Here is a 144179-nt window from a genome sequence, read left to right as displayed (position 1 = left end):
GGAGACTTCGGAACCTCCCACCTCATCACGGCCTCCACCTTGGCCGGATCTACCGAAATCTCGTCCTGGTTGACAAGGTGTCCGAGAAACTGCACCTCGCGCAACCAGAACTCACACTTGGAGAACTTAGCGTATAGGCTCTCCCTCCTTAGGGTCTCCAACACCTCTTGCAGATGCCCCTCGTGCTCCTCCTGTGTCTTGGAATAGACCAAGATGTCATCAATGAAAACTATCACAGACCGATCCAGCATCGGTCTGCACACGCGGTTCATGAGGTCCATGAACACGGCAGGGGCATTGGTGAGCCCAAACGACATCACCACGTACTCATAATGGCCATAGCACGTCCGAAACACAGTCTTCTGCACATCCTCCTCTCTGACCATCATCTGATGATAACCCGAACGCAAATCAATCTTGGAGAACCAAGATGCTCCCTGTAACTGGTCAAAGAGATCATCAATCCTCGGGAGTGGGTAACGATTCTACACCGTTACCTTGTTCAGCTCCCGATAATCTATACACATCCGATGCGACCCGTCCTCCTTCTTCACAAACAGAATCAGGGCTCCCCAGGGTGAACTGCTCGGTCTAATGAATCCCTTGTCTAACAGCTCCTGCAGCTGTGTAGTCAACTCCTACATCTCGGGAGGAGCCAACCGATACGGTGCCTTGGCTAACGGAGACGCACCAGGGACTAAGTCGATCCTGAACTCTACCTGTCGCTCCGGAGGTATTCCAGGAAGCTCTTCTGGGAACACATCAGCGTAGTCTCGCACCACTAGAACCTCGTTCACCATCGCCTTACCCGCCTCCCGGGTATCGATAACATACGCGATAGATCCTGCGCAACCTTGCTGAAGGTAGCACCTAGCTCTTGCTGCAGAACATACTGTGGGTCCACGCGATGGCCTCTTGCCGTGGATCACCAACTCTCCCCTACTTAGGGTCCTGATCCGCACCAACTGTTGTGCGCAATCTATCACTGCCCCATTAGGGCTCAACGAATCCATGCCTATAATCACCTTATTCCCACGCAACGGAATGGGAACCAAATCCACCAAGTAGCGCTCCTCAAACAGCCTTAGAACACAATCTCTGAACACTGCTGATGCTCGCACCGATCGATCGTCGTCAATCTCTACCTCTAAAGGGCAATCCAACATGCCCGAAGACTCAGTAAACCTCTTGCTAAGCGCAAGAGAAACAAACGATTAGGTGGCACCCGAGTCAAAAAACACCTGAACTGGGATACCGTTCACATGGAACGATCCTAACGCATATACACAGAGCACATATCAATATCATAACATCATATAAATAAAATTGAGGGAAAGAATCATACCCATCACCACATCGGGTGTGGCGCGTGCCTCCTCGGTAGTCAGTTGAAATGCCCGACTCCTCACCACTGGAGCCTCTGCCTTGCCCTGCCGTCCATCAGTAATCCGCAGGGTCGCTAAAGCTAGAGCCCTCACTGGCGATGATGCTGCTGTCAGTTGAGGGCCATTGACCCTCTTGTGGCCCTTCTGGTTGCAGTGGAAACACAGCAACTCAGATGTCTGAACAACCGAAACAGGGGCAGTACAATCCCTGCTAAAGTGTCCCGTCTTGCCGCACTTGTAGCAGCCTGACGATCCCAATCTACACGCTCCCTCATGCGACCTGCCGCATTTCCCGTAATGGCCCGATCCTCCTTGGCCTTTCAACCTACCATCTGGTCCCTTGGGCTTCTTCCCCGAAGCCCCAGCCACCTGCCCCGTCTCTGCCTTCCTTTTCTGAATATGCTCCAAATCAATCTCCCTCTCCCTTGCCCTAGAAATCATGGACTCCAGGGTAGGGCAAGCTGAAAAGCTAACATGCTCCCGGATGTCAGCCCGTAGCATGTCATGATAGCGGGTCCTCCTCATATCCTCACCTCCCGCATACTAGGGCACCAACAATGCCATCTCCCGGAACTTGGCGGTGATCTCCTCCACAGTCTCTGTAGTCTGTCTCATGTCCAAAAACTCCCTGGCCAGCTGCTGAAGCTCGACAGCCGACGCAAACTCTACCCTGAACCTGGTCACAAAGTCCAACCAAGTCATAGCCTCAACAGTCGAGGCTCCCAACGAGTCACCGACGGACTCCCACCAATCTCTAGCTCGGTCTCGTAAACACCCTGCTGCATACCTCACCTTCGACCCCTCTGGGCAGAAGTTGGTCAGCTATGCGGACTCAATGTCCGCAATCCATTGTCTAGCCGCAATGGGGTCCTTCACCCCATAGAAATCTGGCGCACCACTGCCCTGAAGTCCTTAAAGGACAATGTGCGAGATCCTGACTGGCCAGATGCCATGTCACTCCTGAACGCCTTGAGGCAGTCCTCCATCAGCTCAACTATCCCTTCCTTGATCGACCCGAAAATGATGGGGGTCGACTCAAGGATGCCTCTGGTGATCTTTGACGCGATGAACTCGCGTAGCCTCTCATCTACTGGCTCAGAACTTGATCCCGAACCCGATCCCTCTCCAGAACTGCCACCTGCTGGCCTATGACGTAGTACCACCATTCTGCAATACACATAGGCAACCATTACTGATACAGATATCTCTAAATGGATCACATCTATTACAAGTTCCCTAGTCTTGCCTCAGCCTTCCTTAATTCGGGTATGGATCCTCTGCTTCCAGTAGTACGGGCCCATACTACCTTCCACATCTATCCGTACCTTCCTCAAGGACAACCTTGATTCCACCAGATCCCTTTCTCCACTACTGATCCTCTGCTATTCCCATTCTAGGCATGCCCTAGGGAAAATCTCTGGCTCCACCCAACCGGTACTCAGGTGTTGAAGGCCTCCTTGTAATGCCAGTTAGCCATTACCTGAATACCATCACATGTGATGAGGCTCAGATAATCCTTCGAGTGACATACTCGTCCGTACAACGGTTAGACTCAAACAAGAGTTGCGCAATAGGGCCAAATCCAGTACTCTGAGATTATTCAACCCTGATCACATGTAATGTGACGTATTCACCTAATGGCTAACTTCCATCATGCAGAGTCCCACGTAGCACAAAGCACGCAACATTCGGACGGAGGAAAACTACTCTAGCAAATTTGTCCTCAAAATGAGAAGCTGAACTAGCATGTAATGCTAAGCTCATACTACCAGGCATAACCTAATTAGGCTATTCTACTACTGTCTACTCAATACTAGCATGCAATTCTCATAAGTTGAAGCACATAAAGCACGCACATAAGGCATCAATCCTAGATCCTTAGTCCTATTCTAGCATGTTGTTCTACTGAATCTGATAAACATAATATAACATTGTATGGGTACTCTGGGGAATACTTACTTGAGCTCGGCCGGTCGTGCACATCACACACTTCGTTCTTTCTTAAAACTCTTTACTTAATCGTTAAGAAAACTTTTTCTTTTTGAAATCTTTTAATCCCTTGATTTGAGTTCAGACACCTCCGAAGGTGTGTCCGAATCCCTCAAACCAGGGCTCTGATACCAACTTTAACGACCCAATTTTCAAGTCCAAAAATTTCATTTTTAATTAAACACTTTGCAGAACACTTGAAAATAAACAACATTTGATCATATCATTTCTTAAAACATATTACGTGTCTGAAAACCAAAACATGGAATCAACCATAGTGTCAGAGTACAAATCCCAGAACAATCTCATAGTACGGAAAACAAGATGTGTGTATGATATGCCACTACCGCGCCAGCTCCTTCCCCTTCACCACCAAAACTATAAACTGTAAGCACGAAGCTTAGTGAGTTCTCCCATAATACCTCATACCATACAATCATACAATAAACAACTAGAAGATACGGGCCTCGCCCACACTCATGGAGATACGGGTCTCGCCCACACTCCGCGATCTGGGAGATACGGGCCTCGCCCACACTCCGCTATCTATGAGATACGGGCCTCGCCCACACTCCGCTATCTGAGAGATACGGGCCTCGCCTACACTCCGCTATCTGTGAGATACGGGCCTCGCCCACACTCCGCTACTAAACCATAACATACAAGTATCACACAGACAACAAGTATAAACAATTCTATCATACTGGCATATATCATAATCAAACTCAACTATGAGATACCGGCTCTGCCCACACTCCGATACTAACATATCGTCTATACGGGCCGGCCTTGGTGCCTTAGACCCGTCACTACTGGAAGGAAACTCACCTCGAAAAGTAGCTACCGAAAGTCTGACTGCTACACCGGTAATCCTCCGGCTATAAATCCATAATCATACATTAGCCACTCATAAATACCCTTAGGTCAAAAGACAGACCCACCCCTGGTCCAAGGTCAACTCCTTGGTCAAAGTCAACTTCCAATTGACTGGACTCGCCGAGTCCCTCTCTTACTAACCCGGTCCTACTCGCCAAGTCCTTCTTCCCACTCATTGAGTCACCCTTAACTTGCTACTTGGGACGATTTAACTGACTCGCGTTCTGACTCGCCGAGTCCTCACGAGCAGATCTCCTACACGCTTCCAAATCCTCACCAAAGCATCCTTTACGAGGATTTGGGTTTCTGGGACTATTGCTACACGTTAAATTGCTAATTCCACGTGCAGATACGAAGGGTTGGACCATCAACACATAAACCCCTCTTACTCAGTAACAGTTCATATGACTTGCCGAGTTTGAAGAACAACTCGTCGAGTTCCAGGCAATCTTCATAGGACTCGCCGAGTTGTTCATCCAACTCGCCGAGTTCCACTTTGGGACTCGCCGAGTCCTTTCGACCTATTTCCCATACAGACCAAATCTGAGACATGCAACGCTTCCAAACCATAGATCTATGTTCCTAGGGCATGCTTATCACGTAAATTTGCAAAGTTTACGTGCATGCATGGCCTTATAAGCTCAAAAAGGGAAATCCAAGCTCTTTATGAGGTCATACACTCAATAGGGACCTCAATCACTTCAACCACAAAGACTTTATACTTCTAAGATGCTCATAAGGTCCAGATCTGAAGTCCTTTCGGAACATAGAGCATAAACACATGGATTTTGAGGTCTTAGGGCTTGAAAACCACCAATTTGGGACAAAAAGGGAATCTAATGAACTAGTGATCAAGGTAAGAACTTTTCTACCTGAATGAAAGCTTCTCACAGTGTAGATTCTGGATCTACCTCCCCTCCTTGCACACTTCAACCTCTTCCTTCTTCTTCTAACCTCCAAACCTCCTTCACAAAGCCAAAATCACTCACAAGAACAATATGGGGGCTAGGGTTTCGCTCTACAGCTCTCTGGAAGTCTTAAGGACAAAGGAGGCCAAGTTAGAGCATTTAAATAGGGTGTAAACACCCGGATTAGGGTTTTTGCTCAAACAGGGTCTACTCGCCGAGTTCGGGAACTGACTCGCCGAATCCAAGGCTTAGACCCCGCGTCTTATCCCGCTCCTACTCGGCAAGTTGATCCTTCAACTCGCCGAGTCCAAGGCAAAAATGCATTATTTTAAAATACTAATTACAGGGAATACGTACCAGGAACCAGGTGCTACACATACAATACACATAACCAGATTCATGAATCAAGATAGATAGTAATTGTTGATTAGTATATACCCTTGACATTTGTATCAACATGTGTATGTAGTAGAATTTGTGCCACACTTTCACAAAACAACTAATATATAGGTATAACCTTTTAAGTAACACAATTTGAACATTCTTGCATTTAACTTAAAAATACCAACGTACGTAGTTTATATCTTGCAATTAACTCAGAAAAAAATGCAAAAAATATTTTAGTCGAAACATTCAGGTAATCCAAATCAGAAACCTACTATTACAGAAACATAATCACATTCCCTCTCCTAGAGTCCGATCAAGAACTTAATTCTTTTTCAGGTGTATCAAGATCTTCATGTTTGGGTTTAGTAGACAATTTTGGTCCAAGATTATTTATAGCCATCTTGTAATCTGTTAAATCCCAATGATAATGACTTAAGAAAAAAAAAAGCAAAATTAGAATTTAAGGTTGAGATGTACTTAAATGGAATTGAAACAAAAAATCTATCACGGTACAAAACTATAGTTTCACTAAACTAAGTAAAATTAAAATGAGAAACATGTCACACATATCATACTGGGTTTCAAAAAACTATAAAATTCTACAGTCATTTCTGATGGGTTTTGAGCATAACAAAAAAAACATGTGTGCATGCAACCCTAATTCTTGATCTATGTTTTCTCTAATTGAACATATAACTTTTGAACATCAAACGGAAAACCCTAGGAGGCATATAATAATTTCAAAAATCATATAACTAGGGTTAGAATACATACCTTGATTGTTACATAGCAATAACAATAAAATTCTGCTCTTCTTGAAACCTTGAGAGCAAGCGTTACAAGTGTCACGCCTCTAGTAGATCACACCCAAACAAGCAAGATGATGAGAGAGAGGAGAGATTATAGGGAGATCTAGGAATTTCAACTATTCTTATAGGGTTTCAGATGGCCGAAATTTCTTAGGGATACAGGTCTATTTATAGTGCAACAAGGATGCCCTGTATAACCCTAATATGAATATAATATTAATATTTCAAATTAGGTAATTATCGATCTCCTTAATTATCCACATGGGATAATCTAGAAACCCTAGATTATCCATATAAAATCGTCCAAGCCTTCCTAGGAAGGTTCTGGAACCTCTTGTTTAACTATTAAACAATTGCACTTTAGCCCATGCACTTTTAATTAATTCTTTTAATCCCGAAATTAATTCCATTTAATTTCTGATTAAATATTAATTAAATATTATTGTTTCTAATTAATATATATATATATATATATATATAATTCTTATAATATATTAACATATCATTTATTTCAATTTATTAATCAAATAAAAAATTCAACCTCTCTCTCCAAAAGTCATCATGTCTAGTTGCTAGTTTTGTGGGCAACCCAAAAGGATTGTGCTACTATCAATTCAAATATATACCAATTATAGTTATGGTCTTAGACAACTAATCCAACAGTCTCCCACTTGGATAAGTCTAATAACTATAGTTGCCAATAAAACTTCAAAAACTGATTAGCAAATTGTAGCTCTCAAAGCCGCAGTCGAAATCTGACCTAGTCAGTTACGTGTCCTCATATAAGTGATCATATAATCCTCCGTTCTGCAAGATATCATGTGGGAAAACAACATGGAACTGAATCAATCTCATTGTCTAAAACTTTGTTTTCCGATTTCTGATTTGTAACGACAAAGAACTACTAATCGAACACATCAGTTTAGTCATGGTCGGGCCCAAAACTATAAGTCAACACCAAATCATTGAGGGGACCAAGATAGCGTTTTTCCCATTAGGGAAAAGGAACATATACACTATGACTTATATGCTTTCACTATTTACTCATCAAATCATGTACAACAATACGTTTTATAACATCAAGTTATTGATGCGTTTACATATCAACAATGAACAACCGACTTGTAAACAACAACTCATATATCTCTGTCTAAAGATTATAAGATATTATCGTCTCGTAATTACTCGTGATAAAATCCATGAAGTAATTCTCTAAGCTTGGATTTATCCAATACTTAAAATTCTCCATTTCAAAAGTACTCATGAATACTGCAACAAGCCATTGATATGTCTAAACCTTTAGACAATCTACAGTCTGATTCATAACAGTCTTAATTCACTACTTACTTCCAAAAGTACGATTGAATTTAGATGTTTGAATAATCTAATTATTCAGGAAGTAAAACATGATAAATGAAACACAATAATAAACAACTGACAAAAGATAGTAAACAATTCTCATAAATAAATCTCCATTATTTAATCATCAAAAGTCAATTACATTTACTTTGTTACAAGTTTCTAAATACATATCTAACCACTAAAACTAATATCATCCTTCAGACCAGTGCTCCTAACATGATGAACATGTTTGACACTTTGACCCTACTCAGAACCTTTGTGAGGGGATCTGCAGGATTCTCTTCTGATGATACCCACTTTACAATGATGTGTCATTCTTCTACCCTATGTCTAATAAAAATGCTATTTTCTGTCGATATGTCTTGATATGCCATGATCTCATGGTTCCTTTGTCAAGGAAACCGCTCATTTATTTTCACAATAAATTTCCATCGGCTCCTTTATGGCTGGCACAACCCCAAGGTCTCTGATGAAGTTCTTCAACCATATAGCCTCCCTCGATGCTTCGCTTGCTGCAATGTACTCTGATTCCCAGGTAGAATCAGCTACCGTTTCCTGTTTAGAACTTTTCCAAGTTACCGCTCCTCCATTAAGGGTAAACACCCAGCCATATTGAGAACGAAAATTTTCTCTATCTATCTAAAAGATGGCGTCACTATACCTAGTAAATCTTAAGTTATCACTGCCACCAAGCACAAGAACCCAATCCTTAGTTCTTCGCAGGTACTTGAGAATGTTCTTTACTTCTATCCAATGAGCTCTACCTGAGTTTACCTGATATTGAATAACCATGCTCAAAGCAAAAGCCATGTCAGGGTGAGTACATGTCATATTATACATGATTGATCCAACGGCAGAAGCATAAGGAACTCGACTCATTTCTGCTATCTCTGCATCAGTACTCGGACGTTGAGTCTTACTCAATTTGGTATTACTCTGGATAGGCAACTCTCCTTTCTTGGAATTCTCCATGTTAAAACGCTTTAGCAACTTATCCAAATATGTACTTTGACTAAGTCCAATTACTCTTTCACTCTTGTCTCTCAAAATCCTTATCCCAAGAATATATGTAGCATCTCCCAGATCCTTCATAGCGAAACACTTTCCAAGCCAAGACTTAACTTCTTGCAAAGTTGAAATGTCATTTCCTATAATAAGTATGTCATCGACATAAAATACCAGGAAGGTTACTATACTCCTACTAGCTTTGACATATACATAAGATTCATCTTCACTTCTAGAGAAGCCAAACTCTTTAACGTTCTGGTCAAAGAAAAGATTCCATCTGCGAGAAGCTTGTTTCAATCCATACATTGATTTCTCAAGCTTACACACTCTATTGGAATACTTTGCATCTACAAAACCCTTTGGCCGATTCATGTAAACATCCTTATCCAACTTCCCATTAAGGAAGGCGGTTTTGACATCCATCTGCCAAATTTCATAATCATGAAATGCAACTATGGAAAACATTACCCTAATAGATTCAATCTTAACTACCAGTGAGAAGGTCTCATCATAGTCAACCCCTGGGGTTTGAGTAAAGCCCTTCGCAACCAGTCGTGATTTGAAAGTGTGTACCTTTCCATCCATGTCGGTCTTCTTCTTGAAGATCCATTTGCACCCAACTATCTTATGACATGGTATATTGTCAACCAAATTCCAAAATTGGTTGTCATACATGGACTTGATCTCGCTGTCTGTAGCCTCTTTCCATTTGGCAGACTCAAGGCCCGCCATGGCTTCCTTGTAGTTAGAAGTCTCATCCAAATTTACCAGTGTACTATCATTGATAAACGTATCACCTTCAGTTATTATATGAAAACCATACAATAAAGGTGGAACGCTAGCCCTACTAGAATACCTAAGAGGTAACGACTCGTCAATTGGTTCAACTGGAATTTCTTCCTCAGGTTGAGCACTAGCATTAGAGGTTCCTTCATTGTTTGACTCTTGAATTTCTTCAAGATCAATTGTACTCCCACTGTCTTCAAGATCAATTGTACTCTCTCTCTCTCTCTCTCTCTCTCTCTCTCTCTCGAAAGACTCCTGTTTATGCTACAAAGACCACATTGTCACTAGGTCTGTAGAAAAAATATCCAAAGGACCTTTTTGGGTAACCGATGAAAATACATCTCTCACTTTGAGGTTCAAGCTTTTCATGAGTCTCTCTTCAAAAGAAAGTTTCACAACCCCAAACCTTGATATGTGTCAATGAGGGAACCTTCTTTGTCCACATCTCGTGAGGTGTTTTGGCAATCTTCTTTGTTGGGACAAGATTAAGAATATGGGTGGCAGTCTCTAAGGCATACCCCCAGAAAGAGATTGGAAGTGAAGCTCGACTTATCATGGAACGAACTATGTCTAACAAGGTTCGATTACGCCTCTCAGCTACACCATTAATTTTCCGGGTCCGAGGAGGTGTCAATTGTAAAACTATTCCACATTCCTTGAGGTAAACGTGGAACTCAATACTAAGAAACTCACCGCCTTTATTGGATCTAAGCATCTTTATCTTCCTGCCCAATTGATTCTAGACTTCTTGTTTGAACTCTTTGAACTTTTCAAAGGTTTCCGACTTATGCTTTATTAAGTAGATATAGCCATATCTGCTATAATCATCGGTAAAAGTCACATAGAATCGATTTGCATCCCTTGTGGTAAATCTGAAGGTCTCACGCATATTTGTGTGTATGAGATCCAACAATCCTTCACCTCTTTCACAACAACCAGTAAAAGGTTTTTATGTCATCTTTCCAAGTAAAAAAGACTCGCACGTATCATCGCACCGTAAATCAAATGATTCCAACCACTACTAGAGAAATATCCTTTAATGACACGCATTGTGTGTCATAAAAGGGTACAGATGACACACATACGCAATGCGTGTCAAGGAAGGCCCTGTCATAAAGGAAGACGACATGCTTTTGTGTGTCGTAAGCTTACGACGTGCGTTTACGACATGCATTGCGTGTCAAGGAAGGCCTTTTCTAAAGTAAGACTACACGCATTTGTGTGTCGTAACCTTACGGCGCACGGTTAGGACATGCATTGCGTATCATTAAATCCCATGTCATAAATGAAGATGACACGTATTTGCGTGTCATAAACTTCAACAACCATTTACGATATGTATATACGACGTGCCTTTAAGATACTTATTTACGCATAATACAAAAATATAGAAACAAATATATACCAAAACAATCAATTTCATCCAATAACATCATGTCAAAAATTTTGTAATACATTGATATTAAGGGAATCTGATTATACATTGTTAGTAAGAGGTTTTCCCTAATTATATAACATAATACTACATTGCTATTAAGGGCCACCCTCTTGTTTCAGGTATCATGTCAAAAAAAAATCCTCCATATCATTGGTTTGCCACCTGGTGTACTGGCTGCTGTCCACGAGACGTGGATGGCAAGTAATGACATGAATACTAGATCCATATTCTGGTTTTCCCATTATAAGAACCTGTTTCAAGACACCAACCAAAGCCATGAATGATTAGGTATAGCTATGAACACATAGATGATAACAAAAATGGATAAATTTTGAAATTGTCGCCTACACATAGATCATAACAGACATGGATAAATTTTGAAATTGTCACCTTTTCACATTGTTGATAGTACGAAAAAGGGAAAACTTTGATAGATAAAAAGTATCGGTTGAAAATAGACCTCCTTTTTTTCATATGACCGCCTTCAAAAGAGAAGACTGACTTTTCACACTTCCTACTTTTCATATAATCTAAATCACATGACCAGCTCTTCCATGATATTGCACAATTTATCTTCCAGAAATTTGCCATCAAAGAAGCTAGATTTTTCTGAAAAAAAAAACAGGGAATCGAAGAATGGTCATTACGAATACACACACACAAAGATATTGACATGTTACCTTAAACATACTAATGCGAAAAGTTGTAGTCTGTCCAATAAGTGTAAAAATTATACTTTTGGAATATAAATTTAATTTATTTAAAATCATAAAGTTGTATTAAAAAGATTTTACATAAGATTTAATTACTAAATTACCACATAGCCATGTCGCCCATTATTATTTCCTCGTTCAACTTGCATAGTTCCACTTAAGCGGTTAAACCAACAACCCGCCACACAATCTATACAAAATATATATTTGAATACATGTTTTTTTATCAATTAATAGATTTAATTTAATTTAACCAAATTAATTAGCATATAAAAATTTGTAACCTTATGTATATGAAACATAACATGTGGACCCTATTAATTCCTTTTTTTAATCATTTTTTTTATTTTAAAACTTGTTTTCATTTAATAAATAGGATAGGAAGATTAGTATGAAAAAGGAAAATAGAAGGATATTTGAATTTTCTTCTTTTAATTATAAAAAATTACTTTGTAAATAGTTCAACTGTAAACATGATGAAGCTTAAGTAAATATAAGACAACTTATAAGTTAATTTAAAACTGCTTTTTGGTTTTCTATAAATAATACAGAATGAAGTTTGAATTGTTCAACAGTAAAACATAATGATGTTTAAGTAAATATAAGACTTTACAATAAAATTATCGAACTTAACAAAATTCCTCATCACATAGAAAGATCATTGTCCTGGACGAATGATGAATAATACCCACGTGATTGCAATAAATTTACAGAAAAGGTTAGGTTAGTGGTTAGGTTAAAATACAAGAAATACCAACATACTTTTATTTATTTGTTTATTATAATTCCTATTACAGCATTGTACTTTTAAAAAGTAAGATGCTATAACAAATAATTAAGCGGAAGTATGTAGGTATTTCTTGAATCAACAATAAGTATAAGAGTAGAATAACTTACATCAAACAAAGGGAAGCCCTTGTATTTGTCAAGAAGGGCCTGTCACTTTCTTACGAGTATACTGACTCAAACATTTAGAGAACAGATGCCGAATTCCGGTGTAACTTGCTAACATCAACCCACTCACCTAAAATAAATAAATAAAATTCTTATATCCATAAACCCATCACGTTACTTTTCATAAATAAATCAATCCCACAAAAATTTATACAGATGTTACCCTGTGGGCAGTTTGAACATATGGAGACTTTCTTGAAAGAGCAACCTATACCATAAGGCAAAAAACAAAATCAATATCAGAATTTAAAAAGAATACTTGGTTGTAAATTGTAATACCTTAGTAGGAAACATTACATACCTGAATGCTAGCAGGACCCCATTCAATGAAATTAGCAAGCTTTCTTTCACCTATTCACTGCAAACTATCATGAACCTAATAATAAAAGCATCTTACAATATCATCCATGGAAGTTTCAGATTGCAAAAATGTATGTTGACTTGACTGACCTGAGTAGGGTCAACTTCTCCCTGAATGATGTTCAGTATTGACATATATTTTGCCTGGTTTCTTTTGTCCTAGCATGTGATGAAACCATGATATTCTTTGTCTGCAAAAAATAGTTTTTTTTGCACCCATGAGTATGTGTAACATCCGGATTTCCAGGTATCTTATATTATTCGTTTATTTTGGGTTTAAGAGATGGACTCGGCGAGTTGACGCTTAGACTCGTCGAGTAGGATCACGTTTGCTGACTGGATTAATGAACGGACTCGTCGAGTCGGAAAGGGTGGACTCGACGAGTCTGCGCTGTAAGCTGAAACCCTAAATCCCCGGGCTTGTACCCTATTTAAAGGACCTTATGGCCCTTAGTTGCGGCTACCTTCGTCCTAGAGAGCACCAGAGCATCTGTGAGCCTTGAGAGAGTGAGAAAAGAGCCATTGTTCACCATTTCTTGTGTGTTTTAGCAAGAAGGAAGGAGGTAGAACAAGCTAAGCGGGTTGAGGAGCTTGGATTCACTTCTATTTGATCAGAGGAAACTGCTGGAGGTAACAATCTGTGCCATTCTCATGTTTATAATGATTCTAGTGGAATCTAGGGTTTCTTTATGCCTCTTTTAGTTTGAATATGGAGTATGTGGGGTCCCAAGATGAAATGGTTCATAGATATGGACCTTAAGAGGTCCAGAGAGTCCTTACCACTCTACTTTATGCTATACCTTTTGAGTTATGAGCATAGGAGGCCATTTTAGAGGTTATTTCACCAAAAGAAGCCTTGGGTGTGTTGCATGTGTACCAAGATTCTACCTTTACGTGATCATCATGCTTGGGAAGGTCAGATCTATAGGTTAGAGAAGCAGATCTGACCTCAGAAGGTCATTTGAGCATGATCATGGAAGCAACTCGCCGAGTTCATAAGTGGACTCGACGAGTCGAGTCGGGGTTGCCCCACGATTTGTTTCCAGCAGTAACCCGTCGAGTAGAAGGTTCACTCGACGAGTCGAGCGAGGCATACGAGGAGTCAGAGGACACGCATGAACTCGCCGAGTTACACGAGTGCACTCGGCGAGTCTGGTCAAATTTGACCGTTGACTTTTAGGGTTTTGGTCAACTCTTGGACTTTTGAGCCAGGGAGGGATAAAATGGTCTTTTACCCTTCTGTGGGATTTTAGAAGGGGATTTAATCTACCCTTTGAGAGCCATTATTTTTTAAGGATACTGTTTATGTGATTATGCAGGGGCTAGATCAGTATATTCGTGTGCGAGGTTATCCGAGATAACCGAGGTGAGCCTTCTCACTATATATTACCTAGAGTGGTATTTATGTGTAGACCAGAGGGTCTTGTGTGCTATGTGTATGTATGCTATTATGTGCAATATAATATATGTATGCTATGTGATTGTATAGACCGGACCGGAGGGTCCAACGATATAAATCGGACCGAAGGGTCCAACGATATAGACCGGAGCGAAGGGTCCAACGATACAGACCGGGATGAAGGGTCCAATGAGCTATGACCGGACCAGAGGGTCCAACGAGCTACGGAGCTGGAGGGTCCCGCTGAGACACATCGACCAGAGGGTTGTACTGTAGCATCGAGTGACGTATGTGTTGTATGTGGTATTTTGGGGAACTCACTAAGCATTTATGCTTACAGTTGTTATGTTATGTGTTTCAGGTACTAGCGAGGATCGCGGGAAGGCGCTGGCATGATCTGTACACACTTATAGAGATTATGTTTTGAGATTCTGGGAATTGTTTTGTAATGATGACATTGGATATATTGTGTTTGATATCGTTTTATGATTTAAAGTATGATTTATAAATTAAAATTTTGTTTTGAAAATTTACGTTGTTACAGTATGACAATCAAAGCTTCACTAAAACAACATCTAACATTTTATTGCTTGAAGAAGTCTTCTCATCACATCCAATACGGTGGTTTTTCGAATCATATTAGCATGCCGATAACAAGAATTTAAAGTTCACCTGGATAATAACAATAATAATAATTATAACAAATATTTGAAAATCTTATTCTTATATACCTGGCATTCCACTGTGAGTGGCGTATACCCTGTCATAAGAAAGTGGCATCTTGGTGTTAGGACCAAAGAAGCAAGAAGTCCAACCAAATAATCGACTATAGACTAATCCGACAGTGTGTGTTTTGTGCGAGAGAGAAAAAACAAGCTGTAATGAGTTGTACCTTGAAGTCACTGTTGACGATCATTCCGACCATACAAAAGATAGTAGCAAACAAACACATAACCATCTGAATCTTTTTAGAAAAAGATGTTTGTTTAGTCTTAGTGTCTTACAGTAAAATTGCGTCTCCATGAGCTATGAGATTCTTGGAAGAGTAAGATCCCATAAAAATTTTGGAAGGTGCAGGGCATCCGTAGGAGAATTTGTTGCGACAAATATGTGGAAAAAGTCTCATGAGCTTCATTGGTAGCTGAAGAATAACGAGTCATCAAAATTGTCTACAAATTTGAGAAGAGGAATTAAAACCCCCTCTTAGAAACCAGCCAATCAATTTATTGAAGTTCTCCATTTATAAAATTTATCATATTAAATAGATTCAAACCATTCACAGAAATTAAGAGAAACGCTTGATCCGGTAAAAGTAAAAGACTAGTTTTGCACATACAAAGTCAACCAAATCTTCAAATCAACAAATTGTATTCCTAAGCAACCCATTGAAGCAAGAAAAATAAATACTGAAGATGGAGTAACTTCATGTAACAATAGAACATAAGTGACTATGAGTTCGGGAAATTGAACCTTTGGATTCGACTTAGAAAGACGATGACTCCGAAAATGAGAAGTGGGATTAGATAAATCGGAGAAGAAACCATGAGGGTATAAGACTACAAAGATGCATCCGAGTAGAACTCCGAAAACAATTGCAATGGCGATTCTAGATCCACGAATCGATTGCGACGTGTTCGTTTGTCTACGCCCCACAAGACCTACCATTGTTCACAACTTCATATCTATGGGCGTAATACTACCGTGTATATATGATGACTCAACCATCGATGGGTTTTCCACCTATACCTGAGAACCTACGGCGATTTTTCCTATAGAATCTTGAATATGGATTCAAAGAGTCATCGGAATCCATAATTAGGGTAGTAATGAAGATATGAAGGTCAATGAGGAATAGGAACGAATTTAACAACATTAATACAATCGGCTTTGGAAGAGTAAGGTCAATGGCATAGGAAGGCGCCGAAGAAGGTGCGACGTTGGCAAAGGTTCGACGATGGCAGAGGGTCGACGACCAGGAAAGAGCACATAACGTTGGTCGGAGTGTGAGGGGAGTGGTTGTCGGTCGATGTGGGGAGGGGAAAGAAGTATCGTCTATTATGTTTGTGGGGAGAAATAAAGATGCGTCAAAAAATGTTTAGGGTAAAGAGGGAAGTGAAAGCACGCTTTTCTAATTTTTAGGCTTTTCTTTTTCCCGCTTGTTATTAAAGAGAATGTTTCATTAAAAATTATGAAACGACATGTTTAGATGACACACGTTTTATAATAATCCCCCTCCATGTTTTTTTTTCTAACACTAATTTTAGGGCACACAAAAATGCGCATCCTAAATCCTTAAAATTTCTAGAGAGCTGACATTATTTTTAGGTCACACATTTTTGCGTATCATAAATTGCTTGTCATTAAAGGCCTGCTTTCTCGTAGTGAACACTCCATCCTTTTGGAGTTGGGCGATGTGTTTCTTGTTGACATGTCCAAAACGATAATCCTACAACCATGCTTTGTCTATACCATTATACGAATAAATTTGAAGAACACTATTACCTAAATTGTCTACAACCATCACAGTTTCATTCACACCATCACAAGATAAAGCTTCAAAATAAAACACCATTTTTGAAAGAAGAAATAGATCCATTCTCATCATTGAAAGAATATCTAAAACCTTGTTTAAATAAAGCATGAAATGAAATGATGTTTCGTGTCATCTCTGACAAGTTGCAACAATTTATCAAATCTAAACCTAACCCACTACTAAGCACTAAGTTATAAACTCCAATCTTGGTAACAGGTGACGATCTCCTATTGCCCATGATCAAGTTCATCACAAGATAAAGCTTCAAAATAAAACACCATTTTTAAAAGCAGAAATAGATCCATTCTCATCATTGAAAGAATATCTAAAACCTTGTTTAAATAAAGCATGAAATGAAATGATGTTTCGAGTCATCTCTGACGAGTAGCAACAATTTATCAAATCTAAACCTAACCAACTACTAAGCACTAAGTTATAAATTCCAATCTTGGTAACAGGTGACGATCTCCTATTGCCCATGATCAAGTTCATCCTCCCATGCTCCACATCCTCACTTTTTCTTAGCCCCTGCAAATTAGAACAAATGTGAAAACCACATCCTGTATCAAGGACTCAAGAATGAGAATATGATTAGTTATTAGATAAGATAGTGTAAATGACTACTGAGGTTGGCTTCACCTTGCCATCCTTAATATCTTGCAAGTATTTTGGGCAACTTCGTTTCCAATGCCCTTTCTCGTAGCAGTAAAAGCAAGTAGCCTCTTTAGGATCGGAGGCATGGGGAGCGTCAGAACTCGCTTTTCCTTTGGGTCCATTGCTTGATGACCCAACTTGGGACTTTCCCTTCCAATTCTGTTTTGGAGGACATTTCCTCTTTTTCCACTTTCCTTGCCCAATGGCCAAAACTGGAGCAGCAACAAGAGTGGAGGCAACACTTTTTCCCTTCAATCCTCCTTTGGCAGTTCGCAGTAGGTTCTGAAGTTAAGCCAATGTGGTCTTTTGGTTGTCTAGATGATAAGTCATGATAAACTGATCATATCAATCGGGCAATTAGTGCAAGACTATATCAATAGCCAATTCCTCATCAAAGTTCACATTTAGCTGTAGCAAACGTTATATGTACCGTTGCATTCTTTGCGCGTGGCTACTGACAGACTCTCCATCTTTCATCCTGCTAGCGATGAGGGACTTTACTACCTCGTATTTCTCTTGACGAGCTCGTTGATGGTATTTTTCCATCAAGTCCTTGTTCATCTCATATGGCTAGTAATCCTCATAGAACCTTTGTAGCTCAAGAGTCATAATCGCTACCATGACGCAAACAAATTTTGTTGTATCATTATAGTGTGTCCTATACTTAGCTAGTTCTTTAAGAGTAGCTTTAGTTTCATTGATCTCGAGAAGTTCTTATTCGAGCACATACTCTTTGTCCTCGAAGCAAATAGCCATTTTGATGTTTCACGTCCAATCATTATAATTGGTGCCATCAAAAGTAAACCTCGAGCAGATGTTCAATAGTGAGAAGTTGTTGTTGGAGGAGTTGTTTTTGTTGTTGGAGGAACCAGAAGCATCGTTAGGAGTATACATCTACAAAAGAAGGATAGTTTTTGTTAGATAAGAATAATCCTTAATATAACACCCAAATGAAATATCCAGACTATGATCCAACTAAATAATTCACAACTTAGAAATGGGATGTCATAATCTAATTGTATATTATTTAAAGGTAGGTAAATGACGATTTACCAATTTCACCTCAAAAAACAAAATTTGAATGAATTGGGTTTTTTTAATATAATTCCTAGTTCTTTTGAGATTTATTGAACTAGTTAGTGACATGTTTAATCTCGATTATGCTCTTCCATTTGTGACTGGGATACCGAGGATCACAAACAAGATGTGGATAACCATGCAAATTAGCTCGTACTCTCGATGTCATTTATCATCTCCTCTTAATGTGTCGGCTAACCACATGCGCTCCATTAGTCAATGATAATTTACGAGACACCCATTGCCACTCTTTGTTAGTTCCGATTAGTGTGTCAGTTAACCACACACGCTCCACTAACGAATTATAAAGTGCAATGTGCAATTTCATGGGTTAGCATCAAATTCACATTTTTCCTAAAGTAACTAAGATTGAGAATTTTTATAAAAGGAATTTAGTTACTTTATAATTCATTATACTTATTAATGAGAATTATTGTCGTATCAAACCCGTTCTGCTAATGACTCTCCATCAATCAAAGAAGAGGTGGGTGAGAGTGGACACCCATTCAACTACCACTTTATAGGCAGTTTCCTTATACTCCCCCTCCCCCCTTTATAGACCGACTTTGTGAATGAGGCGTACTAGCGGTTCGACTGACTTAGTCTTACACATATAGTAAATATCAAACATTTAATTTTATATATAGTATAAGGTGTATTTTAAACTTTTCAAAATATTAGGGTTTTTTAAATCTTTAAATTTCGATATTAAAACAATTTAATTTAAATTTAAGAAATTAAAAACAAATGATTTAATAATTATCTATTAATTAAACCTTTAATTAATTGATTAAATAACATTTCCGGATTATCCAATTAAATTAATCAAAATAATTTAACATAATCATCACCCCCTAATTTCGAAAATCACGGGAGGGATAATGCAAATTTTATAATTATCCAATTAATCAAATAAAGAGATAATTACCAAAAATAAGAAAACCCTATCAAGAAACCCTAATTTTCGAAAATAGATTTTCTTGGGGAGGAAGGCAAGGATTTCAATCCTTGCCATTTTCGAAATCCTTAAGGAAACCCTAATTTCTAAATTTGTAAGGCAATGGAAAAGGTTAAAACCATTTTCTAATTTTTGAAACCTAGGGCTCAAAAAACCCTAGAATCAAAAATCCCTAAGTCCAAAAGGGTTTAATTTCCATAAACCCTAATTGATCAAATTCAAACAATTGTAATCAATTCAATAGAAAACAAGTCAAGGCTTTGATATCACTGATGGATTTTAAGCATAACAAACAAAAAACTATGCATGCATGCATCCCTAATTCTTGATCGATGTTTTCTCTAATTGAACATAAAACTTTTGAACATCAAATGGAAAACCCTAGGAGGAATATACTAATTTTGAAACCTTTGGAGCAAGTGTCACAAGTGTTATGCCTCTAGTAGATCACTCCCAAACAAGCAAGAGGATGAGATAGGATAGAGAAGAGGGAGAGCTAGGAATTTCAGCTATTCTTCTAGGGTTTCAGATGGCCGAAATTTTTTAGGGATACAAGTCTATTTATAGTGCAACAAGGATGTCCTGGATAACCCTAATCTTAATATAATATTAATATTTCAAATTAGGTAATTATCCACCTCCTGAATTATCCACATGGGATAATCTAGAAACCCTAGATTATCCATCTACAACCGACCAATCCTTCCTAGGAAGGTTCTAGAACCTCTTGTTCAACTATTAAACAATTGCATTTTAGCCCCTGCACTTTTAATTAATTCTTTTAATCCAAAAATTAATTCCAAATAATTTCTGTTCAAATATTAATTAAATATTACTATTTATAATTAATATATTATTCCCATAATATATTAACAAATCATTTATTTCAATTTATTAATAAAATAATAAATTCAACCTCTCTATCCAAAAGTCATCCTGTCTAGTTGCTCGTTTTGGGGGCAACCTAAAAGGACTGTGTTGCTATAAATTCAAGTATATACCAATTATAGTTATGGGCTTAGACACCTAATCCAATAATTTCATGATGATATTTGTAAGTACATCTCGATTTGTGAATTGTTTATAATGATTTTTTTGAACTATATTCAGGTCTATGAAACTTTATGAGAAAAAGTGTTAAATATAAGTTAGAACAAATTGAGATATCTTTAAATAAAAGTGTGCACAAAACATGATTGCTAAAAGTATAAGGCTATTTTAATTTTTTGTAAAAGTAGAATGTTATTTTTATTATGTAGAATTAGGAACCAATGTGTTACATCATTTCATTAGATTCAGAACCTATCCCTTCCCAATTTGCCAACCCAGTATTTTAATATTTTATTATTACACAGTAAATAACTTTACCAATATAAGAAATAACAAGTGAGTCGTAGAAATTAATCATAACAAACTATAAACATTAACCATTAAAATAGTAAAAACTAACATATGGTGCATCATAAGCATGAATATGCTTTCTAGTGCAAGAGTGTGTGTGTGTTATTGGGTGATTATATATATATATATATATATATATATATATATATATATATATATATATATTTTTTGGAAAGTTATTATTATTATTTATGACACTAATAAAAGCTTTACATATTTGAAAATAAATAAACTAAAAAACAAAGCTAGAATGATAATGAATTTCCAAATTAGAAAACTATATATAAAAAAATGTATCAACAGTTGTAATCAAAACTAACCTCATGTAATGCATGACATGAAGGATATTGTGATGATCTTAGTGAACAATAAAATTGTCTTTCCTGCAAGTAAAGCCTATAAACAACATCCAAAAATATAATTAATAAATAAAAAGGGATAATGACTTAAAAGGGTAATATATTTTCGATTTGTACACATTTGGTCACCGAGTTTTTTTTCATCCACATTTACCCCTTTAACTTGTTAAACTGTACACATTTAGTCCTGATGATCGGTTACTCTAGGTTAGCCGGGAAAAATGACTTAATAGTATAATATATTTATCATTTTGTCCACATTTAGTCCTTAATATTTTTGTTGACATTTAGTCATTAATATATTTTTTTTTTAAAAATCATTTTTGTTTTGTACTCATTCAGATTTATAAATGTGGGACGATCATTGATGAAGTGTGTAGGGTTGTTGATGTTTATGTGTAACGTCTCATTTTCACAAATGGAACTTGATTCAGATCAAAACATGATTTTTGTTTAAGAACACATATCGTTCAAGAACACACACATCGATTTTCAGATCTTCAGATATATTCATTCCATTTTCAGATCTTCATATATCTTCATTCGATTTTCAAGAACACATACCCAAATCTTATATGTGTGTGTGTTATTATGTTTATTATTTAAAAATCAAAATCTGAAAAGATGAACACGAACACACACTAAAAAAAGATAAACATGAACTCACACTTTGAAATCTTTGATTTCCTTTAAAAATTGAACATAAAATCGTTTTTGGGGTTTTATTCTTCAAAAAACTGAAGCTTTGGTCAAGAAATTGGTTCAGATTTGCTTATAAATCCATTATTAAGAAAAAACGTATATTCCAAAATACATTTATCAAAAATCAGAGTAATATAAGAAACGTGGAATCCTTAATATTGTTGATGAGTGTGTACAGTCATGTCTTCGCCTTCCCATGATCAACGATAGAACCTGAAAACATAAACAACTGGGTAAGTACAAAGTTTAGTGAGTTTCCCCTAAAATACCCGATACAACAAACGTATTATCATGCATAACGGGCCCACACTCATCAGATTGGAATACCTTAGCCTAATCAGTCATCGGAATGGAATGCCAACATGCAATATGTCTAATCGGTCATCCGACTGGAATACCCAAGGCTTGTCGGCATGTCGTCTTAACCCAACCGCTTTTCTTTAGCCTCTGTGCCTACGGCTTACAGCCGACCCGCACCAGGTATCTTCGCCTACAACATATAGCAGGACCACATCAACCTATCCCACCACTATATAACTATCCTACGTAAGATATCTCAAGAAAAACCTACAGAAATCACTCATAAGTACTGAATGAGTACAAAAACAAAAATGACTTATTTCCAACAAAAAAAAATACTAATGACTAAATGTGTACAAAAATATTAAGGACTAAATGTGTACAAAATGAGAAATATATTACCCTATTAAGTCATTTTTACCGGCTAACCTGGAGTAGCCGGTCATAAGGACTAAATGTGTACAGTTTAACAAGTTGAAGGGGTAAATTTGGACGAAAAAAAAAGTCAGTGACTAAATGTGTACAAATCGAATAATATATTACCCTTTTAAGTCATTATCCCAAATAAAAAATACTTCAAAAACATATTATATGAAAAATTAATCACGTAAGGTCATAAAAGGAAAATGACTTCAGAATACATATCGTTTACTAAGTAACAAATAGTAAAATTTGACAACAAATATAACATTAGCATTAGCATAAGGTAGTGGAGTGTTTTCATTGATTTGCAATTATGTGATCGTAGAACAGAATATATATATATATATATATATATATATATATATATATATATATATATATATATATATATATATATATATATATATATATATATATATATATATATATTACAAAGGATAAAATTCATGTCTTATCTATACAGCTTACAAATCTATTCATATTTTGTCTAAGCTAAACATAAAGGTGCATTTGAAGAGTAAACTTGTCTTTTAATCATAATTAAACATAAAACTTTACTTTTCTACTGATAGCAACATAACAACAATTTCTTATTCTTGAACCAAAAAACCAATTACAATTTCTTTTTTTTTTAAGCTTTTGACAATTGTTTGGATTAACAGCATCATTTGTGACAAAATCTTCATATTCAATGAATATTACGATTTCAACCCTTGACAACAACTTGCAATTTTTTATTTGATTTCCATTGAGTACCAAATAAAAGCTTACTACACTTGATCAAGTGATTTACTATTTTTATCGGTCCTCCTATCCAATGAGAACTTCATTACATAAGTCATTAACACAAAAAATGATACATCATGTTTAAAACTAATGTATAAAACTTATGAGGAAAGAAAAATTTTAAAAATGTAGCACTGATCCACATTAATTTTGCTTGAAATAAATCTTCTATTTATAACAATTTGTAAAAGTTATTTCCTTTATTAAGATTATGGTTTGATGCTTACCTTTTTGAGCATGATAACCCTATCTTGCAGCCCATCCATTGCTTTATCATTCCTATGTTCATCAATTTCATGGGAGGGGTAAGAAGATGAGGCTTTAATACCATCGTCTTTAATTTCATCAAACAGAGAATATATGCTTCCATGCACATCTTTGCATTTAAATAATGCTAGTAAACAACTTATGGACGCTTAACCAACACTTTGCTAATTTGAATAACATAAGATCAAATTGATGCAAAAATGATAGAATTCTTGTGAGTTGTGATATCATAGAAAGTGATGTGACTACCAACATGACACTATTTGTTTTCTAAATGTTTGCAATCTGCGATAATATATGGCATGGTATATTTGCATAAGACCCATTTTGTTTAAATCTTCAATCTAAAATCTAAGGCATGTTGATTAATGAATTTATCTTGGGTAACTAAGATTTAATCAGGATGTGGATGGACAGGTATGAAGTTGTAATAAAAATTATTAGAAAAACATATGATTATCATTATCTATATATCTCTAAAACTAATCAACTTAGTATCTTCATCTTGTATGATTTTGGTTATAGGCAATAAACACTTTCAAAATAGGAGTTCAAAAAATACCTAAACTAATTCCAATAAACAACAAAGGAAGCCAAAAAATACTTAAACTAATTCCAATAAACAACAAAGGAAGCCAAAAAAACAAAGCAGGATACTAACAATTTCATAAGAATCGAGTAAAATTTTATTTGAATATAATCTCTACCGACAATATTAAGCATTTCGTCAAGCAGGTGGTTGGCGAATCTTGAAATAAAAATTTTGATAAAATACAACATCCATAATGTAATTTCTCTATAAGAACATCACACAAAGATATCATTGAAGTCATAATTTTAAAAAGAAATAATTGCATATAATAAAAATGAACCCTCCATTGAAAGAGAGGATGACGAACCTAACTTGGAGCGGATTGGAGAAAGAAGATGAACATACAATTGAATCTCTTATTCCATCTGAGATCATAGGATGCATCTGTTGGTAAAGACGAATTTTCCAAATAGAGGAAACACAAAGATGATCATGTGATGGTGAAAAAGCTTACCAATAATGATGATGACTTATTGATATGAAAATCCTGACAGAGAAGGAAGAATGCTGAAAGCAAGAGTAGAATTAGGATTTTTTCAACAAATTTGAAACATAAACACAGTGGTATGCAATTCGTAGGGAGGAAAGAAGCTTCAACAGCTGGGGATAGAGGATTATGACACTTCTGTGTGTGTGTCGATGAGAAGATAAGAATGAAGGCATGAAAATGAGAAAGAACATGACTAAATTAGGGCACTTCCGTCTTATTCATTTTATTTTTGGTGAGTTTTAAATGTCTTTATTAGCTTTCCTAACTTTAAACATTTTATTTTTGGTGAGTTTTAATTGTCTGTATTAGGTTTCCAAATTTTAAACCTAAGATACGTTTTATAAAATTGGTGGACAAAAGTAAAAGGGTTTGAACAAATGATGAGGTCAGCAAAATGATACAAGGGTGCAAAATCTAAGAATGGATTAATATGTGAATTCTACTCAACTACATGAACAAGTAGCATAAGTAAGCAAGTGAGTGAAGATTATAAGAAACCTTTTATTGCAAAATGTTTTTCTAAACTTTTTTTAATAACAAATTTGGCATAAAAACTAAAAAAACACCTCAACTTTTAAAAATGGAATGCATCCATGGAGAAACATAAGAAGTAGCCCAACACCAAGACCAATTACAACTACCCTAAACTGGAAAAGTATATATTTTTTATTCCAATTCCAACTTGAATAAAAAAAGATTGCAAAAGTTCTTTCTGTTGTTCCAGATGATGTCATTCTTCCATGGTATGAAGAGATGAGCATAAATCTAGATATTATTCCAGAATGATAAAACCTTGCTAAATATCTATGATCAACATTTTAATAATTGCTTGAATCTATTACATCAAAAAACCAAAGAAAGATCAGATTTTGTTAGACAACATAGTAGTTGAGTTTCTTTATACTCTGCATAGCCATAAAATGAATATATGCATGTTTTTAGTGGATGCAGTTTAAAATCATATTATGGCGCACATATATGGCTCTCTCCTCCTACATTTCTCAAAATATAACAAAAAAAATTGTTCGGAATCCTAAATTAGAATTGGTTTATCATCAATGAAGTCAAAGTGAAGTTAACATGTGATATTTCTCATTGAGGCATTTCATCGAACATGTTGAGTGCAAACAAATATCTATATTTTTCTATAACACATGCGTCTATTTTTATACCTACAAACAACTAAGGATTTAACACTTTATAAAAACATTTTGACTAAACAGGTTCAACTTAACGGTTAGGCAAAAACAATCAACATAAGGATTTATTCTTGAATCTGTGTTGGTTTGAGCTTGACAAGAGGATGAAACTGTAAACTAACAAGTGAAAGACATATAACGACTAGGGTTTCATATTATTATCAAAGAGAAGTACAAAATACAATAAAAGGGAAAGACATAATATATAGACTAGCTAATTAGGGTTTCCTAGCAAAAAGCCGCAATCATAAAACCCAATACAAGATAAAGCCCAAAATCTTATTAGGCTAACATCTCCCATAAAACTCATAATGCAACAACAATAAGCATTAAGAGTTTGTTAAACAGAAAATGGAATCGAGGAGCAGCCAACGGCTTCGTAATAATATCAGCAATCTGCAAAGAGGAAGGAATATAAGGAAGGGAGATAGTTCCCTTTTGGAGATGATGACATATGAAATGACAGTCAATCTCAATGTGCTTTGTGCACTCATGAAACATTGAATTCTTGGCAATCATTATCTCACTCTCGTTATCATAATACAAAGGGGTAGGCTGAGAGATGTGAACACCTATATCTGCAAGAAGCCATCTCAACCAAACAATCTCACAAGTTGCGATAGCCATGGCTCGATACTCAGATTTTGTAGAAGATCAAGAAACAACATCTTGTTTCTTGATTTTCCATGATATCAATAAATCTCCAAGAAAAACACAATACCCAGTAGTGGACTTACGATCATAAATATCACTATCCCAATTTGCATTATTATAGGCATGCAACTTAAGAGAGGATGTAGATGGAAACATAAGCGTGCAAAACTGGGTACCACATAAATATCTCAAAATACGAAGAACAGCTCCCCAATAAATAGTAGTAGGAGTAGTGACAACAAGTTAACCACATGAACTGCATCAGCAATATCTGGTCTAGTGACAGTCAGGTAAACCAAACTCCCAACAATGGTACGATAAAGGCTTGGATCTGATAATGGGACACAATCAGTTGGAGAGTACTTTGCATTACTTTCTATAGCCATATCAACTGTTCAATTATCTGTGATTTGTGCATGTTGAAACAAATCTCAAAAATATACTTCGTTTGAGATAAAAGATAACCCTTTGGAGATTGAGAAAATTCAATCCCCAAGAAATAACGTAGCAAACCTAAGTCTTTCATAGCAAAACGGCGAGCCAAATCATGCTTTAAAGACTCTATACCATCATGATCATCACCAGTAATACTCATGTCATTGACATATAAGGAAAGAATAATCCGACCTGCATTTATACATCGAATAAATAGAGCCGAGTCAGGGTTACTTGGTTGAAAACCAAGCGAAGTAATCACCGTAGAAAATTTCTCAAACCAAGCACGAGGGGCTTGTTTGAGACCATATAGTGCCTTCCGAAGTCGACAAACTTCACCTGGTTGGTGAGCAATACCAGGGGGAGGAGACATGTATACTCCTCATGAAGATCAACATTCAAGAAAGCATTCTTGACATCCATCTGATAAATCTTCCATTGGCGAATGGAAGAAACTGCAATCAAGGTGCGAACAGTCGTTATTTTTGCAACAGGAGCAAACGTCTCCTCATAATCCATACCATACTTTTGCGCATACCCTTTCGCAACACGTCTGGCTTTATAACGCTCAACGGATCCATCAGACTTTATTTTGTTTTTATATACCCAACGAAAACCAATCCTGTGTTTTCTGGGCGAAATCGGAACAAGATCCCATGTATGAATCTGATAAAGAGCTGCAAGTTCCTCGTCCATAGCGGTCTGCCAAATGGGGATCAGAATCGACCTCTTTGTAGGATGTTGGCTCAGAGAGATGATATATATTAGAAATAAATGAGGCAAACACCGGTGAGTAATAGGAATAGACAAATTCAGGAAGCTTTGTAGACTTCTTATTACGATAAGGCCTCGATGGAGGGGGTCTTGATAATTCGCAGGCAGAGGATCAGCGACAGGTGGTGGATCAGCGACAGGTGGTGGATCAGCATCAAGTGGAGGATCAGTGACATGTGGTGGATCATCAATGTCAATGCTAAACGGATCAATGGTAAAAAGCTCCTCTCGGTTTGCATGATGTAACTGAACAAGAATGCTATAGAATAGAATATGCTCCAAAAAAGTGACATTGCGAGACACATACAATTTCTGATTTGAAGAATCATAGCACTGATAACCTTTCTGACCAATACCATATCCCTGAAAAACATAAAGATCTGATTTTGAAGACAACTTATCTCTCTCTCTCTCTCTCTCTCTCTCTCTCTACATGAGGCTTCAAGACAAAACATGTACACCCAAACACTCGTAACGAAGAATAATCTAGAAGTTGTCCAGACAACATTTCATAAGGAGACTTCCCGGAAGTGTACGTAGTAGGAATGCAATTAATAACATAAGTGGCGGTATGAACAACTTCTCCCCAAAACATATTGGGAACTTGAGCAGAAAGTAGTAAGGATCTGGCAATTTCTAGGAGAGGTCGATGTTTTCTTTCTGCAACACCATTCCGCTGAGGAGCGTCTGTACAAGATGATTGATGTATAGTGCCATCAGATGCCAATAATTGTTTTAAATCATTGGAGGTAAATTCTCCTCCCAAATCACACCGAAAACATTTTATGAAAGTAGAGTGTTGAGTCTTGACAAGAGCTCTGAATTCAGTATATGTGGTGCAAAAGTCAGACCTGCGCTTCATAAAATAAAAACATGTATAACGAGTGTAATCATCAATGAATGAAACATAATAGTTAGCTCCCGATTTAGAGGTTACCAGAGAGGGACCTCATACATCAGAATGCATGATATCAAAGGGAGCAACAGAACTAGTGACACTTTTATTAAACGGTAAAGCAGAAAATTTTCCCAGTTTACAACCACAACAATCAGAAATATCATCAAAATTCAAAGAGCCTAACAAACAAGTGGAAACCAAAACTGTAAATGAGCCACTGACACATGTCCCAAACAAGAATACTAAAGATAAAAAAAACAGAAGATGAAGGGTTTAAACAAAAAAACGACAAAACGACACTAGATGCAACAGCATCAGCAACATGTAGTTGCTCCAAAACATAGAGCTCCCCAAGTCTACGACCTATCCCAATCACCCTCTAAGATGCAAAAGATGAGAAATGTGGTGACATGTGATGAAGATAATGAAGCAAAAGATGAAAAATGTGGTGACATGTGATGAGATGCACCAGAATCCAATATCCACAAGGATGAAGGAATACCTGATGTGTTGGATGAAGATACACCTAAATGAGACATGGAAGCTGACATGGCAATTGGATTCGTAGCTAAGAACTTCAAGACATCAGGTTCTGTAAGACCTAACCGATCCCACAAATCCGACATTTTACTGACATAGCCGCATAAAATTCCTGAACACTGAGATAGTTCTATTGGAGGGCTCGAATATCAAACTCTAACTAATACTACTTTGCAAAGTTAGACTGAGTATACAGCCTAGCCAAGTGATCCCAAACCTCCTTTGACATGTCATACTTCGCTAACTGATTACCAATAGACCGGATGACAGAATTATTAATCCAAGTAATGATCTTGGAGTTATCAATCTCCCATAAATCCAGTAATGTTGCATAATTATCAACCATCTCGTCTATTGGTTTCTTCTTATCACCTATAACAATCCCCCACATAGTCTTGCCTCGCAAGAAATTTTTTATAACATAACTCCAATAGGCATAGCTTTTGTCATCAAGTTGAATACTAATGGACCGAAGAGAATCATCTCTTGGGTCCATAATTCAATATCAGTCAAACAGTAAATACGATTAGCAGCAAAAACAATCAAGATCTCGAAATCAACAAAGATAGACGAAACGAAACCCTCAAAACCGACAAAACGAACAAAGCAAATCAAACCAAATATAGAAACGAGCAAGAAAACCATACCCAAATTTGCAAAAAAAATGTCGATGTACAATACACGTGAACATTGCCGATGAACAGTACCTAATGAATAGTAATTGATAAACAGTACCCAATGACCAATAGTCGGTGAACAGTGTCGATGATGAACAATGTCGACAATGAACAATGTCGTCGATGAACAGTACCGCCGAGAACAGTGCCGCCAATAAACAATATCGATGAATAGTAATCGGAGAACAGTAACTCACCCCAAAACAAAAAGTACAGATAATCAACCGAGCTCTGAAACCATGTAAACTAACAAGTGAAAGACATATAACGACTAGGGTTTCTTATTATTATCAAAGTGAAGTACACAATACAATGAAAAGGAAATACATAATATATAGACTAGCTAATTAGGGTTTCCTAGCGAAATGGCCCAATCATAAAACCCGATACAAGATAAAGCCCAAAATCTTATTGGGCTAACATAAACCACCTATAGTAAGGGGAGATTAACTGGTTGTTTGCTTTTCAACAACATGAATTAAGCATAATCAATCGACTTCTAAAAAACTACTAATCGAATATCAATGCAGGCTTATGCTACCAACATAGCCTACTAGATACAAATCTGATTATCAAAAAAGAAAATTAAATGGATAGAAGCAATCGATGGATCGAAAGATACCTGAGATGAATCAATTGGAGTTTGGATAAACAAAAAAAATTGAATCGATGAGATGCATCTAGATATTTGATCTTATGGCGAGAGACTCATTGTCGATGTACTAGGTTTGGAAAGGCAGAGGCGGTAACATATTAAGGATACGAAGATTCCAGAGAAAAAATGAGATGCTCTCAAATCTAGAGGCATTAAGAAGATGTTGAGGAAGAGCGTAAGTGAATGTGGTACCATCAACAAGCGAGACGAACATGGGAGTAAGGAAGGAGAGATACGATCCACCACTGAACAATTTAGGTCTTCGATGATCATTGTTGCAATTGAAGATGAACACACAGATCGTTCACAAGATATTTCACATGAGATTTCAGATCATTAGTCTAAGGGCTGTTAGAGACGACTGAGACGGCGTGAGGGGAATGTAATCCATCTGTCAATCCAAATCACATCGTCGATCTCTTGTTACTTTGATTCAATTTCAACGAGCTGGACATTAAGGAAAGTGGATGGTTGGAGGAGAGAGGCAAGATGAAGTGATGAGAGAGGCAGGACAAAGAGAGAGGGGGAAAGGGCTCAACATGATTCAATCAGATAAGGGTATATTAAGTTATGTCTAAAATGCCCGTGGATCAATTTAATAAGATGCCCCCGCCTCTTTTCTTTCCTAGTTATTTATAAAAATGCCACAAAGCATCTTAACCTTCAATTATTTTGATCTAATGGCCTTCGTTTGGTTCTTGGGTTCTCGTAAAACTTTGAGTTCTCAAATGATCCTTCACCTGTGTGTGTGTGTGTGTATATATATATATATATGTGTGTGTGTGTGTGTGTATAATGTGTAATAGATGGTCATTTAGTTCATGGGTGAAAATATAATGCATTGACATTTATACCCATTAACCCATTTTTGTTTTTATTATAATATTGAAGAGAGAGAGAGAGAGAGAGAGAGAGAGTGTGTGTGTGTGAGAGAGAGAGAGAGAGAAAGAGAAAGAGAGAGAGAGAGAGAGAGAGAGAGAGAGAGAATAATTTGTTTCTAAAACAGCTCTGATTTCCTGTTGCATATCCATTCAATAACTTTCCCAGAACTATTCCGTCTTCATCAATTCAAACAATAATTAAGTGAACGAGGAGAAAATGAAGTAATCATGTTTGGATGTGAAAATACCATATCAGTGAACTGTGAATCAAAATAAAGATTGACACGAGCAGAAGTAATCACTTGAATTTAGTGTAAACTCCATATCAACCATGTCACAACAAAAAAACGTAACCTTTAGCGACGACAAAAATCGTCGCAATTGATGCCCATTGTCGTCATTAAAGGTATAGCGACGACATGTCGTCGCTATTACCTCGTAGCTAATACTCGTTTGTCGTCGCAAATAGTGTCGTCTCTAATACTTGCCATCTCTAATACTCGTTTGTCGTCGCTATTAATGTCGTCTCTATTAATATTCCGGCCACCGGCCTGAGTTTTTCCGGCAAAGCTTCCGGAGTTATGGTCATCGCAATTGGTCCCATTGTCCCTAAAGGTGTCGTTGCTAATGTTTTTTTTTGAGAAAAACATACTTTTTATGATATATATATATATATATATATATATATATATATATATAGAGAGAGAGAGAGAGAGAGAGAGAGAGAGATGATCAAATGAGAACACCAAAAAGGTTGAGAACGCGAGAACACTTCTGGACCAATCATATTATAAGGGTATATTAGTAATTATATATGTTAATTAAATTAAAATAAAATAAAATTCAATCAAATTCCCTTAAATTTAGGATCAGTTACAAAAAAAAAATCGATTTTTTTATTTTTCTTATTAATGTAATATAAAAAACATTTTTACAAAAATTTATTTAAATAATGAAAAAAAATTCAAATTTTTTCTCTTATTTCATGTTTTTTTCTTCAAAAAAAATGAATAGAAATTCAACCCCAAATCAATACAATTACATTCACAAATGATTTTTTTTTCCAAAAAACGTGAAACTACTCCAATCACAAATGAATACATATCAATTTACAAGTAATCAATTCTTTATTTTAATCAACTGAAAATAAAAAGAATACCTCTAATCATAAATAAATACACTCATTAACACATGATTACATTACTATTTACAAATGGATACACTGTTATTAACAAATGAGTACCCTGGTATTCACAAATAAATAAACGAATACCTCTAGTCATAAATAAATACATTCTTTCATACATGAATGCACTGTTATTCACATATGAATACAATGTTATTCATAAATAAATACACATTCTGAATTTATGGAGTATATTGTCGACTGACTTGGAATCGGGATGGTCAATTAAAAAGTCAAAGTTGGATTTGTGGACTTTTTGGTTCAAATGTTTCACCTGTGAATGTAATCAGAAATGAGGTCTCGGAATCGTAACTCATATTTGCAATCTGAATTGAGCCTATGTTTGGAATGCTTGGATTCAGTTATTAACATCGATTCGCAATCGGAAGTGTGATGTTCTTATTGAATGAAATCGGTATTGAAACTTTACTAGAATGCTCTAAGGATGTTCGTTGTTTGCTGGTCAACCTGGAAGTCAATATTGTTGCGAACTATCTCACCTGCGAACGATCGAAGCTTGATAATCAGGGCTCAGACTCATTTGTCCCTCGAACATCAAAGTTAAGATCAGATTCGAAATCGACTGTTCACTATTGGGATGTTTGTAGTTTGAAATTGATTCAGAGCTTCATATTCGGGGATTGACTTTGATTCACGAAGCTTGCGTTGTCGGGGCTAAGGCAGCAGAAGGAGGCGGCGGTTGTAAGCCTCTTAGGAGCTTACCTTGACCATATTTGCATCTCAGTTATGGCGGAGATGGGTCTAAGCTAGATATAGACGCCTCAATGGTCGGGGAATTCGACGTTGCTGCAACCATCTTCAGCGAAGCTTGCGTTTTCAGGGCTAGGGCAACAGAAGGAGGGGCGGCGTTGCAGATTGGTGAGAGGTAGATGGATTGTTGAAGATCGAAGATGAAGGAGAAATGGGGTGCTTTCTGGATGAGTAGAAAAAAAGCGACTACATCAATAGTCTTTATCTTCAAAGCAGCTTGCAGGTCCGATTAGGGCTAAAAAAATCGTTTGATTGGGGAATGAATAGGGAGATGGTAACCTTTAATGGAAATAACAATAGGAATGAGAAATTATAGGATTGACCTAAAGTTTCAATTACTGTTATACCCTTATGCCATTTTAAAAGTTACACTTTACTACCTATAGTTTCAGAATCAACATAAATTACCCGTTTGATAATAGCCTTAGATTTGAATATTTTAATCGCCCATATGTGTTCTCGCGTTCTCAATCTTTTTGGTGTTCTCAATTGATCCTACTCCTATATATATATATATATATATATATATATATATATATATATATATATATATATATATATATATATATATATATATATATATATATATCATAAAATGCATATTTGATAAAAAAAAAACATAAATAAATACATAACACATTACATAAAACGTCAAACATACCATATTACATAAACTATCTAATAATTTCCAAATAAACATCTAATATATCATCCATAAACTATCTAATAAATCCAAAATAATATCATCCATAACATAAAAATAAGAAATACTATGTGTCTTCGTCTTCCCCATCGTTGTTTTCCTCGTTGTTGACTTGGTTTTTAAATGAGTGAATAATGTCTCCAATGGTCGTCACAAATGCCAGGTTTTGAAGAAAAGCATTCACATCAACATCCTACAATTAAGTCACAAGCACATTAAGTCATTAACAATTCAACAAACTATCAAACCATCGAAGCACCAAATGAATTAAGTCCTTAACAATTTAACAAAATAACAAGCTACCAAAAATTACTACAAATCAAGTTCTCAACAATATAACAAAGCTACCAAACTCTTTTAAGAATTTAACAAGTACATGTGTTGGTTACGGTGCTTGTGACTGTAACTGTCATTGGGAAGGAGCACTTGTATACGCAACTGAAGAAGGTTTAGGCCCAATGCCTCTCACATGCCCCCCTTTGTATACCCAACACCTTCTCAAATATTGCAACCCAATCAATGGTGTCTGGATCACCACCAGAGTCGGCTATGTGATGAGTCTGTAGAGTAACCTTAGCAACTAAGGCATTCTGTATTTTACAAAGATTGTTAATATACGTTAAAACTAACACAAAAAAACCCAACAATTTACTTCATTTTTAATTAACAATAACTTACATATTGGTCTTCAACCAAAGGATCAACAAATTCGTCTTTTTTATTCACATGCACACGATGAAATGCTTCAAGTCTATTCAAATTATGTTTAACATTACAAAATATGTTATATTTGAATAAACATTAAAAAATATGTTATAAATGAATAAACATTATCGTAACTTACTTTCTTAAAACAAGCATTACCGTAGCTACATGTCCCTCCACGATTCTTAACTACTTACTTCTTTCGGCATTCTTTGTTTCCAGCGGATCGTTTTTTATGCTTTTCTGTTAAGAAGTGGTAATAGCAGCATTCCAACGCTGCAGATCCATACCCGTAGGGGCTTGATCCCTTTCTGCCTCTACATCCCCTACAAAATCAGTCAGACGATTTTTTGCAATATTTTTACGGCCTCTATACTGCGTAGATATCCGATTATTCAGTGACGCCCAATAAGTTGGAGCCATGGGATAATTTGTAATCGATCCAAAATAAAACCAAGTCTACAAAAAATTAGAGAAATTAAAAATAAATCAAATTAAACAATATTATATATATATATATATATATATAACTTTATAAATAGTTTACCGAAAGATATTAGAACATGTCAACCCTTTCGGCTTCAGAAACGTCATTCCATGTATCCTTATCAAAACCGATGTCCCGCCACATATAGCTCCTAACCTCCCGAATGAAACATTCGTAAACCTCCCCAATCGGCATGTGAGTATTTATGTCGAATTTTATCTTCAGAGGCCGTTCACCGTTAGCGTTAAATAGTTTGTGCATTTTTTTATTTACTGTCATGCCTCTTCGTTTCGAAGGCACTGCTGCATAAAAAATAATTAGTCAAAATAATTTTTTATATACATACAATATGAAATACAATGAATTAGAATAAATTTTAATTACCATCATTCTGGTGATCACTAAAACCTCCACCGAACGGATGTGGTGGCTCGCCACCACCGTCACCTTCATGACCCATCACAGCACCCATGAGATGGAGCAATGCAATCCAAAAAACTGACATTCTGAAAAATTATAACGCAACATACATATAATATGATATGATTACAACAAATACAAACCTTATTTTACTAGTAAAATGTAAAGATTTTTTTAATCATTCTCGTCCTCAGACACTTCAGTGTCTGCTGACACATCACTATCATAATCAAAATCTTCATCATCATAATCAGTCTCGAATTCAGACATATTATTGATGATACTCGTTGGTGGGTCAACTTCAATATCATCTTCAACCGCAGGAGGATAGATCACTTCTAATTTGCACAATATTTTAATAATGGTTGGTTTCGATTCTTTCACATCCTTCACCGATAGTGTTCTTGAAAAAGTTGCTTAAAAACATACAAAGCTCTATTATTGGTGTATAAACACCTTTTCCCAAAAGACCTTTAACTCCAATAGGTATCAAACATTGCATAAGAATGTGATAATCATGAGATTTCAACCCAATAATGTTAATACTAGTTTCATTCACTTTCTTATAGATGTTAGATCCAAACTCATCTGTCAGTTTCACATCTCTTATAAACTTACAAAAACGAATGCGGTCAGGTTTCATGAACGAGTAAGGTAGATGGGGTTTATGGAACTTGTTGCCACTCTTTTTCAACCATTGACTTTTCCGAATGTTCAGTGTTGTCAAGTCCGCCTGAGCATTTGAAGTGACTTTAGACTTATCATTCATCAGAGAAGTACCCAAAAGACTCTCACCCACATTTTTTTCAATATGCATAAGATCGAAGTTGTGCTTCAGCTCCAGAGATGACCAATACTCAAGTTCAAAGAATATGCTCTTTTTAGACCAATTCAACTCGAAATCCTCACGATCTCTCTTAATACCAACTTGTTGAGCAGCTACTTTACCTGGTGGACGAAACAATAGATGAGCGTGCTGCGCTTGTATTTCTTCCTCACTAAATTGTCTTGGAGGGCCTCTTGTCTCATGTTCGCCCTTATAGTCCAAACTTTTTCTCCATGGATGGTCAGCATCTAAGAACCGGTAATGACCAACATATACGACTTTATTTGATACTCGGTATGACGGAGTGTCTTCGTTGCAAGTCGGACAAGCTTTGTACCCTTGTCCGCTCCAACCGGATAAACTACTACGAGCTGGAAAGTTGTTTATTTTCCATAAAACATCGCTTTCATATTGAAGAATGTATATGTCGTTGCGTCTTTAGTACGTACTCCAAAACTCCATAACTGCTTCAACTCATCCACCAACGACCTAAGGAACACATCTAAGTCCTTCTCGGGTGCTTTGGGGCCGGGAATCAACAAGGTCAACAAGTGGAAGATTTTAAGTGGTGAGTATGACATGCCACGTGCTATGAGGATTACACATGTTACCAAACAGATTAAAACCATCAGCAGCAAGCCCTAAGTGTATGTTTCGGGGGTTCCCTCGAGAAGTCAGGATACTTCATATCGAATTTTTTCCATGAAGTACCATCAACGGGATGAAGCATCATACCATCTTTGGATCATCCGGTACTGTGCCAAATCATATCTTTAGCTGTGTGTCTAGAATAATACAAACGTTGTAGTCTGGGGGTCACGGGAAAGTATCGTAAAACCTTATGAGCCACCTTTTTACCCTTTGAATTTTCATTAACCCACCGACTCTCATTACAAACTGGACACTTTTGCAACAACTTGTGTTCTTTCCGGAAAAGAAAGCAGTTGTTTTTACATACGTGTATTGACTCATAACCCAAGCGATCTTTTTAAGTGTCTTTTTTGCTTCATAATGTGACGGGAGGACCCTATTTCCTTGAGGAAATGCAGTTTGCAACAACTCAAGAAACTGATCGAATGAACTATCAGTCCATTTGTTGATCACCTTGATACGTATAAGCTTTGCTAAAAAGTCAAGGGACGAAAACGAACATTCAGGATATAATTTTAATTGGACTTCCTCTAACGGCTTTTGAAATCCATCATCGGCACCGCTACTGTCGGTATATGGGTTCCCTTCATCGTGGTTGGTATCATTTTCAATCACACCCCCCATAACATCAACAATAACATCGACTATCTCGTTACTACGCGGTATGTCTTCAACAACCGGGTGAGTTGTATTTTCGCCATGATACTTCCATATAATATAATGTGGACTAAAACTATGTTGAAGTATATGGAATTTCATTATGGCTAGTAGTATAAATTTATTGACATTACATTTGCTACATGGGCATCTGATTTGACCTTTGTTATCGACATGTGGTTTGGACCTCTCGAGAAAAGATCCGAGTCCTTGTTGGAACAAGGTATAGTTACAGTTTTCAATAGTAGTTCACGTTTTATCAATATACATGTTGCAACTGAAACATAAGTTAGGTTTTAGTGTTTACTCTACAAGAACTAGAATTAGGATTGAATATTTATAAGGATAGAGTAACCGCTCAATCAGATGGAATAGAAAACCGGACAACGGGAGAGTATTCACAAGGGTAGACTTCTAAACCCACATTTTGAATACCTTACCTCATATGCAAATGTGTACTACATGATTGACCGTTTAATAAAAAATTCGGCAGCATTTCCCCTTAGCTCCTAAGTATATATAAAATTATATACTGAGGAGTAAAGAGAAAATAACAACCGAATATTTCTTAAAGAATCAATCATATAATACACAAATACATCCTAAATGAGGTAAGGTATTCAAAAATAAGTCCCAAAACGGGGACAACCCGAAATTAGTTTCTAAATCAATTTCAGGCGAGTATTTTTAGGCTTTTGATGATTTAAAAAGAAGATACTTAAACTAAAATAAATTTACTTTTTTATTATAGCATTGTAATTTAAATAATTCAATTATTAAATTATATCTTAGTAGATTTATCGTATTAATTTTTTATTTTTATTTTTTATTATAGCATTATACTTTAAACGATAATATATATTTGTTATTTATATCATATTTTGATTTTTTTTAATATCAACTTTTTTTTTTTCTGCTTTGAGTAAATTATAACTTAGTAGATTTAGCATTTTAATTTTTAATTTAAATTTTCTATTATAACATTGTATTTTAAACGATATTATATATTTGTTATTTATTTCATCTTTTTTTTCTTTTCATATTTTGATATTTAATATCAACTTATTTTTGTTTTTATTTTTCTATTATGACATTATATTTTATTTTTATTTATATTATCTTAATTATTTTGTTTTTTATAATATTATAATACTTTAAAAAGACATTGTAAACTACAACATTCTTTTTTTTTTCAATTATAACATCCTATCATAACATACATATACATCCAATATACACATATTTTATCATAACATACAATATACACACATACAAATGCACTTATACATAGTTTTTCACATATATTTTTTCATACATACAAATACATTTCATATAGAAATACATATATACATTTCAATACAAACACCTACATTTTCACATAAAAATGTCTACATTTCATATACATATATTTTTTCACATACATTTTTTCATATATGCCCATATATATACATTTCACATAGAAATACACTTATACATATTTTCACACACACTTTTTCATACATACTCGTACACATACACATACATTTTTTCATACAAATTCACATATACACATTTGCATATACATTTTTACATACATATTCATACATGTAGATTTCACATATATACCAAAATACACACATTTCACATACCAAAATACATACATTTCACGTACCAAAATATATACAATTCACATATACTTCATATACAAAAAAAAAAAAAAAAAAAAAAAAAAAACCCTGCTGAGTCGCCGGAAAAATGAACCATTTGCCGGAAAATAGTGACATCGGTGGTGCTGTGGTGGTGATCACCACCGGAGACTACTTAAAAGCACCAAAATAACATGAAATTAGAGCTAAATATGGTAAGAAAACAAGAGAAAGAGAAAAGGGAAAAGAAAACGTACATTACAGGAGGTTTAGGGTCGTCGGAAAAACTCAGAATTCACCGGAAATCGGTGGTAATCACCAGAAATTGGTGGAAATCAACGGAAATTGAAGCCCTAGAAGCAATCTACGGTTGGTGGTGGTATGGGTTGGTGTATTACGTCGGAAAAACGTACCTAAAACGTAGGTCGCCAGAGTTTTGCGAGAAAGAACAGATGCAGAAAATGGTTCGTCTGAGACGAAGTGGGAGTCAAAAGGGCGCCACCTTTAGCGACGACGCCTTTAGCAGCGACAAATAGGCAATAACGGCGATATGTTGGAGGGAAAAACACGCGCCATTCTATGGTGACTATTAACTGTCCGATCCAAAATCAATCGAACGGTCAAGATGACATTGATGTGGATCGCCATCAATAGCAGCGACGTGTCGTCGCAATTGGTGACGCCGCTATTGCTTCCCACCAGATGAAACCCTAGCCGATGGATCAATCTAGCATTGTACGGTCACGATCAAATGGCGTGTGGCAAAAGAGGATCGCCGGTGGCAGACCTTTAGCGACGACGTATATAGAGACGATAGGAGGCTTTAGCGGCGACATAAACTATTGTCGTCGCTAAAGGTTGGCGTCGTCGCTAAAGGGCTGATTTCTTGTTGTGTGTAAGGATTCAAAGGCGCATAAAACATAAGACTCTTGGCTTTCATAATCATATTATTCTCATGTATGACCACAATCATTGGAAGCTGATTTGAATTCTTGTTACGTTTGGCGGAGACCACCACCGGTGCTTTTGCTTTCATGTTTCCATTGTGACCAACACTAATGCTTTTACTGCTTCTTTTCTTCACTCCTCAAAGATCCAAATGCATACGATCAGTGGCGAGTTTAGAATAGTATACCATGTGGTTCACTAACCGAGTTTAATCGGGCCAGTTAAAAAAATTAGGCTCAACTAGAATGGCTCACCCAAAAAAAAAAATAACAGTTTTAGCATGTATAAAAAGTGGTGTTGAAATGACTAAGCCCAAATTAGTCATTTCTTTTTTTACTAAAGCAACTTATACTTAGAATTAGTCAGTCTAAACAAGACTTGAGCAAACTTATGTTGTACAAATGTGAAAGAGGAAACATTTATTTATAATAGAAAACTCCTTAACCATTTTTTTTTCTTAGAGTCGATGTGAAACTCCTTAATGGCTTAATCTCACTTACCATATGTCTTTTATTGTCTATAGTTTATATCTTTCTTTTCCTTTAATTTTTTACTAAACACATTAATCTAAGTCCTTCAAAATATTTAAGGTAGGTCCTAAATATTTTTTGTATATAACTTGTTATAAACATTTTAATTTTAGGTGGGTCAAGTGACCCACCTTCCCATAAAATAGCCTCGTATATGATTGTAGGGGTGTATGTGTGTGTGCACCGTTATGTTTAGGTGTCTTCAATATTGATTTGCAGGTGTGTGTATGTGTGTTCATCATGTGTGTTCTTCCGCTGAAGAATAATAATTATTAGGCATTTAATCATCTGGGGTCTTCATGCGGGTGGTTCTACAACGCCTCCCGTTCACATTTTGAGTCCTTAATTAGAATTCCTATGGAAAATCAAATCAGATGCTAGTACTCAGAAATGAAAGATTAAAGTAATTCAAAATCTATAAAAGCAATGCAAATAGAATACTATGACACTTGATTTTAGCTTAAAAATAACATGTTGATTTGCATACTATGTAGGAAACGAATAAGATCCTTATGAAGTACACAAATCTGCAACCAAAGATGATAAAAATGGGTTGAGGGGTATAATTGTCTATTCATCAATTTTTTAGTAGATTAATAAAAATTGTGTCGTGGAAATATCCATTCCCTTAGTTCATTATTTAGTTTTTCAATTTTGTCCATATTCTCCCGTTGATATAGCCTCTCACGTACAATTAGTGTTTTCTGTATTTTGATCCTAATGTTTGGTAGTTGTTACTATAAGTTTCTTTCAGTTTTGTAGTTGATAGGAACATTTGAGGGATAGTGATATTTGTAGCGAAGAATTCTGTTGTAAAAATATTCAATAATCAAATCTATGAGCTTATGTTTTTAATTAATAAATATCATGTAGTATTTTCTTAAAAGTTTCTTTTATATCGTCAATATATTTAAGCCAACCAATTTGATGATGTGTTCAACATATCACTTACGGAGAAAAGCGCTATCGTAAACCTATTTATATTTTAATTAGGCGAATGCCCGCGCGTTGCGCAGAAACACTTATATAGTTGAAGTTTTTACAATTATATGATTTTTTGAATATAACAATAACGTTGTTGTTAAATTTGATATAATAATTTCTATATACTATATTGATATAATATATTTATTATTTTGAATTATATTATAACTTCATAATCTCAATCGTTTGAATGACTTCTACCCGCGAGTTACACATGAATAAAATTAAATATAATATATGATTTGATGTTATTTATAGTTGTTTTTATTGTTAATTACTTTTTTAAAATTTATTTGCTTAATGTTTTAATTTCTATCATTATCATTATTTAAAACATCAAATATTGTTTTTTATTTTAAAGCTAACAATATAATCATTTATATAGAGTTGTTTTTAACTATTGTTATTGTAAGTTATTTTAAGCTATTTATTTGGAAACTTTTAACGATTATAAAAATATATTTAAGAAATATTTTAGTTAAATTGAAATTACAATTTAGTTTTTGTTTTTATCACTACAATTTATCACTTTTAACTATTTACAAAATATTATTTAGTTTTTTTAAATGGAACTGAAATTTATATTTGAGTTGACATTGTAATGCGCAAAAACACCTATAAAGTTGAAGTCTTTACAAATATATATTTTTTAAAATATAACACTTTGTTGTTAAATTTGATATAATAATTCGTATATTAATTTGAAATAATATATTGGCTATTTTGAATTATATGATAATATATAAATATATTATAACGTCATAATCTCAATCGTTTGAATGACTTCTACTCGCGAGTTACACATCAATAAAATTAAATATTATCTATGGTTTAATATTATTTATAGTTGTTATTTTTAACTAATTTTTTAAAATATATTTGCTTAATGTTTTAATTTCTATCATTATAATTATTTAAAACATCAAACATTATTTTTTGATTTTAAAGGTAACAATATAATCATTTATATAGAGTTATTTTTAACTATTGTTATTATAAGTTATTTTAAGCTACTTATTTGAAATTTTTTAACGATTATATAAATATATTTAGGAAATATTTTAGTTAAACTGATATTACAATTTAGTTTCTTGCATTTATCACTATAATTTGTCACTTTTAACTATTTACAAAATATTATTTGGTTTTTTTAGTGGAACTGAAATTTATATTTAAATTGACACTGTAATGTTATATTTAAATTAACAATTTAAGTATTTTGTCCAAACTGTTCAAAAATTGTAGCTTTAAACTGTTAATGGTTTACATGCAACAACATTTTAATCTAATAAATTAAGTATAATATGTTAAAATTTAATGAAATAACTTTATAAATAGAAGTAAAGATATTATTTTAAAATTGAAATTTAGTATATTTATGATTACACTTTAGGTTTGATATTTATTTAACCTTATTAACCAACTTACAATCATTATTAGAAAGGCACTACAATTTATCACTTTTAACTATTTATAAAATAATTTTCGGGTTGTTTAAGTTAAATAAAATTTATATTTAAGTTGAGCCTATAATGTTATATTTTAATTAATAATGTAAGTATTTTATACAAATTGTTCAAAAATTATACATTTAAAATGATAATGGTTTACATCCAACAATATATTAAAACTAATAAATTAAGTATAATATGTTAAAAGTTAAAAAACATAATTTTATAAGTAGAATTAAAAATATTATTTTAATATTGAAATTTAGTTTATATATGAATACACTTTAGATTTGATATTTATTTAACCTAATTACCAAATTATAATTATTATTATAAAGAAATTGAAAAGTTATGGGAGTTTCAAATGAATGTGGTGAAAAGAAAAAAGAATGGGGGTTTCAAATGCATGAGATTCAAGAAAAAATGCTAGCTTTATAAGTATGTATGATTTTAGTTATTCAACTATGTGAGGCATTATTAAACGATATAACTTTTTTTTATTTTATAGTTTTTATTACATAATCTGAAATTTTATATAAAATGTCTATGGTATGCAGATACCCAAAGAATTCAAACGTAATCATACGCTTCATCATTAGCAAACTATTAGGATTTTACCCAATGAACGGTAACACAAAGATACGAATCTGGTGAACCATGTGGAGTCGTCAAACATTGCGAGTTAAATTTATACAGGTTTCTAATTTATCAAATCCTAAAATCATTTTAATTTTAGAAATTCTCCGCATATTTATGTAATCACGTCTACGGATAGAGCAACTTACCTGACAATAACATGGTTGGGGATTTTCTTGAATGAGTTTTGTCAAGCAAACTTTCTTGAATCACGAACTTAGTCATCTATTCTCGAACCAAACTTTGTTCGAAATTCCATAAGGTAACATCATTCTCCATTGTTGCTTGATCATACGTTGGAACAAATTTCACCGCTTTGCAATACAAATTTGAATGGTTCATCAAAGTTGTATTTCCACATTCGTAAAAAGTGTACCAAATTTCTTGTACCGAGCTTTATTTGTATTGCTCGACATTTCATATAAATCGTGATGTTGCCAGGTTGTTGCGTTGCCAAATTTTCGGGTTTCTTTTAGTAGGTTTGACAGCAACAATCGTTATTTTATATGTCCAAGCTCCAAAGGAATATTGTGATTTTTCATTTTCAGAAGTCATTACTTGAGAGTGTTTATAAGTTTTAAGAGAGTTGTGAATGTCTTGGAGTGGCGTCAATAAACTAACTCATCCAATATCTTTATATACTAACAAATGAGGGTAAAATGGAAAATTATGCAAAAACAAACGGCTAAATGCCCAATTTTTCTAGAAAAAAACGACTTTTTTTAGCTGTCTTTTATAGGAAAAAAAAAACAAATAGACTTCTTCCAAAACAAGATTCACAAACCCGTTTTTGTCAAACTGATTTCAACTGATACATCCCGGAACCGGTATACACCAATGGATTGGATTTAAACCGCTCTAGTGTCTATCAAATTGGTTTTATTTTCATATTGAATCGAGTCTGAACCAATTTCGGGTCTCAAAGAAATATTTTTGTATACATCTAACTGCATTGTTAGTTGTTACAAGATCTTTCATGGGGAACCTAGGGAATTATATTTTTTCTCCAAGACATTCCCATAGGCCGAGGCCCTTAAAAAATTTAATCTGGGTTTAAATTAAACTTTATACAATATATGTAAGTTTTTTATTGTACAGATGAATCATACAATATTAATGTATATATATCAACTATCAAGTTTCTACATTTTTTTCTATTAAATTACTCAAGAGTTTTATTAATTGATGTTGTAGTTCATTATTAAATTATTCAATAATCTATCCTTCAATTTTTATTTTATTTAATTTGTAACACGTAGTTAAATATTACGAATATAAATTATTATGTTACATTTAATAAATACTGGAATAGTAGCAAACTAAATGTATTATGTTTTTAAAAGAATACGCTTAAGCCCAAATTAGACTTATTTTTAAGAATTATGATCATGTCTATGTAAGTGTTAACTTGGTGTAATATCGAAATCACCTTTTTTCAAATTTAAGTACGTTTATAAATATAATTTTAACATTTTGTAATATTTGACGATCCTGTTATTTTAATAATCAACAACTTGGTTTTATTTTATTAGATTATATAAATAGATTTTAGAAGAATGCAAAAGTGAAGCACCATTCCAAGCATCAAAAAGATTGTTTATGAGAAAGCATATGCTAAATTGGGGAAGAGTAGAGTCATCTTCATATTTAGTGATGTCCAAGAACAAGATTTCTACAGAAGCATAGCACCATCATGATGTTCGAGAAAATGTGACAGAGTCGTTAGGATGAAGATATAATACACAAACTATCTACAGCAAAATGGTCGCTATATTTGAAAAGACTTAAATGCCCTTATATGAGGGGTACATGGGTGAGAAAACGAAGATCATTTAGTGACTACTAGAAATACGAACAATTTCCACGACGAAACCTTAGAAAAGTGACCATTTTTGCAAGTTAAAACTATTTTACTCTTCCGTTAAAAAAACAATGCAAACCATATAAACCATTTTTGTAGTTTTCTTTCAAAAATATTCAAATCCATAAGTGTGAGATTTTAAGTTTAGTTGTATGCAACTCTATATTTTGGAAATATTATGATTTATATTCTACATATTAACTTGCTATAAGATCCGCTGTCGTGGCATCGAGAGACAACGCTTTGTAGATTGTTAACCGTATCGATAAGAAAGTCCACATCAATACTAAATTGCTAAACTATGAAAACAACGGGTCGAAAACGGTAAAAACCCCAAACTAAAGGGAGGCTAAAAGTAAGTTACACGTGGTCAATATTTGGGGCCCACAATAACACACACGTACTCCCTGGCCTATCACAACAAAGTCGGTTCTCTTTTACTCACACAAGCCCGCATGAGTATATTTCGTTACATTCTCAATTTACCATTTCATCCCTACTATCTCTTCCATATTCTCCCGCCTTAGAGACCCAAATTCGTCATTTTACATTTACAACCCCCCACCCACACACCCTATTCCTCCATTTTCGGTTCTTCATTTCTCTTCGTTTCTCTCCAATGGCGACGTTGGAAGCTTGCATTAAGAACAATACCAATAGAAAGAGGAAGCAACGAATCTTCGAGTTCAAGAGTTTTGGGAAATCAATAACTGATTTTTCGCGTCCATTTCGTGATAACATTCGATCGTTTCTTGATGAATATGGTGAGCAGATTGAACAACGCCAACTAACTGGCGCCGTTTCCAACAATGTATGGTCTACTCTTCTTCTCTGTGAATCAAACGGTGCTATTTTCCCTCTTTACACTATTGAAGAACACATAAATGATCAATCTATTCGCCCGTTTTGTTGTCACTGCAAATCAGTTGGTTAGTTCACTCTCGCTACGTGTGTTTCTCTGTATGTGTGTGTGTGTGTGTGTATGATTTTAACTTGTAATGACTTGTGATTTTGTGAATTGGATTTGAAGGATGGGGTCATCATTTTGTTTGTAAGAGAAGATACCGGTTTATGATTCCATCGTATGGTGATAAGCAACCATTGAAAGATCATGATCAGAAGAACAGTTTGGAGCTCGATGAATCACATATCTTACACGGCTTAATTCACTGCAATGGTTTTGGTCATCTAATTTCTATCAATAAATTAGAATTAGACTCTTCAAATTCTCTCACTGAAACCGATGTCATGAATCTCTGGGACAGCATTTGCAATTCTCTAAAAACCAGGTATGTTTTCATCTCAATTTCATGTTCCATTGTTAAACAATCATAATTTGCACTCTACACTTGTTATTATAAACAACATTTCACTGTTTGTAATTTTTGCTTAAAATTGAACGTAATTCTCCAATTCGTATAACTGAAAAGGAATCAAATCAACTATGAAGATAAAAACGAGGTCAAAATGCATAATCTGATTCTGCATTTGGTATGAATTTGCATCATGCAGGAAAGTATCAGTAGCTGATGTTAAGTTGGAGAGATCAATGGAGTCAAGGTTAATTCATGGAATCGCATTCAGAAGCTCATGGTTTGGGAATTGGGGATATAAATTCGGCCATGGAAGCTTTGGTGTTACAGAAGACAAATACACGGTAGCTGTAGGATATCTAGCAGAATTACATCTCGATAACATCATCAATGACTTGAAAAACACTTACCATGGAAAGAAAACCCAACAAATTATCTCTAAATACCGGGAATTAAGTGAAACTCGATTGTTTTCATTGAGTGATCTTCTTCAATTTCTGCTTGAATTCAAGCTCTCGGTAGATACTGAAAGACAGATTCTAGCGCCATCAAGAAAAATACCAAAACATGAACGTGCTACATTCGAAGAAGATATTCAAAACCCAAAATGTCTCGACGAATTCTTGATTTCAATTACGAATTCAGATTGCAGGTGGCCTCAAAGGAGAGTCGAATACTCCATTGACGTAATCGTAAAGTTACTAAAACAGAAGAATGTCGCAATGTCAAGACACGAATTGAGAGAGAGTGCTCGACAATTTATCGGCGACACAGGTTTGATCGATTTCGTTCTAAAATCAATCAACGTTTTATGTTACGATAATTACATTATTCGTCGGGTAGTCAATTCATTGACCAAATTAGTCGAGTTTGAAATCCATGAAATGGCTGAAGATCCCAAGAACATCAAATCTGTGTCATCGTTATGGAAATTAGAGCCAAGATGGCCTAAACAGAGACTCGAAAAAACCGCTAAAGTTATCGCAAACATTTTAAAAGAACACAAGATTATGAACACAAGAAGAAATGGAGCAATGTCACGTAAAGATTTAAGAAACATGGCGAGTAAATACGTTGGTGACACGGGTTTGATCGATTTCGTATTGAAATCGATCGATAAATTATCAATCGGGAATCAGATTATAACCCGAATGAAAAACCCATTAACCCGATTGATGGAATTCGAGATCCGAGATCAAAACAATGAGGAATTTCATGAAGAAGATGGAGATGTTTACGGAGATATCTTGTTTTTGTATAGAAACGTTCTTTTAGGTTACCCGTGGTGGAACTCAGTGAGTGAAGCGAGTCGAGTTGTATTAAACAGTAAATATTTCGTGAAGAAATGGGAATTTGAGGTTAAAAGTAATGAGTCAATGACGTTAACCTGTCGAGTTTTACCGAGTTTCGACGAGTTGGAAACCGAGTTGACTCGTCAACTACCGCCGGGGGAGGTGGTGGTGGTGTCGCCGTGGATTACGGTTGGGGAACTCCGGGAGGTGGCGCAGTACGCGCTGAGGGATACTTACTGCGTAATGGATAAATTTGTGGTGAGTCAAATTGGAGGGTTAAAAGGGATAAAGGACGAGGTGGTGCTATCGTGCGCGGTGGAGGCGGGGGCGCAGGTTTGGGTTAGAGGGAGTGGGCTGGACTTGGGTACGACGCTGAGGTATGAGGGTTATGATGGGGATGCGGTTGAATCAAGGGTGGATTGTTTGTGTGGGGCACGTGATGATGATGGAGAAAGGATGGTGGCGTGTGATGAGTGCCACGTGTGGAGGCATACGAGATGCTGCGGAATAGAGGATGATGAAGGTGCACCTGTGGAGTTCGTGTGTGGGGATTGTGATGCGAAGAGTAAAAGTGAGCTTTTGAGCCAATAGGTTGAGGGATGGAGGATTTGTTAAGTTAATCACATTTATTTATTTATTTATTACTTTAATATGATAGAAAATATATATAGAATCTATGGAGATTATATTGTTGTGATGTCATCACATCAAATAATCTTTACCACAAACTTTAAATGATGCAAACGAAAAAACCTAAAAACGAAGGAAAACTTACCTCAATTCCGGGATTCCATGGATATTTCTTTCTTTGGACCCCACCAAATCTTTTTTTACACTTTGGTCCTGCATCTTTAGGCAAATGACATAAACGATCCATTTCAAGAGATACATTATCTTAGAAAACTCCTGAAAAACGGAAATCCAACTCTTAAATTTGATTTACTATTTACAAACAAAACTTGAATATTATGATGATTTCTTAAAATAATAATAATAATAATAAAGGAAAGGGGCATGGAAGAAACTATGTAGAGGAGAAAGTGAAATATATTAGTGTTTATGAAATTATTTATGGACAAGTGGGGAACGGTAAAAGAAGATGTGGGAGGTTCAACTTAATACGAGCATATATTTGGATCTTTTATGATTTGCGAGGTGTTGGATTATATGTGCAACAGTGCAAGCTGTAACATGCTTGATTTTAGCTAGACATTTTAACATCTAAAGTGTGAAAAATGTCATCAAAAGTTAAAATGTTATTTATTAGTGTAACCCGGGTGTTAATAAGTAAACAAAGAGAAAAGTTTAGATAAAAGCTTCATTATATGGAAATTAAGACGTGATGAGAATTTAAGTACGTTGTTCATTTGAGTTCTTTGCATTAAATGCGTTAAAAGTGAAGAACTAGGTTAATTATGACAAATGTCATTTCTAATGAGTGGAAGAAACAAGATTAAGGATATAGTATTGTTAATAATGAGGTTTGTTTTATGGCGAATATAGCCGGTCCGGAGAATTGGTTGGTGTTATGGAGTAAACGATAATTGGTAGACTATGTTTTTCAAAATGACTAATCATATATTTCGGACTGACGTAGTCAATTCCGGACTATTGTAGTCAAATCGTATATGTTGAACCGACATTCCGGAATATGTTTTAGTAAAGAATGCTTTCTGGACACCAAAAAAAATCTCCTCTAAATAACATGTATAATTGTGTTTTAAACTGCTTCAAAATGAGTTACACAAATAGCGATCACGAAGAAAGTTTTGCTAACTTGTCTATTTTTTGTATAACCTTGGAAGAACCAACCTCTATAGTTACACCAACATCCTAACATATATTATTGATCGTTTTCAACTCTGTTTAGTCGATATTGGATGTGTGGTAAGATAATATTGTTCCAAAATATAATTGTTTAGTTAAATCTATTAAAAATTTTACAACTAATTGTTTTATTTTGCCCAAAAAGTGTAGGTTCATACATTCACTGCGTGCATGCTCCCTGCTATTTTCTTAGGCAGTGTCCCTTTCAGTGGTGACTAACGCATGCTCCCTGCTATTTTCTTAGGCAGTGTCCCTTTCAGTGGTGACTAACTGCAACATAGGCTTTCTAAAAAACACCTAAATGCTCAAACGAGCACATATAACTAAACTTCATAAATTCTCTTTCTAGGATTCCGTCCACTTTCGCTCTCATACCACATGATGTCTCTGCCAACATCAGTAATCGCCTTGTGAATGCAAGTCGTACATAATCAAATATCAAATAGACGATTGAATAAATGATTTTACCCTAAACCCAGAACTAAACAAGAGACAAGAAGTAAGGCTAAATCATGCAATCTCAGGCTATGCAATCCTAGTTTTGTACAACCTAAGGCATTCACTTAGCAACTAGTTAACATTGACATGAACTTCAGATAACACATAACAAGCAAATTCTAAGGCTACAAGGCACGAAATATCCTTATCCTATATACTAGCATGCATTCCAACTGATCACATATCAACATATATAACTAGTATGAATATTTTGGGAATCACTTTTCGTTCTGAGCTCCTACGGACTATAAGTATTGCAATATTTGTTCCTTTTTATTAAATTTTGTTTCAAAAAGGTTTGCAAAAAATTTTAGATCCTAATTTGAGTTTGGAATCACATAAACCAGGGCTCTAATAGCAACTAGTAACGACAATAATTTCAACCAAAATTTTCTTTTAAAAAACATAAGTAAAAACAACCATTTTCATAAAAAAAAATGAAATATTAATAGTTTGTCAATCACAAAACCACGTCAAATCAATGTATCATAATAAACCATAAAAGCTTATATAAGTCTAAGAATCATAAGTCATCATCGATGCGAATATTATACAGTCACATTGGGACCTTTCCGCAATCAGAAGAACAACCAGAAAAACATTTAACTTAACAACGTAAGTAGAAAGCTTAGTGAGTTTCCTAAAGTATCACATACATAAATATAACAACTATGTATATAATAATGGGTCAGTAGGCTTCTGTCGGCATCCCTTGGACCTGTAGGCACATGGCACGACACCTGTATCGTCATCATCCAAACAACATGTAGACTCATGGTACAAAATTGATATTGTCATCATCCAAACAGACTTGTAGACTCACAACACAAAACGAGTATTGTCATCATCCAAACGGGCCTATACACTCCTGAATGACATCGTTATCGTCATCATCCCAAACATAGCATGTAAACATACAAGCAACAAGAGAAACCCTACTAGTGTAGGATAAAATCATATCATAGCATCACGCATACATCTTACGTATAGTGGATCCAATCAAGACAAAAGTAATATGGTAAGAAAACTCACTTGAATCTGAAGAGATGAAATACACACTCTCTCGTGAGTACTCGGAAAATCAACTAATCACGAACTGCCTAAAATCAAACGAAAGTCACTCCTCAGCCTAGAGCTCATTCCTCAAAGTTTGACCAAAATTCAATGGTCAAGGCCAACGATCCAAGTCAATGGTCAAATTCAACGGTTTCGCGTGCCACGTACAAGGCTTGTACGCACCGCGTGTATTACCCGAAAAAATAATCGGGTTTCTCAGCCCTACGTGCCACATATATAAGGATTGTATGCGCCTCATATACTATTCTTAAAAACCCTTATTATTAAGTGCTTAATCCAACAAGACAGTGGCTAACCCACTCAAGAACCTTACAAAATAATCACTTAATGGATAATGTTTCAAACTTTATCCATCAAACAAATTCCTAACTTATAAATCTTTAACCCCTAGTCCAAAATAAGCTCAAAATTCCAACAACTAACTTGCATGGGACAAAGGGGACTCATTCATGCATTACAATCACCACAAAATGCCCATAGATCATAAATACACAATCTTTTGGACAAGGAGTCTCCCAAACTCCAATATATACAACCATAATGGACCAAATAATGATAAGTACCTAGATCTATCAATAACAAGTCATAAAGTTTGGAACTTGATGACTCACAATGGTCCAAGGCAAGATGAGAAGGATGAAACTTGTGTGGATCTAGCTTCAAAGCACCAACACCTTCTTATTTTTTAAGAAAACACACAACGAACACTACAAACTTCAAGGAGGAAACAATGGAGGCTATGGTTTCCTTGATTCTCTCATAGGGGTGAAGGTTGAAGATAAGATCAAACTCTAGAAGTTAGATCCATTAAATAGGGCCTAAAAACACTATACTTGGGGTTTGTGTCTGAGGATGCTATGTGATGTGTACTTAAATAAAGTATGTGTCACATCTACATGGCACCTACACGCCATGTGCATATATCCACGCGTCGCGTAACCCCTAAAACCCCAAATCTTCAATTTAAAAATTAAAAGAAAACTTAGCAAATACATACAGAAAACAGGTGTTAGAGCTTTAAAGAATGAGGCACAAGTATGTCTGGTGGCAGGAAATAAATATGTCATCTGAGATATAGCCCGACATTTATCAAGTAGCAAATTGTAGGAATACTTGTGTTGTAGATCGGAAACTTCGAAGGTGTACATGTGGGAGCAATCGTGGTATAGGGTGCAATCATGCTATTGCAGCAGCACATTGTTTAACCTACACAGAGTTTTACCACATGGTTCAGGTGTATTGAAGGTCTAATGTGTATCGACTTGCATACCAAACGAGAATTGTGCATCCTCTACTACCTCCTTCTGAATGGGAAATACCATACCTAACAATCTTCATTTTAATCCATATGTAACCGAATAATTTATATTCAATGAAATTATTTATGTTTAGATTTGGAATGATGAAGGATAATTATTATTTATAACATACCATAGTTAAAAAAACATAAAATAGAAATATGAGATATCTTTTAAGATATTCCAAGCATCTTTGTGTGCAAAGTCAAACCCGCCACTTTTGATTCTATATTGCTCCCTCACTGCCTCCGAAATTATTTCTTCAACTTCATCGGGCATTTCATTGTTATTTTTGTGATAAATTTTGTCGATCATTTTCACCTTTCTTGTTAAATCCTTTTGTTGAATCATGAAAAGTGAGCCTCTAGCAATCACAAGCAATCAATTAGTTCTGATGTCAGCTGAGTCCGAGATGAGTTGAAGTTCCGAGAAGAAGATCCATCTGTGATCAAGCTATTTTGAGATAGAAGTATGTTTAAGCATTTAATGCATTTTGTCTTTTTATTTATGTAACAGTTCATAGGAGTTTCTTTTATGTGTCTTTTGGATGTCAGTTTGTCAAACACTGACTATTATCCAGTCCTAGGAATGTTTTTCAGTTTGTACTATGTTCTTCCTCCACTATATAAGGAGTGAACGTCTTCACCATTAATAGACAAGTGAACAATTCAAAGTTTTACACTAAGAATATCAATTATTCTCTTCACATCATTTTCAATTTTCCTTTAAGTCAAGTTCTTTCACAACATTCTTCTTGTTCCTTAAATATTTTTTTATTGATTATACTCTAAGTTTTCTTCATTTATTACTTGAATACTTTGTTGAATATCTCCTTCAAGTCTTAACTGGTATTACCGGATTCGACTGGAACCATACATTAAGAGCAGACGTTGATCTTAAAGATTAACTCAATGTTTGAGTCTTCACACCTTGTCCTTACGCATTGATTATATGTTCTCACAATTGGCATCATAGCTTGAGTGGTTGTCCTTTGAATCCATAAGAACATACTATAGTTGATTTGAAATTACCTTAGTATTTCAATCATTTCTGTGTTCAGGATAAAAGTTCTTTTATATACCACTTCTGCTCTAATATCTTAACTTTAATGATTGCTCCTAATTCTCAACAAATGTATTCAATGCAAATAGAAAATAGTGTGGGTTGCCCTTCTCGTGCTCCACTGCTAGTTGTTGAAGAATATGATCACTGGAAAGTCAGAATGGAAAGATTCTTACTTGGTAAGGAAAAAGGTAAAACCAATATGGATATCCGTGAAATAAGGTCCACATGTTCCAGTCAGACAAACTGTGAGAGGAGATCCGTGAAAGAAGGTCCACATGTTCCAGTCAGACAAATTGTGAGAGATGTTGCTGCAACTCTCATGGGCCAAGAAGAATGGCGTCTAGCACCTCTTACTGCTGATGACATCGAGAAACTACATGCAGATCAAGTTGCATTTTCCGAGATGGTGTTTGGTGTTCCTCCTTCACTCTTTGAGCACATTAAGTTGTGAAAATATGCTAAAGAGATTTGGGACACTCTACAAGACCTGTTCGAGGGATCAGAAAACATGAAGGATAAGCGTTTGACTTCGTTTGTCTACGAGTTCAATAATTTCACCACAACTCTTGGTGAATTAGTTGCCTCGGCTTCCAATAGATAGCGTATTTTCATGAACAACATGAGCTCATGGGATTGTACGAACTTCGCTAGAATACAATCTCAAGTTCATCAATAGTCTTGTTGAAGGATGGGGAAACATGAAATCATGTCTTCAGAGTAATGGATCTTTAAAGAAGCTGAAGCTTTACCAGCTTTTTGATGAGCTTCAAGGACATGAATCAAATGTTGCTCAAACATTGGGAGAACTCTCAGGAGGTCCTCTAGCTCTTGTTAGTTCTTTTGATCCCCAAGTCTCGATCTCCTATGTTTCGGACCCTTTCAAAGCTGTTAACCCTCCTATTCCATCTGTTTAACCCTCTCCACCAAACTTACATGTTCTTGTTAATTCCAACTATCAGTTTGATGAAGATCTCAACCCTGAAGCAATGGACTTCGAACTTTGCTTTCAACACGAGTTTGCTCTAGTGTCCATGAAATCTAAGCGACCATGGAACCCCACTCATAAACCATATCACAACCGTTTCCAAGCTCCTCATCAAAGTAATCCCCAACCATTTCCTGAACCCTCAGAGAACCCACCTGCCTACAAGCCAAACATCTCAACACCAAGTCACTCCTCGGAATCCCGTGATAATACGAAGTCAGAAAAACCGAAGGTTGTTTGTCACAAGTGTGGTCATGGAAATCAATTTGCCAAGGATTGTATTGTTGATGCCACTCCAAAACCAAAGATCAAGGACTCTGCTTACTATGCCCCCCGAGCCCAAGAAATGGCTGCAAGTGAAAAAGCATTTGTTACCACCGTATCAAGAGATGTGGAAGGATATTGGTCATCTGGAGATGAAGATGATGTGAGTTTTGGTAGAAACATGTGTCTAATGGCTAGACAGATAATCGAATGCGATGAAGGTTACTGGTCATCTGGATCAGAAGGAGATAATGAAGATGCTGAACCAAATTTCTGCTACATTGCAACCAACGATCCACCAGGTCGAAGCATCGTTCAGCAGGTAAAATCTATGATTACTGATAATAATTTTTATTTATCTCTTTGTAAACCATATCTAACCCAATTTCAATCAGATATGAACATCATCTATAAAGCCTATGAGTCTGCCACAGAAGTGAGTGAGAAGATGGAAAGTGAACTGAGTCGTCTTAAATTACGTTTCGAGGATAGGAAGCTTAAGATTGAGTCATTAGAACGTGAACTTGTAATGTCACAAGATGATTGTATCATTCTTAAAGACAAATGTGAAATCACTTATTCTGAAAGGAATGTTTTAATTTTTTATAACACATGTATGAATGCTAAAATTAATGCTTTACATCATGTCATAGATATTCTTGAATCCACTGAACGGATGACTCATAATTTTCATCATCCTTGGTCCAAAGCACCTGGTCTTGGAAGCGAGTTTTCGAAACCAATTGCTCGTCCCTTGAAGGTGTTAAAGAATCTAAATTTTATGGGAGACATTCCAAACCACAAACATTCAAATACTCCTATCTCACCATTGTCACCCCTCCCTGAGACCTCGCACCAATTTTCATCTATGATTCCTGTTTTTCAACCCATATTTGTCAAGTGTTTTGATTCCACGAAAGACGAAGGGGGAAACCACTCTAACAACAACATAGGTCATCAACGATAGTGATGGAGACCTCGATCAAGGGTTGTTGAGTTGTTAGTCCTAATAGAAGAAGAGGGAAATTAGGTGTGGCTTCGATCGACGAGAAGATAATAGGAGATGAGATAGAGTGACGTAGGGAAGAGCAGGTCACCGACGGTGTTGGAGGAAGATATGCAGTTGGCAGAGGTTTTGGAGAAGATGAAGGGACTCCTAAAAGGGGGGGGGGAGGTTGTTATTTATTTATTTATTTTTAAATAAATTTAAGAAAAAAAATCTAAAATAAATTAAAAATAATATAATAATCTTTTTAAGAACTAACCACCATAAAATTAAAATTATAAAGATCTATTATATGTTCAGAAAAAGTTAAAGACTAAACTTGATGTTTTGTAAAATTCATAAAGACCGTTTATAAAGATTTATGTGAAATTATTAATATTAACATTGTTTGATACAAACTTTTCCAATTGCAACAGAAAATTATATGAAAATAGTTTATATTCTTTATATTATTTCATTTATATATTGGAAAAAAATATTTTGATGACATTTTAAGTAGGGATGAGCATGGTACGGTTTTTGACTAAAACCAAACCGCTTACCGCAAATGCGATTTTTTCCAAACATAAATCCAAATGGTGCAGTTATTTACCGGTGCGGTTTTTTCGGTTTGGTTTTAATGCGTTTACGTACGGTTCGGTTATTAACCATGCAAATTATATTGTATTTTTTTCTATAGTTCAACCCCATGTTATGAAACCGAATTAACCAACTCAACATGTTAAAACAAAATTGTTCAAGCCACAGGTTCAGCAAGGTGGAAAAACCATTGTGTTTTTAACCTGCCAAACTCAAAGAGTTGGGCAAAAAATCACACAGTTAAAAAAAACAGATCAGAACAGTTAATCCCATTAACCATTTTTGTAAAATAAAAACATTTACAACTTTGAACTAGCTGTTTACCCGCGTCAAGCGCCGGGTATGAATAGACATTTTCAGAACTTTGTTTCTAATGGTTGTATTTTTACAATATTAATTACACAATATTTCTTTATACATCACATTTGAGATATACATTTTGTTATTGTTGAACTTTTTTTTTCGTCTAGACAATAATACAACATAGAATTACCCATGCAAGAATACGGTAAACTTTATGACTATCATCGCAAAACATAATTGAGATGTTATTATATAATAATAATTATTTTGATAATTAAAAAAAGTTCAATAAATACAAAAAAAAAAAAGTTAAAAGAAGCAATAGGGAATAAATCTATCTTGTGTTCCTAAACAAATTTCCAATAAAGTTATATCAAGTTTAATTTGAACAATAAAATCAAAAACATCTTTTTCTAAATTCGGATTTTAATAGTTGAACCGGCCACCAGTCGAACTGATTTTCGTAAAACTGACCGATTCTCTTGTACGTATAAAAGCGGATTTTGGCCTTCTAAAATCCTCTAGCACAACCGCTTATCGGTTGAACGGATCAAAATTGTCAGGCCGGTCTGGTTTTTAGCACCATGCTCTTTATTGTTTTTCGCCATTGTTCAAATTTTCTTTTACACATATTTCCAACCAAAAAAAGACTACTATTTATATTTTATCATATCTTTAAAAAACCAACTCAGATTTTTATTTACAAAATTGAAATAGTAATAATTTGAAACGATAAAACGTTTAAACTAACTATACTAAATTCCACAAATTGCAATAAATTATATAAATAATTTTCGGACATAATGTCTCCTTCCATTGTATCCTATAACATATATCGAGTTTAATGAATTATTTTTACTCAAATAGCCTCCCAATTGAAGATTATGATGCAAAAAAATTGGTGGATCTCTAGCAACTTCAAACTTTATCCCTTGCAACTCAATCTCAATAACTGGGAAACCATAACCAAAGGAGATCAACAACTTATAAGGTTACTAGATGTTCAATTGATTAGGAAATCTATGATTATGTTAATAGGATAAATTAGAAGAAATAAAAGAATGTAATACATGAAGGTAGATGAAAGCCTATGATTATGTTAATAGGATAAATTAGAAGAAATAAAAGAATGTAATATATGAAGGCAGAATCAATACGAAGGCATCTAATGTATGTACATATTGTATGATATGGTTTCTTATACAACAAAGCTCCATTTTGTATATCACATAAATGGTATTTTAGAGTAAATTACACGAATGGTCCCTATGGTTTAGGGTAATTTGCACGTTTGGTCCCTAACTTATTTTTTTAACTCGGATGGTCCCTAATGTTTGTTTTTGTTACACGCTTGGTCCTTGTCTTACCTAAAAAAAATACTATTTTGTCATTTCAATTTATTTAAATAAAAACACCCCCAATCTCATCCCTCTCACCTTACCTTACTTACCCCACCATTTTACCCTATTTAAATAATAGTCTTTTTAGGTAATACAGGGACCAAGAGCGTAACAAAAACAAACAGTAAGGACCAAACGCGTAACAAAAACAAATAGTTGGGACCTTCCGAGTTAAAAAAATAAGTTAGGGACCAATCGTGCAAATTACCCCAAACCATAGGGACCATTCATGTAATTTACTCATACATTTTATTCATGGCAAGTAATAACAATGGACTTTATCTAAGCCCACATATAAAGCAATGCCCTTTATAAAAATCCACAATTACAGTAATGTACTTTACAATTACACTTAACATATAACAACATACTTTCATTATCTTCACAATTAAATGCTTAAAAGCCTTGCCAATTTAACTGGATTTTAAAAAACCAAGATTTTAGTAAAGTGAATCGATTAAAATGTTGTAAAGAATATCACTTTTAAACTTGAAAATTTAGTCTAAATCAAAATCCTTTGCAAGCAATAAATCACCTGGTGAAAACATTTGGTCAAAAAAAATTTATATGACCGATTTGAACCATGAAACATATTATGTATAAATAGAAAAAACATCATTAGAATGACAAGATAACAATAAGTACAAAAAAAAATTATAATAATGACTACATATTTGATAATGCAAGAGAGGAGTCTGGCAATGAAAAAGAAGAAATCGAGCATGAAATCTAACAAAATCAGATTAGAGAGAGAGAGAGAGAGAGAGAGAGAGAGAGAGAGAAAAGAAATGAAAGTACAATGTTGTAATATAAACAGATGAAAGTAAGTAGCTATGATAAACAAAAAAAAAAAAGTTAAAACACTTATTTGCAATTCATATATTTTAAAGTATAAGCTTGTAATACGAAGAAATGAAAGTAAGATTCTATATATAGATATATGTTTTCTGGATGTATCTTTTAATGTATTATCGCCTTTTCATTTGTTGTATGTGTTTTTATATGTTAGATAAATATAATAGTTGGGTGTGTGTCACCTATTTTTATTTCGAATAGTAGAGGTTCCACGGTTAAAAGTTCCGATCAGAAAAAATTATTGAAAAACTTATCATATTGTTACAAGACCGATTTACATGCCTAGTTTTTAGTAATCATTAGTGTTTAGTAATATTAAAAATAATAAATGTCAAGTATAATAGATACGCTAAATGATAAATTTTTATTGAATTTAACCAAGTAATATAAAGACTGTGAATAGAGGAATCAAACTTTCAACAAAAACTATAAAACAAAGGAAGTCTTTTCTTGATAAAAAATATCATATTTGCAGATAAAATTAATTAGTTTAATTTTCCATACTAAGAGATTATAACCAACACCAATGCACTAAAAACTCTTTTTTTAATTAGCGTCAGTATTGGTCACTTCCTATAAATGTCCACGTGTATTTTGCCTTGAATGACAAGTAAGGCAGTAACTCACAGCTTCCATCCAAGCAAGTATAAGAAATTCAACATCACTAATTGTTAAGCCTCCACATGCATTTTGCCTTAAATGATCAGCAACACACAACTACCATCGGAGTAAACAAACACCTAAAAGGAAACGCATATAAAAGTTTGATTCCCATATCAACGACCACTAAAAACAACACATCAAAAAACATCCTAAACACAATATGTACACTTTTGTACCTTAATCATGATCCCACACCAGGACACGCACCAAAACACCTTCACTATATAAGAACGTAATGTGTTTAACAAATTATACTAATGGTAAAACATTTCTATGGAATTCATTATGTAAAAGAAATTGAGTAAACGACACATCTATTAACTCCATTACTACTAAAAAGATAAGTTGACATCATATATGTTAGCATAAAAAGCACCCATATATATATATATATATATATATATATATATATATATATATATATATATATATATATATATATATATATATATATATATATTCCATCATCATTTGTAATTGTCAAGAAAAAAATGATCCATGTGACAAACAATTGTGGAATATATAAGAGGTAAACCGGTCAACGTCAAAATTAGAACACCTCTTTTTAAATATATTTAAAGAACCTATATGAAGGGATTGACACTACAAATATTTAATCAATGATACCCTGTACACTTCCAGGAGTTATATACATCTATGAAAGGCTATTTAGCAACTATAGCCTACAGATCTATAACAAGAGTGAAGTGATGAAAAGAAAAAGGAAATTAAAAGATTTATAGGGTAAAACACATGACAACATCCATGAAGATTTGCATGTCCCTCTGCATCCGACACCTATTGTGTGGCTACAATTATTTTTCCAACAAATTAATTTTATGAGTACTAAGTAGTTTAAAACATTAAAAATATGAACTGATTGAAGAAAAAGAATGGGATAAGTACCTCCATAGAACTTCGACTTGAGATCCACCTGAAAAATAAAAGAAACATAAGTTAATTTCAACATTACAATAGAATAAACTTAATTAAACCCATAACTGTTTAGAAACTTGAAAGAGAACGATCAAAGATGTCAAATTATTTTTTCCACAAGAGATAAATGAGTAGATCTTCCATCACAATCCATAATTTTTGCACAGAAGGAAACGAAGAACTCAATTTCTTTGAAATCCCGAGAATATCCTTAAACCTGTTCTACAGAGGTATGATCTCAATAGAACTAAGTTTTCAAAAAGGTGAATCACCATCAAAGTTAAGAAGTATACAAGAATCAGAAAAAAAAAAAACACAATAACTAAGAGTAATCCAGTTTACATATTTCATTGATGAAGAATAATTTCCACCTTCCCAATCCCCTAAACTGTATTGTCGTATACGAATCAATGCATAGATTCAAAAGGTAGTAAGATGGAAAAAAGACAAGAAACCCATCAGTTACTATTCGAGCAAAATTCACTACAAAACAAAAAATTGTAATATTAACAAGTGATTTAACATGAAATTTTATTAAAATTGTCATATATAATATACTTACCAATAGAATACCGCAGGCCCTTCACTAAGCTCCCCAGAATCAACTCACACACCAGGAGCAGGAATTGGTGATGGAATAACAACAGCTACTATGCTTTTTCCGATCAGGGAACAACTGCCCTTGCCTCCTCAACAAATCAGCTTGATGATATTCAACATTTTGGGGATGTTTCCATGGATGATAATATTTGTATGAATATGGGATGCAACTAATCCAAGCTATTGTCTACATGCACACACCAGACATACCTCACATGTTATGTACCTAAAAAGATCATTAGGTTCAAATAGAAACCCTAGAACAGAAGATTGGAGACAGAATAGTACAAAAACGTACTGTATCAACGAAGTGAATGGAAACTCACCAACGCGAAGTAAATGGAAACGTACTGTATCAACAAAAACGTACTGTATGCATCTTTGAGGTTGTACATCGCCAAATTGTGAGTGATGAATGCAGTCAAGCAAAAAAATTAAACACCAAAACCTAACAATCGACCTTCGCTAACCATAACCCAACAAAGAAACAGACAAAAAAATTCAGAAAAACCACTAACCGATACCAAACAAAGACGAATTGCAGAAGAAATCGATGTAGGTTTCTGCCCGGGAGTGAGACATCGATTACGATCCATGGTGTAGAGTCGGTGACTGTGGTGGCGACGCGCATGAAATATTCGATCTTGCCACCGAAGCTTCAGATGGGCCCATTGTGGCTCCTTCCATTGTTGGAAAACCGGTTGCAGATGATGAAGTAATGACCGGGCGGAGAGATCTTCGAGAATAAGAACTAAAAGCTCTAAACCCGGATCAAATTTACTCGTTGTTCTCCCAAATCGTTGATCGTAGTTGATCATGGCGACGGGATAAGGTTAGGGCTACTTGTGTATGACGGAAAAGATGGACTTCTAGGGCGTCAATTGCATCTTTGGTGGAGACGAATGAGAAATTTTTTGATGGTGGCTGTTGTGTGTTTAGGATATCAGGGTAAGGTAATACGTGTGTGTTTAGGTGATTAGGGCAAGGTAATACTGTGTAGTATAATATCATATACGATGCGGTGGTTATATGCTTAATATTATTGTACATGAGGTAATACCTATTGTACCTCTTAATTTTCAAGAAATAAGCAACATTTTAATAATATATATATATATATATATATATATATATATATATATATATATATATATATATATATATATATATATATATATATATATAAATGTCCCTCTATCATCTACTTTACATTCTTCATTGATGTGGTTCAGATTTTTACGGTTTTTACAAAACTAAAAATCGCACTGCATTGAAATTTTCGGATTGGAAAAATAAAAATTACACCTTTGGTTTTTTTTTTGGTTTCGGTTTATACGATTTTTTTTCGGTTTTTTTTTTTTATTTACGTTTTGGTTTTTGGTCGATCCTAATTGTAATTTTAAGAGTCGTATAATCATACCATTCGAGAATCTAATGTATTTTGTCTTATCCATAAAATTATTCCCCTTATATTTGCATTTACAACTTGTAAATATACGAAAACAATTCCTTTTAATTCTTCTTAAAATCTGATTGCGTCACAAAATCTTCATACATAACGATGAACCACCTACTCATCTCCCAAGAAAAATATCGTCGGCTTTTGGGGTTCAATCATCTCCACCGTTCCTTCCAACATCTTCGCCACCTTCCCCATCGACGGCCTCATCTCCGGCCGATCCTGCAAACACCACATCGCCGTCTTCACCATTCGTGTAATCATCTCCTCATGAAGCCGACTATCATACGACCTCTTAATCTGATTATCCAAAATATCCTCAATATTCATCTCTTTATACACCTTATCAAACGCCCATCGAGGAAAATACCAATCTTCACTATCCATTTTCGAACCTTGAATGTCGAAATTACGAACCCCTGTCACCATCTCCAACAAAACCATTCCGAAACTGTAAACATCGGCCTTCGGTGTAATGTGGTCGCTCTTCACCCACTCCGGCGCCATGTACCCTCGAGTTCCCCGCATCCTTGAGTAGCTAACCATGTCTTCCTTCTTCCTCAGTTTTGATAATCCGAAATCTGAGATTTTTGGGCAGAAATCAGCTCCGAGGAGAATGTTCTCCGGTTTGATGTCGCAGTGGAGAACCCATTCCAGGCATTCTTCGTGCAAATACGCAATCGCACGAGCTACTCCGAGGGCGATTCGGTATCTAATCCCCCAATCGAGTATGGGTTTTCGATCTAACAGCTTGCTATCTTCCAGATCTTGTTCGCCGTTTGTGTAGTCGACTTTACCGGAGTGGAACAGGAACTTGTCTAGAGATCCGTTTGGGACATACTCGTAAACCAGTATTCTCTGACCTTTCTCAGCGCAAAATCCCCACAATCGGACTAAATTCAGATGATGCATTCTCGCAATAATGGTGACCTCAGCCCAGAACTCGTTATCCCCTCCGGCGACGTTTTTCAGGCATTTCACAGCAACAATCCGGTGATCAGTCAACACGCCTTTGTAAACATCACCAAACCCTCCTTTTCCGACGACATTTGTGGTGGAGAAATCATTTGTAGCGGTTTTTAGCTCGGCGTAACTGAATCGTTTTGGGCCACCGGCGGGGAGGAATTCGAGCCCGAATGTTCGAGCCATGTCTCGGTATTTCACGTATTTCCTGAGAAAAGCCCAGAAGAATGCGACGCCGCTGATTAACTCCGCCGCGAATAGAGTCGATATGATTGCTATGTTTCGAGTGGTGGACTTTGATTCTTCCGGTGGCAATGGAAGGCTAACTCGAACAGGGCATGTTGTCTCCAGGATGCTTGTTAAGCCTGTGAAATTTGTCTGATCGGATTCCAACGAATCAACACGAAGAAAGAAAGCAGCTTCATTCGCCGGAGACCATATCCCGTAGAATAACTGCTTCACAAAAACACAATAACCTTGCCCATCGAATTTGTACCCGAACCCGACACAATCCGGGTTATTCAAGCAACCGGCTTTACACGATGTAAAGTTCAGAGCCACCATAGACCACTGGTTCCCTTGTCCCGATGCCCCACTGAAATTCACATAATCAAGCTGCAAAAACTTGGATTCTCTCAAATTTGAAATTTTTCTCGAGCATTGTTCATCACCGGTGCCGGAGTTTCGCCGGTATCCCGGTGGGCAATCGCAGACTGTAGTATCGTAATTGTCACCGTACATACATATAGAATTTGGTCCGCAGGTTCCCTTGATTCTACATAACTCCGGGATCGCTTGCCATACAACAATCCATTGACTGATGTTCTGATTGAAGCTGTAAATCCTGAGATTTCCATTGTCGTCGAGCTTTAATCTTCTCTGCACCTTGTCGCCGTAGTCTGAGGTGATTAACGAAGCGCCGTTTTCTTGCTGAACCTTCCCGGTATCATCGAAGCTTAGAAACGCGTTGTCGTTTGAATAATACGACGATTCTGCATCGTAACTTCCGTTGAATAACAATTTTTTCCCGTCAAATCTGAAAGCTCCGCCTCTCACAGTCAAAGTTGTTCCGTTGATATCTTGTCCCGGAACGATCGTATCTGTCGGGTGAAGAAAACTTCTCCAGTTCCCAAATCGCAACTCTCCGCCGTCGGTGAGCTGGAGCAAGTGGGTGGAGTTGCTGGATGATGTCGGAGCTCCGGGGAATTGTATTTCACCGAGACGGAGTTCACCGGAGGCGGTGATGTTGAGGGAGGATGATCCGTTTACCGGGGAATCATCGTTGACCGACCAGATTACTTGTCGTATGGAGATGCCCTCGTAGTAAACGGAGAAGATGAATCGGTCGGTGGAGTTCGTTGGGAGGAATCCGGCGGCGAAGACTGAGTTATTCGAAACGAGAGTTCTGTTTTCCGACGCCACCCATGGGAAATCGGAGGTTTGGTTTCGTAGTTGGGCGTAGGAAGCTTGAGAAGCCAAGAAAAGGAAGAGGGGGAGGAGGAGGAGGAGGGGATCAGGGGTAGACATAGTGGTGGCGCCGGCGGGAAATGCGGTGGTGATTTGGACTTTGGTGGTTAGTCTTGATGGTTAGTGGTGTGGTATATATTTAAAGGCGGCCGTGATCGTTGGGAGAGTTGACGAAGACCGTTGACTTGGGATAGTTTTTCCTACACGTTAGAAGTCGTACACTAGTCTCTATTGGATGCCATAAGGTCCCAGTGTGCATGTCGATAATTACTTCCTTACCCCTTTCTGAACGTTTGAGTATTGAGACGATATTACCCCTTGACTTTTGGTCAAAATGTATGAATTTAACTAGTGATCCCAAAAACAATAAAAATAAACTATACGTAAAAAATCAAAAATGTTGTTTTCAGTAGTGTTTTGTAACAAAGGTTCAAAATGGGTTTCATTCGATAACTTTGGGAAAATAAGGAGTAAGATTTAGGACTCTTCACTATTCGGATAAAACCGAATTATCCAATTGGACAATTTGGATTGGACAATTTGGTTCGGATATTCAGATTTTTTATTGGTTTTCAACAAAACCGAATTATTATTTTGGATTTCGGATTGGTTTTGGTTTATAAAATAAGAACTGAATAGTAAAAAAAAACCGAATAAACATTTGTTATTTATCTACTTATAATATATATCTATAGTTTATTATTAATTTTTTAATTTATTTTTTCAAATAGGAACGTTTCACCCGATAAAAAAAATATTAATATGCATTTTCACTCAAAAGTTTTCTATCTATAAAATATTTAACTATAATATATCTTCTTATTACTTGTTTATTAATTTCAAATCACAACTAAGTAATTTGTTTTTGATTCTTGTATAAAGTTTAGTAATCTTATAATTATTTTTCGTGTTAAAATGTTTTGGTTTTTCAAAACCGAATTATAAAAACCGATCCAACCGAATTGTAATTGGATCAGATCGGATTGGATTAAAATTTAGTTTGGACTATTCGGATCCATGTTTTGAAAACCGAAATCAATTTGGATTCACTTGATTGGATCGGATCAAACCGATCCATCCAAACGAACACCCCTAGTAAGATTTAAAAGATGGTGATAAATAGTATCACTCATAAACTGATTTAATCACTAATAATCTTGAAAATAGCCGACAATTATATTAGTAGAGAAAATGTTTTTTCAGAGAAGATTTTGAGATCTTAAAGATGAGCCTAGAAAGTGTATTATTCCTCTTGATCAAAATAATTTAAACGTCGCTAAATAACTCAGATTTATAAGCTGCAGCTAAGCCACTTTAATTTTGTCATGGTTTTTGCCATGCTAAAAGAATGATCGATTGACCTTGTAGGGGTCTTTATTATTATATAAATCGAGATTTTAAACCATAATAACGTCTAAAGTATATTTTTAGTTTATTTAATTTGATTCGTTGGACATACCAAATCCTGCGTTGTTACAAGTGTTTTGGGCCTTTTATAAACTAAAAAAATAGTGGCCAAATAGAAAATATTATAATTACACAAGCTATTTTCACCAAAACTAGAAACTTTTATCCAATTTATCATTAAATAATCAAAAAACAAGCTGGGCCTTCACTCCGGATCCAGTCTTAGTCGTAGACTTTTAGTCCAATCCAAAACAGACTAGTCTTGACTCAACAAGATAAGGATACATGGCCCATTTCCAAGCCTACACCAAAATGACCCAATAGCGCCAAATAGTGTAGGACCTACCCAACCAAGATCTACACAAAACGAGCCCAATTCTTAGGTAACATTCATGTTTTGAGCGTAAATTGACGCGATTTTTATGAAATTTGTTGCATAGAAGATTGCACACTTTTCTACATTTTAGCATAAGATACATTGTTTCTTTTGTAGATTATCGAGCTTGAATTCTTAGCTCTTTCAAGTCCCACGCCCATCACTTTGATATTGGTAGGGGTTCGAAAGTCATGAGTTGTAGATACAAGTGTTATTCGCTAGCAAAACTAATTGAGAATATAATTATAGCAAATTAACTCCTAAATACTCTCTATAAATTTCTAAGCTTAATTAACATATTTCAACTTAAAACAATTAATATGTATTCATAAGGAAAAGGGAAGCAACCAAATGACAACCATGTTGGATCTTGATGCATATTTTATTTATCACAACATAAGCAATAGAAGCATAAACACAAAAGTATCATGATTGAACCATGGATCCTTGTTGAACAATTAATAGAAAGGGTGTAATCCGCATAGGCCCATGTAATTAATATTGTGTCACTAACATGTTGTGTGGGCATATCTCCAACACACCTAATGCCCCAAAATCAAAATATGAAAGATTTATGACACTCGGAAGATTTTAACAAAACCCATATATAATATACATGACATGTGCACTTGTCACACGCTAGAAGAGTCAAAACTCTTAAAAAATGACAATTAGTTCACCAAATTGATTTTTAACACTTCCAAATTGAATTCTAATTATTTGTGGTTATTTATATTTACCATAAACTTTGTTTAAAAAGTGATAACATTATAATAAACATCATTAATCAATTTAATATATATATATATATATATATATATATATATATATATATATATATATATATATATATATATATATATATATATATATGGATATCAACATCATCATCTTCCACTAGAACTATAAGTTCAAAACACTAATAGTGACCACTAAGGTAGATTCTATCTTATGACTTAATCTTGAAACACCCAAATCCAAATACAAATCATAGTAGGATAATAAGTCATAGTCAACCAAGAATGTAGATAGATTCATAGGCGTTCTAATTATTAGGTCTCAAAAGCTTCATGTAAGCATTATAACAGTACACTTAACTAAAGTAATGGTCACTTCAATGACTTGAACATATAATATTAAGATCTAATTCTAAAAAATAATATGAAACTAATTCCAAGATAAATTTGGATTCAATAGGATCAATGAATGATTCAATTCATAAACCTAAATTTGGCATAGTGATGGTTTACTCCAATATATAGCAATAATACCCTAATAACAAATCCTGAACACATAGAATCATCAAGTTTGAACATCAATTTGAAATCAATGAAGCAAATCAGGGTTCACTATATATTGAAGTTACAATTCTACAACAAAATATCAAAATGGAGAAGAAAGTTATCTTAAGATCTTTACTACAAGGATTTATTGCTAGAACTTGATTTAGATCCATAAATGGTATATAAATCTGAGATCACCATAACCTTTCATGCCTACCCTTCACATTTTTAAGTTTCATCATTCTAATGAGAGAGGGAATAAAGTTTGAGGCTTAAGAGATATAAACTATAAATATTTGACAAGAGTGGACCCTCATTTCTCTATTTTTGCAATTTTAACCTAAGTTGGGATCTTTACTAACAAACTAGGTCTCATAGTTTCTAATATACCTCAAAATCTAATATTTTTATAAGTTAAGGCCAAATCTTAGATAAAGGGTTAAGTCAAATTACATATCTAAAAATCCAAGCCTTAAACTATAATTTCTTATCTTGAAATGTTCTCTTTAATTGTTTAAACTTCTATTTTACTCTTTCAAATAAACATTTTATCTAATTACAAATATTTAATTCAAATTAAAATGTAACATATTTTCTAAAATTAATGGTTAAATGTTTGTGCTTTTAGAGAAAAGTTAAGGGTGTTACAATAGTTGACAAACTAAATAATTATGTAAATTGCATAGCCAAGATTAAGACATATAAACATGAGGTACATATAAGAGCCTATCGTGTCTATAACTATAAGTTCATTAGGAGGATTACTTTTAAAAGCACAAAATGCATATTTTTGTCAAGAGGGGTGAAAGACGCTTTAGTATCCATAAGACATGATTAGGAAAAAAGATTAGAGATGTGTTTTGTTTAGTTGAGATAGATTCTGGAGGCGTCTGATGAATTTCAAGTCTAAGGAGATAAGGAAGTTTCCAATGACCTTAATTGAAATATGATTTAAGAAACCATTTTAGACTTGTGATAATCTTATTTACTTCTAATAATACGATCATATCATTAACATCCAATAACAGAAGACAAATGCAAATATCCATGATACAAGTGAAGTGTATTGAGCAATATGGGATAGATAAGAACCCTATAATGATAATATTGGTATTAATGTTTTTGAAACAATAATATAGTGCATGTTTAACAACATATATATATATATATATATATATATATATATATATATATATATATATATATATATTTAAAACGAAGAAAACAACCTTAGAGGTGATCGACACTACTTAGGAGACACATGATATAAACTTCTTTAGGAAGATCACCGTTAAAGAAAACATTTTGATGTATATTTAACATAACGACCAACAATGAGCCACAACGATCATTAGGGTGCTTCGAAATGAGATAATAGGGGGAAAAGTTGTAAGAGCTTATAATTTAGAAAGATTTCACTATTAGTCAAATATTAACCAAAAGGGAAAAATGATCCATTATGAGAAAAAGATGAGAAAATGAAGTTGCGACTTCAGGAAAATGGCCAAGATACTTTTAAATCACTTAGAAGAGTTTAGATGAGTAAGTTCAAGAGAAAGAATGCATGAAAAGATGCATTTTGACCAAAAGGGTAAAATGGGAAATTTTATGTTTTTTGGCCAACTTTCTGACTTAATAGATTAAGAACTAAATTAAGTCGGTGAGATATGACTTAACAGAGTTGTATAGTATGTTTCCACCTACTTACTGATATAAAAAATCATAGAAAAAGGGTTAGAAATGTAGAAGTTGTGAAGGTTAGAAGTTAGGAAAAAGGTTGTACCCAAAGTTGGAATAGAATCAACAATCAACTTTGCTGATCTGCTAGTGTCACGACGCGAAAAGATGATCTCCACGACGTGGTGACATAAAGTATACTGTCATTGACCACTAGTTAATTGGTCATCGTGACGTAGTGAATACCTCACTACGACATGGTTATGCATGTTATAACCTATTAAGAGCTCATTCAATCCATTTAGATGAAGAGATCAATTTGGAGTTCAAAGGGGCTATTTTTCTGCCTAAATGCCGCTAAGAGAGCTAGACATGGTGGGTTGTTAGGATTTTCATCCTCTCCACATCAAGGTATGATTTCTCCATTTTGATGAAATGTTTGATTAGAGTATATTAGTTAAATTCATCAGCCTATAGCTTGATTATGATGTTAATGATAGTGTTTAGATGCTTTAATCAAGCTTAGAAAGTGATTTCCATGGTGAAATATATGTATGTGAAGTTAAGGTTTGAAACCTTAACAGGTGATTATGTGTAATTGATGCATTATGTCACACCCCCAAACCAAATTGGCGGAAACATTCGGGGGTGGAGGACATATGTACAGTATCATAACAATGCCTAATAGTAAATCAAGCTACAACATCCATTGCATTAATAGAAATAGTTAATTACATGTGTGTTCTTTGTAAAGTTTAAATGAAACCAAAAATGAATAATCAAAATAATGACGAGTCTTGAATCCACTCCGTCTTCTCAAAAGCTGAATGGGTGCACTTGTCTACTGGTTCCCTGAGAATACAAGTTATTTTGAAAGAGAACGCCAACATAAAAATGTTGGTGAGTTCATAAGTATTTTAGTGTGGATAGTTTGTATAGCAAAACTGTTTGTGTTTAAATCAAGAAAATGTTTGTTTACTTTCCCAGATTATCCTATATTTTCTGCTTAATGAAAATGTAGTCTTCTACCAAGACCCGACGGTTTGTATGTTTGTACTCATTTAATAATGTAATGGTTGGGTTTGTACTTGAGATAGTATAGAAAGTAGAGTTGTACTTTTATATATGTATCAAAGTATGTTTTCCATGTAGTTACTATCTTTTACAAAAATAGTATGTGTTAACCCAATGATACTATCACTGTATAATGTAATCGAGAAATGAAGACTTGTAGTCATATTAAATGTATTATATACTACCGATAGTCTTATTACCTTTAAAACCGAGTGGGTTAATTTAGGTTAAAATGTGATGAGATTATAACCCTACTTGATCAACTTAGTTTAAAACACACTTCTCCTCAGACGCCGACATTTGTTCACCCGTGGACTTGCACGTCCCACTGTAGCTAGCAGCGATGTGTGGGATGGTCAATCCCGTATAGATCTATATACAAACTCACGCTCTCCCTCCAGGAGACTCTGGTTACAAAATGTAGCTCAACAAATGTATTGATGTGCCATGAAGTAGTATCTCACATTTTTGTTATCATGTACATGTATAGTATGTATGTTCCTTCTGTTTCTTGTATATGTATGTGTGATTTCCTTTTGTTTTCTTGTATATGTTCCTTTTGAAAACGTATAAGTTTCTTTTGTAAATGTATATATTCTATATGTAAATGTATATGTATGATCTCTAAACTATACCTATTATAGTTACTAGTATGTTTACTATATAACTGACTTGTAGAATAGACTAAATTGCTCAGCATGTACAATTGAGGTAAATATAACCTTGAGAATAAATTTTAATATTCATATATGTACTTAGTGTGTATAATCATAGTTTAATCGACAGTCGGACTAATGAATCTTACCCTAAGCCCACAACCAAACAAGGAACAGGAGTCAAGGTCTTTAACATTAGTCCTAAGTCCATTAAAGTATACTTATACTCAAATACAGAAAGGAATATGACACATATATGTATACAATATGTGTACATAACAACTAACATGCTAAGGTAAACAACCATAGGGACTAGGAAACACTTGCAATGAAGTGTTACCATCAAATATGATTAATTGAAGGAAGTTATCGGCCAAACAAGGAGTGTTCACGACCTTGGGAGGGCTTAGGACCATAGAAAACATGATGTGTTCACGGCCCAATCTTTCATCCAAGAAGGGTTCACGGCCCAAGATCTTATGAAGGGTTCATGGCCCTATGAAGGGTTCACGGCCTTGAACTCTTGAAGATCTTGAAGATGGTTATGAAAAGTGAATGAATCAAGGCTAGAACAAAGGGGTTTCTGTAGCACCTGGTTCTTGGTATGTATTCTTTTATTATTTTTTTCATTTTTGGCCTTGGACTCGGCAAGTTGAAGGACCAACTCGGTGAGTAGAAGCGGGATGAGACGCGGGGTATAAGCTGTGGACTTGACGAGTCGGGTCCCGGACTCGGTGAGTAGGCCCTGTTTAGACAAAAACCCAAATTCGAGGGTTTGCACCATATTTAAACACCTTAACTCGGCCTCCTTCGTCCCATTTGCTCCCAGAAGACCCCCATAGCAAACCCTAGCCGTTATTGAAGCAATCTAAGGCATTTGGAGTGATTTTGGTGTTTTTGTGAACCAAGGAAGGAAGGAAAAGCTTGAAGGATCAAGAGGAGGCTAGAAGGATCCGATTTTGGGCATCATTTGTAGTCTTCAGAAGGTATAAAGTCTATACCTTGTTAGTTCATTTATTAGATCCCATTTTGTGGAGTTTTAGGGCTTTTCTAAGCCATTTTGGTCACCAACCATGATTGCAAGCATGGTTTGGAGTTGATGTTTCGGATCTAGGTCCTTAGAGGGGTTACAAGGCAGAAAGGAGTGGCTCTTGCACTTAAAGAAGGCCCCATGCTTTGAAAGAGCTTGTTTAAGGACCTTTTGAGCTTAAAGTCCCATGCAACCACGTAAAGGTTGTAACTTTATGTGCTAGATCGATTGTAGAAGCATATATCTATCTTTTGATCAAGGGTTGTACATCAGCAATCGAGGATTTAGTGAGTGGATGTGACCAACTCGACGAGTCCGTTATTGGACTCGACGAGTCCTAGGCTTCTGTCCCATATCAGTTGAGGGTCATAAGGACCCAGATGAGTGTGGAAAGGATTTAAGGGGTCCCGGGGAGTGACCCAACGTTCTGGACTAAGCCATTGTTCTGGAAGTTCATGGGACTCGGCGAGTGCATGAGCAGACTCGGCGAATCCAAGACAATCTTCTTAAGGATGAAGATGAACTCGACGAGTTGTTCATACAACTCGGCAAGTCAAGGACATGACCTATGTATCAGTTGAAGATGAACTCGACGAGTTGTTCATACAACTCGGCGATTCGGATGAGGATTCAGTCAATGAACATTTAGAAGGAAAACTCGTCGAGTCATCGCTTAACTCGACGAGTAGAGACGGGTATAAGGTCAAATGAAAGGATAGGGACTTGGCGAGTTGGCGAGCCAACTCGGCGAGTCAGGTCAACTAGAAGTTGACTTTGACTTTGATTTGGTCAGGGGTAAAATGGTCATTTTACCTTAAGAACAGTTAGCAGTGTATGACTAAGTGTTTTGTGGGAATTATAGTCGGAGGATTTCCGGAGCAGCAGCAGCAGCAGTCAAAGGATTTCCGCACAGATCAGCACCTACTACGAGGTGAGTTACCTTCCAATAGTGGTGGGTCTACGACCACAATGCCGGCCCACCAGTAGGAGTTGTGTGTTTGATGATTGTCTTTGTGATATCATCTAGGTTTGCTACTACCTGATATGTTATACGCTGACATGATATGTTATATGTGATAGTAGTAAAGTTCGGTTGTTAGGACCGAAGGGTAGGACAGACACCCCAGATATGTCTGACAGTACGTGATGGTTTGTTTATATGTTGGCATGATATGTTATATGTAATAATGGTAGTAGGAGGGGAATAGTCCCCAAGTTCGGTTGTTAGGACCGATGGGTAGGTCAGCACCCCAGAATGGCTCGACATGGGCAGGATAGCACCCCAGAATGGCCGCATGGGTAGGACGGCACTCCAGAATGGCCGCATGGGTAGGTCTGCACCCCAGAACGGCCGTACCGGGTAGGTCGGGCACCCCAGAATGTCCCGGTAGTATGTATGCTATGTGATTGTTTGTTATGTGGTACGATGGGGGAACTCACTAAGCTTCGTGCTTACAGTTTACAGTTTTGATTTCAGGTACCTCTTCAGCGAAGGGGAAGGAGCTGGCGCGGTAGCGGCACATCATACACACACTCTATTTTTTCCGCACTATGAGCTATTCTGGGATTTTGTACTCTGACATTATTATGTTTTTACGATTCGGTTTTCAGATACGAGACATGTTTTATTAAATGATATGAACAGATGATATTTTGTTACAAATGTTTTGCAAATCACTTAATCAAAAAAGAAATTTTTGGACGTGAAAATTGGGTCGTTACAAGTTGGTATCAGAGCCCTGGTTTGAGGGATTCGGACACACCTTCGGGGGTGTCTGGACTTAAACCAAGGGATTAAAAGATTTTTACAAGAAAATGACTTTCTAAAAGCTAAGATAAAAGAGTTTTGAGAAGGAACAAGTGTGTGATGTGCGCAACCGGCCGAGCTCAAGTAAGTATTCCCCATAGTACCCTTATCAGTTATCTTATGTTTATCAGTCTCAGTAGAACAACATGCTAGAATAGGACTAAGGATCCAGGAATGATGCCTTATGTGCCTGCTTTATGTGCTTCAGTTTATGAGAATTGCATGCTAGTATTGAGTAGACAGTAGTAGGATAGCATGTTTAGGTTATGCTTGGTAGTATGAGCTCAGCATTATATGCTAGTTCAACTTCTCATTATGAGGACATATTTGCTTGAGTAGTTTTCCTGCGTTCGAATGCCGCTTGCTTTGTGCTTCGTGGGACTCCGAGTGATGGGAGTTAGCCATTAGGTGAATACGTCACGTCACATGTGATCAGGGTTGAATAATCTCAGAGTGCTGGATTTGGCCATATTGCGCAGCTCTTGTCTGAGTCTAACTGTTGTAGGGACGAGTCTGTTACTCGAAGGATTATCTGAGCCTCTTCACAAGTGATGGTATTCATGTAATGGCTAATTGGCATTACAAGGAGGCCTTCAGCAGCTGAGGACCGGTTTGGGTGGAGTTAGAGATTTTCCCTAGTGTGAGCCTAGTATGGGAATATCAGAGAATCAGTAGTAGTGAAAGGGACTTGGTGGAGTCAAGGCAGTCCTTGAGGAAGGTACGGATAGATGTGGAAGGTAGTATGGGCCCTTACTACTGAAAGCAGAGGATCCGTACCTAAATTAAGGAAGGCTGAGACAAGACCAGGAAACTTGTAGTGGATGTGATCCCTCGAGAAATATCGATATCACTAACGATTGGTATTATGTTTTGTAGAATGGTGGTACTACGACAGAGGCTAGTAGTTGGAAGTTCAGGAGAGGGATCGGGTTCAGGATCAGGTTCCAAGCCAGTAGATGAGAGGCTATGCGATTTTCTCGCGTCAGAGATCACCAGAGGCATCATTGAGTCGACCCCCATCATCTTCGAGTCGATCAAGGAAGGGATAGTCGAGCTGATGGAGGATCGCCTCAGCGCGTTCAGGAGTGATATGGCATCTGGCCAATTAGGATCCCACACACTGTCCTTTAAGGACTTCAGGGGCAGTGGTGCACCGGATTTCCACAGGGCGAAGAACCCCATTGCTACCAGACGATGGATTGCGGACATTGAGTCCGCACAGCTGACCAACTTCTGCCCCGAGGGGTCGAAGGTACGATTCACAGCAGGATGTTTGAGGGACCGGGCCAGGGATTGGTGGGAGTCGGTTGGTGACTCTCTGGGAGCCTCGACTGTTGAGGCTATGACATGGTCAGATTTTGTGACCCGGTTCCGAGCAGAGTTTGCGCCAGCTGTAGAGCTTCAGCGGATGGCCAGGGAGTTTTTGGACATTGAGACAGAGATTGTGCGAGGCGCCAATCTTAGCCCTGCTAGAGGGCATGGAGCATTTTTTTGTATACTGCGATGCGTCCATCTCAGGTTTGGGTGCAGTATTGATGCAGAGAGGGCATGTCATCGCCTACGCGTCGAGGCAACTGAAGCCTCACGAGGCGAACTACCCGACACATGATTTGGAGTTGGGGGCTGTTGTATTCGCCCTCAATATTTGGCGTCATTACCTCTATGGGGTTCACTGTACCATTTAAACGGACCATAAGAGTTTGAGGTACCTCATGGATCAGCCGAATCTAAACATGAGGCAGCGTCGGTGGATGGACATGGTAAAGGATTACGATTGCGAGATCCTTTATCACCCGGGTAAGGACAATGTGGTGGCCGACGCGCTTAACCGCAAGGCAGCGCCGATCAGGGATATCTGGTTGAGGATAACAGTGGGGACTCCGCTATTGGAGCAGATTCGGGAGGCCTAGTAGGAGGCCATGAAGGAGGAACATCAGAAGAGCGAGCGGATCGTGGGGCAGGTTTCCTCCTTCGACTATGATAGCTGAGGAATACTGACACTACACCGTAGGGTGTGGGTGCCATATCACGGGGGTGTGCGCCAGGTTCTGATGGAGGAGGCGCACAAATCTCGGTTCTCCATTCATCCCGGGGCGACGAAGATGTATAGGGATCCGCGTCTGGACTATTGGTGGCCCTGCATGAAGCGCGATGTGGCATGGTTTGTGGAGCGGTGCTTGACATGCAGGAAGGTCAAGGCTGAGCATCAGAGACCTCACGGCAAGATGCAGCCGTTGGATATTCCGCTGTGGAAATGGGAAGACATCACGATGGATTTTATCACCAAGCTTCCCAGGATCGTGCGGGGAGTGGATTCGATCTGGGTCATCGTCGATCGATTGAACAAGAGCACCCATTTTATCCCGATTCAGGAGAGCATCTCGGCCGAGAAGTTGGCCGACATCTATATTCGGGAGGTGGTGGCGCGGCACGGTGTGCCAGTTTCTGTGAATTCAGACAGGGATGTGCGGTTCACTTCCAGGTTTTGGAGGAAGTTTCATGACGAGTTGGGTACTCGTCTGCATTTTAGCATCGCCTTTCACCCGCAGACGCACGGTCAGAGTGAGCGGACCATCCAGACCCTGGAGGATATGTTGCGGGCATGCGTATTAGACTTCGGAGGTATTTGGGATACCTACCTTCCATTGGCAGAGTTCTCCAATAACAATAGTTATCATGCGAGCATTGATCATCCTCCCTTCGAGATGTTATATGGGAGGATGTGCAGGACCCTGATATGTTGGGGCGAGGTTGGCCAGAGGGTAATGGGGAGCACTGAGGCAGTGCTCAAGATGACAGAGAAGATTCAGCAGGTCCGGAGTAGGCTTCAGACTGCTCAAAGCCGGTAGAAAAGCTATGGCGATAAGCGCCGATCAGACCTGGAGTTCCAGGTCGGGGATAAGGTTCTTCTGAAGGTGTCACCAAGGAAAGACGTTATCCGGTTCAGGAAGCAGGGCAAGTTGGGCCCTAGGTACATTGGACCGTTCAAGGTTATAGCCCGGGTGGGCAAGGTGGCGTATAGGCTGGATTTGCCAGCTGAACTCAGTCAGATACACAACACTTTCCATGTTTCTCAGCTGCGAAAGTGCCTGGTGGACGACTCAGCAGTGATACCCTTGGAGGACATTCAGGTTGATGACAGCCTGAATTACATTGAGCGACCAGTGGCAATCCTCGACCGGAAGTCTAAGGATTTGAAGAACAAAAGAGTGGAACTTGTGAAGGTGCAATGGCAGCACCAGAAGGGGTCGGAGTGGACTTGGGAGCCGGTGGACGAGATGATGGAACATTACCCCGAGCTATTTTAGGATCGAGCAACAGACTTCGAGGACGAAGTATAAAATAAGTGGGGGAGAATTGTAGCACCGGGTTCTTGGTACGTATTATTTTTGCATTTTTTTCATTTTTGGCCATGGAGTCGGCGAGTTGAAGGACCAACTCGCCGAGTAGAAGCGGGATGAGACGCGGGGTATAAGCTGTGGACTCGACGAGTCGGGTCCCGAACTCGGCGAGTAGGCCCTGTTTGGACAAAAACCCTAATCCGAGGGTTTGCACCCTATTTAAACACCTTAACTCAGCCTCATTCGTCCCATTTGCTTCCAGAAGACCCCCATAGCAAACCCTAGCCGTTATTGAAGCAATCTAAGGCATTTGGAGTGATTTTGGTGTTTTTGTGAACCAAGGAAGGAAGGAAAAGCTTGAAGGATCAAGAGGAGGCTAGAAGGATCCGATTTTGGGCATCATTTGCAGTCTTCAAAATGTATAAAGTCTATACCTTGTTAGTTCATTTGTTAGATCCCATTTTGTGGAGTTATAGGGCTTTTCTAAGCCATTTTGGTCACCAACCATGATTACAAGCATGGTTTGGAGTTGATGTTTCGGATTTAGGTCCTTAGAGGGGTTACCAGGCAGAAAGGAGTGGCTCTTGCACTCAAACAAGGCCCCATGCTTTGAAAGAGCTTGTTTAAGGACCTTTTGAGCTCAAAGTCCCATGCAAACACGTAGAGGTTGTAACTTTACGTGCTAGATTGATTGTAGAAGCATATATCTATCTTTTGATCAAGGGTTGTACATCAGAAATCGAGGATCAACAGCTACTACGAGGTGAGTTACCTTCCAGTAGCGATGGGTCTATGACCATAATGTCAGCCCACCAGTAGGAGTTGCATGTTTGATGATTGTTTTTGTGATATCATCTAGGTTTGCTACTACCTGATATGTTATCTGCTAGCATGATATGTTATATGTGATAGTAGTAGAGTTTGGTTGCTAGGACCGAAGGGTAGGCCAGACACCCCAGATATGTCTGATAGTACGTGATGGTATGTTTATATGCTGGCTTGATATGTTATATGTGATAGTGGTAGTAGGAGGGGAATAGTCCCCAAGTTCGGTTGTTAGGACCGACGGGAAGGTCAACACCCCAGAATGACTCGACATGGGCAGGACGACACCCCAGAATGGCCGCATGGGTAGGTCTACACCCCAGAACGGCTGTACCGGGTAGGTCGGGCACCCCAGAATTGCCCGACAGTATGTATGCTATGTGATTGTTTGTTATGTGGTACGATAAGGGAACTCACAAAGTTTCGTGCTTACAGTTTATAGTTTTGGTTTCAGGTACCTCTTCAGCGAAGGCGAAGGAGCTGGCGCGGTAGCGGCACATCATACACACACTCTATGTTTTCCGCACTATGAGCTATTCTAGGATTTTGTACTCTGACGTTATTATGTTTTTACGATTCGGTTTTCAGATACGAGACATGTTTTATTAAATGATATGAACGGATGATATTTTTTTACAAATGTTTTGCAAATGACTTAATCAAAAATGAAATTTTTGGACGTGAAAATTGGGTCGTTACAGGTTTCTAAGCATAGACAAGTAAAGGGATGAAATACTTACATTTTGAGGCCTTTAGGAGTGATCCCTGTTGAAGATAGTTGAGAGAGAATATGGATGTTCACGGATGGAGCTTGAAGAAGTGATGAGTGAATCCCATATATATGGAGGGTGGTTCACGGCCGAAGCACGGGTTCACGTCCATGAACCTAGTTTGCGGCCTTTGAAGGTGTTCCAGGCTTGAGTGAAAACTATTGATCCCAAGTTAATGCTTCCCTACATTCAACCCTTGAGTGCACTAGGCTTAGAGACCCTCAAGCTGATTCTAAACACAGTAACAGATAGTAGAGACGAGTCTGAATTTTGATTGATTGAATTGACTTTCAAAATAAAGACTTCGGTTGTCACACATTAGATGTTAGTTATAATGAATTAGGTATTATGGTATGCTTAATACATAAATTGGTTGAGATTAAGAGATAGAGAATGAAAAGATGGAGGTTTGATCCATGAAGTGGTGATTTTGACTTAAAGAGTCGTTAAGCTCTTAATAGGCTAAGAGAAGTATTAAGATACTTGTATGTATGTAAGAATAGGCCTAAGAGCAAAGAAGATGAATTAAGATGTATCAGTTGAAGAAAATAAGCCAAAGTGGGACAATTAGTCTTCACTAACTAATAAGGTGAGTTATATCATACACTCTCTCTTTAAATGATGTTATACATTTTATGTGTGTGTGTATATATATATATATATATATATATATATATATATATATATGTATGTATGTATGTATGTTTGAATGTAAAGAGTCTTGTATCTGAGCATGACAAAGAGGAAGGAAAGATATGGTTATAAAGATTATAAAGTTGTGTAAGATTAAGTGCTTGTGGTTATACATGTAAGAACATGTACCTGAGCATGTACATGTAACCAAAGTATGTGTATATGCACAAGGAAGGGATATGGGTATTTTGAGTAATACCCATAAAAGTAGATAAAGAAAGAATATGATTATATGAAATATAATCCTACGAATTGCTAGAGATGGAGAGGGTATTTGTTAATACCCAAGAGATAGTAGAAAGTAACAGAATAGGATTATATTCAGTATAATCATAAGAGTAAAAATGTATGTTTAGACATTACTAGTATTATGTAGAATATTTATATGTTATTAGACATAGATAGAGATGATGTACTTAATGAATTAAGTACTAGAAGAGAAAGATAAGATGGTCTCTTGATGAGATAAAGAGATAGATTGTCCATAGGACAAGTGTTATGTGATGAGTCACATAACAAAGGTAAAGATGTAGAGGAAGATGGTTCCTTCCGGGACAAGAGATAGAGGTTTCTTTGGGGAAAAGAGATAGAGGTTTCTTCGGGGACGAGGGATAGAGGTTTCTTCGGGGACAAGATTATGGTTCCTTCGGGGAAAAGATTATGGTTCCTTTGGGAACAAGAGATATAGGTTCCTATGGGGACAAGAATATGGTTCCTTCGAGGACTGAGTATGGCTCCTTCGGGACAAGAGATATATGCTCCTATAGGGATACAAGTATAGCTCTTATGGGGGCAAGTGTATAGTTCCTTCAGGGACAGGAGATAGAAGTTCTTTTAGGAATGATTAGAAAAGATAGAGAAAGGTTCCTTAAGAGGAACAAGATAAGATAGTTCTTTATAAGAACTTAAATGTAATCCATGAGGGATTAAGAGTAAGGAATCCATAAGGGATTCAAGAGAAGAAGGAAGATTAAGGATCCATGAGGGATCATAATAGAGAGGAGTAAGACTAGATCAGAATACCAGGTAATGTAGTGGGATGTTGTGTTCCCTTAGAAGATAAAGATGAGTAGAGTATGAGATGTGACTATTGGCTCTAGATAGGAAAAAGAATGACGAGGCATTAAAGTTGAGAAAGAGTAGATGAGAGATAGAGTAGAAAAGAGAAATAGTAGTGTAACATCCCAAAAATTTCAACAAATTTAAACTTTTCAAAACAACCAATTTACTAATAAAAGTGTTTACAAAATCGCTGTTTCCAGAACATGATTTAAAATCAGAGTTTCCCATAGATCAAAAGTACATAAAATAGAGGATTTGTATGGTCACCCCGTCGCCTCGCCACAGTCCTCTGAAGAACTTGAAACCAAAAACTAAAATTGTAATCACGAAGCTTAGTGAGTTCCCCCATAGTAAAAACACACAAACAGATGGCATATACAAATAAAAACATGTATTGGGTCCACAGCTAAAAGACTGGATTACCCCTGAGCCCATAGTATGAGTCTGTCTTGCGTAATAGGCCACAACCCATATATGACTTGCTCCTGAGCCCACAACATAAGCATGGCTTGCCCTCGGGGCCTACAGCTTATGTTTGGCTTGCTCCTTGGTCTAATTAGTCATCGGACTGAAATACCATCAAGCCCTCAGTACGAGTCTGGCATATCACCCGGTCCTCAGCTCGTATCTGGAATGCTCAACCCTCAGTATGAGTCTAGCATGCCCTACCCAACCCTCAGCTCATATCTGGAATGCCCCAGTACAACATCCATAAAATTTTGAAAATTTTAAACTTTTAAATAAATCCGAAAACCATCATTTATTACATATTGTTTTCAAAATAAGTTTGACATAAGATTTTTCCCAGAAATCATAACATAAAATACAAGGAGGTGCACGATCAAGCCTTCACCTTCCCGTGATCATCTGAGGTAGCTAAAACATAATAAAAAGCTGTAAGCTTAGAGCTTAGTGAGTCTTCCCCAAAATACCACCACATAAATATAATAGACAACATCATGCTAAATGAGCCTTTAGCCTAACTGGACCGCCTCACAAGGCCTTCAACCTATCTGGACCGCTCCCGAGCCTTTGGCATCATTGGACCACCTTGCAAGGTCTATATCCTATCCGGACCGCTCGCCAGGCCTTTGGCCTGATTGGACCGCCTCGCAAGGCGTTTAGTCTATCTGGGCCGCCCTGGGTCTGTTGGCCTTCAACACAAAGCAGGACCACCTCAACTTGACCAAAAACACACATGTCGACATATACATAACTCATAAACACATAATCAATCAGCATGCAATCACAAATTATACAGATCAGTAACCATAGCATCATCCTATCTACCAGGATTCAGATTTAACTGACTACTACAGTTCGTAATTATATAATAACCAGGATAACAATCTGAAGGACTAGCCTTGGTGCCTTCGACCCAACAAGTACAGTGAGCAATACTCACCTCACAAGTAGTGCTGAACCGGTAAAATCCAACTCCAAAACCCAGCTCTGGACTCAAATGCCTAAACCACCATGTGACTATTTCTATCAAAACCCCAAAATACCCAAAATGCCCTCAAAGTCAAACTTGGTCAAGCGTGGTCAAAGTCAAAGTCAATAGTTAAGGTCAACAGTCCTTGTTGACCCAATTCGTCGAGTGTACATACCAACTCGTCGAGTTACTGCAGTACTCAGAATCGGGAAACCCGAGCCAACTCCCCGAGTTGTCAGGACAACTCGTCGAGTTCCTACAGTATCCAAAGAAGCGGGAAAACCCGAGCCAATTCGCTGAGTTGTTAGAACAACTCGTCGAGTTTTCCCAGTTTTAACATATTCAGCCCCTTCTTATCGAATCTAATGCTTAAAAATGTAGATATGATACCCAAGGGTTGGAAACCCACGTAAAGTTGCTAACTTTACGTCCATGCATGACACAAGGAGGCTCCAAGACTCAAGAAAGGCTTAATAAGGGACCTAAAGCATGATAGAGGCCTATAACTCAATAAAGTTTGCAACTTTAAGTCCAATGAGGCCATAAGACATCCAGATCTGAAGTGATAACTTCATGACATACTCAACCCATGAACAGTCCCAAATATGAGCCAAATATGACAATAAACTTCCAAGAAAGAGATCTAAGCAATACACGAGCAAGGTGTCAACTTTATACCTCAAAATGGCTGTAATAAAAGAGTAGGTTCTAGATCTAAAGCCTTCCTTTCAATCAAGCCACTTCAAACTTCAAGCTCCTTCAAAAGAACACCAAGAAATCACTCTTCAAGCTCTCTCACACACACAAATATGGGAGAGGATGCATGAACTAGGGTTTTCTGGACATAGGAGACGGATAAGGAGTCCACCCAAAGGGTATAAGGCCTTTAAATAGGGTGCAACACCTTAAAAATTAAGGTTTCCTAATCATTCACCAACTCATCGAGTTTTTCCTCACCAACTCGTCGAGTTGGTCCAAAAATATGCGAGACCCAAAAGTCTTCAACACGTTGAGTTGAGGCCATCAACTCGACGAGTTCCAAGGGGAATTTACCTTTTAATAAATAAATCTCATACCTGAAAGTCAGGATGTTACACCCAGGGTCTGTTGGCTACAACACAAAGTAGTACAACCTCAAACCAACACAATATATAACCGATAATAAATATATTAAATAGACAGATAATCATGGAGAAAGAATCATAGGTAGTCCTACAAATCTACCAGACTAAGCATATAAGTAACTAGCATATAATCATACCAATCTATTCCATACTCAACATATCAATGAATATCAGGATATCAACCAATGCACCGGCCTTGGTTCCTGCGACCTATAAGTACAGTGAGGAAAACTCACATCTGCATCTAAACAATAGCTGATGAGGCCCCGACTCCGAATCTCAGCTCTAACCGACACCGACCCCTCAAAAGACCAATTCTCAAACATAGTCCAAAGTACCTAAAATACACCCTTGGGCCAGACTGGGTCAAACGGTCAAAACTCAAAAAAAGTCAACTCAGCTGATCGCCACATCGTGGTAGCCCTTTACCACGTCATGGCATCGAATATGACAAAATAGTTGCGACTAGCCCCGCCACCACGTTGTGGTAACTAGATTTGCAGCCGCTTAACGTATTCAACTATTTCCTTCGATCCAAAAGGGTCTCCAACTCAAACCGGGTTCAAAATAGGGTCTAAATGGATAAAGTTTCCAACTTTATTCAATAGAACCCTCCAAAGTGCATAGATCTCAACTTTGAGGTCCAAAACATCACATAACTTAAGCAATATTCACTCAATCCTTAAGATTACTTACCCAAAAGCTCCATAAAAGTTTCCAACACCAAACACATCATAAAAACCGGTGCTTTCCAGACATGCATGTCCAAAGCATGTCTTAAACTCGTATTTGGTCAAATTAGGTCAAAAGAGCCATGGTTCCATGCATGGCCTAAAAACTCAAATCTAAATCAGATCTAAATAGCCAAATGCTCCAAATAGCCTGGAGATTCATAAAGTTGCAAGATTTATGAGATTTAACCTTCCAAAACAACAAGGCATAGAGAAAAGTGGACAAAACCCATGGATCTATCAGCTAACTCATCAAGGTGAAGACTTTATACCTTCTTGAGATGCTTGAGGAAGATAAACTTCTGGACCTAAGTTGCTTTGGACTCCCAATATGATCTTTCACCACTTTCTTCCTTCACAAGCACAAAACACACACACACTTAGAGGCGAAAAACTCACACAAGGGATCTAGGATTTGCAATGGACGATTTGGAGAGATGGAGGCTGATAAGAGGGAAGTTATGAGAGGTTAAGGAGTTTAAATAAGGCTTAGCCCCTAAAATTTAGGGTTTTCTCCAACAGCAGCCACCATGTCGTGGTGGGTCATTACATTCCCACAACCCAAAAGCTTATCGCCACATCGTGGTGAGGCTTCACCACGTCGTGGCTGAAAAAGAAATCCAACCTTTTGGCTCTCTAAAACCCTAATTCAATTCATTCAAGAAAATGGATGTTACAAGTACAGTATAGAAAGAGTAGAGATGAGATAGATTTGAGGAGAGAAAGAATAGAGGACATAGTAAGAGACAGAGAAGAGACAAAGTAGAGAAGAGACAGAGATAGAGCATGAGTAGAGTACGAAAAGAGCCCGAGAAAAGGCTAAGAGAAGTGTATGAGAATCAAAGTATATGATGGAGAAAGAGTTAGATAAGATTTGAAATAGTAGAGAGAAAGATTAGTGAATAAAAATAGAAGTGATAGAAGAAAGGAGAAGATAAGAAAAGTAGAAGGAATAACTCACTAGCCACATTGTGTTTGATGTTATATATATTTATGTTTTGCAAGTTCAGGTAGCAGCAACCGTGGTACCAGAAGAGAAGACATGATCGCAAGGACAAGAAGTAGATAGTTAGATGCTATTTATTGTATTTCCTTGTTCATTTTTATGTATAGATTTTATTGTAAACATATGATTAAACCTGAGAAGTAAAGCATTTTAATTTGACTAGAATTCCACAATTGTAGAATAAACTCTGATATTTCCCATATATTAGATGCTAGAAAATCTAGTAGAAAAGGAAGCACACATATCTTCATAATAAATTCCACATTATTTATTAAACCCCTGGAAACAAGATGCACTCAGTATCTTGTGAACCATAATGCTAAGTCGAGCCTTCTTCAATGATTTAAGATATTATTACGTAACTCCCTCCAAGATGGGTTTGAAATAATTCTTGGCACACCTAAAAAATTGTTAGTCTTCCGATTGACTTTCAATGTGAAGAGTCATGAGACATTTTTTGTGAGTCGCCCAGATGGTATAGTCTAACATTCTTTTTATAATAATGAAGATCAATTGGAATAAAAAGAAAAAAAAAACAATTTATTTAGAAAAAACCCAGTTAAGGCCTGATTTAGTACCAGTCATATAAAATAATATATTGACCTTCTCTAAGCTCTACTCCCCGCGATCAAATATTAAAAAGCCTGATTGAATCCTCATCTACTTTGAAAAAGCCCGTCGGACCGGTTTTTATGTGTTATATCTGATTAATTATTTTTAATGACAAATATAATCTACTTCTATAAACCACTCCTTAAGTTAATCTATGTCTCATAGATACTTGAACAATCACCTTAAAAAATGAAAACATCGGATACCAATGAGCTATAACCCTTTTGGTAATGTAACTTGACCATATGTTTGTTGGAACTACTATGAGCCGTCTAGTAGTATGACAATTATTAACGAGGAAAGAAGTAAATATTCATTAAGTTGTAGGGTGTCGTAAAGAAATTACCGCCGGCATGCTGATTTGGCCAGCATTACCGGTGGTGAACACCGCCCCACTATGTTTGTTTCACCGGCGGTAATATGCCGCTGGTAAGTTTCCACCGCCAGTATATCATTCACACCTACTATTTCTGACTCATTTTTGCCGGTGGTAATGCCAAACACTGCACCATTATCCTTGTTAAAAATTGCAAAATTAGTGAAAATGTCAATATCAATCTACTTGTCCATCGATAAAAAATTTGTGATACGGTTTAGCCTTAACCCGTAAAAGAACACAAAAGTATTTTATGATAGTAACTGATCAATCCGAAGCTTAATTCGTACCTTAACCTTTTCGCTACAACGGAATAGGAACACGACATCACCAAACATATTCGATGCTACTCAAATCATTTGCGCCATCACTGTCTCCAACTTTTTTAATTTAATTAATCAGCCTGCACCATTATTAAACTCATGGAGTTTCTTACTCACAAGTCAGCATGGCCTGCCTGCAGACGCCAACCACATGGCTAGCTACATTACATTGCATCGTACAAAAAACATTTGGAAACATTATGGAAGCTGGTCAATTATTTGACAATTTCAAGAGGTACAATGTCCAACATCCATCGAAGACATCGTTCAAACTGTAAAATCTTCATTGTAACCAACGGTCTAATTATAAAACTATCAACGCTATTTGATGTTTTTTAGGTTCACCAAGCCCATAAACACAGATACCACAAACCGCATTTGTCTTTCAACTTGCACTACACAATGCATAGGCGATTTCAGCGAGCATACACATCTATTAAAGAAAACACATTTGTGAGGTATGCCAAGATCGCGACAGTTGGAGGGTTTTGTGACGTAGATTTGATACTGGTAAAGGCAACTTCGCCGGAGGACATACCTCTCCGTGATCGATATGTCCTCCAGCTCTTAAAAGTCTTCTCAGTTTCGCCTCCTGCTTACCGGACTTTTGCTTCCAGCTTTTCCCGGCGGTTTAGCAAGACGAGGTGCTGGAGAGTTGCTTTGAAATGCTTAATCCTCCTCCACCGTTTGCTCCGAGCATTGCCTTACAACAGCTCATTCAGAACTGAACTTCTTTGGGCTCGTTCCAATGGTTTCTTGTCTCTAAATCCATGTCCATTTCGTGATTCCTCATCGTCTAACTCAGAAGATTACACACGTTTCATTTCATCGTATGCTAATCTTCTTGACGAAGCATTAGATTGTCTGACAATTGATTGTGAAGATGGCAGTGTGGATGCACAAGAACAAACCGAAGAGGAACAAAATAATGAAGGAGAAGAAGAAGAAGTGATACTCCAAAGTTTTCCTGATAAGATGAAACGAGTGGGGGAGAAACTTGATGTATTACCACAACTTCAGAGCCTAGTTGATCGAGTGATCGAATGCAGGCCAAAAGGAGCGGCTGCAAGAAGCTTTCTTATACATTGTGCCTTAAAATATATCGTGCGAGACAGTTTCTTCTGCTACACCACTTTCAGGAGTGAAATAGTTGCAGTCCTCGACCATCTGATTCAGTTGCCCTACCGGAGTTGCATGATGGCTTTTGGTGTATACAAGAAAGCCGCGGTTCAAGCTGATCATCTTTCTGAATTCTATGATTGGTGTAAATCCGTTGGGCTGTGTGGAATCTACGAATACCCTTTTGTTGATCGAATCCCAGAAATGCAAATTCAAGCTCTGGAGAACTTTCTCAGTGGTATGTGGCAGTTAACAGACTCCTCTTCGACCACTGGATCTCCAATGGCGTCCACCATAGACTCTTCATCAAGCTCCATGGAAGATGATAAGCAAATTGTGAGATTCAATAACTGGGTGCAGTTTGAAGACGATGGTATCTCGAAAGGACAGGAAAAGAATGAGGAAAAGGCGTTGATCGAGTTTGAGACGAACGACAATAACAATATCATGAGTTGGGAAGTGTTGTTAGAAGCTTCCGTAATTCTTGCACCTCTCATGGTTTCGAACACTTACTTCTACTTTCAGCCCAACAGCTATGGCGTATCGTCCAATGAATCAACCGACCAATGTGCCACTGATTTGCAGATTCAAGTGTATAACCCTTCTGCGATCAACCCATTTCAGCATACGTACAATGGTTTTACTCCTTCATTTGATTCATATCCTACATTCTTATAGGTTTTTTTTTTTCTGAAATTAAGATTGTCTAGAGATTGTTTCAATCATTTATGTTAAAATACTGGTGTCGGGTTTGCCATTATATATATTGAATTGTGTAAAGTTTTATTTTTTATTTCTTCTCAATACCAAGGGAGTTGTGATTTGTACTCGGAAATATATATATATATATATATATATATATATATATATATATATATATATATATATATATATATATATATATATATATATATATATATATATATATATATATATATATATATATATATATATATATATATATATATATATATATATATATATATATATATATATATATATGGAAAACAAAAAACCCTAAAAATCATAAAAATGCATGAAAAAAAATACTTAGAGATCACAAATCTTTTTTTTTTTTTTTTTTTTGACTTTATATTCTTAAAAATCACAACTTTTTATATAAGTTTGTTGAAATTTTTTTTAAAAAAAACCAAAAAAATAATAAAATAAAAAAATCGATTTTTTTTAATTTTTTTTAAACGAATTTATAAAAAAAACCTGCGATTTTTAAGAATATAAAATCAAAAAAAAAATTTGTGATCTCTAAGTATTTTTTTATGCATTTTTATGATTTTTAGGGTTGTTTTGTTTTCCATATAACCCTTTCCTCTCTCTCTCTCTCTCTCTCTCTCTCTCTCTATATATATATATATATATATATATATATATATATATATATATATATATATATATATATTAGGTTCAAATGTTTTCAATAAATATTATGTGCCTCTAACAACCAATCAGAATAAAACAAAAATAAATTCAATAATAAATCATAAAAGGGTATAAAAGTAATCTTGGCTACACTTAATTATGGTAAATATTTAAAATATTTAATATCCTTTAAATTGAGTGAATTTGTTTGTTAAATTAGATGTCTCTTTCATTACCATCACTAGAAAAATGTCGACTTCAACCATAACCCTAAATCCTTCGATTGTCGACCACAAAACCTCAGTGACAATCTTTACCGCTGGCCCTCCATTAGTCGTTGCCATCACTCACCTCTATTATTTTCAATTTTTCTGTCCAGTGAACAAGAAGATTGTTGCAAACACCAGTGACCTTGCAAAGCAGAAAAATCAAGGAACCTACCCCTCTTCTTTATCAATGCAAGAATGAAGGCACGAAGAACTAAAGACGAGGTATAGAGGCGTATTTGTGTATGTATGAATATATATCAAGATCATCAAGAAGGATTTTTAATCAATCAGAATAATCCCTAGGTCATTCCTTTCAGTTTAAGGATTGTTAATGTTTCTTAAATGACGAAGTTTTTTTACAGTCCCAAAACTCGACTTTCTAAGTTTTCTTTTTTAAAAGGCTGGATTAACATAAAACTTTGATTTTCTTGCTCCCTAAACTAGCATCTAGCTTTAAATTAAAATGACATCTGAATTTGCCCACGAACTGTTTGTTAAAATGCTTGAACCAAATATTTCATTCATTTATTTGCACATGATGTCCACCGATAAGCCTTTATATCCATTTGAAAATTAGCCAATGTAGTTTTGTTAATATGGTTTGTATTGGTCTAATGAGGTCTTTATTTTCTCTATTTTAACTAGCTTTACTTATGGTTAGCTATTCTATAAACATGATGATTTAGTTTTATTTCTTTGAATTAATTTCATACTCTTTAAGAATAATCAAAGCCATTCTGGGAGAATATTTACGGTATCATTCTTGCAGAATAAACATGTTTTTTATAGCTATTAGACTCTAAGTAATATCATGTTAGAATAAAGTAATTACTAATAATAATACTTAACATAACACCCATTTATAATTTATATTACTTTAACTTACAAATAATGATTGATATTATTGTTAATTATCATAATCAAAATTAAAAAAATAAAATAAAAGGTCAAAAGTAAGTTCTAAATTAATTATTCACAATGTTAAAATGAACCATATTTGGTTTTATTCGCACACAAGTCGGCATGTAAAGATAGATGATTTAATCTATTAGACATGTTTCATATAATATTATTCAAATTAATTATGATTTTATATATATATATATATATATATATATATATATATATATATATATATATATATATATATATATATATATATATATATATATATATATATATATCAAATAACATAAAAGATAATATTTTATAATTAATGTTTATTACATAATTATTTGCAACATATATTTTATTAAAACTTTAACTATGTCATTTTATATATATATATATATATATATATATATATATATATATATATATATATATATATATATATATATATATATATATTCGTCTAGTCTAAAGATATAATTTAAAATGGGTAAATTACATGAATCGTCTTTGTGGTGTCAATTAATTTATGTATTTGGTTCCTAACCATTTTTATTAAACATAGAAGGCCACACAAACGTTAACTTGTTACGTATTTTGGCCATAACATACATAAAATACCATTTGACCCTTATATATATATATATATATATATATATATATATATATATATATATATATATATATATATATATATATATATATATATATATATACGGTAAGAAATTTTTTTTGGTAGGAAGGTAAGAAGTTTTTTTTCTACATACTTTTTTAACGAACAAAAGAAATGAATCACTAGATGAATAAAAAATAACATGATTCACCAAAAAAAATATCAAAAAAACACACCGATGATTCATTTATACAATGATTTCGTTGTTATTCACTAAAATTGTCATAAAAGTGAATTTTTTCTTAATTTACTTAAAAATGAATCATAGAGATGTTTTTTTTGGAATTTTTTCTTGTGAATCATCTTACTCTTGAATCATCTAATGATTCATTTTGTATGTTCGCTAAAAAAATATGTAGAAAAAAAACTTCTTACATTCCTACCAAAATTTTCCTTCTTATTTGATCTTGACTATATATATATATATATATATATATATATATATATATATATATATATATATATATATATATATATATATGTGTGTGTGTGTGTGTGTGTGTGTGTTTATTTATTGAGACCCATTGATCAACCTAGTATCCACCTACATGTTTAATGTTCAAAGATCTAGCCACCACACTACAATGATCACTGTTTACTTCCGACAACCACCATCAATCTCCACCATTCATCGCTATCAACCACCACCAATTACCGCCTCAAAATCATATTGAAAGGTAAAATTAGACCTTAAACCTAAAATCAAATTCATATATTGGCATAACTGGCATTTTAGCCAGGAAATTCTGTGATCATGTAAATGTCATCTATGATAGAATTGTAACTCTAACTTGATCCCATGCACTATGTTCATTCTATGACAACAAACTTAATCAAAATTCACAAGTGAAGTTCAAAACTCTATACAAAGTATCCAAATAGTCAATAATGAGTTGAAAACCCTAAAAATCCCAGTTCAAGCTTATTATGGACTAGGGTTTTCTTATTGGCCCTAATGGGCCAATAAGCCTTCAATTCGACTATTTTAGGCCTAAATACCCTAATTGGATTCTAAATGGACCCAAATTCATAAATCTATAGCATTTGGAACCATTTGGGCCTAGAATGATTCATTCTAACCCTAATGGGCCTTATTGGGCCATAAATGAATTAATTAGCCCTAATGGGCCAAAAACTCCATTTCTTTTATTCAAAAAGGTCGTGAACCATCCTAAGGGCACAATGGGCTGAAAAATATTATTGGGCCTATGAACTTCAAGCAAAGCCAAGAATTTAAGCCCAAAGTCATTTTACCTTCATCCCTTGAGCCCATTCTCGGCCCAATGAGTAAAAAAAAAAAGAAACAAAATGATATTAAGAGAATTAAGGAGCATTAGACACCTCTTTATTGCATGGTGGATCTCCATGCACATCACTTCACTCCCTCTCTCTTCTCTCTTCTTCTTCTCGACCGAACCTCACCCTCACCACCTCATTTTCTTTCAAAAATCTTTCAAGAACACTCTCTCTAGAAAACCTCCTCCCTTCTCCAAATTTTCGAAGATCTAGAGTTGTTTCAAGAAGGTTTCCACCAAAAATCATCTTTCTTTGGTAAGTCCCTACATATCCAAGTTATATAACTTCATTCTTATGTTAAAAACACTCCCTCTAAACATTTTTGGTGATCACACTCTTAAAAAACCCCATAAGCTCGAGATCTATCCAAGGAAGGCTTGCTAGAGCCGAAATCTCTTCCATTTCTTCTTCAAAACCGAGAACAACAAGCAAATGTGAGTTCATACCCCCTTGTTTCGGTTTTTACATGTTTTGGGGGAGAATACAAGTAAAATGTGTAGATTTATGTATTTTAATTATGTTATGTGTGATTTTCTTGGTTTATGTTGTGTTTGTGTGATAAAACTCGATAGATCTATAAAACTTTAACAAAAATGGGTGAGATTCATAAACTAAAACACGCTATACATCATACTACAAAGATAAAAGTGTTATACATGCTTAAGTTGTGAACAATAAAACACAAATCTTGTATAAGGATCATTTTTGACAAATAAGCAAAAGATTGGGACAAAAGTGACACCTACGGTTTTATAAGGATCAAAAGGGTCACATTTGCTTAAAAATGAGTTTTTATAACAATCATACCTTCCAAAGGGTCAAAAGTGTAAAATTGTGCATTATGGGCCTTAATGTGGGCCTTACGACCTTTTGGGCTCAAATTGCAAAAATAACAATTTTTATGGATCAAAATGTCATGAAATAAAAACTTGAGCCAAAAATGAAAAACCACAAGATTAAGGGCTGAAAATGACCCTTATTTCAAAATTGGGCCAAAAATGTTAATTTCATAAAAAATGGGCCGAAAATGTCATTTTATTTCAAAATTGGGCCAAAAATGTTAAGTTCACAAAAATTGGGCCGAAAATGTCATTTTACTTCAAATAACGACTGAAAATATAATTTTCTATAAAGATGGGCTGAAAATATCAATATATGTATTTTTAGGCTAAACCCGTCAAATACTAAACATTTGGGGCAAGAATGTAAACTTTTATAAAATAATGTGCTAAAATGTATTTTAATTAAAATAGACCAAAAATGACATTTTATGTAAAAATAAGGGTTAATGTCATAAAAACCATCAAGTTTTCAGGATTTTGTCGGTTTTGCCTAAAGTTGAAATTTATGTCCGTTTTTATCCAAATATTTTCGGACAAATGTTCGGTTTTACTCTCTTATCGGGGATAACAAGTTTTCCAGGTTACCGTTATATTAAATTCGCAAAAAAACACCCTTAAATTTACCATTTTTTTGCGTTTTTACCCTATAGTTTATAATTTTTTTACACTTTTACCCCAAGTATATATTTTTTTTCATAATATACATATTAATGCAGAAAAATCATATTTATATACGAAACAATATTTAATTAAATATTGTATTTATATTTTTTTTAGTGTTATATATATATATGTACATATATATATATATATATACACACACACACATATATATATATATATATATATATATATATATATATATATATATATATGTATATTTGTTTGTTTATTTGTTTGTGTGTGTGTGTTTTTGCATGGTTAAACCATTTAAAAAGATAAATAATATTTTTAGAATTATGAATATGTGTTTTATAGATGTAGTTTTTAGAAGTATAAATACATATTTTTACATTTTTACACATTAATATGTATCTATACTTCTAAAAATATATGTATACTTAAATAAAACATATATCAAAATACATATTTACACGTCTAAAAATATATGTATATACTTATATAAACAGTTTTATGAATAAATAAGTTTTTTTTTATTGATATGTATATTTTTAAATACATAAAAATACGTATTTGTAGTTCTAAAAACATATTAATTTGTTTTTTTACATCTTAAATGGTTTATCTAACAAAAAAAACACATACACACACACACACACACACACACATATATATATATATATATATATATATATATATATATATATATATATATATATAGCAATAACATTAAAAAAAATATAAATACAATATTTAATTAAAATTTTTTCATATATAAATATGATTTTTCAGCTTGACTACGTATAATATGAAAAAAAATACATAGGGTAAAAGTGTAAAAAAATATATAAACTTAAGGGTAAAAATGTAAAAAAAAACTATAAACTTAAGGGTTTTTTTTTGCGAAGTTAATATACTGGTAACCTGTTATCACCGGTAAAAGGGTAAAACCAGACATTTTATGGAAAATGTTAGGGTAAAAACGAACATCAAATTCAACTTTGGGCAAAACCGACAGAACCCTGAAAACTTAAGGGTTTTTATTCCATTAGCCCTAAATATAAGCTTTTAAATGTTCAACTTAGTTTTTAAGGGAACTAGAGTGAAATTTTTACTAAACACGAGCTCAAATTATAGAATTTTGACATAACGAACGAAAAATATCGTTATAACAAAACACGGTATCTTTATAACATTATGGATAAATGTTTCGACGAAATGGACTATACTATAATAAACAAACAAAATACAACAACGGTATGAACATTGGGCTTAATACTTCCTATACATGCTTATTAGGCCTTCGTGATCCGTTTGCATGTTTGATGGGCCCAATATATTCAGTTCACGTCTATTGGGCCTTAGTGACCCAATTACATGCTTAACGGACCTAAATTATCATTTACATGTTATTAGGCCTTAGTGGCCCATTTACATGATAATGGGGCCTGAATCAGTGGTTATATGCTTAATGGGCCTTAAGAGTCCTCTTGTATACCTAACAAACCTTGAAACAATTTGCATGTCTAATGGGCCACAATTGTCCTTTATCATGTTTGTTGGGCTTTATCATTTCAAATTCATATATCATCTGGTGTTTGTAAAACTAAAACCATATAACGTTATACATATTTATGTGGAAACATTTGGGATCTAGTGGGACTTGTCGGTTGACATCACTGAGTGTATGGCCGTAACCTGTAGTTAAAAGCCGAGTCTCCTAGAGGGAGAGCGAGTGTTTGTGTACAGATCTATATAGGGGTAACTCCCCCACACCTGAGTTGTTCGCTACAGTTAGACTAGGCCAGTCTAGGGTGACAAAACCTTGATCAAATACCGGCGTTTGGAAAATGCCAAGGCATGCAAATTAGTCATTATCATGCATGGTTATAATGGATTACATAGAGATCCAATACCATCTTATCATCTCAGAAACAAACTCTTCAACCGTATCATGTAATGCCCGTAGATTAGGGCTAGTCAATTTAGAGATAATAAGCGTCAAAAATGACTTTTTGATAAAAGAGTGTTTAGAATGAATAATCACAACCAAGTTGTAGTATATGTCACAAGGTTTCCGTGCATATAAAGAACGTCGAAATCCGAGTTATAACAAAGAAGTTATGACGTGTCGAAGTTTTCGCGACAAAACCGGCATGACACAACGCGGTGTAAATACTAAATTTACGTTAGAGCAATATTTGGCCTTAACGATCTAAATGAAAGTCGTAGAATACGTTAAACCGAGAGCATGCATAAAAAGAACGTCTAAATCTGACTCCGTACGAGAAAGTTATGATTTTTCTAAATTTCGACTTAACAGTATGCAGCCCGAATACTTAAATTGAGATTGAGCAGTTTTTAGCTAAACAATCTACACGAGAATCGAAGATCTCGTCGATAGTAGTCCAACGGTGAAAAGACATACGAAAACGGACGTCAGATGAAGAAGTTATGAATTTATAACGGAGTTTTCCTGTCCCGGCCTACTAAAAATAATATAATAAAAATAAATTCAAAATCAGCCGACAGAGTCTAAACAAAAGTTGTAGAGCACAGTCTCACCTACGCGTGGATATAAAGAACGTCGAAAATGGAGCTCGTATGAGGAAGATACAAATTTTTGAACTTTATAAAATAATTAAAATATTTAATTTAAATATAAAATCCGATATCATCCGAAGGGGGGGAGTCATCGGACTTATCCGAGTTAGGCCCAGGGTAACTGGAGAATTATGCCCAATGTAATCCCAGTTTCAGCCCCTATAAAAGGGATGCGAGGGCAGCTGAGTTCTTTGCACCTTTCCTCTTCTCTCTCTCCCGTTTTACCTCGTTTTCATGCAAGAAATATCCCGAAGCCCCGGTATAATTCCCGAGACCCGAAGCAAGTCCTGAAGCCCAAAGATCCCGAGAAATAAAGTTTCTGAGCCAAAGCTGTGGCCGCGTGAAGCCCGGTTTTGGAAGAAACATCCCGATTTTATCAGAAAATATTATTTTAAGAGATGAGGTGTTGTCCGATCATCGTCTTATCAAGTGAGTTTATAGTTACTTTCTTCTAACACATAAATATAAAGTATTAGCTATGAAATACGTGCTATGTGTTATATATTATTTGTCTATTTGAGATGGTCTTGGAATTGATGTTTTTATACTGGTGTTAAATGATTTAAACTGTGTTTGTATTTATATTTACAAAAATGTTGTGTAGAACATGGGTAGATGGAATAATTGGTGTCGATGCGACTTCGTGCCTATATAGTAAGCCTTGGTGACGATGCGACTTCGTGCCTGTTGATTAAGCTTTGGTGACGATGCGACTTCGTGCCTGTTGAGTAAGCCTTGGTGACGATACAACTTCGTGCCTATTGAGTAAGCCTTGGTGACGATGCGACTTCCTGCCTATTGAGTAAGCTTTGGTGACGATGTGACTTCGTGCCTATTTGATAAACCTTGGTGACGATGTGACTTCATGCCTGTTGAGTAAACCTTGGTGACTATGGAGTTAGCACCTGATAGCTATTGATTTAGTATCTGATAGATAAACTTTGGCAACAATGGACTTCGTGCCAATTCCTTTGGTAAATCCTTAGGAATGAATGAATGAAGGATAGTTTATTCTTAGGGTACGTAAAACCTTAAGAAATAAATAAGATAATGGGGATGGGTAATTGGGTTGATTGCTTGATGATTAAATATAATAATTATATTATTGTGGGTTGAAAACCCTATATGCTCACCAGGCTCCCAAGCCGGACGCACTCAGTTTTCTTTGCATTACAGGTAATGGCACAAGAGTATAAGTTGGTGGACTTTGCGATGGATTTTGGATTATAGATCAGTAGTTATGAATAACTGTTGTAAGGTCTATTTTATATTGTTTAGGCTTTTGGTCTGTATCGGAACATGAGATCCCGAGATTTTGTTATTTAATGAAAATACATTTCTTTAAAGAAATGCTTTGATAAACTCTTATCATATTTTGTTTTGGGAACAAATTCCGCAACTCTTTTAAATCAAAGGATTCCTCTGATTTTATAAAACAAAGCATAAACAAATCGGTCTTTTCTGGCCGTGAAATTGGGGATGTCACAGTTGTTATCAGAGCATTAGTTTAAGCGAACTAGGAATTTGTAGGATTTCTAGACTTAAACTTAGAATGCTATGTGATGATTGTGAGATGAGTGTCTACCATATTTTAGACACGAGCACTAGTATATTTTAAGAAAGATGCCTAAAATGCTTTTATGTGCTAAATGCTATCTGTTTGCCTTATATGCTATTATTTGTTTAGATCTATGGTCTGTTGCCAACCGGATCTAGAAATTTTATGTGCTTAGGATTCTAAATGTTTGATTACGATATTAGAACTTGCATGTAATTTTTCGGAGTAATAAGGAGGATTACACGTCTAAACTTTCTTCTATCTATCGTCTGCTTTGGTGTATAGAACGTTATGGTTAGAGAATTGACTAAATGGAGGAAATGAAAGGTTAATGATAGTGAATGACACCTATCAGAAGATATCGTAAGAGTGGGGACCTCATTAATAAATTACACATATATTTACATATATTAAATATATAAATATAATAAACTATAACATGATTTTGAGCTTTCAAAATTCACCAAAAAACATGTTTTTATATTGTTAGTATAATGTTTTTAAGATGCCATAACTTTTTTATTTTTAACATGTAAATCTACTATACATAATTATTTGCTACCTAAAAATAGCTTCTTTTAGAATAAATAACAACCTCTTTTAGCCAAAAAAAAAATAAAAAAACAACCGAAAATCAATTGGGGGCGGGGGCGGGGGTAATGAAGGGGATTCGGGGGTGGGGGCGGCGGTAGGAAGGCTGAACATTTCGGGGGCGGGGGCCGGGACGGGGGAACAAGGAAATTTCGGGGGCAGGGGTGGGGGATGCACTCCCCGTCCCGTTTGCCCCCGTTGACATCCCTAGTATCTTGCCTTTAGAATATGTCTGATAAAATAACGAAACGTTTAGTGGAGTACGGTACGTCTGAAGTACACCTTCGATTGGCTGGATGATGGAACGATTGGTGTAATTCTTGAAGTTGTCCCATCGTCTGGAATTTCCATCACCAACCGAATTGAATTAGAATTGATGATTGAAGATACGCATGGAAGAAGTCCTAGTAGAGTCTAGGAGAATTTGTATGATTAATTGGGAACATTCGTATGTGTTAAATTGTTTTGTGATTTTAGGACTTGGGGGCTGCGAGACAATACTTGGGATGAGTATGAGTAGGTGTGAATGGTAGTAGAGATCTATATACTAGAAGCACATGACTCACGCTTGGATCAGGGAAAGTCACATGATTACCAAGAAGCTAGTGATGAGTCTCATTTTATTCAAGTATGTCATTACCATTGTTTCGGTAATGACTAGTAAGATGGATGTTATTCCGACCCTAGTGGTTAGATCAAATTGAGTCCAACTACGATGAGTTTGTTACGTGGTTCGGTGAACCAAGTTAGATGTAACACCTGACTTAAGTCAGAAGATTGAAAGCAATGCGATCGATAGCATCGCGTTCATTGTTAAGGAAGCTTGTAGCTAGAAATACTACATGCAAAAATGTGATTATATCACATTAGAATATGAAGGAAGGTATATTCCATTCTGGAATTTGACTCTAAGAGACTTGAGTCTAAGCGTTGCATCATACGATGAGAGGTCATTAGAACATGACTCATCGGTCTGTTACAATAGATAAAGGGAAGTATTTATCCTAAGAAGAAGAAGGAGTCTAGAATAAGGACTTATTTTGTAACTCAAAGGTTACGATTGAGCGTCTAACATAGTACGAAGAGCAGATGCAAGATTGAGCATCGCCTGTTGTCAAGAAGTCCAAGAGTTAGATACTCATTCGAAGAAACGTAGAAGTTACGGTTATTACCTAGGACGAAGAGATAACGTATGGAGTCATTATACAAGTCCTATTGTCGTTGATCATTCCGGGACGTAATCATCCTAAGGGGAGATAATTGTAACGCTCGTAGATCAGAGCTAGTCAATTTAGAGACGATAAGCGTCAAAAATGACTTTTTGATAGAAGAGTGATTAGAGTGAATAATCACAACCAAGTTTTAGTATATGTCTCAAGGTTTCCGTGCATAAAAAGAACGTCGAAATCCGAGTTATAACGAAGAAGTTTTGACCTGTCGAAGTTTTCGTGACAGAACCGGCACGACACAGCGCGGCGTAAATACTGAATTTACGTTAGAGCAATATTTGGCCTTAACAATCTAAATGAAAGTCGTAGAATACGTTAAACCGAGAGCGTTCATAAAAAGAACGTCTAAATCTGATTTCGTACGAGAAAGTTATTATTTTTCTAAATTTCGACTTAGCAGTATGCAGCCCAAATACTCGAATTGAGATCAAGCGGTTTTTAGCAGAAACAATCTACACGAGAATCGAAGATCTCGTCGATAGTAGTCCAATGGTGAAAAGACAGACGAAAACGGACGTCAGATGAAGAAGTTATGAATTTATAACGGAGTTTTCCTGTCCCGACCTAATAAAAAAATATAATAAAAATAAATTCGAATTCAGCCGACGGAGTCTAAACAAAAGTTGTAGAGCATAGTGTCACTTACGCGTGGATATAAAGAACATCGAAAACGAAACTCGTATGAGGAAGATACAAATTTTTGAAGTTTATTAAATAATTAAAATATTTAATTTAAATATAAAATCCGATATTATCCGAAGGGGGGGGAGTCATGAGACTTATCCGAGTTACGCCCAGTGTAATCCCAGTTTCAGCCCCTATAAAAGGGATGCGAGGGCAGCCGAGTTCTTTGCACTTTTCCTCTTCTCTCTCTCTCTCTCTCTCTCTCTCTCGTTTTACCTCGTTTTCGTGCAAGAAATATCCCGAAGCCCCGGTATAATTCCCGAGACCCGAAGCAAGTCCTGAAGCCCCGAAGATCCCGAGAAATAAAGTTTCCAAGCCAAAGCTGTGCCCGCGTGAAGCCCGGTTTTGGAGCAAACATCCCGATTTTATCGAAAAAGATTATTTTAAGAGATGAGGTGTTGTCCGATCATCGTCTTATCAAGTGAGTGTATAGTTATTTTCTTCTAACACATAAATATAAAGTATTAGCTATGAAATATGTGCTATGTGTTATATATTATTTGTCTATTTGAGATGGTCTTGGAATTGATGTTTTTATACGGGTGTTAAATAATTTAAACTGTGTTTGTATTTATATCTTCAAAAATGTTGTGTAGAACATGGGTAGATGGAATGGTTGGTGACGATGCAACTTCGTGCCTATTTAGTAAGCCTCGGTGACGATGCGACTTCGTGCCTGCTGAGTAAGCCTTGGTGACGATGCGACTGTGTGCCTGTTGAGTAAGCCTTGGTGACGATGCGACTTCTTGCCTATTGAGTACGCCTTAGTGACGATGCGACTTCGTGCTTACTGGGTAAGCTTTGGTGACGATGCGACTTCGTGCCTATTTGATAAACCTTGGTGACGATGTGACTTCATGCCTGTTGAGTAAACCTTGATGACTATGGAGTTAGCGCCTGATAGCTTAGGAATGAATGAAGGATAGTTTATTCTTAGGGTAAAACCTTAAGAAATAAAGAAGATAATGGGGATGGGTAATTGGGTTGATTGTTTGATGATTAAATATAATAATTATATTATTATGGGTTGAAAACCCTATATGCTCACTAGGCTCCCAAGCCTGACCCATTCAGTTTTTTTTGCATTACAGGTAATGGCACAAGAGTATAAGTTGGTGGACTTGGCGACGAATTTTGGATTATAGATCATTAGTTATGAATAATTGTTGTAAGGTCTATTTTATATTGTTTAGGCTTTTGGTCTGTATCGGAACATGACATCCCGAGATTTTGTTATTTAATGAAAATACATTTCTTTAAAGAAATGTTTTGATAACTTGTTATCATATTTTGTTTTGGGAACAAATTCCGCAACTCTTTTAAATCAAAGGATTACTCTGATTTTATAAACAAAGCATAAAGAAATTGGTCTTTTCTGGCCGTGAAATTTGGGATGTCACAGTTGGTATCAGAGCATTAGTTTAAGCGAACTAGGAATTTGTAGGATTTATAGACTTAAACTTACAATGTTATGCGATAATTGTGAGATGATTGTCTACCATATTTTAGACACGAGCACTAGTATATTTTAGAAAAGATGCCTAAAATGCTTTTATGTGCTAAATGCTATCTGTTTGCCTTATATACTATTATTTGTTTAGATCTATGGTCTGTTGCCAACCGGATCTAGAAATTTTATGTGCTCAGGATTCTAAATGTTTGATTACGATATTAGAACTGACATGTAATTTTTCAGAGTAATAAGGAGGATTACACGTCTAAACCTTCTTCTATCTATATTCTCGTCTCGATACATCGAACGTCTGATTTGGTGTATAGAACATTATGGTTAGAGAATTGAGTAAACGGAGGAAATGAAAGGTTTATGATAGTGAATGACACCTATCGGAATATATCGTAAGAGTGGGGACCCCATTAATAAATTGCACATATATTTACATATATTAAATATATAAACATAATAAACTATAACATGATTTTGAGCTTTCAAAATTCACCAAAAAACATGTTTTTAAATTGTTAGTATAATGATTTTAAGATTTCATAACTTTTTTATTTCTAACAAATAAAATTCTACTATACATAATTATTTGTTACCTAAAAAATAGCTTCTTTTAGCGTAAATAACAACCTCTTTTAGCCAAAAAAAAAAAAGACAACCCAAAATCAATCGGGGGCGGGGGCGGAGGTAATAAAGGGGATTCGGGAGTGGGGGCGGGGGTAGGAAGGCTGAACATTTCGGGGGCGGGGACAGGGACGGGGAAACAAGGAAATTTCGGGGGTAGGGGTGGCAGATGCACTCCCCATCCCGTTTTCCCCCGTTGACATCCCTAGTATCTCGCCTTTAGAATATGTCTGATAAAATAAAAAAACGTTTAGTGGATTACGGTACGTCTGAAGTACACCTTCGATTGGCTGGATGTTGGAACGATTGGTGTAATTCTTGAAGTTGTCCCATCGTCTGGAATTTCCATCTCCAACCGAATTAAATTAGAATTGATGATTGAAGATACTCATGGAAGAAGTCCTAGTCGAGTCTAGGAAAATTTGTATGAATAACTGGGCACATTCGTATGTGTTAAATTGTTTTGTGATTTTGAGGACTTGGGGACTGCGAGACAATACTTGTGACGAGTATGAGTAGGTGTGAATGGTAGTAGAGATCTATATACTAGAAGCACATGACTCACGCTTGGATCAGGGAAAGTCACATGGTTACCAAGAAGCTAGTGATGAGTCTCATTTTATTCAAGTATGTCATTACCATTGTTTCGGTAATGACTACTAAGATGGATGTTATTCCCACCCTAGTGGTTAGATCAAATTGAGTCCGACTACGATGAGTTTATTACGTGGTTCGGAGAACCAAGTTAGATGTAACATCTGACTTAAGTCAGAAGATTGAAATCAATGCGATCGATAGCATCGCTCTCATTGTTAAGGAAGCTTGTAGCTAGAAATACTACATGCAAAAATGTGATTATATCACATTAGAATATGAAGGAAGGTATATCCCCTTCTGGAATTTGACTCTAAGAGACTTGAGTCTAAGCGTTGCATCATACGATGAGAGGTCATTAGATAAACGGAAGTATTTATCCAAAGAAGAAGAAGGAGTCCACAATAAGGATTTATTTTGTAACTCAAAGGTTACGATTGAGCGTCTAACATAGTACGAAGAGCAGATACAAGATTGAGCATCGTCTGCGGTCAAGAAGTCCAAGAGTTAGATACTCATTCGAAGAAACGTAGAAGTTACGGTTATTACCTAGGACGAAGAGATAACGTATGGAATCATTATACAAGTCCTATTTTCGATGATGATTCCGGAACGTAATCATCCTAAGGGGAGATAATTGTAACGCCCATAGATCAGGGCTAGTCAATTTAGAGACGATAAGCGTCAAAAATGACTTTTTGATAGAAGAGTGTTTAGAATTAATAATCATAACCATGTTTTAGTATATGTCACAAGATTTCCATGCATATAAAGTACGTCGAAATCCGACTTATAACGAAGAAGTTATGACCTGTCGAAGTTTTCGTGACAAAACCGGCATGACACAGCGCGGTGTAAATACTAAATTTACGTTAGAGCAATATTTGGCCTTAACGATCTAAATGAAAGTGGTAGAATACGTTAAACCGAGAGCGTTCATAAAAAGAACGTCTAAATCTGATTTCGTACGAGAAAGTTATGATTTTTCGAAATTTCGACTTAGCAGTATACAGCCCGAATACTCGAATTGAGATCGAGCGGTTTTTTGCCGAAACAATCTACACGAGAATCGAAGATCTCGTCGATAGTAGTCCAACAGTGAAAAGACAGACGAAAACGGACGTCAGATGAAGAAGTTATGAATTTATAACGGAGTTTTCCTGTCCCGACCTAATAAAAAAATATAATAAAAATAAAGTCGAATTCAGCCGACGGAGTCTAAACGAAAGTTGTAGAGCATAGTGTCACCTACGCGTGGATATAAAGAACATCGAAAACGGAACTCGTATGAGGAAGATACAAATTTTTGAAGTTTATTAAATAATTAAAATATTTAATTTAAATATAAAATCCGATATTATCCGAAGGGGGGGAGTCATGAGACTTATCCGAGTTACGCCCAGTGTAATCCCAGTTTCAGCCCCTATAAAAGGGATGCGAGGGTAGTCGAGTTCTTTCCACCTTTCCTCTTCTCTCTCTCCCGTTTTACCTCGTTTTCCTGCAAGAAATATCCCGAAACCCCAGTATCATTCCCGAGACCGAAGCAAGTCCCGAAGCCCCGAAGATCCTGAGAAATAAAGTTTCCGAGCCGAAGCTCTACCCGTGTGAAGCCCGGGTTTGGAGGAAACATCCTGATTTTATCGAAAAAGATTATTTTAAGAGATGAGGTGTTGTGCGATCATCGTCTTATCAAGTGAGTGTATAGTTACTTTCTTCTAACACATAAATATAAAGAATTAGCTATGAAATACGTGCTATGTGTTATATATTATTTGTCTATTTGAGATGGGCTTGGAATTGATGTTTTTATACGGGTGTTAAATGATTTAAACTGTGTTTGTATTTATATCTACAAAAATGTTGTGTAGAACATAGGTAAATGGAATAGTTGGTGACGATGCGACTTCATGCCTATATAGTAAGCCTTGGTGACGATGCGACTTCGTGCCCGTTGATTAAGCCTTGGTGACAATGCGACATCGTGCCTATTGAGTAAGCCTTGGTGACGATGCGACTTCGTGCCTATTGAGTAAGCTTTGGTGACGATGCGACTTCGTGCCTATTTGATAAACCTTGGTGACGATGTGACTTCATGCCTTTTGAGTAAAGCTTGGTGACTATGGAGTTAGCGCATGATAGCTATGGATTTAGTATCTGATAGATAAACTTTGGCAGCAATGGACTTCGTGCCAATTCCTTAGGTAAATCCTTAGGAATGAATGAATGAAGGATAGTTTATTCTTAGGGTAAAACCTTAAGAAATAGAGAAGATAATGGGGATGGGTAATTGGGTTGATTGCTTTATGATTAAATATAATAATTATATTATTGTGGGTTGAAAACCCTATATGCTCACCAGGTTCCCAAGCCTGACCCACTCAGTTTTCTTTGCATTACAGGTAATGGCACAAGAGTATAAGTTGGTGGACTTGGCAACGGATTTTGGATTATAGATCAGTAGTTATGAATAACTGTTGGAAGGTCTATTTTATATTGTTTAGGCTTTTGGTCTGTATCCGAACATGACATCTCGAGATTTTGTTATTTAATGAAAATACATTTCTTTAAAGAAATGCTTTGATAAATTTTTATCATATTTTGTTTTGGGAACAAATTCTGCAACTCTTTTAAATCAAAGGATTACTCAGATTTTATAAAACAAAGCATAAACAAATCGGTCTTTTATGGGCGTGAAATTGGGGATGTCACATATCAATCCAAAACAATTCATACAATAATGCAAGAACTACAACATTTTATAAATCAGAAAATATCGGATTTTCTGGGAAAATACTATTAATCACTACCTCCTTCTTATAACAATATAACACAAGGAAATTTGAATCTTTTATTTGTACATGATTTTACAATGGAAATCACACATACATTTATAGATAATCATTACATCTTTTTCAGAGAATTTTATAGAAAATATCGGATTTTCTGGGTTATGCGTCTAATAAATAAAATTTCAATAAAATATGCTTATGAACTCACCAACGTCGTATATGTTGACCATTTTCAAAATAACTTGTATTCTCAGGTAATCGATAACCTGAAGAACCGTCAAGAGTATTTTGGGGTTTCTTTTTATGCAAATGTCAATCATCGTACAATTTATGCTATTAAAATATGTAATGTACAACAATGTACTTGTTGTGAATAATGACGGTTGTATTATGTAATGCTGGTGATGATTGTGTTATGTTTCATGTATATCTACTATGATGATATTTCAATTTATAGACACACGAGCCCCCAGACGGTTCTGCCGTCTGGTTCGGGAGTGTGACAGATTGGTATCAGAGCATTGTTTATAGTGAACTGGCATATCTAACCATACATTATATGCAACTATAAATACAATGGGACTAGAACACTCTGAATAAAGTGCATACACTAAAACAATAACATTAAAAGTCTCTAAGTGAAATGGAACACTATGGTTAAACCCGGGTAGTTATGTAGTTATATTGGGGGTAAATATAGCTTGATCAACTATATTTTTTCAAATTTAATCGACATGTGTTTGGGGGTAATTATGGCGGGAAGTTGACCTAGAAACTCACCTCATATTCAAAACTTCTCATGAATTCAAACATAAATAATTAAAATATTATAGGAATAATCTAAAATCATTTACTTATACACCTTCATGCAGACATTATGGTTGGTTTTCACCACCCCGGGGATCCTTATTTTTCCAATCGGGGAAATAACGGGTGGCTGGAAGAACCAGAAGAAGAGGAAGAACCAGAAGAAGAGCATGAAGAGGAGCCCGTAGGAGGACCGACAGAACCATTGGCCGACTCGGACGAGGAGAAGGTAAAGGGCAGTGACTCAGATAACTCGGACACAGGGTCCGAAGTCATCAACCCTCCGTATATGGCCAGGGTGCCCCCATACTGAATGGGACCCTATAGACCTACGCCCCCGTGGGCGCACGAAATCTGGAGATGGAGCCTCCAGCAAGGGGTGCGGCCCCCGTTTGGTATGAACCGGGATTTCTACGATCTAAGTCACAGTGGACCCGCTGATAGAGCCTTACCTCTGGTAGTAAGAAGGACTCGTGACATCAGCGAGCAGGCATAGGCGACTGTTGGTCAAATAGTGGTCATGAGAGCTGCAACGGAGCGTACGGAGAGGATGACGCATGAGGTAGTCAGAGACTATCAGATGCGTCAGGCAGCTTTGGGATCCCAGCTTCGAGACGTCGAACACCACCTGGCTAGCCTTCAAGGCGCATCCACCTCATCGTCAGCACCACCAGATCCACCCTGCCGCGACTAGCACTTGTTCATGTGCTCCCATTATGATTTCCTTCTTTATGTTTTGCTTTATGTACTATCGACCATATGTTTAAGTGATTACACTACTCATAGGGTCGTCATGCTGCCGGATTGTATGTTTCTCCATGTACTGTATGCCTTTTGGTAAATTTTCATGTATTAAAAACAATTATTATTAATGGGGATGCTCTATGATTTATCATGATGTTGTTAGTTGCTATGTGTTTTTTTTTCTTGTTTTATGTTAATACATGGAATCACTTAAATGCACACTCGATACGCCGCGTCTATGGAATTCTAAACTCGGAATACGATATGTACTCAACATCTTTCTAATTCCTTGACAGAAAGATGCCTCATAGACCTAACCGTGGGAACAATGCAACACCAACCCCGCCTGAATTAAACTCAATTGCATTCCAAGCAGCAGTGCCCGTTGCGGTCACTGCAACACTTGCGCAGATTCACAACGGAAACAACGGGGAAGGCAACAGGCAGGGAACCGGAAGCACAAATCAAGGAACAAACCAAGGAACCGTAAGAAGTTGCACCTACAAGGATTTCACAAACGCCAAGGCTAGAACCTTCAATGGAACAGGAGGCGTAATAGCCCTGAAGGGATGGATTGGGAAAATGGAATTAGTTTTTGAAATTTGCAGGCGTCCAGATGGATGCAAGATCAAGTTTGCAGCCTGCACATTCATTGATCAAGCTCTCTCCTGGTAGAATGGCCACGTAGAGGCCATGAGACTCCTAGTGGCGAATGCAATGCCATGGGAAGAACTTAAGGAGATGTTGTTAGCTGAATACTGTCCAAGAGGCGAAATTCAGAAGATGGAACAAAAGTTGTGGAATCTCACGGTTCAAAACTCCGATATAGACGCATACATATCTAGGTTTAGTGAGTTATCTCTCTTGTGTCCTGGAATGATTACCCCTGAAGGGAAAAGAATTGAGAGGTTTATCTGGGGAATAACCGCACCTATCCAAGGGAATGTCATTGTGGTGAACCCTGAGATGTATTATAGTTTAAAAAGGCTGGCCAAGAAACTGTATGATCACGGTAACAGAAAGGGTGCCAAAATAGGAGAAGTGGAGATTAAGAAAGAAGGTGAGAACAAGAAAGGGAAGAACAAAAATCAGAAGGGAAAACAAAAGTCGGAATCATCTAAGAAACAACAAACGGTGACTATTCATGCTGCTACTCAAGCTACCAAACACCACATGCTCCAACCTCATCCATGCAAACTAACCCGAAGCAGTACTTAGGAAATCTCCCCAAATGTAACAAATGCAACTGCCATCATCATGGGGAATGTCGAGAAATGATTTGCACAAGGTGCAACCAGAAACGTCATACAACAAAGTACTGTAGGGCTCAGCTTTAACAGACCGGACACCAAACAACAACAACAACAACAACCGCAACAACAACAATAAAAACAATGCCAATGTTGGGGCCAGTCATATCTGTTATGGATGTGGGAGAACCGGGCACCTCAGGCACAATTTTCCTAATGTTAACAATCAAGGAGTTGAAGGACCAGGAAGAGTTTTGACTTTGGGACAAGGTGAAGCAGTTCGGGACCCTACAGTTGTCACCGGTATGTTGCTACTTAACAACACATATGCATGCATCTTATTCGATAGTGGGGTAGAACGAAGTTTCATGAGTAACAAGTTCATACATTTACTAAATCAACGACCTCAGAAGCTAAATGAAACTTTCACGATGGAAATGGCTAATGGGAAGACTGAATCAACTAAAGATATGATGCATGTTAACATTAAACAACCACACTTTCCAAATAGAATTGATGCCGGTAAATATTAGGAGTTTTGATATGATAATTGGCATGGATTGGTTAAGCCCCCATCATGCTAATATTATGTGTCACGAGAAGGCTGTCCGCCTTCATCTTTCTAATTACGAAACCCTAATAATCTACGAAGATAAACCCGACACAAACCTTCGCCTTATCTCGTGTGTCAAGGAACAAAAGTGTCTACATAAGAAGAGCTACACATTCCTTGATTATGCGGTGGATAAAACCAAAGAGGAAGTGAACATTCAAAACATTCCAGTGGCATGTGACTTCCCGGATGTGTTCCAAGAAGATCTTTTGAGAATATCCCCAGAAAGACAAGTCAAATTCTGAATCGACCTAGTGCCTAGAGCCACTCCGATCGCCAAATCACACTATAGGTTGGCTCCCGCTGAAATGCAAAAATTATCAAGCCAACTGAGTGAACTCCTGGATAAAGGATTCATAAGACCAAGCTTCTCTCCATGGGGAGCTCCAGTTCCTTTCGTTAAAAAGAAAGATAGATCCTTAAGGATGTGCATTGACTATAGGGAACTAATAAGCTCACCATCAAAAACTTGTATCCACTTCCACAAATCGATGATCTATTTGACCAACTTCAAGGGGCTAGTTACTTTTCGAAGATAGATCTGATATCCGGTTATCATCAACTCAAAGTTCGAGATGAGGGCATTCCTAAGACTGCCTTCCGAACCCGCTACGGTCATTATGAATTTTTCGTGATGCTCTTTGGTCTAACAAATGCCCCCGCTGCATTTATGGACCTCATGAATCGAGTCTGCCGCCCAGTCCTTGACAATTTCGTGATTTTTTTCATCGACGATATTCTCGTATACTCTCGAAGCGAAGAAGAGCATACCAACACCTCCGACAGATCTTAGAGACCCTGCGGTCTGAAAAGCTGTATGCAAAACTCTCCAAATGTGAGTTTTGGCTCCGCAGTGTAAATTTCTTGGGTCATGTTGTCAGCAAGGAAGGAATTCATGTAGATCCTTCCAAGGTCAAAGCCATTGAAGGTTGGGCAATTCCGACAACACCAACAAAAATTCGCCAATTCTTGGGTCTTGCAGGCTACTACCGAAGGTTCGTTCAAAACTTCTCCAAGATAGCCAAACCTCTCACCACATTGACACAAAAAGGCGTACCTTTCAACTGGACTGAGAAGCAAGAGATTGCCTTCCAAACCTTGGAGCAAGCCCTCTGTAGCGCAGCAGTGCTATCCTTACCGGAGGGAACTCAAGACTTCATAGTCTACTGTGATGCTTTGAATCAAGGCTTAGGTTGTGTCCTTATGCAACGCGGGAAGGTAATTGTGTATGCGTCCAGGCAACTAAAAACTCATGAAGTATATTACACCACTCATGATCTTGAGCTGGGAGCTGTGGTCTTCGCCTTGAAGATTTGGAGGCACTACCTTTATGATACCAAGTGCACCATTTTCACCAATCATAAAAGCCTTTAACACATTTTAAATCAAAAGGAACTAAACATGATCCAGCGGAGATGGGTCGACCTGCTAAATGATTACGAGTGTGAGATCAAATACCACCCAGGCAAGGCTAACATGGTAGCAGATGCCTTGAGTTGAAAAGAGTATTCAAGTCGTTGTGTGAAGACTCTATCAATCACCATTCAACCTCATCTAACCTCACAGATCAAGGAAGCCCAATTGGACGCATTGAAACCGGAGAATGTCACTAGCGAATCACTACGGGGCATGGATAAGGGGTTTGAAATTAAACAGGACGGAACTCACTACTTCATGAACATAATCTGGGTTCCTAAGATTGGGGGATTCAGAGAAGTAGTCATGCATAAAGCCTATAAGACTCGATACTCTATTCATCTTGGGTCAGATAAGATGCATATGGATATCAAACAACATTATTGGTGGCCAAATATAAAGACAGAGATAGCCACATACGCGGGCAAGTGTCTTACATGCACCAAAGTGAAAGTGGAATACCAAAAGCCCTCGAGATTATTGCAACAGCCAGTGATACCCAAATAGAAATGGGAAAGGATTACTATGGACGTTGTGACGAAATTACCAAAGACAGTAGACAGATTGGATGCTATCTGGGTAATCGTCGATAGGTTAACAAAATCCGCTCATTTCCTACCAATAAAAGAATCCTACAAGATGGAAAAGCTGACCCGAATCTACATCAAGGAGATTGTGAGACACCATGGAGTGCCAGTGTCTATTATCTCGGATCGAGATAGTAGGTTCACTTCAAGATTTTGGCAATCTCTCCAAAAGGCAATGGGAACACATCTAGATATGAGCACTGCCTACCACCCACAGACGGATGGTCAGAGCGAACGTACCATACAGACATTCAAGGATATGCTCCGAGCTTGCGTGATTGATTTCGGAAAGTCATGGGATGCCCACTTGCATTTGCTCGAATTCTCATATAACAAACAGTTATCACACGAGCATCAAGGTTGCTCCTTTCGAGGCTCTCTATGGTCGTAAATGTAGATCACCTCTATGCTGGGCCAAGGTGGGTGACACCCAACTAGTAAAAGGGCAATCGCCAGCCAGTGCTCTCACTGGAGCATAAATCATCCGTGAGACGACCGAAAGTATAATCCAAATCAAAGCTCGACTTCAAGCATCGCGAGACCGACAGAAAAGCTATGCTGACAAGCGGCGAAAGCCAGTATAATTTTAAGTCGGAGATCGAGTGTTATTGAAGGTCTCTCCCTGGAAAGGAATGATCCACTTTGGGAAACGGGGAAAACTGAACCAACGATACATTGGACCGTTCGAGATTCTTGCCCTGATTTGTCTAGTGGCTTACAAGTTGCAGCTACCTGCTGAGCTCAGCAACGTACACCCCGTGTTCCACATCTCGAATTTGAAGAAGTGCCTATCGGATGAAACTTTTACCATTCCTCTAGAAGAGATCGAGATCAACAAGAATCTTCTGTTCACCGAAGAGCCAGTCGAGGTATTGGATAAGCAAGTAAAGCGTACAAAGCAAATCCGCATTCCGATTGTGAAGGTTCGATGGGATGCCAAGCGTGGACCGGAATTCACATCGGAACACAAAGATCAAATGAAGTAGAAGTGCTCTCACTTATTCTCTCCTTCGTAGTCCTAGTTTCCAAAAGAATTTCGGGACGAAATTCCCTCTAACGAGGGGATGATATCACAACTAGCATTTTAGCCAGGAAATTTTGTGATCATGTAAACGTCATCTATGATAAAATTGTAACTCTAACTTGATACCATGCACTATTTTCATTCTATGACAACAAACTTAATCAAAATTCACAAGTGAAGTTCAAAACTCTACAAAGTATCCAAATAGTCAATAATGAGTTGAAAACCCTACAAATCCCAGTTCAAGCTTATTATGGACTAGGGTTTTCTTATTGGGCCTAATGGGCCAATAAGCCTTCAATTCGACTATTTTGGGCCTAAACATCCTAATTGGGTTCTAATTGGACCCGAATTCATAAATCTATAACATTTGAAACCATTTGGGCCTAGAATGATTCATTCTAACCCTAATGCGCCTTATTGGGATATAAATGAATTAAGTAGCCCTAATGGGCCATAAACTCCATTTCTTTTATTCAAAAGGGCCGTCAACCATCCTAAGGGGCCAACGGGCCGAAAAATATTATTGGGCCTATGAAATTCAAGCAAAGCCAAGAATTAAAGCCCAAAGTCATTTTACCTTCATCCCTTGAGCCCATTCTCGGCCCAATGAGTAAAAAAAAGAAACAAACTGATATTAAGAGAATTAAGTAGCATTAGACACCTCTTTATTGCATGGTGGATCTCCATGCACATTACTTCACTCCCTCTCTCTCTCTCTTCTCTCTTCTTCTTCTCGGCCGAACCTCACCCTCACCACCTCATTTTCTTTCAAAAATCTTTCAAGAACACTCTCTCTAGAAAACCTCATCTATTCTCCAAATTTTTGAAGATCTATAGTTGTTTCAAGAAGGTTTCCACCAAAAATCATCTTTCTTTGGTAAGTCCCTACATATCCCAGTTATATAAATTCATTCTTATGTTAAGAACACTCCCTCTAAACATTTTTGGTGATCACACTCTTAGAAAACCCCATAAGCTCGAGATCTATCCAAGGAAGGCTTGCTAGAGCCTAAATCTCTTCCATTTCTTCTTCAAAACCGAGAACAACAAGCAAAGGTGAGTTCATACCCCCTTGTTTTGGTTTTTACATGTTTTTGGGGGAGAATACAAGTAAAATGTGTAGATCTATGTATTTTATGCATGTTATGTGTGATTTTCTTGGTTTATGTTGTGTTTGTGTGATAAAACTCGATGGATCTATAAAACTTTAACAAAAATGGGTGAGATTCATAAACTAAAACACGCTATACATCATACTACAAAGATAAAAGTGTTATACATGCTTAAGTTATGAAAAATAAAGCACAAATCTTGTATAAGGATCATTTTTGACAAATAAGCAAAAGATTGGGACAAAAGGGACACCTACGGTTTTATAAGGACCAAAAGGGTCACATTTGCTTAAAAGTGAGTTTTTATAACAATCATACCTTCCAAAGGGTCAAAAGTGTAAAATTGTGCATTATGCGCCTTAATGTGGGCCTTACGACCTTTTGGGCTCAAATTGCAAAAATAACAATTTTTATGGATCAAAATGTATTGAAATAAAAACTTGAGCCAAAAATGAAAAACCACGAGATTAATGGCTGAAAATGACCCTTATTTCAAAATTGGGCCAAAAATGTTAATTTCATAAAAATTGGGCCGGAAATGTCATTTTATTTCAAAATTGGTTCAAAAATGTTAATTTCATAAAAATTGGGCCAAAAATGTCATTTTACTTGAAATAAGGGCTAAAAATGTAATTTTCTGTAAAGATGGGCTGAAAATGTCAATATATGTATTTTTGGGCTAAACCCGTCAGATACTAAACATTTGGGGAAAAAATGTAAATTTTTATAAAATAATGTGCTAAAATGTTATTTTAATTAAAATAAACAAGAAATGACATTTTATGTAAAAATAAGCTTTTAAATGTTCAACTTAGTTCTTAAGGGAACTAGAGTGAAACTTTTACTAAACACGAGCTCAAATTATAGAATTTTGACGTAACGAACGAAAAATATCGTTATAACAAAACACTATATCTTTATAACATTATGGATAAATGTTTTGACGAAATGAACTATACTATAAGAAACAAACGAAATACAACAACGGTACGAACATTCAGCTTAATACTTCTTATACATGCTTATTGGGCCTTCGTGATCCGTTTGCATGTTTGATGGGCCCAATATATTCAATTCATGTGTATTGGGCCTTAGTGACCCAATTACATGCTTAACGGGCCTAAATTATCCTTTACATGTTATTGGCCTAAGTGGCCCATTTACATGATAATTGGGCCTGAATCATTGGTTATATGCTTAATGGGCCTTAAGAGTCCTCTTGCACACCTAACAAACCTTGAAACAATTTACACGTCTAATGGGCCACAATTGTCATTTTTCATCTTTGTTGGGCTTTATCATTTCACATTCATATATCATCTGATGTTTGTAAAACTAAAAACATATAACGTTATAAATATTCATGTGGAAACATTTGGGATCTAGTAGGACTTGTCGGTTGACATCAATAAGTGTATGGCCGTAGCCTATAGTTATAATTAAAGTCTCCTGGAGGGAGAGCGAGTGTTTGTGTATAGATCTATACGGGGGTGACTCCCTCACACCTGAGTTGTTCGCTACAGTTAGACTAGGCCAGTCTAGGGTGACAAACCCTTGATCAAATACTGACATCTGGAAGATGCCAAGGCAGACAAATTAGTCATTATCATGAATTGTTATAACGACTCACATAGAGATCCAATACCATCTTTTCATCTCGGAAAACAAACTCTTCAATCGTATCAATCCAAAACAATTCATACAATAATGCAAGAACTACAACATTTTATAAATCAGAAAGTATCGGATTTTCTGGGGAAATAGTGTTAATCACTACCTCCTTCTTATAACAGATATAACTCAAGGAAATTTGAATCTTTCATTTATACATGATTTTACAATGAAAATCACACATACATTTATACTTAATCATTACATCTTTTTAAGAGAATTTTACAGAAAATATCGGATTTTCTGGGTTATGCGTCCAATACAAAAATTTTCAACTCACCAACATTATATATGTTGACCATTTTCAAAATAACTTGTATTCTCGAGTAATCGATAACCTGAAGAACCACCAAGAGTATTTTGGGATTCCTTTTATGCAAATGTCAATCATTGTACAATTTATGCTATTAAAATATGTAATGTTAAACAATATACTTAATGTGAACAATGTCGGTTGTATTATGAAATGTTGGTGATGATTGTGTTATCTTTCATGTATATCCATTGTGATGATATTTCAATTTATAGTCACACGAGTCCCCGGATGTTTCTGCCGTCTGATTCGAGGGTGTCACATATATGAAAAATATGAAATCAAAACCACATACAAAATCAAACATCAAAAGCATATATGAAATCAAAGGTCACATTCAAAAGCTTAAGAAGCCTCAAAATCAAACCTAAATTCGAATCCACATATGAATCCTCCAATGAAATACAATCTAGATCTCGTCTCCTAATTGAATTCGTGATTAGAAATTCATATATTGTTGCGATACTAGTTGTCTTCGAACGATAGGAGATAGATCTATGTGCATGAATCTTTGATTAACTCTTGAATGATTTTGAGTTTTAGATCACTTCCAATTAACCTCATATGAAACTTCAAAAACATTAGGTGAAGAAATCTAATCAAAATCCGGTCATCCTAGGTTAAGCTTTTAGCGGCGTTGGATGTGGTTTCCAATGGTGATTAAATTCGATTTCAAGCATGACTATTGATTATGGTGGCGCTGATGAAACAACGTCGATAGATTTCAAGAGGTGGTTATGGTGATGCTTTATGGAACGGAGACACTATTGGGAAGGGAGTGAAATGGAGCAGCACACACGTTAGGTAATATGTATTTATTGATTTTATTATTTAATTTATAATTAATACTAAATAATAATAATAAAATATATAGTAAGGGTAATATGATAATTGTATGTCTAATCAGGACCAAAGACGCAACAAAAACATATCATAGAGACCATCCGATTTAAAAAAGGAATTATGAGTCAACCATATAAATTACCCCAAATTACAAAGAACATTCGTATAATATATCCGTTAAAAATATGGAAGAAAGAGTAAGCAATTTGGTAATGGCCGGAAGGCGTCAAATTAAGAATATATTTCATACTTTCATTCGAAGTATGCAAGGACTTCATGAACGTGTTAACTGTTAACATATATTTAAAGAAACTGACCCAACCAAGGTCTACTTTCATGATTATTAAGTACGTTATGATATGAATATAACATTTTTTAATTGTTTAGAAACAATTTGCTTGATATGAGTTAAAGCCGATATTTATTTGTGACTTGTCATATTAATAGGTAAGATATATATATAAGTATGGGTGTTACTAATTAAAAGTATCATTTTCATATATATATATATATATATATATATATATATATATATATATATATATATATATATATATATATATATATATATATATATATATATATATATATATATATATATATATATATATATATATATATATATATATATATATATATATATATATATATATATAGAGGTGGGTTCAATTGAGAAAATAAAAAAGGTTGAGAATGGAGGCAAACTTGTATTTCATTGGAGGATTCATATGTGGTGATTTAGTTTAAGAACGGTGGCAAACTTGTAAATATCGTAATAACCTTCAATCTCAAATACGTAACTATAGAGAATTCGATAACTGTTCGTTCATCATCAAAATTTTTCCTCCAACCTTCAATAATCATCCAGATTTCTTCAACTAAACCGGAATTTCTTCGCTGTTCATGAAATTGGAATCGGAGTTCTGGACTTGCAGTCACAGTCGACATTGAGGGACTTGGAATCGATACTCATAGGTTCCCAATCGGATTTTCAGAAATCAAAATCAAAATGAGAAATCGATCAGAGATAGGATGTCGCATCTGAAGTCGAAATCGGAAGTATATGATGATCTGGAATTGATAACTTGATGTTTTTAACATTTTTAAAATAGTTAACTTATTTGCACTCCAACTGTTTGATGAAATGCATAAACTAAATCACCACGTTATATTCACATATGAATATGTTTTCTCACCTGAATCAGTATATGATTATTAAAAACACAAAACAAATATGCAAGTCTGTATGTTATTCATATGTGAATAACATATAAAAATTATATATATTTGTCAAAATACATTTAATATTCATAAGTGAATATACCTTGTAATATTCATATGTGAATATACTGTGTAATATTCATAAGTGATTATATCATCTAATATTCACAAGTGAATATACTCTGTAATATTCACATGTGATATACCATCTAATACTATGTAATATTCACATATGAAATATCATTTAATACTCATAAGTAAATATACCATCTAATATTCATAAGTGAATATACTATGTTAATATTCACAAGTGAATTCATCGTCCAATATTAAAATATGAATATACTATGTTTATTATATGTTATATTCATATATGAATGATACTTAAATTGTAAAAAAAAAAATCATACTTTTTATTCATAAGTGAATAACGAATGTACTGTAATAAAACCCGATGCATTGTTATTCATTTATGAATAACGATAGCTGAAAATATAAAAAAAAAATAAATTTTTTATTTTATCTTAAAATTATATCAATATGGATGTATATTTGTAGAGAATAAAAAATCATGAATTTTGGTATATTTAAAATCATTTTTTTGATAAAAATAGCTTATAAAAATAAAAAAAAAAAAACAAAAAAACTATGTTTTTGTATATATTAAGGTAATGATCAGCATAGTTTAAGGAAATATGTTATGTTGGAAAACACATGTGCATTCGTTTCCCATTTCCGCCGGTACGTTGGAGGCTTTTGCGGCAAAAATAAATGATTGGCTGAGAATGATTCCCCCATTCTCAACCTTTTTTTTTCAATTGAACCCTCCCCTATATATATATATATATATATATATATATATATATATATATATATATATATATATATATATATATATATATATATAGGGTAAAGTGAATATACCTAACAACCTTATTTAAGCTTAGGTACCTAACCTCATCAAACTACGTAATTTTGCATAAAATTTTCATTGCAATCATCCAAGGTTCTTAAACTTCATCCCTAAACTTGATTTACTTCAAAAAAATTTGGAAATTCATCATTATATTTCTCCTACATCCTTTCATTTGTAGCGGTATGATATGAAGCCCATCAGGTGGTATTTGATAGAAAGACGTGATGTAAAAGAAAGATATTGGTGAAAGTCCATAATACTACATCGGTTTGTATCATATTTACATTGTAATTGCCTAAGGTTCTTAAACTTCAACCCCATAACTTGATTACTTCTAAAATCTTTGGACTTTCACCAATATCTTTCTTTTACATCACGTCTTTCTATCGAATACCACCTGATGGGCTTCATATCCTACCGCTACAAATGAAAGGATGTAGGAGAAATATAATTATGAATTTCCAAATTTTTTTGAAGTAAATCAAGTTTAGGGATGAAGTTTAAGAACCTTGGATGATTGCAATGAAAATTTAATGCAAAATTACGTAGTTTGATGCGGTTAGGTACCTAAGCTTATATAAGGTTGTTAGGTATATTCACTTTACCCATATTTGTAAAGTGAATATACCTAACAACCATATATAAGCTTAGGTACCTAACTCCATAATACTACATCGGTTTGTATCATATTTATATTGTAATTGCCTAAGGTTCTTAAACTTCAACCACATAACTTGATTACTTCCAAAATCATTGGACTTTCAATAATATCTTTCTTTTACATTACGTCTTTCTATCGAATACCACCTGATGAGCTTCATATCCTACCGCTAAAAATGAAAGAATGTTAGAGAAATATAATGATGAATTTCCAAAAAAAATTATGTAAATCAAGTTTAGAGATGAAGTTTAAGAACCTTGGATGATTGCAATGAAAATTTAATGCAAAATTACGTAGTTTGATGAGGTTAGGTACCTAAGCTTATATAAGGTTGTTAGGTATATTTCACTTTACCCATATATATATATATATATATATATATATATATATATATATATATATATATATATATATATATATATATATATATATATATATATATATATATTAAAAAGGGACCAAAGTAAGGAATAGTGAACTGCTTGATCTTTTGGCAGAAATGGTCCTTCATCTATTGTTGTCTATCTTCTTTTGTTTTTTTTCCCGTTTTTGTGTTCTGGGCAGTTTATGCCATTTTATGTTCTTTTTTTTTTTTTTTTTTTTTTTTTTTTTTTAAATCTGACATGATACCGTACGCGGCTTCCTCCCTTTGATTCCACCGCTAATCTAAACCAATAGAGATTTGATTGGTGTCGATCAGTTGGCTCTCCCAACAAAAGCCCTCATCCTCTCGAATCCTTCCATCAAAGTCGACTGCTCCACCGCCCATGCTCCAGCGATCGCAAATCCTTTTCTCTCCTCGCTCTCTTGAGTCTCCGTGAACCCTAAATCCATACCACCACCATCTCCATGATACGCTTCGACCGCCACCGCCATCTCCAGGGCTTTTACTTCCCGATCCTTCCACCGTCTTCCTTATCTATGTTCCAAATTCCACCGTCTCCCCCAATCCTTTTCGTCTCCACCTTTTGTCCCTTCTTCTTCACCACCGATCCAGACTGCTTGACACACTCCACCTATTACCGGTGGTGGCGTCTTAGAATTGCAGTCTTTTTCCATTTCACAACCTCGAATCTAATGAAGTCCATCCGTTCTCCTCCGCTTCCTCCACGAATACAATTGTGCTTCAAAGTGTTTTCTGCTTCTTTCTTTCTGCAAACAGTGACGAAGAGGAGTTTACATGGCGGACGTTGTTCTTGGAAAATAAGTCGTAAGAAGAGAGAGATACTCCACTAGCTTCATCTCTAGATTCTTATTAAAATTGAGAAAAATACTTCTCCGATTAATGAAAAAAACCATAAATCGACACGAAGGGTTTGATTTTGTCGCTTCGTCTCCTGGTTGTTGGTAAAATTATGTTGCTTTTTTTTTTGTTCTTTGTTCGCATTTTCTTTTATGTTGGATTAATTGCTTCTATTTGCAGTTCCAAAGGAGATCAGGGTAAAGATCGAAGAAAATTTCAGTTCATGACCGATCAGAGCTGGACAAAATGACTTCTTCTCTATGACTCTTCTGACGCTCTTTCAAGTTAGGGCATCTCCAACCTACCCCCATACTCCATTTCATCCCCCATTTCTCCCCCTATTCTTCTTCAACCCTACCCCATTTCCACCTCCATTTTTGGAGATATGAATAGTATTCCCCCATATATGGGGGAATACTATTCATATCTCCAAAAATGGAGGTGAAGTTTGGTTGTCAATTTTAGTCCTTCTCATTTTTATTTTATACATTTATAGTTTATTTTATCTACTAATTATAATTTAAATGCAATATTTAATATTCATAATATCATGTTGTATACTAATTTATATTAATTAATCATAAATATAGAGTTTAATTAGTAGAGGGGTGTATTTGACAATATATATAAGTTATAAAAATGAAATATTTTAGGAATATACTTTTTGGGGTAAAAAATGGGGAAGAAAATGGAGTAGGGTTGCAGATAAAACACTATTTACTCCATTTATGGAGGAAAAAATGGAGATGTGTTGGAGATGGTCTTAGTGTTTTGCTTAACAGGATAGTAATGGTTGTTTGTAAGTAATTCTTCAGAATACCTTTTGAAAATCAACAACAGGGGAGTCATGATTCACGATAAACTCTTGATTTTCCATCAATGGAAAACCCATTTTCCATTTCTGTGGAACTTCAACTTCCAGTGAATACATTGTCGTTCATGTTGGCTGTCTTGCCAAAATCAACCCTTTTGCTCCTCTTGACAAAGTGTGTGTCCTCAGTTGTGGGATCTCTAGTTGTGGGATCTTTATAGGTACAAAAACAAATTATAATCAACATTCTCCGCCTACAATTCCATTTGGTATTTTCTTGACTCAAATAATCTTCCCGTTTTCAGGTCTTGGTGCTACTCTTAACGTTGCAAAACCTAAAAAAGGCTCATCTGTTGCCATTTTTGGATTCGGAGTTGTAGTGCTTGCTGTGACTTTTCTAGAACTTCTAACTTTCTCAAAAAAGACTCATTCATGGCAAAAAAAAAAAAAAAAGCTACTGCTTTGTTTGTGATCAGAAGGTGCGAGAATTGCAGGTGCTTCAAGGATGGTTGGTGTTGATCTCAATGCCAACAGACTTGAGCTTAGTAAGATTTTGCTGCCTAAAAATATGAATAAAAACAGTTAGATAAATGGTGAATCTCATATATTTGTGTGATTTCAACATCAAAGAAATTTGGGGTTACAGAGTTTGTGAACCCTAAAGACTACAAGAAACTAGTATAGGAAGTGACTGCAGAGATGTCTAATGGAGGAGTTGACAGGGAGTGTAGAATGCAAGTCATGGAAAACATGTGGTAGTTATTTCATTTTTTATATTTTTATAAAATCTGCAGCATGGTGGTAGACACAAAGAAGAAGGAGGTGGTGGATAGGAAGTCAATGGATCTTATATGGTGGAGGCAGACTCACCGGCATAGGCTTTGGCGGAGATGGTGTCGCAGGAGATGGGTATGGCTGAAATCCAAGAAGAAGGCTTCGGCGGAGCGGAGCCGGTCTCATTTATGGTATCTTTCTCTAACTTTCACCCCCAAACTCAATATCACTGAAACATTTATGGAGGAACAGCAAGGGAGGGAAAAAATCGTGAAGGATAGTAGGTGAAAGAATGAGGTGGGGTTAATAGAGTACGTGAAGCGGTCGGCAGTAGTGGTCTTGGAAACGATCGACTTTGAAGAGGTTTTTGATTGGAAGCAGAAGCGGATTCATGTTTAAGTTTTTTAAATAATTTATCTTTCTTGAAAAAAATGCAAAAATTAAATTATGTTATCTTATTAGAATTACCATTTTTTATTGTCCGCAACGTTATTTTACTCTTCGTTACTTTTGAATCTTACTTTTTTTGTTTTCCTTTGAATATAACTTATTAACAGTTTTGTAACTAAACTATCCCTATATATAGTTTTTTGTTCATATTTCAGTTTTGCTATAAGACCAATCTGCCCCTGTCCTCTAATATGCCATAACCCAGTAAAATGAGATAGAGTATGCAGTTTTTTATGTGTAAATCGAATGCATTTTTTTTGTTAAAATTGACAGATTTTAACAGTAAAAAAATACATATAATTGTTTTATGGTTATTTTATCGTTAACAGTTTTGTAACTAAACTACCCCTATGTACACTTTTTTTTGTTCATATTTTAATTTTGCTGAAAGACCAGTCTGCCCCTGCACTCAAACATGTCTGAGTGTAGTAAAATGGGACAGTGTTTGGAGTTTTTTTTTTATGTTCAAGTTGAATGCAAACTTCTTTTTTTTTAATTAAAATCGACTGATTTTATCAATAAAAAAGTATTTTTTTTATCATTAATAGTTCGTGACTGACCTGCCCTTATGTGATGTTTTTTTGTTCAAATTGAATGCAAAGTTTTTTTTTGGTTAAAATTGACTGATTTTAATAGTACAAAAATACATACATATATATATACATACATACATATATATATATATATATATATATATATATATATATATATATATATATATATATATATATATTGACTAAACTACCACTGTATAGTTTTGTGTTCATATTTCAATTTTGCTAATAGACCAATGTACCCCTAAAGTAAAATGAGATAGTGTATGCAGTTTTTTTATGTTCAACTTTGGCTTTTACTTCACTTTTTATATGAACTTGAGTTCATAAATTTGAGTCATTTATCATTTCTATTTTTATACATGATCAAATTCTGATTTCCACATCTCTCTATTGATTAATATGTTATTTGTATTTGTGTAACAGAAATCATATTAGTACAATTATAAATCCTTGCCCTTCTTTTGTATTGCCTGTTATTATGTACTTTTTGTCTACATTATCATGATTTGCAGTCGTCTATTGCGTTTGTGCTTTTCAATTGTATTCAATCAAAAGAAGTGATAATATGTGACATGGATTGTATGTGTTTTTTGGGTTATCGTTTTGTCTATTTTTCAAGGTGTGCACATTTCCCTTTCCCTCATCTGTTTTGTTTTTTTTTGTGCTTTCTGATCTCTTATGTAATTTGCGTTTTTTGTTTTTTTTTTTTTGGGGGAGTTGGGTGTCATCACTTTCATGTAGATTCGTATATTGGATCACAGGGGTTATAAGATGTGATAGGGATTTTTGCATGTTGTTGATATTGCCATTTTCTCATTTGTTATGTATCTTTTGTGTGCTTTGTTGTTATGTAATATATTTAGTTGTTTTCCTGCTAAAGTTTGGGTTCCATATATTGTGGTTGTATTTTCTTAGTGTATTACTTACTTGCTGTGTGCTCTTTATAAGAATTATATGCAACTGCCTATTATGTTAAAAGAATTACCTCATGACAATGTTCAAAGTATAAGCAGTTAGTCCATGAGAGAGGATCGACCTAACAAAAAATCTCACATCCGACCTCGCAAAGCGGGGTCACACACCTAGTTATCAAATTATGGAATATAGATGTATTATTCCACTTACAAAAAAGGTTACATGAAAACAATACGGAGGGTCCGTATAAAATTACCCAATAATTACTTGTCATAAACTTATGTAAACATATAACCATTACGGTAAATCATGTGGAGTTCACTTTTTTTTTTTTTTTTTCTTATAGTATCTACAACCCACTTTCATTTCCATTTTCCCCTCATTTTTACCCAATTTTTTACTCAATTTTTGAAGAAAAAAATGGGAATGGATTGGAGATGGTCTTAAAATACTCGTCCAATTTATCTGCTCCCATGCCGTATGCAAACTGATGAATTGCGATTGTGTATTTTTGAATTTGAAAAAATCTTTTCTGCCTCTAGCACCCCGCTTCAATTAGAAATATTGAAATCGGTCTTCCATATCGCCAACAATACGTAAAAATAACTCTTTCCTCGTCTGAAACCGAGTCGAAACATTTCAACGAACACAACACTTTTCGATAAAGTCATAAAGAACTGTTAAATTATGCCTTTTCTTGCGTCATCAATCCAGATGATGAAGATGACGATGCTGATATTGTGGTTGAGTGAGTTTTTTGAGAGAATATGTAGAAATAATTGTCAAAATTATGTTAGATTTGTTTGTTATTTATAGAGTGGTAAATGTATTAAAAGATATTTTTTCCATATGATTTAAGAAGAAGGAAGATATATTTTTTTTTTGAACCAGACGTCGAAAGCGGAAAAGAAAGAAAAAAATCGGAGCCTCCCCTTGCTCTGATCCCGCACCAGCCAAATCGCACCACCCCCTGTGTAGTATAGTTGGGTGCGGCTCTGGCTCCTGCAATCCTATCCCGCACCACACCTCTTGGCCTTATCTTTACCGCATCTTTTATATATTAGTATATTACAATAGCATGTGAATATCGGATAAAAGTGCATAAAAGTGAGCTTCACAAAAACCACAACAGAATGCGAACGTGACTAATTGTGTAAACGTGACCGATAAGCGATTCAGAAAGGGGAATGCATACTTTACGTCTCTATCAATTTCTTTTGTATTGTCTTTACGAAATTCCAAAGTACATGTTTAAAATAAGTTTTTAACATCATTTTAGATTTTTTTTTGAACCAGCAAATGAAATATATATATTAAAAAAAGGGGCCCCAGCAAGATGCTAGGAAAAACATATAATGAAAAATTTAACCAGATGTAATGAAAACAAGATGAATTACAACCCAATAAAAGGGTTTAAACACCATTCAGACCTTCTAATTGCTTTCGTTTTGCCTCTATATTTCTCCCAAGTGAACATTGTAGAAATAATAAGATCTACCACTTTAGATGGATGCATCCTTTTGTTGTTAAACAACCGTTCATTCCGTGATTTCCAAATGTTCCAAACAGCTCCATAACAAATTCCTATCAACCTCCTCCTTTTTTTCGGACAATTACCCCAATTTGAAGCAAAATCAAGAACACCATGAATTGAGGAAAAGTTTGTTTGCTGAACATTACACCATTTTAAAATCCAATTCCATATCGTTTGAGCATATGAGCATTGAACCAGCACATGGTCCGCAGATTCCTCTGCATTACCGCATTGACAACAGGTTGTATGATTCACATTGACCCCTCTTGTCGCTAGGGCTTATGTAGTTGGAATCCGACCCTGTTTTGCACGCCAAATAAAAGTATTTACTTTAATCGGGACCTCTTTCACCCATTCAAATCTTCCAATATTTACTGGAATGCAATTGTCCAATTTTTTTCTTAAAGCGTTGACCTGATAGTCTCATGTGGTTGTGAGAGGACATGTCCAATCCACTCCCCCATTTGTTGATTGATTTTTAAGCACCATCCCAAGAGTAATTCCGCATTTATCCAAATCCTTTTGTGAGCATGCGATATTATTCCAAACCCCGGTCAGAGTTTTTAAAGAAAACATGTGGTCCGGTTTGCCCGCCAGATTATGCATACTTGAAATTGCTTTTGCCCAAACCGACTCAGATTCCAATTTGAACCTCCACCACCATTTAATGAGCAAAGCAGTATTGAAAGCCTTTATCGATCCAACTCCAAAAAAAAAAAAAAAAAAAAAAAAAAAAAAAAAAAAACATCGTTTTAGATGTATGAATGTTTTAAAACTTTAAAGTGTAAATGCACGTAAAAAGTAGTTTCCTGTCGACTAAAGTTGGGTTTTAATTCGTATAATCTTATGTAACATTGACTACCAAGGAGCAAAATTGATGAAGACATTTAAGTATGGTTATCTATGTAATATAAATGAGATTATTTTTCCCATATATATATATATATATATATATATATATATATATATATATATATATATATATATATATATATATATATATATATATATATATATATATATATATATATATATATATATATATATATATTAGATGTGTGCCCATGCAAAACAGCGGCGATAAATAGTTTTTTTTGCCTAATAATTTTCTTATGGGAAAATAATTATTAGATTTTGTTATTAGCTAGAAAAATTACCACTTTTAATTAAAATATTTATGTTTAGAACTTATATTTATATATTTGTTGTAAATTAATTTATTTGATGAATTTAATATTTTAAAATTGTTATTTTGCTTCAAATTAATTTTTTAATAACCTTTTTTAAATTAAGTCTTCAAAATTTTGGTAGGTATTAATAGTTTTGTTATGTATAATTGATTTGTACAAAAAAACTTTGTATCTTTTACCTCTTAAAATTCAAGATATGACTAATATGTTATATATATATATATATATATATATATATATATATATATATATATATATATAAATAAAGTCATGCATTAACAACTTAAATACTACATTTATAGTCTAATTAAGCCTATTAGTTCACTCGTTTTGAATTTAATGCAAAACAATTATAAAAACTTGTAGATTCTTACAAATTTATACAACAAAAAAATAAATATATTCATAAGAAAATTAACACCAAAATTTATACATAAATCATTCATATTTTAACATAAGTTATAAAAAATCACAGCAAAACGCAGTTAATTCACAGTTTAAACAGAAAATTCATAGTTTAATGCAGTTAATTCATATTTTTAAACACAAAAATCACAATTTAGTACAAAAAATTCACAAATTAATATAATCAATTTCACAATTTAAATAAATGTTCACAGCTTAATGCAGTTATTTCAAAGTTTAAAATAGAAATATCACAACTTAATACATAAATTTCACAGCTCATTACAATAAATTTATAGTTTAATATAAAAAATATAAATTCACAACCATAATATCATTTTGAAACTCTTAATACAGATAATTCACAGTTTAGTATACAAAATTCACAGCTTAATATAATAAATTCACAATTTAAGAAAAAAAAAGTTATATTTACAACCATATTTTCAAATTAAAACTTCTATTTATACGTTAATATATTGAGACATTTATATGTATTAAATTGTGAATTTAATATATTAAGTCGTGAATAAAATTCACAACATAATACACAATTCACAGTTTAGTATACAAAATTCACAGTTTAATCTAATAAATTCACAATTTAAGACATTTTTTTTATATTTACAACCATATTTTCAAAACTTATATTTATACGTTAATACATGTAGAAATTTCTATGTATTAAATTATGAATTTAATATATTAAGTCGTGAATAAAATTCACAACGTAATACATAAAATTCACAGTTTTATACAATACATTCACAACTCATTTACAAGTATAATCTCATATTTCAGTGTATTAAAAAACTCATTCACAATTTAATACATAAATAAATTATATCATATTTTAGAAGCAAACATAAAAAAATATACATGAATCGTAAAAGATAATAACTTATCTGAAATCAACGAAGAAAATGCTTACTCTGCCATCACCACCAGTATCAACACTGCCAACTATCGTACACTGCAATCAACCATCACCACCACCAACCATCGGTGCCAATATCGCCAATATCATTCCCTTTAAAATTAGATTTGGATAAAAAAAAAATCAGAATTCACAGTTTAATACAACATTTGAAACACTAATTCAAAACTTAATTCAACATTTTAGAAACAAATTTAACACGTAATACATCAAAAAAATACATATTCACAGTTTTAATAAGTTAGACAAATTAATACATAGAAAACACATATTCACAGCTTAATGACTTGACTTACCACATTTCATTGAGGCATTTCATCAAACATTTTGTGTACACCAGATACATCAGATCCATAATCACCATAAAACATCAGATCTAACCAAATATATAAGATTTTCATCATCTCTAAAGTCAGGTGATGTTGTTTGTTTCTCCGGAGAGGTTTGACGGAAAGAACATATTCATATCTTGAGAGAAAAAAAAAATAACCAAATTTCATAGGTCTGACATGAAGAACACAAACCCAAATGTACAACCTGAAGAACATGACACCAAATCTCGTCTGAACTCTTTCAATATTATCGGACCTCACAGTCTAGACATCAGTGGTTGTAGAAATCGCAAATCTGGACTGGAGCTTGTAGATCTAGACAACAATACGGAAGATCTAGTGGTAGATCTAGTGTTCCGGTGACAAAAAGTGTTCGCTCTGAAGGTGGAGGCGAAACTGATGGCAGATCAGTAAGTGAAGGTTCTAGATCTGACCACATATCGAAAGATCTAGACTTGGAACACGATCAACGATGAGAAAAAATCACTAAAATCATTGAGATCTGGTTTGATCTGAGCAAAAAACACAAAAAAAAGTCATAAGAATTATGTCGTCGGAGATGACAGGCGATAGACGGTAGATCTGAAGCGGAAACACCTCGGTGATGTCGTTTTTTGTTGTGGTTCCAGATCTGAAGAGAAAAAACACATGATTGACTTGACATTCCGACGAAGGTTAAGCGGCCGACGACGGTGGTGTCGGCGGTGGTGGTAATAAGGAATGCGTGTTCTTCAAAAATGATGGGAGAGTTTGAAAGAATTTATCATTTAAAAGATAGATCTGATTTAATGGTTCGAATGTTTGTTAATCTTTTTTTGTTCTCATTTGAACCTTACCCCTCTCACTCTGTGTGTGTGTGTGTGTGTATATATATATATATATATATAAGCATTTCTAATATGGAAGTTTTTATTTATAAGTTATTATTATTATATATTGTTGACCAGTCAGTATATGTGTGGTTAATAAACTTTTATGATTATAATTAAAATCTCGTTTTTTAATCATATTTCATTTCATCTTCATAATTATATTTTAGTTTTAAATATTTGTTATAATTCTACTAATTAATAATTTTTTTTATATATTTTAATGACAATTCATTTATTAAATATAAATTTTATATTGATTATATAACATTTAAAACTTTTTTTATTTTTATAACTATGACCTAATAATGTTTTTGTGTATTTTATATATTTAAAATAAAGATCCGATATAAGTGTATTTATATTTGTGACATTTTAGATATAATGTATGTTTAAAACAATCGAGACATAATGTTATCAAACATTCTCGTCTTCCTTAGTTTAACCATTCTAAACTAAGTATAATTTTGAGAATTCTAAAGCATCCAAAGGCTTGTTGTAATTACCACATCAAAACATTTTTTTTGAGTCACATTTAAGTTAAGTTATCCACATAATTGATCAAATCTGCAAAAGTCAATGACGAAATGGGAATCAAATGCCAACAACCTTCTGAGTTGACTCCTAATCAAAATTGCATCTGAAGAAGAGCAAAAAAAGAATGCCCACAATATTTATAAAAGCATCACAAATGGAACACAAAGTTAAATACACATTGGTCCTTAGTACATCATGTTTTTCACGCTTAGGAACTCGGTTTAATTGCTATATTCATGTCAAAATATTCACCATAATAGAAACAAAAGAATTCCATTGTGTAGGAGTATTACTTGTCACTAAAGTTGCATTGTCGAAAAAAACATCAGGAATATCGAAAACACACATTTGTGAACAAAATTCCACGTGTCGCACTCTTCTGCTATGTGTCTCGATGACTCTCCTCATACCACGACGTCGTAAATATGTCACCACACTGTGGTAACTTAAGAACTATCCGTTGAATTTGACTCTCGTTGACTTTCTTGAAATAGCAACGTACTTTCATCTCAACTTCAAACGTCCATAACTTTCTCACACGAACTCTGTTTTTGAAGATTTTTATATCCACAAAATTGTATTTGAAAGATCTACAACATTCCTCAACTGTATTTTTCTAACTAACAATACACAACTTTAAGCAACTCCATGATCATTTAGATATTTGTCTTATCACAATTTTACACCCCTCAGGTTACGAAAATAAGGTATTACAAATCTCTCCTCCTTCAAAAGATTTCATCCATGGAATCTATTGTAGGTCTGTATCATGGATCTAAGGTATGTTAACCCCTTTGCATAGCTTATACCCCACCATAATCTTCACTATAAGAACAATCAAATCACATTGACCACTATACGTGTTGTTTCCCTCTGTCTTGCATGATATGTACACCATATATTATATTTTTCACAACTCACTATCATATTCTCAATATTAGCGCTAGATACACACATATCAATGATATATATATATATATATATATACACACACACACACACCCACACCCCACAAAGCCCTAATTGTCCAACTGTTGACTAACTTATATCTACCAAGGTAAGTCAAATAACATTTTGTACTTTACGGTTTACGTTTAGGCATTTACTACATGAACCAAATTCACTTAAACCACAACTATGATACCAACTTGTAACACCCAATTTTTTCACACCGGGTACACCCCCAAAACAAATTTTTCAATAATAACTCTTAAAATATTTTGGTGTACACTGGCACTCTGGTGCACAAGATGTTATCACTAGTGATTATAGTGGCCACAAGTGTAGGATCCCAGTCGGGTGCTATAATCTCTAACTTGCAAAACAACCACAAACAGAACACCATAAGCCTCACAACTTAGTGGAAAACAACTAGAATAACATATAACACATGAAGCACACATATATCAAGAAATTCAATATCACAGATAAATTCCATCTACAAATATATTAAAAAATCTCCCTTAAGAGATTTAACAAAATATATCCTTAATTTTTCCAGGCAACTCTTTGAGTTACTGCTCAATAACTACCACAAAGATCATTATCTCATCCCGTGACACCACAAATATCATTGTGTCAACCCGTAACACCATAATAGCATACTGACACCACAATTATCACCGTGTTAGACCATAACCTCATAGGAACATTGTGTCAGTCTGTGACACCACAAATAGCATCTTGTTACCACAAAGATCACTATCATGATATTTAATCATTTCTACAACTATATCACTCACATACAGTGCAATACATATATCTATAACGACGAGTGTTATGGTAGTGTTACTCACCTGATTAGCTCGCAGACAAATTTCAGCTTCGGTCCCTAACTTATGCTGCCTTCCAGCTAGGCACATGCCAACTCCTAATCAACAATTATCAAGCTCCCTAGAACATGTCACAATTCACTACTAGTTACCCTCTGTGACTACTTGTCACCAAACTCATTAAATTTCATAATACAATCACAGTTGGCTTAACCTGTATGTCGTTAGCTAAATCTTTTATAATAGGTAACTCCAATAAAATAGGGTTTATAACCCTCGCCTTCCCGTATAAATATCTAACTATAAGATTTAATCACAAATCTTACCAATGGGTTCTTAACAACACCATATCACGAATTCCCGTAACAAATACTTGGGCCTAACAAATCTCGATAATTGTATAATATAATTACACAATAATGGGGTAAAAGATACCTTAATAAGTTACATAGCTCAACCTTGTCTCTCTCGTACAACGGTATAACTCATTCGTTATAATATCTTGAGAACTCTTGCCAAGTAGCATCTCTAACCACACATGCTAAAATCTCTCAAATGACACAAAATTGCTCATTTTTATAGTCTACACGCACCCTATGCGCGCCACGTCGTAGTGACAATGCGTTCCCTGGTCCTGCTAAGTGTTACACTATTTTGCCACGTGTCTCGATAACTCCCCTCATACCACGCCGTAGTAAATATGTCATCATGTCGTGGTGACTTAAGAATTGCCCGTTTACTTTCACTTTTGTTGACTTTCTCAAAATAGCAATGTACTTTCATCTCAACTTCAAATGGCCATAACTTTCTCATACGAACTTTGTTTTTGATGATCTTTATATCCACATAATTGTCTTTGAAAGATCTACAACATTCCTTAACTATATTTTGCTAAATAACAATACATAAATTTAAGTAATTCCATGCTCATTTATATATTTGTCTTATCATAAATTTACAACCCTTATGTTACGAAAATCTATTATTACAACCGATGATTTAGTGATGAATAAAGTGACATTTATGTGGAACATGAATATTTTTCAAACGGTGTCATGATACCTTTAAAATTATGATGGTGTGATAACAAGTGAATGAAACTAATTCATATCATACATATAAGTTGATGAACAACAAAGTCAAGGCACATCATACATATGACCATATAACTTTGTCCAATATTGGGGTTACAAAACCATTCACAATCCATATTAAAGCAATATATGATTACAAAAGACTAATGAACTAAAGTAGTGTCAATTAATGTTTTGCTTCATGATAATCCCCCAAAAGTTCATTTTCCAGATGTCACATAATTCTTTTTTATGAAATTATGTACACTAAGGCATTACACCCAAACTTAGAATATATATATATATATATATATATATATATATATATATATATATAATATATATATATCATAAAAATAGGAATATCTAAGAGATACAATCTCATGAGATAAATAGGTTTTAGATACAAGTAGAATATCAACATATTTGATAAGATTATTTTCAAAACATGTTCAATTAAGTATATAAATATGATTAATATGCATAATAATGTCCAACAATACTATCAATAACATCCTACAATTTTGCTATCCAATTCTTTTCAGATTTATTTTCTAGTGAAATCCTTAAATAGTGTAAACCTTATTATTTCTTTTGTATTAACATGTTCCATGGATTTATCTTTATATATCTAATCTTTCTACGTGTATATTTCCATGTTTGAGCATAATTTCTCATTTTTACCTTTCTAGTAAAACACTTAAGTTCCCAATGTTAGTTTTTAAACATTATTATAATCATTAAGTCAAATAGTAGCAATTCCATATTTACAGTTGATGATATATATATATATATATATATATATATATATATATATATATATATATATATCATCAGACCATTTTTTCGAGTTCGGGAAAACGTTGTTCGAAAAAATATGGTTCGGCCAAATATGGTTTGGTAGTCCAACCAACATGGTTCATTAGTTCAGCTAACATGGTTTGGGATTTCGGCCTAACATGGTTCAGTAATTCGGCCAAACATGTTTCGATGGTTCAACCAACCAGAATGGTTTGGCCAACATGGTTCGGCAGTTCAACCAACATGATTCGGCAGTTTGTCCAAATATGGTTCGTCAGTTCGGCCAAATATGGTTCGACAATTCGGTTTGGTGTTATGGTTTTCTTTTTCCCAAGAAAAAGGTCCAACTTTGTGCTCTTTCCCAATACATAGTAGTTAGCTTCATTCCCAATGTAAAAATACTTCCTACGTATATCACTATATTTGATTTGGCTGTTTGGAATTCATTTATTTTATTGCTTCCATGGTTCATTATCTTTAAGGAACATGTCTTCATAACCTGTATCAGAAAAGTCAACCATATTTTTCTATTTATCATCAACATTGTTGGTATTTCCAACATTGAAGAAAAAGTTTTCACCCTATACTTCTGAATATATAGTTTTATCCCAACTTGAATTTGGTTCCTAGAAGCAATGCGCTTGTCTTCAAGGTTCATAATGTTAGGGTGTTTAGTCTTAAGAGAAAGTTATGTTGGTGAGTGAAAGCTCTTTTCGTGTGCGACATCCTTTAATTTTAAGTACCAATTAAAACTTTTCTTTACACTTTGAAAATCATTTATTTATATTTGTAGAAAATCCCAATACAAAATATCATGTGGATTACAAATTTTTTGTTTCCAAAATGTTAAAAACCTAAGGATGTCATAATCAATACAAATACATATGTTACAACATAAAAACCAAATGGTCCTAAATACTATTACAAACTGTCTCTTAATCACTCAGCATCCAAATCAATTTCCAGCAGCTTAAGTCCTGATACTTGTGATGCATATAAACTGAGTGAGCCAGCTTGGGAAACCTAGTGAGATACATAGGGATTTCAATCCCATAATATTGATGTGATAATATTCCTTAATTATCAGACCTGCATAACCAACCGTTACCATAAAATATCCATATAGACTTACATTCGTACATATCCATTCTTTCTGATTCTCACAGATCCTAGTCCAAAATTATCATGGAAAAATTATCTCACCTGATGATCCATTAAAAGGTTTGACTAGACAACTAGGGGCTTCCTAGGTAGGTGTAAATCATGAAGGCATATGTGTAACGTCCAAAATTTCAAAACAATTAAAACTTTTCAAAAGCCACTCATTTTAATAATGTTGTTACAAAAAGGTTTTCAATACATTATTTAACAGAGTATTTCCCAGGTTCAATTCATAAAACCCCAACGCGAGGAACGATACGATCACGCCTTTGCCTTGCCACAGACTCCTGAGAACCTGAAACATAAAACCACAACTGTAAGCCCGAAAGCTTAGTGAGATACCCCCAACATACCAACCACATATACGCCTTTCCAGGCCACGACCTTCCGGTCCCAAAACATATCGCCTTCCGGCCCATAACGCAATGCCTTCCTGCCCATAACATATTGCCTTCCGGCCCATAACATATTGCCTTCCGGCCCATAACATATAAACATACATATCATAACAGAACATAGAACGACCCTGCATACCGGGTCACATCAGGTCTAGCAATCATACGCATAACACATAATCATATAACAGTTCACAATCAGCAATCTATCAACAGACCACATAACATAACCTTACTCTATTCAAGATACCGGTCTAGCCGGTCACTAGCATAACATCACCCTACGAATCAGTCAACATACTAAATGCACACATACGCCTTTCCAGGCCATGACCTTCCGGTCCACATAGCAATGCCTTCCGGCCCACAACATGTAATGCCTTCCGGCCCACAACATATAACAACTGACAATTACCCGGATTTCCATCCGATAAAAAAAGGTTGGCCTTGGTGCCATAAACCCTAGCGATATAGTGAGGATAACTCACCTCGAAACTGCCGATGAACAGATAGCTCAAGTTGCTCCGATCACTGATACGATCTCCACCTCTGGACAGCCACCAATGCACTGAACTCCAACAATAAACAACAATTACCAAACTACCCCTGGAATCACTGGTCAACCCTTGGTCAAAGACAAGGTCAAAGTCAACCCCTGACTGACCCTACTCGCCGAGTCAACCTTATGACTCGCCGAGTCCCCATACTCAGAACTTCACTCAACCTGCGACCTAACTCGCCGAGTCACCCCAAGACTCGCCAAGTTCAACCACTCTGAGTCCACTCGCCCTTAGCTCACCGATTCCTTAAGATTCCCTTTCTACACGTCGAGTATCCCCTTTTTGACTCGACGAGTTCCTCCTGGAAGAATCGCGGGGCCACCCCGACTCAACTCGCCGAGTCTGAAGAACAACTCGACGAGTCCCAGTTAATCTTCAAGCTACTCGCCGAGTCTGTTCATCGGACTCGGCGAGTCCATGCCATGCAACCGCTCCAACTGCCTTCTAAGGTCAGAACTGCTCCGACCATTCATAGGTCTGACCTTCCTAAACTGATTCATCACGTAAGGTCCTCATTTCGGTGCTCATAATACACCCCATGATTCATAATTTACATTTTGACCTAAGGCATAAGGATTCCAATCCAAAACCTCCATCAATTCCCGAAATGATCAGGCATGGGACATTCTGGACCTCCAAAGGTCCCAATATAGGGTTCCAATCGTTTGGGGGACTAGGGTAACATTCAATCTAGTCACAAAAGGGTTCCATAAACCCTAAATCCATATACACATCAACATAGCAGAGTATAACTCGAATTCTTACCTGGATGATGTGCTCTCTGTGTCCCCAATCCTCAGAACGTGACTCCCCTTGTTGTTCCCTTCACCAAGCCTTCTCTTCCTTGCACAACAACTCTTCCAAAATCAACAATGGTCTTCAACCTTGCTCCAGATGCACACAATCGAATTAGGGTTTCTCTCAAAAGGCTAAAGTGAACAATGACGGCCAATAAGTCTCTTATATACGTCCCAAACCTAAACGGTTAGGGTTTTCGATGAACAGCGCAGACTCGCCGAGTCCATATCCGGACTCGTCGAGTCCAGTCGCGAACCCGCGACCAGGTCTGTGATCTTACTCGGCGAGTCTAGACTCCAACTCGCCGAGTCCCCTCTTAAAACCCCCAAAACATAATTATAACAAAAACCTGGGATTCCGGGCTGTTACAATATGAGACATCATAGTATTTGATGTATATAGTATCCCATTTCATCTACGTCTGTAAGTAATGAGCTCACACTAGCAACGTAATTTACAAGGATGTCTAAAATGATCAAGTGTTATCACCTACTCTGAGAGGTGAACAGACATACCATTACAGTTACCTGATCTGGACCCATCATTTTTGGTCTTCCAAGGGGAATACTATGATGTACCCCCATACAGAGCTACCATAGATCGACACCGGAAAGTGTCATGGAACATAACTTTACTCTTCGTTCCTAGCACACACACATTCTCCTAATGAGACTACCCAATATCAAACTTAATTGAACTAGGTATCTTCCATAAGTCTAAGTTTATCTCGAGATTAGATTACAATGTCGGTAGCCAACTTCTAATACCAACTTCTTGGGCGACACTAACCTATCCTTAGTGCGTATGTATTCCATACAGAGTATTTGTATTATTATTCATTTATCTTCTTAACAATGCGACTTCTATTATTATTAGATAATATTATCTATTTATCCTAACATAAAATAGAACTATATCTCGCTTGCACATAGCACGATATATATATATATATATATATATATATATATATATATATATATATATATATATATATATATATATATATATATAATCTAGGCAATAAGCATATAATTCACATATGAATTCCAACATATATTTAATATTTTAATTAATACTTGTATTAAATTATGTTCATAAAAGAGACTATACACTCACTTGATAAAAGTGGATGCCTCGGAATTTGGGCAGAACTTCACCTTGGTATTTTATCTTTTTCTCTAACGTGACCTAGTATAATTATTACTAAGTCTTAGTCTAATACTTCTTTGATGATTAATGATAGTCTAGATTTCTCATTAATCCCAACGAATACCGAGAGTTCTATCAAATAAGAATCAGTCAGCCAGGATGGTTAGGAGGCTGGATCATTTCGGCATAATAGCATTTCTGAAATCCAACAACCAAGCCAACATGACCATTCTAGACACTTCTCCCATACAAACTGAATGACTTGGAATCACTAATAAATTTTATTTATAGGTTCATATTAACGACTTATTGCTATAAATATAAGTTACACTGAAAAGACTAGAGTGTAGCTAAACTTATAGAGGTTCTTCCTAAAAAAAAAAGTTAGGAAAATTTTGCAGGAAGGACTCCGAATCGCACTCTACTATTTTCCAGACTCTCGGATTCTCCAGAGCCTAGGAAGATACCTAAAAACTAGAGAATTCTAGAGCTAAATATCAAAGGTTTCAAAGGAATTGCGTCTAAAATTGTGTGAGGAGGAATAAAGGAACGAGCTACTACTTATAGGTCGAAATACAGGATGCATGTCGTACACTACATTGGCGTGGCTCCACAAGGTTTCTGACACATGTCCAAATCCGAGTGGGGCTGCTTGGCTATTTCTACAACCCTATGCGCATCGCGCGCACGTGCCTTTTTTTCCTGATTTTTAAAAATTACATATCTTCTTCATACGAGCTCTGTTTGTATGTTCATTATATCCACACATAGTTATCGTTGGATTCTACAACTTTTATTTATAATTCGTTGGTTACTTTTGACTTCATATTTTTCACACAGACTTAGACTGTTAAATCTCATATAAAACGCATAATTTTCTCATCTAGAGTCCATTTTCGACCGTCCTTATATTGTTGGGCTCTTATTAACGAGATCTTCAATTTTCGTTTAGATTGATTGGTCTAAAAATCGACCGATCTAAAATTTTGATTTTCTGTGCCCACACTATTATGCCGAAACATCAAAAAATCATAACTTTCTCTTATGAAGTCAGATTTGGACGTTCTTTATATGCATGCTCTCGGTTTAACGACTACTACGAATTTCGTTTAGATCAATTAAGCTAGAAAGTAATTTATCAAAAATTTAATTTTTTTTACGATATGCAAAGTCGTGCTAGTTTAATCGTAAAAATTTGAAGAAGCATAACTTCTTCATACATAGTTGGATTTCAGCGTTCTTTATATGTACGAAATCCTTGTTGCATATGCTACAACTTGGTTAAGATTACTTATCATAAATAAACCTTTTATCAAAAGTCATTTTCAACGCTTAGTATATCTTAATCGACAAACCTGATTCTACGGGTGTTATAATTATCTCCCCCTTAGGATGATTATGTCCTAGAATCATCAACAAAACAGGGTTTGTATAATGACTTTACATGTTACCTTTCCATCCTAGGTAATAATTGTAACTGTTATGCCTCTTCTATTGAGTTTCTAACTCTTAGAATTCTTGACTACTGATGGTGCTCAATCATGCACTTGCTCTTTCTTCTAAATTCGATCTCAATTAGAGTCTCTTGCTCCTTTTAGAACTGACTTAACCTAAGATAAGGTCTTTACTCGAATATCATAACAGACCGGACAATCATGCTCTAATTACCTTTCGTCGTATGATGCAACAACTAAACTCAGGTCTCTTTGAGTAAGATTCTAACATGAAAAATATCTTCGTGCATTTCCTAATGCGATACAATCACATTCTAGCATCTAGCACTTCTAGCTACAGGCTGTTTAATCTTTATGATGACTACGATACTTCTGTCGGTCGCATCAATCATATTTTCTTACGTTGAACTTTCTTTGCAGGTTAGTCGGAATAGATTCGATATGACCACTAAGGTTAGAATATTTATCTTCGTAGTCATTACCAAAACAAAGGTAATGATGGAAATGAATAAAACATCTTGACTACTTAGAGGCTTAATATGTTATGACTCCTTCCGATCCAAGTACGAGTCATCTGCTTCTGGTAGTACGGGCCCATACTACCTTCCACACCTACTCATACTCATCCCAAAATTTGTCTTGTAATTTCCCCAAGTCACTCCACACATGAATCAATAAATGGTTTAACATATATTTATAGGTTTTATTACTTTTTGAACGATTAAAATCATCTTCATATTTTATTACACTTAATGCCTTAAATATTAGGCTACATACTACCACATTATCTATGAGGGATGACTACTTTGAACTTGGGTAGCTTCCTATCCATAACTTCCTGAAGCATCATCTGCTTCTTCCTTTAGTGTCTTTAGAGCTTTTTGTAATGCTCATGCAATTCCTTTCTTCTTTAGGCAGTCCTTTGAAATATGTTATTCTTCTCTACACTCGAAGCACACTCTCTTTTCATGTTTGCATTCATCTGAATAGTAACCCATCCATCCGCACTTATAGCAGATCATTTCTCTTTGCATTACCCAACGTGCTTCCTTCTGTATTCTTTTCACCATTTTGCATCATTGTTATCTTTGGGCTTCTTGTCATTGGGTCCATATTTTGGAAATCTACCCTTCTTATTGGGTTCTAAAATTCGTTCACCCTTCATTTTCTCTCCAACTTTCACTTTGTTGGTGGTCCTCCCCTTAATTATGATGTCCAAGGATCTGGCCACTTGGACGGCTGCTTCCACAGTGTTTGCGCTTTTAACCGAAGGAGAAAAATCCGTTGGTAATCCATTAGCAAACTTATCTTTCTTGGAGAGTTCAGTAGGAATTAGGTAAGGGACTAATTCCATCTTTTCGTTAAAGGTTGTAGCGTACTCTATGACACTCATCTATCCTTTCTTTAGGTTCTGGAATTCATTAGCCATTTCCAGAAAGTCTCTTTATGAGAATAATTATTTTTTCAATTGCACAAGGAAGTTCTCCCATGACATATTCCTTACTTTTCCTTTCGACATAGCATTAGCCACCCACTGCCACCAGCTTAATACTCATGTCTTTAGCTATCTAGTAAAAAAGATTGTTTTCCATTGGTCGTCTCAGTCTCAGCTCTTGAACACCATCTCCATTTCCCAGATCCAATCCATGAATGCTACTGGTGTTGGTTCTTGGTTCTCCAGAAATACTTGGTGGTTGGGATGCCAATAAAGTCTCCATACTTGCAGCCATATCTATCAACCTCTTTCTTGGTGTCGTCCTTCCTAACCCTTGACGACTCTACATTCCTACTGTAGCCTTCTTCCTCGGGTTGACCTTTATTTAACATTGGTTCTAAAACCGGTGTAGTGGGTTCCTTCCTATTTTCTTGGATTAGTTGTCTAATACTTTTAGTATGTTTGGCTAGCATTACCTGAATCATTGCTTCAACTCCTGCTATCATAACTGGTTTAGTTATTGGTATGACTGCTAGCACATGTCTATCCATATGCTGAGGCTGAGGTTTTGGCTCCTGGACTCCAATATCATTTCCTAATCCACTACGCATCCTCACCGTGATGTTCTCTACATTGAAGTAGGTGCTTAATGTACTCAGACGAGAACATATTATGATATGGAAGGTTTTATTTATGTTTAGACGCATAAGTCCTCCTTATCACACCGAAACGTTACATGTCAGTTCTAATATAGTAATAATAATATTTTATGATATGGAAAGTTTTATTTAGGTTTTAGGTACATCTGGTTTCAAAAGGAAAAGTCGGTTTAATCGCACTGCAACCCCTAAAAAATTTATTCTGCAATGATTGTTTATGATCTTACTCTGATGTTTTGAGAATACTTTTACTCTAATTATCTTTTGGGATAATGAATGAACATTTTGACTTATTTAAACAAAAAAATTTACTCAATATTTTTGGAATGTTACAATTTGGTATGAGAGCCTTTATTTGAGGATTTGAGCACACTCATAGGTATGTCTAAACTCAAACTGAGGAGTTAACAAAATCTTTTCAAAGAAAATGAGTATTTCCAAAAAGGGTTTTAAGAAAAGGGATGCGATGCATGAAATCAGCCGAGCTCAAGTAATTATTTCCCGATATAACCATACATGTGTTATGCTTATTATTTTGGTATGAGTATATGAGATTTGTAGCTAGATTAGGGCTAAGTATCTGCTTAGGATTTGCATGATAGAATGCTAGGAGAGATGCCTTTATATGTTTGTTGATTGAGCTTTTGGAACTGCATGTTGCTATGGATTTTTGATTGTTGGATATAATGGCCTAATTAATTAAGTGAGGCACTGGCTTAGATTACTTGATGCTCAAATGCTGCCTGCTTTGTGATTTTAAGGTCTTCCAACAATATTGGATAACTGTTAAGTGAATATGTTAGGTTACATGTTGTAGGGATTAGATATATTTAGAAGGTTAGGTTTAACTTTATTGCCCAACTCTCGTTTGAGTCTAACCGTTGTAATGTGAGACCTTACAGTCGAAGAACTATCTAGTCAATGTGGTATCTAATTATATTCGTGAGGTAGTTAGAAGGTATTAGAGGGAGTCTTTTTTGCAGCTGATGGCGGAGAGTGGAGTGAGGGTAACGCTAGGAAAGCCTAGGAAGAATGTTAGAATATGCTTGTGTGAGCATTTTCGGAAGAGATATCCTAGAAGGAGAATCTAGGAAGATTAGCAGTTTGTACTCAATTGAGAGTGGGTATATGTTATTGGGTCGTTCGGTAGTAGACATGAGTAGTTACTTAGATGATCCGGAACGATTCTTGAGGATAGTACGGATATGGATGGTTGGTAGTATTGGGCCCATACTACTAAAAGCATAGGATCCGTACTCGAATCGAGGAAAGTTTTGGGCATTATAAAGAGCTGATTGAGGGTAGATTGTATGGTTTGGCTCCATGATTCATTGCAATGTGTTTCCGTCTTATTCGTTTTATCGGTTATGGTTGTTCAGGCGGGAATGAGACTAGTTATTGTTGGGGCCTTAGTGGTCATGTCAGTTAGGTTTAAATGGTGCATTCCTAGGTGAGTTAATTGATTTTGAGGTATCGAGGTATGTGCTCGAGGTAGTGTCAGTTGAGTTGCAGGATTCAAGAAGGGAGCGATTGTGATGATACGATCGAGGATTGCAGACGGAGGCTGAGTGATTAGCAGATGGTTTGGGATGTCACTATCTATGACAGGGGTCATGTTCTTCCAGCTTTCCATGTTTGAAGGAAAAAGAGGGCAAACAGGAGATTTTTAGAGTTGGGATGTAGACCCAAAATGGGGCTAGATGGTTATGTTTTTTTGTGGCAAGTATGGCAGTGGGAATAACTTCTCATTAAGCCTTTAAAAGTGAGTTTTCAATAAGTTAGAAATTCTAACTTTTCATAACTCATTTTAATTTTTTCGATTGTAGAAGATAAATTTCCTTTAAAACATGAATAAACTAAGACAAACATTTAAAAAACAAAACAACTTATTGACCTATTGATTTCTTTATTGATTTCTATCACCACATAAACTAATACAAATACTTTTTAAAAACTCATTTTCTCATCACATAAGTCAATAAATCTTTTTTTTTTTTTTTTTTTTTTTTTTTTTTTTTTAATTTATAACTATTTTTAAGGTTCAAAATAAAATCACAAACACCCTCTTAATTGTTCTTACCCTAAATATTCTTCTCTCTCCCCCCAATCAATATTCCATTCATCGGCTCTCACAAAGAACCTCACAACTCTAGATATATTGTTCCTTTTGCATGTAGTGCACAATCTTTATCCAACAAATAATTCCTTCTATTCATGTCTATTTTTATCACAAAACTCAGAATTTCAGTATTTTTTTCTTATACTATTGTTTATTTTTCTTGAACCAAATTCTTGGTATGTTACATGTTTAGCTTATCTCATTCATCGTTGTGAAGTTATATTGAAATATCATTTGGAATTTTCAAGAATGGATGGAAGATAATCCCATAATTTAGTGTGCAAACTCAAATCCACTTTATGATTCATTTTCTTTAT

General features: G+C 35.5%; 3 protein-coding genes and 1 long non-coding RNA gene across 4 annotated transcripts; 3 read left to right on the top strand and 1 right to left on the bottom strand.

The window, feature by feature from the left end:
• The first annotated feature begins 46271 nt into the window (after positions 1-46271).
• On the top strand, positions 46272-49266 carry LOC111904417 (PHD finger protein At2g01810). Its single transcript, XM_023900189.2, has 3 exons — positions 46272-46999; positions 47101-47359; positions 47583-49266. Exons 1-3 carry the CDS (start codon positions 46690-46692, stop codon positions 49264-49266), a joined length of 2253 nt encoding a protein of 750 aa, XP_023755957.1. The 5' UTR covers positions 46272-46689.
• Positions 49267-63453: 14187 nt separating this feature from the next.
• Positions 63454-66118, bottom strand: LOC111904384 (G-type lectin S-receptor-like serine/threonine-protein kinase At1g34300). The gene has a single exon (XM_023900162.3). It carries the CDS (start codon positions 65978-65980, stop codon positions 63602-63604), a length of 2379 nt encoding a protein of 792 aa, XP_023755930.1. The 5' UTR covers positions 65981-66118; the 3' UTR covers positions 63454-63601.
• A 21812-nt stretch (positions 66119-87930) lies between these two features.
• LOC111904433 (putative clathrin assembly protein At2g25430) lies at positions 87931-89325 on the top strand. Its single transcript, XM_023900203.1, has one exon. The coding sequence runs from the start codon at positions 87931-87933 to the stop codon at positions 89323-89325; it is 1395 nt and encodes a 464-aa protein (XP_023755971.1).
• A 32659-nt stretch (positions 89326-121984) lies between these two features.
• LOC111904385 (uncharacterized) lies at positions 121985-123294 on the top strand. The gene is made up of 3 exons (XR_006185854.2): positions 121985-122207; positions 122292-122531; positions 122781-123294. It is a non-coding gene; the product is annotated as an uncharacterized LOC111904385 (long non-coding RNA).
• The last annotated feature ends 20885 nt before the right edge of the window (positions 123295-144179 follow it).

The sequence above is a fragment of the Lactuca sativa genome, chromosome 8 (assembly GCF_002870075.4).
Source record: "Lactuca sativa cultivar Salinas chromosome 8, Lsat_Salinas_v11, whole genome shotgun sequence".
In the NCBI taxonomy this organism is placed as follows: Eukaryota; Viridiplantae; Streptophyta; class Magnoliopsida; order Asterales; family Asteraceae; genus Lactuca; species Lactuca sativa.
Note: the sequence above shows the minus strand (reverse complement) of the source record. Positions and strands in the feature narration are given on the sequence as shown.

Coding starts and splice junctions, on each gene's coding strand:
- LOC111904433 (XM_023900203.1), top strand. CDS start 87,931: ATGCATAGGCGATTTCAGCGAGCATACACATCTATTAAAGAAAACACA.
- LOC111904417 (XM_023900189.2), top strand. CDS start 46,690: ATGGCGACGTTGGAAGCTTGCATTAAGAACAATACCAATAGAAAGAGG. Junction 47,000..47,100: donor TTGTCACTGCAAATCAGTTG/GTTAGTTCACTC, acceptor TTGGATTTGAAG/GATGGGGTCATCATTTTGTT. Junction 47,360..47,582: donor TGCAATTCTCTAAAAACCAG/GTATGTTTTCAT, acceptor TGCATCATGCAG/GAAAGTATCAGTAGCTGATG.
- LOC111904384 (XM_023900162.3), bottom strand. CDS start 65,980: ATGTCTACCCCTGATCCCCTCCTCCTCCTCCTCCCCCTCTTCCTTTTC.